This window comes from Eptatretus burgeri, chromosome 21, assembly GCF_056783735.1.
Source record: "Eptatretus burgeri isolate ZD-2024b chromosome 21, Ebu_testis_v1, whole genome shotgun sequence".
In the NCBI taxonomy this organism is placed as follows: Eukaryota; Metazoa; Chordata; class Myxini; order Myxiniformes; family Myxinidae; genus Eptatretus; species Eptatretus burgeri.
In genome coordinates, this window is record NC_140981.1 from 715,425 (window position 1) to 852,924 (window position 137,500).

Below are 137,500 nucleotides of genomic sequence, written 5' to 3' on the forward strand. Positions count from 1 at the left end.
GACCTATTTGGAGGGGCGGGGGACAATAAATAAAATAATCCATCACCATGAAATGTTGTGTGGGACGGATTGTTGTTTCGTCCATTCGAATGAGAGGATCGACTTGTTGGACATTTTCGTGAGACTTCGATCTCGAGGGTGATTTGGCGATCTTCCGGTATTCCGCATCGTGTCTCTGACCATTGAATGAGATTCCCCTCTTGGAATCCTTCCAAGGCCAAATTGAGCCAGCTTTTATAGCCGCTGCTCCGAGGAAGTGAGGGACGAGCTTGCTCATGAAAACGTTGCCAATTTTAATAGAAACTCGATGACCCGTGAAACCGTTGGGTTCCCGTTGTGACGGCGGTTGATGAAAAAATTATAAAAAAAAGAGAGAGAGAGAGAGATAGCTCCAGCGAACTATACCGCTGAGGTTGTTTACACTGATCAACTTCTCCCGAAGAGTACTTGACTGAATCGGGAATTGATTTTTGAATAATTTCTGAATCTGACTGAATCGGAACGTTTCTACAAAATAAATAAATGTTTAACCCTTTATTGGTAATCTGGGGTTTTGAGGACCCTCAGGTAAACTGGGATTTTTCTTCAAAATGAATTCATGTTTAACCCTTTATTGGTGATCTGGAGTTTTGAGGACCCCAAGGTAAGCTGGGATTTTTTTCAACAAAATTAATTAACTTTTCAGCCTTTATTGGTAATCTGGGGTTTTGAGGACCCCAAGTTGAGCTGGATTTTATCAACAGAATAAATAAATGTTTAACCCTTTGTTGGTGACCTGGAATTTTGAGGACTCCAAGGTAAACTGGGTTTTTTCATCAAAACTAGGACGGGCCCGTAGGTGAGTGCCCATAGATGAGTGCCAGTATGTGCAGTCTCTCTCTCTCTCTCTCTCTCTCTCTCTCTCTCTCTCTCTCTCTCTCTCTCTCTCTCTCTCTCTCTCTCTCTCTCTCTCTCTCTCTCTCTCTCTCTCTCTCTCTCTCTCTCTCTCTCTCTCTCTCTCTCTCTCTCTCTCTCTCTCTCTCTCTCTCTCTCTCTCTCTCTCTCTCTCTCTCTCTCTCTGTCTCTCTCTCTCTCTCTCTCTCTCTCTCTCTCTCTCTCTGTCTCTCTCTCTCTCTCTCTCTCTCTCTCTCTCTCTCTCTCTCTCTCTCTCTCTCTCTCTCTCTCTACCTCTCTCTCTCTCTCAAACCTTGAAAAGGCACATCTGCAGGTCCCCAGCAATATTCCTGGCAAGTTTCAATCGTGCAAAAGAAATAATAAATAAATAAACATTAATTGTGATGTCATTCGTGACGTCATAGCACCGTGTCCTGTCATTGGTCGACAGATAAATGGCCGTAACTTGGGAACCCCTTGTCCGATTAATATCAAACCTTGAAAAGGCACATCCGCCGGGCTCCGGCAATATTCCTGGCAAGTTTCAATCAGATCGGACCGTCAATCGTGCAATAAATAAATAAATAAACATTAATTGTGACGTCATTCGTGACGTCATGGCACCGTGTCTTGTCATTGGTCGACAGATAAATGGCCGTAACTTGGGAACCGCTCGTCCGATCGATATCAAACCTCGAAAAGGCACATCCGCGGGTCCCCGGGAATATTCCTGGCAAGTTTCAATGAGATCGGACCGGCGGTCGTCGAGAAACTGCGGTCGCAGACAGACAGACAAACAGACAGACACACACACAGAGATTGCTGGAATTATAGATAGACTTGTACGGGCCCGTAGGGGCGGGCCCGTAGGTACGTGCCCGTAGGTGAGTGCCAGTATGTGCAGCCTCTCTCTCTCTCTCTCTCTCTCTCTCTCTCTCTCTCTCTCTCTCTCTCTCTCTCTCTCTCTCTCTCTCTCTCTCTCTCTCTCAAACCTCGAAAAGACACATCCGCAGGTCCCCAACAATATTCCTGGCAAGTTTCAATCGTGCAAAAGAAATAATAAATAAATAAACATTAATTGTGATGTCATTTGTGACGTCATAGCACCGTGTCCTGTCATTGGTCGACAGATAAATGGCCGTAACTTGGGAACCGCTCGTCTGATTTATATCAAACCTTGAAAAGCACATCCGCGGGGCACCGGCAATATTACTGGCAAGTTTCAATCAGATCGGACCGTCGATCGTGCAAAACAAACAAAAAAAGAATCAATAAATAACCTTAATTGTGACGTCATAGCACCGTGTCTTGTCATTGGTCGACAGATAAATGGCCGTAACTTGGGAACCGCTCGTCCGATCGATATCAAACCTCGAGAAGGCACTTCCGCGGGTCCCCGGCAATATTCCTGGCAAGTTTCAATGAGATCGGACCGGCGGTCGTCGAGAAACGGCAGTCGCAGACCGACAGACAGACACACACACAGAGATTGCTGGAATTATAGATAGATAAATAAATGTTTAACCCTTTATTGGTAATCTGGGGTTTTGAGGACCCTCATGGAAACTGGGTTTTTTCTTCAAAATAAATAAATGTTTAAGCCTTTGTTGGTAACCTGGAGTTTTGAGGACCCCAAGGCTGGGATTTTTTTCAAAAAAATAAATAAATGTTCATCGGTAACCTGGGTTTTTGAGGACCCCAAGGTAGACTGACTTTTTCAAAAAAAACCAAAAACATTTTTAAAGGTACATTTTTTAAAAGCCATGTTTCTTCTAAAAATAATAACAATAAAATCGTTATTAAGAGTCGATTAATGTAGTTTCAGTCGAAAACTATGGCAAAGGATTTCAATTTTATATGCACATCATGTTATTGTAATAAAATGATGAGAATTTTTTTTCCCAACTTGGGGTCCGAAAGACCCCAGGTTACCCAGATGTAACTGCAGGATGAAGGTTACCTGTTGAGTGTTAAATAAATGATTTCTTGAACTACCTTTGTTTGGTATATCTTCTGTTTGCAGTTGATTTTCAGAAGCACGTGTGCACACCTCCGTGACCCAACTGGTATTTTCTTCTTTGGGCCCAGAGTCATCCCCCTCGAATGTCGAACAGCAATCCTCCTCGAGTACTGAACAGCCAGAAATATATAAATGAGCGATTGGTGCCATGCTCGTTGCCGCACCTGTGTTTGTGTTGAAGAGTCACAGGTACTCTGTGAATGTTGATAAACACACAAATCTACACACACACACACACACACACACACACACACACACACACACACACACACACACACACACACACACACACACACACACACACACACACACACACACACACACCTACACACACACACACACACACAAATCTACACACACCTACACACACACACACACCTACACACACACACAAATCTACACACACACACGCACACACACACACACACAAATCTACACACACCCACTCAAACACACAAATCTACACACACACAAATATCTACACACACACAAATCTACACACACACACAAATATACTGTTGCGAATTCACGCCCGCCGGCGTGCGATCGACCGGGTGCAGCCAAAAGCGGCCGCCTCGCCCACCGGAACGGACAATTCAGTCGTGACCCTCCGGGAACTACCGCCAGGAGCCAGTCACGGGTGGGGGTTTAACCTCACCACGATCGTGCCAATTGCTCACCCGCGCAGGATAGGGTTGTTCGCCAAACTCGACCTACCTAAGAACCTGCGCGGGTAGTTAACCGGGCGATCGTACCTCGCCGCAGGTCAGCCGAGGACACGAACCGCTTAAGCGGTCCGTTCCGTGCTGCAGTGATAACCGAGCGGTGTTATCGCTGACCTCGACGGACGTGAATATTTATTGGGTGTCTCAACCCCACTGCCAATCCTTTACGTGATGCAGGATGGAGAGTCAGTAAAAAGAAGGAGACGAAGCGAAGCTGGAACAATTGAACAAACACATTTAATACACACTCAGACAAGCACAGAAGGCACGTATTCAATCACAATAATAATACAAGGAAAGTAAATGAAAGGCACGTATACACAATCACAGTAATAACAATAAAACAAAAGAGATATTCCGACTAATGAGCGACACACAGCAACACTTCTAACAATACTACTTCGTCAGACAGGCGCCACCCACAGACATTCACACAAAAACCCCAAGGAAAAAGAAAGTTGCGACTCCCCTGAAAGCGTCGTCCAGCGTTGCGTTCTCGACCTCGAATCCGAGCCTCCCCCGATGCTGTCTGCGGCTCGTACCTGCACGTGTGGCCGCTCAACGCCACGAACGGGGCTTCCGGCACTATCTCAGCGCGGATTATGGGGGAGGGGGAATTGTTGATGCTCGAGGTCGATGAGGGGGAATGGTGGATGCTCCGTCCCGCTGGCGTGGCCTCGGGACCGCGGGCTGATCGCCTTGGCACCTGACAGAAGGCTCGTTCTCCTCCGAGGCAGACGGCAACAGGGCGCAGGATGATGATGCGCCGACTCGACTCTCTCCACTTCCCCGACTTGACTCGTAGACGAACTCTGACTTGACTCGACTCGTCTCCCGACTCTGCCCCACCGACCCCTTCAGACTCCGTTCTGACTCTTCCCCTTTCCACCGACTTCACTCGTTCTAACCCGCCCGTGTGCGTCCTTTTATACCCCGAGCCAGGTGCTGGTATGGTAATTTCGGATCAAAATGAGCTCGGGGGCGGAGCCACGCTCGCCCATTGGACGGAGGAAAAGGGGGCGTGAACCTCCCTTGATCCGAATTTCTGAGAAAAGTCGCTATTCTCCTGTAAAGGAAGGTGCCGGCGGTTAGAAGTCCGCCGCGATGCTGGGCCGATGTTGGGCGTGAAGAGGAATGTGAAGGCGGTTTTGAAGTCCGCCGCGATGCTGGGTCGTTGTTTGGGTGTCGTCGGAGAATGGTGGGCGAGGCGATGTTTGCGAGGTTGGGGTTGTGGGGGTGAAGGTCGTGGCGGTCTGGTGGAGTTGTTCGGGGGCGTTGGGGGTGGTGGCGATTTGGTAGTGGAGTGGTGTTTGGTCCAAAATATCGACAGCAAAAGAAAAACGGCAAACTGAAGATCGCAGCCCGAATAAATCACACACAGTCCCTCTATACAACGGGATTGGGCAAACCACACATGGACTTACCGATATAACTCACCTGAGGACTCTTTATGGTGTAATGCGAATTTCCACAACCGGAACAATACACACACACACACAAATCTACACACACTCACTCAAACACACAAATCAATGTGCACACAGGTCCAACAAGAAAACAACCAGAGACAATGAAGGTGACACATGCACTGAACACGGATGATCGAAACTCCTTATAAAGACGTCAAAATGACAGGTCATCAACCTGGCTCTTTAGCTCAGTGGTTAGAGTACTGGTCTAGTAAACCAGTGGTCGTGTGTTCAAATCTCACAAGAGCCTATTTCTTTTATTTCTTGGTGACGTCACGCCGCAGGAACGTTGAATGTCTCCATTTGTTGAATTAATTGATGGAATTCATTCCCTGTTTTTATTTTACGAACCAGGGGTATCAGACTGTGTCAAATGCTCGACATCCCTCCAGAGAGACCGCCCTGATCTCATGCCTGGCATTGAGGGCCTCCTTCCATCGATGAAACAGCAGAAACAGCAAGTCCAAGCGACAACGACCGGGTCTGAATCTCAACTTATGATCTGAGATCAGGTCGTTGGAGAAAAGGACTTGATGTCAACTGCAGTGACAGATTCCATGACCTTGTCTCGAATTGGAAGCAAGCTCATCGGCCTGCGGTTTCGAGGTCCCGTTTGTGTATTACAGAACCCAGAACGACTCCGATCTCATTCACATCAATCTCCGGTAAAATTTGGAGCAGATCATTTTCCATCATATTTCGGCCCAGGAAGAGGAACATAAAATCCTGAAAACTGACGTCATTGATTATTCCAGGTCCCCTGCCAAAGGTTGTAATTCCAGATCCTTCCATTCCCCAAAATTGACCACGATATTCAACATGGTTACTGCACGGTCTTCTGTGGTGACGAAGTCGCCGAATCAACTACGGCGGGATGATTAATTGTTATTGATTCTGTTGTATTGTAAGGACTTGCAGAGTTCCTGCCGGAAGCTGTGGGCTCTACTGTTGGCTCTCTCTCTCTCTCTCTCTCTCTCTCTCTCTCTCTCTCTCTCTCTCTCTCTCTCTCTCTCTCTCTCTCTCCCTCCCTCTCTCTTTCTCTCTCTCTCTCTCTCTCTCTCTCTCTCTCTCTCTCTCTCTCTCTCTCTCTCTCTCTCTCTCTCTCTCTCTCTCTCTCTCTCTCTCTCTCTCTCTCTCTCTCTCTCTCTCTCTCTCTCTCTCTCTCTCTCTCTCTCTCTCTCTCTCTCTCTCTCTCTCTCTCTCTCTCTCTCTCTCTCTCTCTCTCTCTCTCGCTCTCTCTCTCTCTCTCTCTCTCTCTCTCTCTCTCTCTCTCTCTCTCTCTCTCTCTCTCTCTCTCTCTCTCTCTCTCTGCCCCCTGTCTCTGTCTCTCTCTCTCTCTCTCTCTCTCTCTCTCTCTCTCTCTCTCTCTCTCTCTCTCTCTCTGTCTCTGTCTCTCACAGCCTGTTATTCACGGAGTTGTGCGGCTTGCCCCTCCCTCTCCGGACACCGCACTCCTCCCTCCCAGAGCTTGTCACTGTTATATCAAAAGGATACACGAAAGACAACTTACCCAATCCCTTTTCCCCGCTGTTTACTTGACGATTGTACATTTCTCTCTTTCAGAAATTCACATTCACTGAACAAATTAACACGACTACGTCCCGACTTAATATATTGATATACTACCGGCTCGAACAAACAATACATCCAAACGACGCGTTCTTGCTTCCTTTTGAATATATTGTTACGGTTGTGGAAATTCCCAGAACACCATTCAGGTTCCCCGAAGATCAGTTATTTCGATAAGTGTGTGTTCCAGGTTCGATTCCCCCACCAATGTAAAACGGGATTTGTTCGTGTGCCGGGCTGTGCATCTTTGAGTTAGCCGTTATTCTTTCTCTATCTTTTATTTTAAACAAACACAACATCTCCTCACCAACAACAACAACAACCACGTCATCTCAACAACACATCGACTCCTCCACAACACCATAACATCCTCGACAGCGGAAAAGTGCGGTTGGTGCAAACTCGTTCAGCATGTGATCGGCGATTTCAACCACGTCCGCCTGTGAGAGGGGCGGATCCAGCCTGGGTGAAGGTTCAAAGGTGAAAAGGGGGAAGGCGCCGATTTCGGGTGGCCAAGCCCCACAGTGGGAATTTATTTTGCGAATTCAGAGCTGTCACTTTCCGATACACCGCCCAAATAAAGGTATGCGTCAGAAGAACGTGTTTCATGCTTGGAACAAGATCGCCCATCGGGCGGGTACTCTGCTCGAATTCCTCATTTTGAGAATGTGCATCATTGATAATCACACAAATTGCAGTGAAGTGTAGTTTGGCCATCGGTGATGGTGAGCAAGAAAAGGGAGTGTCCTTCAATGATTGATGTGCTAGTCCAGAGAGGAGGTGGAGAGAAAATTTTCCAATCATGCCATTTGGCAGCATGATCGATTCCGGTGGTGCAGGCTGGCATACAGGTTCCCCAAAATACTGATCTCATCATTGGGAGGGATTGTGGGCTTGTAATCATCCCATTGGACCTTTCTTGTCATCATTGCTGGCAGACAGGTCCTCCAGCTTAACTTCCATCCCCAGGGACGGAGTAACATCCCATTGGGCCTGCACAGAGTATGGTCCCAATCTCCTCCTCCTCCTCCCACACTCTTTTCAATCCCATTCTTTCCTCCAGGTCTTCAAAACAGCTGCCAACCACCACCTCTTATCGTCCCCCATCCAAAACCTCAGTCTTTTCTACCCCCGTTCATCCACCCCAAACCCACCTCCTTCAAATTCCCTACTTTCCTTCCTGAAAGTCCCTGTCATGTCTATCTTGTTTTCCCCCGTGTTCCCCATCCCATCCCTCTCCCTTCCCCAGATCTCCTCATGTCTCTGATCCCCACTGTTTTGTCCTTCCCTCTCCCACCCCTCTTGTCTTGCTGTGCATTGTGTGTATGCTCTCATATGAGCCTCGACAATGTACAGAAAAAAATTCTCTATCCTTCATTATCTTAAACATCTCGATCACATCTCTTCGTAACCACCCCCTTTCTCGTGTGCGAGGAGATTAGCCGTCCCAAGGACGAGTGGCAGAGCTGGTGGTGGTCACGTGATTTGGTTGTTCGTGGTTCGGAGATCTGCAGTCGTGATTTCGTTCCTTTGTCACGTGACATTTTTCCCGAACGAGGCGTTGATTCCTGAGTGGCTTTGATGGGGTTGTAATTGAAGATAGTCACGTGGAGACACCGAATATGTTGTCACAGCAATTTTTTGAAAATGTCGTTCAGCAACAGGTGATGAGGAACGAGTATGAACATTATGACATCCAGTCATGTGTACCCAGTACAAGATAGCCGAGTTTCCTGGACCGTTGACGTTTCGTCTGGGAGGAGAACAAACACTTCGCTCCATTGTCGGACAGGTCGAGCCTCGTCTCCTTCAGCTGCCCCTCATGGCTGAGTCTCGCTCGGCCCGGAATCAATCCAGTCACCCTGCGTGAATCCCTCTCCCTGGCAGCGACTGCAGGTCCTTCCTGAATTGTGGTGACCAAAACTGCACACAATATTCCAGATGTGGACCTCACGAAATCCCTCCACAATGTTCACACCACCTCTTCTGATTTGCAACTGATACCCCTCCCAATCCAACAGCAGTTCTCCCGATGGCTGCCTCATCCTCTCTGTTTCCTGTGACCAACCTCCAAAATAAAACATGAGGTCCCATCGAGATTTGAACTCGGATAGCCAGATTCAGAGTCCAGAGTGCTAACCATTACACCATGGGACATTGTGTGTTATATGTTATCAGGTGGAAAACCAAATCCTGCATTGGAATCGTCAGAAGCAATCTGAACAATAAAGCAAGGAGTCAAGATGGAGAGATCAGGAGGAACGTGAAGAGCATTCGCCTTTCACCTTCAACTGTCAAACCCATCCAGGTACAGCCAGGTGAGCCTCGTTCAAAAACGTTTCGTGGGAATTCACTCCTCCGAAGACAGATTTTACAAACAAAGAGAGAAATTGAAAGTGAAATGTAGTTAAAAGAGGGGAAAATGAACAAAAAAGAAAGCAAGAATTAGCACAAACAAAGAGAACTCTCCCTCGACATATCACGAGCTTTCGATACGGTCTGGCATCCCGCACTGCTCAGAAATCTCTCTTCCTTTGGTATCCAAGGTGATCTCCACTCATGGCTCACAGACATCCTCTCCTGTCGCAGTCAACACGTGGCTCTTGATGAAATCCCCTCTTCCTGTCCAGGCTGGAGTTCCTCAATCCAGCGTTCTGGGCCCTGTTCTTTTTCTGGTTTTCAACAATGATCTCTCCGACTGTCTGGAAAATCCTCTTCATCTCTTTGCTGATGATTCCACCTTCTCTGTTCCCTCTGATCGGCAGGAAGCAGGCTCTTCACTCTCTGCATATCTGGATAAAATCATAAACATGTCTTTCAATCCTGACAAATCTCACTCTCACGATGTCTCTCCGAAAGGACCGTCTGGAAATCCCTCACCCCGCCCCCAATCCATTTTCTCAACAATCCTCTGGAAGAAGTCCTTTCATTCAAGCTTCTGGGTCTCACTATCTGCCATGATCTTTTCTGGGAAAGCCACATTTCCAACCTGGCCTCCAAAGCCCGTCGCCGACTGGGAATCCTCCGTCATTTAAAGTCCTTCCTCAGCCCACCTGAGCTCCTGACCACATACAAAGCTTTCGTCTGCAGCCTGATGGAGTATTGCCCTCCCCTCCGGGCTGGTGCTCCTGCCCCTCACCTTTCTTGGCTTCACGCTGTGGAAACCAAGGCCTTTAGGATCATTGGTATCTCCCCTGGTGAGGCACAGTCTTTGGGCCTCTCACTGCAGGCAGGTCGGTGGTCTTTCTGTCTTCTCCCGTCTCCTCTCTGGCTGGCCCCCCCAATCTTTCCGCAGGGTGCTCAAGGTCTGCCAGCAACTCCCTTCTGCTAAAAGTACCAAAATCACGAATCACCGCTCACCTTCACTCTTTCATTTCTCTTTTTTTCCTGCCTTTGGAATAAACTCCCACACTCCCTTGAATCCCACTCTTCAAAACAGCTGTTCACCACCACCTATATTCCCCCATCCAACACCTCGATCTTTTCTGCCCCCGTTAATCCACCCCAAACCCACCTCCTTCAAATTCCCTGCTTTCCTTCCTGAAAGTCCCTGGAATGTCCATCTTGAATACCCCATGTTCCCCATTCCATCCCTCTCGCTTTCGCAGATCTCCTAATGTCTCTGTTCCCCACTGTTTTGTCCTTTCTTCTCCCACCCCTCATGTCTCATGCTCTCATACGAGCCTCGAGCCTCGTCAACGTATATAAATTTTTTTTAAAAAAGACCGTCTCCCCCACCAGGTTTCCTGGTGAGGAGGGTGTATGATATGGACACCCAGCAGAATTAAAAACAAAACCTGTCAAAGTTTGGATGAGTTCCTTGTGAGCCAACGGCCATCCACATCTCGTGTCCAACTGTCTGCGAACGTCCTCCTGCAGTTGGGTTACTGTTTTAGGAGGTTGGTGGCAGGATTTGCACTCCGGCCACCGTAAAACCTTTCATTCCCCAAAACCCACAAATGCAAAGAAATGGAGAGTTCTTCCTGTGCTGCTGTCCTTCACAGGGCAGCTCGCAAGATAACGGGATTGGGGAAAGCCTTTGGGAACCCCATTCCTTGATGATAGGAGGAAAAGCTCGGGTGTGTGTGAGTGAGTGAGTGTGTGTGTTTGTTTGGTTGTCTCTCGCTTTCCTTGTCTTTCTCACTCTCATGTGACTCTCTCTTTCTCTTCATTCCTTCTTTTTTTCCTTTTTCTTTCTCTCGTCTCCTCTCTCTTCCCATCAAATTTTTTGATCCAATTGGAGTACGTTGTGTTTTCTGTGTTAAATGTTTCATTCTAAAAGGGATTTATTAATCCTCTTTGTGAATTGCCATTGCAGAGAAACAAATGAAAAAGGATTCTTGTTCCAAGTGTTCCCCGTTGGACGACACTGAAGTTTCCTTCAATCAGCACGTGACACGGACTCTTGGTCAGGACGATGATCAACTTAGTGGTGTGTCCCACAACAACAACAACAACAACAACAACAACAAGAACAGTTCTCCAAACATCCTGGGAGAGAATGTCGAAGGAAGTGAGAAATCACACAGGTTTTCTGTGTGTTTGAAGGCCTTCAGTCAATTATCAAATTTCACTCAACATCAAAAAATACACACAGGTGTGAAGTCCTACAAGTGTTCAACGTGCAGTAAGGCCTTTTGTCAATCATCAAGTTTAAACAAACATCAAAAAATACATACAGGTGTGAAGTCCTGAAAGTGCTCGATGTGCAGTAAGGCCTTTACTCAGTTCTCAACTTGATAGAAACATCAAAGAATCCAGATGAAAGATAAACCGTACAAGTGTTCTGAGTGAAACGAGGCGCTGCAACCAGACATGGAACTCGTGTACAAATTGAAAAGGACAACATTCCTGAAGGAGTTGTGAGTACCAGTGACTTTGGCCGAAATAATGACGACATGATGTTCAATGATCAAAATCCCACATATGACACCCAGAATTGTGAAAAGATCATGCCAAAGGTGGAGTACTGGAACACTTGGACTCGACGCATGTTCCAAATGCACGTTGTTATGTAAAACAAGTTAATTTTGTTTTGTTTATTAAACTGTTTTTCAATTCATCCATGATTCTTGTGATTGATAAATGATTCTTGCATGGAAGCACGAGCAGTCCAAGTTTGAAGTGGTTCCCCTGCACCAACCTGTGTCCCATTGGTGGTTATCTTTCTGTTTCTGGACCAAGCAACCAACCCAACACAGGTCATTGCTCTGTCACAAAGTGTGGACATCTCAACCCCGAATCATGAACAAGTGGAATCGAACTTGCGTCAGTCGGTGTAGGAACAATGCATGAATGTCGATGGTAAAAGGAGGGAATAAGAGGAATAAAAATCCAATATTATATTGTAACAGTCGTAGGACTAGCAGGGGAGCCTGGTTCGAGTTCCGCAGGCCGTGTCAAAATGACCGCAACACCGGTGAAGTCCACAGCCCCGAGCAAGTTCCCTGACCTGTTTGTAACCTGTTGAGACCGGGTATTGAACTGACTGATGTGCCGATAGGTGCTCGCAATCTTCCTTATCTGGCCGAGCAATGGCGAGCGCTCTGAGCTGGATTGAGCCAGCTCATCTAATGATAGTCCAGCAGCCATTTCTCATATGAGGCCAAATTAGGAAATTCGTTCAACACCCCCTACAGAAAAGGTTTAACTTGACAGGGTGGTAGAATAGACCCTATAGAACACCTCCAGGTAGTATGTGGTTTCAAATTGTGGTATCATTGAAATTCTACAGGCCATTATACATACCAAGGGTACTTACCAAGAGGGTCACTGTGGGCTATAAAAATTTAGGGGGAGGAGTAACGTAAACGTGAATATCTTTGTCTGGACAACCAATTTTCAATGTTGAGGTATCATTGGCTTCCTATTATAATTCTCGATCAGAGAATGTACAGTTATTTGAAAATGGCATCACCAAATCTAAAATATCAAACTAATTCAAACTTTCTGACATTTTTAATTGTGTTCTCATATTAAGGTGAACGGTGTTTCTCAATTACTCCTGGTATGTCTACATTTTGGAAATCAAACGCTTAAGAAAGTATTGTTCTGCAGAAATTCATATACATCCAGAGGCAAGCATAAAGACAACTGCAACTGTTATTTTTAGCGTTCGTCTTTTTTACGAGTGTACAGCAACACGGAAGCACATTCGTCGGAGCGGTTTGTAATATTTGTGTCTGGCAACAAGGAATCACACTCGCCATGGAAGCGTGAAGATGTCACCTGTTGTAACTTTTAATCAGCGTCTTCTTCACCACTGGATTCAAAGATTGTTCTTGGATTTTCACAAGTTTCTTCGGCCATCCATGCACATGCTTCTGTGCGAGGCTTGCGTCGGTTGCCTCAACATCATCGTAGGAGTCACAGTGGCTCATTCTGCTCAGCATGGTAATGAGCTGTTTTGACCTCGTCACATGGTGAACTGCAATTCCCAGGGCCACATGCTTGGGCATGTTAGTTCTAGCATGAGTCGCACAGTGTACAACATCTTGAGCAAGCATCAACGCACGTCTTTCATCTGATGAGTTGCTACATTCTGGTGCTGAAAACTCATCTTCATCTTCCTTTTCTGGTTTGGCAACAACCCAGCGTCGTAGCCAGTAAAGACTGTCTGGTATCACAGATTTGGATTTTGTCAGGGTGAGACCCATGATATTAGGTGGTCGGACTGATATGCCTTGGCATTCATTGATCTCCGACTTGATGAGTTTCGCGGTGCGGTACAGCAGACTCACCCTGTCGCAATCATCCATCGATGTTGTGAGCTGTTTTCTTGGTACACCCGTGGCTGTTGCGGTGTTACACTGATAGGCAGAGTTGATGGCATCTTGAAGGGATATGGATCTTGAGTACAAAAGCTCGGACTTACTAATTTCATATGGCTTATGGAAGACTTTCAAAGTTTTTCTTTAGTCGAAGTGTGAGTCGCTGGGTAGTCTAGCTGTCGATTGCCACTCCCTGTCCGCGCAGAAAATGATTGTATCTGTCCAGAAGAATTGTCATATCAAATGCCCTCCCACCATTCAGGTCATCACAGATATCTTCAGCCAATTGCTTGAATGCCGAATCGTAACAAGGTTCTTGTCTCCCTTCATGGAAGCCAGGATACTGCAGATTAGCTTTGCTGATGTATGAGGCATGGCAAGCTATGTGGTATCTTGCTTCTGCTGCCACAAGATCGTTACTGACAGCACCAGTAGTCCGTAACATGTCCTCATCGCCCTTTGTGTGGGGGTTGGGGGGGGGAGGGAAGACAGTGTAAGGTGAGAGGAAGTGAAGGTGGACGTGTCGTGGGGCATTAATTACGATTCAACTCTCAGCAAAATCCTTCTGCATGGAATAACAGTGAAGATGGAAACAAAATAATGTCTGAAATCCATTTTCTCCCAGTCATACGATAAATCCCGTCCAGAGACAGACACTGCCAGAACACGCATGGCACCAATCTGTATGGAGACAAACACCGCCAGAACGCATCCAGAGACAAACACCGCGCAGAGACAAACACCGCCCCGACACGTCCGGAGATAATCACCGCTCCGATGTGTCTCGAGATAAACTCCCGTCCGACATAAACCAATCCCCCCAAGACCCCTGGGGCCAAAAAGGGGGTGCGACCCCCCAGGAATCTTGGGCAAAAAGGGGTGTGACCCCCCAGGACTTTGTAGGACCCCCACCCCCCGATTGTACTGTTATCAATGGGATCGGTTTTGATCAAAGTGGGTACTTGGAACCTATTCAAGGACAAAAACTGAAGGAAATGTTCGTTGTCCATCTGTGTTCCCTTCCCTCAAACATCAACCAAATCACTATAAATTTATAAATTTCTGTTAAAAATCTTAACTGTGTTGGTCAGTGTGGCTCGTTGGTCTAGGGGTATGATTCTCGCTTAGGGTGCGAGAGGTCCCGGGTTCGAATCCCGGACGAGCCCCGGTTTGTTTGTTTTTTTTAATCAAAGGTTCTTAATTAATTTTTATCCAAATGAGAGTTCGCAACACAATCAATCCATGTATGACCAAAACTCTCATCTTGGATGTTTGAATGTGAGAATGTATGAATGTTCCCGAAATAAAGCCAAAACCGAACACGATCAGGCAAAAATTTTCGGCCCACATTCCTCAGCATTCTCCGGCGGTGTGCCGTATCATGCTTCGTTCAAATCTGGCAACGAAAAATATGATGTCACAATCAATTCCCGATTCAGTCAAGTCCTCTTCGGGAGTATTTAATCAATGCAAACAACCTCCGCGGGAGAGTTCGCTGGAGCCATCTCAGTTTTTTCATGAAATGATTTTTTCATCGACCGCTGTCACAATGAGAAACCAACTGGTTCACGGTTCGTCTGGTTGATTATAAAATCTATCCTCCAATTACATGATTTTGTCACCGTCGAGAAGGGAGAATATATTTAATCCCAAACATTGTTTGGATTTTCGGAACGCCACCTCTTGATGGACTGGACGTAGTGCAGCTGAGGGTACATTATTTATTTTTCTCATGTTGCACACCTTTTCACACCAAGTTCAGATCGAAACTTAACTCCACCTTACCCTCAGTCTTTCGCCCTCCTCACTCCTCTCTCACGGATTCACAAGGAACAATTTGATGTCGGAGAGAGAAGGTCATCTGGCCCAACAAACCTGCACTTCGTGAATTAAACATAAATTCACTTGGGGATGGGTGTGGGGAGGAGGAGCAGCCAGAACAGTTAGACTCGCCCAGAAACCTCCTTCCAACCTTGTAAAATTCCCTGTCCTCCAAATTCCAGACAGGTTCCTCTCCCCTCCTTTTCTTTCTTCTCTGCTCCTCCCTCCTCTTTCTTTACGGAGTTCTATTTCTTCAATTTCAGGTCTCAACCCCACGCGTACGTAGTATGTAGATGGCCACTTAATTGCAGCTTCGAGGTGAGAGAGAAACATGTACGGCTGAGTGTGTGAGATGAGGAATAAACAGGTTGCTTTGTTTGTAACAGCAACAGAAGAGAGTCAACTTATTAATTTTTTTTTCGGAAAAACGCAAAAATCACCTTCACACAAATTCCAAACCTGAAAACTTTGCGAAGGACTGGGATAGATTTGCAGCTTCATGAAGCATTGGAGGAAGACCGGTTAAGGCACAGAAAGGAGCTCATTGTCTGCAGTCATATGCCAGATTCAATGTAAACAATATATGTTCAGGCAGGGCCATCCCACAAGATGTCATGACTCATGATGATGCTGAAAGATATTTGTTCCAGCTAATTAAACTGGGAGCTGGGAAAGACATTCGGGAAATGGACGACTCTCATCCAAAACAACTGCATGTCACCCGAGATTGTGAACCGAGCCGATAACATAGATGGGTCTTGTACTTGTGGATCCACATTCAGTCCTGGTTGGTACTCAGTTATTGTCGGTGAAACGATGGATATTTCTTGCAAAGAACAGTTCAATATTTGTCTGAGGTGGGTTGACGACGGCTTTCCCAAGTGTATGAGGAATCACTGGGATTTGATGAGGTGCCACATATGACCGGTGAAACCCTCCAAAAGGCCCTGCAAGATGTCCTGATATGGCACAATCTCGGACTGGATCAATGTCAAGGTCAAGCAAATGATGGAGTATCAAAAATTCAGGGAAGGATTTGTGATGTTCCTTCCCAAGTTCATCATGAGATCAACTCAGCCATTTGAAACCATTGCTTTGGACTCACCTTATCAATCAGTGACTTCAAGATGTTTCTCGCAAAAGCAAGATACTGATTCGAGATGCACTGGATCTCGTCTTTGAAATAATTAATATCAACCAAGCCGTGGATAATGGCAATGAATATGACATAACGGGGTGGATGGGCCATAATAGTGGTGGGCCATAATGGTGGCGTGTTCAGTTTATGATATTCAGAATGTTTAGTTGTTCATATTGTCAAGGTCAAGCAAATGATGGAGTATCAAAAATTCAGGGAAGGATTTGTGGTGTTCCTCACCAAGTTCATCATGAGATCAACTCAACCATTTAAAACCATTGCTTTGGACTCACCTTATCAATCAGTGACTTCAAGATGTTTCTCGCAAAAAGCAAGATGCTGATTCGAGATGCACTGGATTTCGTCTTTGAAATAATTAATATCAATAAAGCCGTGGATAATGGCAATGAATGTGACATAACGGGGTGGATGGGCCATAATAGTGGTGGGCCATAATGGTGGCGTGTTCAGTTTTCGATATTCAGAATGTTTAGTTGTTCAGATTGAGTGTGTGCAACGACGTGTCAATTCGACGAGTTGGTGACTCCTCCACCTGTGTGGACAGATCCCGACCCCATGCTTTCTCCAACCCATGCAAAGTGAGATGAGCACATGTCCTGCACGCACCACCAAGCTCATCAACAATCTGGCCTGGGGAGTTCCTCGAGATGATCCCACCCGATGATTTTGCAGACCTCACGACATTTGCAGTTGAACAATCCCCTCTTCTTTCAGGACCGGGGTGTACCCAGCAGGCTGTCTAAAACAATTACAAGTACGTTACCGCTCTCAATGGCTGACATGTACAACCTGTATAGACACATGCAGACAACGTGAACCAGGTGCTTCAAACGGAGAGAAGAAACAGGATCAGTGTCAGTGAAGCTTTCGGAAAGGGACAAAAACACCTTTGAGAGAACCAGGTAAAGGTTGATTCGATTGTCAAGTTCCTCTCAAATCTCGGATTTCCTGTTCATGGACAACACGAGGGAAACGAAGTGAGATTTAAAGGGAATTTCCTTGAATTTTGTGATTCATTTTCAAAGTATGGTGAACCTTTGAAGAACGTTCAGGGTTGTGATTTAAATTACACAAACCCAGGATTTCACAACGAAATGTGAGAGATCTGTGCACGTTCGGTTTGTCATGAAACTGTGTTGGTGGTGAACAAGACCCGCTTTTTGCAATGAGGACAGATGGGGCCAGATTGTTAAAAAGGGATTGTGGGTTCATCGGTCGTCACAAACGTTCCCAGTGTTTCATTCATCCGGATCAGGTGTTCGAGTGGGAGTGAAACATTTAAACATGTTTTTTATAATCAGTTTAAATATTAACAATAGGAATTGACATTATACAAATAAACACGACGGAGATTGGTGATGTTGGACCGTGGACATTGCGGATAGGAGAGAATATTTCTGGGTTGTTGTGGATGGAGTTTTAGGGTCGTGTTCCTTACGGAAAGGGTGCTTGACTTCGGATCAGAAGATTGCGGGTTCGATTCCTGTCACGGTCGTTTTGTTTTGAACCACACTTGGTGGTGTCATGGATGGAGGGTCCGCTCCGAGTCTTGGAGGTCGGTGCTTATGAACTACGACTGAGTCAAACGGACTAATTTTTTTTGAAATGGTCCGTTTTGTTTCATTGCGCGATGCTCAGTATTTGTAAAGGAGAGAGCACGGACAAACAACCATGGGTTGGCAACCATTGCACAATGTTTGATTCATCAGATGCCCTTCTGTGTTGAAGCTCCTTGTGTGACAGTTCATGTTGATTGCTTCCATGAGCGAATTTAACCAGTGATATGGTTTACAGTTATCTCGACCATAAAAGAGATATTTGTCTGTCTCTGTGTCTGCGTGTCGTATGTATCGCCATTATTCTCATAAATGGCCGATCGGATCTTCGTCAAACTTTCATAGGTTCATCAATGAGTGCCGGGGAGTGTTTTCGGGATGGGGGGGGAAGTTGAATTTATGACGTTGTTATAAACAGTTAATTTCCTGTTTGGAATTATTTTCAATAATTTTCAACCGAGGTTCGCCTGAGGGAGCGGCAAGGATAAAGGTCCGGCTCCGTTTTTCCGGGGAGAAGAGAAAACTTATGACGCGAGTGGTGATCATGTTCGCCTCACACGCGAAAGGTCTCCGGTGGTGGTTCTTCTCGTGGAAAGCCAGTTTTCGTCTTGCCAGACTTCGCCCTGCCGGCCTCCGTTCGCCGGGAGCCCGGTCGTGTGGATGCTTGGGCTGCTACAGGTCCGAGTCCCGCCACCCCACCAGCTCGAAGACCACACGAGGTGGACAGGTCCGAGTGCAAGCTCTGGTCTTCAGCTCGCCTTTCCCTCTGAGCTGGAGGCCTCAATAAAGGCTGTGGCCACCAGTTCGTGTGTGTGTGTGTGTGTGTGTGTGTGTGTGTGTGTGTGTATGTGTGTGTGTGTGTGTGTATTTGTGGGCCTGTCTGTAAGTAGGAATTGTTTCAGTGCTCTTTGCTGTACATACTTGCATCTCATTAGTCGTGATAATTCTGCTTCTTGCGTGCTCCCCCCTTTTCCCCCATTATTATTAAATACATTTGTTAAATGTTTCAGTTCATGGCTGTGTTTCTTCCATTGGCTTAGTGTGACACGTGTTGGTGAATTATAAAGGCTGCTGCCGCTGTAAATGTACATTTGGACCGACGGAACTTTGGCAACCGATTTGTTAGGGTTAGGGCAACCCCTCAGGTTGCGCACAGGTCGGGCACGCTAACGGCTCGACCCGTACGAGAACCGTCGAGGGTGTAAATTACATTCAAAATTGAGTAAAAATGTAATTTAAATTTTAAACTAATGTCGTTTAAATCCGACATTCAAACAATTCTTAATAATGATGATAAATTATGATTAATTGGAGGTCTATGATCTTGTATAACCCAAGTTGGGGTTATTGGACATATAGTCATGTCATGTATAGTCATATATAGTCACTATATAGGTATAGTATATATAGGTATATATATATATATAGTCATATATAGGTATATATAGTCATATAGGTATATATAGTCATATATAGGTATAGTCATGTCACTACCCTGCTCCCAGGAAACACCTGGTGAAGGCTGACTCGTCTCAATTCCCCCCATAAGGATGGTGTATGCTCTTGATGACAGACAAATTGATCCTGATATCAATTTGAATTGAAGATCTCCAAATTTTAAAATGTGATATTGTCCTTTATCGGACAAGAGGAGGAAATTGTAAAAGTGAAATCCAATTTTTGGATCTTTGTTAATTAACAAATACTCATTAACAAATACTCTGTTCTGAGGGTTTATTGAACTTCAAAGCTAAATGTTTCTTTAAAAAAATAAAACAACTTGCTGACACTCAGAGCCACAGTAAAAGATCCTTGTGAAACTCTCACAGCTGATCAGATAAGCTGAGCTAAGTAAACATGGGCTGTATTTCACAAGAGTCACCGGAAAGTGCTGAATAATATTATTTAACCGAGCTTTATCAAGGCAAATAAATAAATACTTTAAGTTTATGCACAAATGATGATACACTTTGCAGTTGCAACAATAATTATAAGAAATATATTACTTTAAAAAAATAATTGAAATTAATTGCAAGAATTTAGAATCATGTACATGTTTCGATTATATATTCTCCATGAAGCTTTTAATTGTTTGATAATTTGATGGACAATGTTTAACTGCAACAATGGCTTTTATTATAATGTGTTCATTGATTCATGACTGAGAAATTGTGAGTCTTGCAGTTGTGTCGGACAAGGGTGACATCCGGGCCAAGCTTCGTGTATCACATCGAGATCACCCAAACTACACCTCTCAACCTTATCTTACCATTTGAGATTCATCTGTGGAATTATAAATCTTTTATAATATTAATACAAGTCTCTAATAATCTGCTTTAATTTAAAACGATTTTTTAAAGGTTTTTTTGTACAAGGAAGCCTTTGCGGAGATGTTTTGTTTAATCCCCGGATAACGATGAACGTTTTGTAATATCATCGTGAGGTTTGAGAAAAACAAGTTGTAATCACAAAGATGTTGAAAGAAATTTGTACAAACATTTCTGATGAAATATGTTCACAACAGATATCACTTCAAAATGTGATTCGGAGTGACATTTCCCTCGAACCTCTTGCAAATGATACAACAATTTCAATAAACCTGATGATTCATTGATATCTCCGTGTGTTCTCTCAGGGTTTAGTAATTTCCTGACCCCGAGAGTGGAAATGTGTCTTTGTTTGTGGTCTTCATCAAAGTGATGATTCGTTTGAGGAGTCCGAGCCAATCGTAGCTCGGGTACGTCGAGATCATACCACGTGGTACTCAGCTGATGCGACGTGACGTCATTTCCTTCATTTATTTAATTGATTCCAGGTCACGTGGGATACACGTACGACGTACCCGCACGTATCCACATGTATCCATATCGGCGGATTTAAGTTTTACAGCCACTGGGACATTGTGGTAGTAGAGGCCATGTATCCATCGGAGTAGTTCAACGCACCCCGAGGTTAAAGGTCAGCGGTGGTTCTGCCGTTTCAAGGAATTCAACGTTGACAAATGTATTCCAATCTTCCAGCGGAAGCGAGTCCGTGGTGAGGACGAGGGTCTCCACGATCGTCGGAACAAGGTTAGATTCCGCACGGTTGAAAACTGACACGTCTCACTCCAGGTTGCTGCCGATAAACCAGACATCATCTGTTTAACAGAATCCTTCCCACAGGACGTGTTCATGTCTCTCCCCGGTTGGTTGATAGGCCTGAACCACGCTCCTGCAGCGGAGTTGCCCTTTACATCAAGAACTCAAGTTATCTCTGGCCATCTGGATCCTCCAGCCCTTGGTCCTCTGGATCTTGAGTTGAGATTGTTGCCTTAAAACAATTTGCATTCTCCTGGAAGGCCAATCCAACAGAAGGCAACCTCAGATCATTCTACAAAGCCCGCAACAAAGTGTGTGTCTACTCTCACGAGAGCCAGAAAATAACACCTGTCCAATCTCAAGAATGAACTTTCAAACTTGTCTCACTCCTCTAAAACCTGGTGGTACCTTGTTAAGTATGTGTCTGGTGTATGCTCCCCTGCACCCCTCCCTCTCTTCAAATTGCCCAACAGCTGACCCCACTCATGAGAAGGTCGAATACCTCAATTCTGTGTTTGCTTCCAAATCTTGTGTCCCCAAGCCGTCACTCTCTAAACCCACCCTTTTCTGTGGTACCCAACTGCTTCTGGACTGTGTATTTTGCACCTCAGAATGTTGAAAAGTTTCTGTCATCCCTCGACTCTGACTCTGCCACTGGACCAGACAGCATCAGCTCACGTGCCCTAAAAACCTACTCTGCTGCTCTTGCACTTCCTCTCTCGGTCCTTTTCACCCTGCATTTGCCAAAGGTTATCTTCCATCTGCTTGGAAATCAGTCAACATCACTACACTACCTAAAAAAGGTGCGAAAACGGATCCCCTCAATTTCAGACATATCAGCTTAGTTACAATCATCAACAAGGTCATGGAATCCATCATTACAGTTGATAAATCTTTCCTTTTCTCCAACAACCTCATCTCAGATCACCAATTCAGATTCAGACCAGGTCACTCCACCTTGGACATGCTGCTTCGACACACCCGACAATGGATGGAGGTCCTCAATGTCTCTCTGGACATATCTCGTCTTTTTGATACAGTTTGGCATCGTGCCTTACTTTCCAAACTCTGCTGATGGTATTCAAGGCCAACTCCACACATGGCTGCCTGACTTCTTCTATCCTTGGAGCCAACGTGTGGCTCTCAACGGAATCCTTTCATATCCTCTCCCTGTCAAGGCTGGAGTGCCCCAAGGCAGTGTTCTGGTCCCTGTCCGTCCGATTCCTGATCTACATCAATGATCTCTGACTCTGGAAAATCCTCTATCTATTTGCTGATGACTCCATCCTCTGCTGTGACATCCCTCATCCTTCAGACAGGCAGGTTGTGGGCTCTTTCCTCTCTTCAGGCCTTGAAAAAAAAAACAAACAAACTCGTCAAACACTTGCAACATGTTTTTCAATCATGACAAATGTCACACTCTCACTATCTCTCTCTGAAAGGACCGTCTTGCAACCCCCCCCATCTACTTTCTTCTCAATTATTTTGAGGAGGTTCCATCATTCAACTCCTGAGTCTGATCTTTCAGGCATGGTCTTTCTTGGGCAAAACCACATTTCCAACCTGGCCTCCAAAGCCAGTCGTCGACTGGGAATCCTCCGTCGTGCAAAGTCCTTCCTCGGCCCACCTGAGCTCCTGACCACATGCAAAGCTTTCGTCAGCAGCCTGATGGAGTACTGCTCTCCTCTCTGGGCTGGTGATCCTGCCTCTCACCTTTCTCGGCTTCACGCTCTGGAAACCAAGGCATTTCGGATCAATGGCATCTCCCGCGTTGAGGCTGAGTCTTTGGACCTCTCACTCAATCACCGCAGGCAGGTCGGTGGTCTTTCTGTCTTCTACCGTCTCCTCTCCGGTCTCACCCCCCACCCCTGCTCTCTCTGCGATTTGTCCCCACCATATTTCCGCAGGGCGCTCAAGGTCCGCCAACAACCACCTACTGGTAAAACCACCAAAATCACGAATCACTGCTCACCTTCACTCTTTCATTCCTCTTTTTTCCCGCCTTTGGAATAAGCTCCCTCACCCTGTTCAATCCCATTTTTTCCTCCAGTCCATCAAAACAGCTGTTCACCACCACCTCTTATCACCCCCCATCCAAATCCTTGATCTTTTCTTCCCCCGTTAATCCACCCCAAGCCCACCTCCTTCAAAGACCCGTTGCTTCGCTGACGGAAATACCAGTCTTTGCTGTGATGGCGAATCAACAGCGCAATAAGAAAAAGGATTCCTTCGATTGCGGGGGATAACGAGCGTTGTTATATGGCCTTGGCAGTTTCGTCAGGTGTGCCCAGGTACCCATAAAAAAAATTAAAAAGCAAAATTTCCTTTTTTTCCGTCGCAAACTTTTTTTTCCCAGGTGTTTCCTGAATCCAGCGTCGTTGGATTTATTGAAATCCTTTAAACTGTTCTCAAGTTATAACACGACAAACAAACAGACAGACATCGTTTCGCCCTACTTCGGGCAACAGGTCGCCGTTCCATCCACCCGGTGACTTTTGAAGCCCTTTCGGTCACCGGAAGGTACTGGATGTGAAATGCTGGCACTTGATGCTCCACTGACCGTGTGTGACTGGTGAGGCCAGATTGTATTTGGCTCCAACAAGTGCCATCTGCCAAGTGGACACATTGTGAGCTACATTCACCAATCACAACCAGGAAAGTATGGATGTTGAGCGTTTCCCGCCAAGGGCTGGTGGACATTTTCCTGCCTTCAGCTCGTAAGGGACATAATTTTTTCCTGCTCATCGGACACATAAGCCTGGCTTCTCTGGGATTCCCTGGGTGTCTTGTATCTACCCCTTTGTTTGTCGAGTGTGTCCGTGTGTGGGAGTGCTCCATTTTGGCCTTTATTTAATTATTTATTGGTGCCTCCTATTTGCTTTTGTTTGATTCCTTTCCTTTTACATCATTGTTCAACATTTGATTATTTCATTTATTGTTTCATTTCCTGCATTGTTGTACTTTTTTTCGGGGGGGGGGTTCGGGTGTTTAAACCCGCTAAAATCCCCAGTCAAGTCTCCCAATGCTTTACATTAACCACGGCGAGCGAAAGGTTCCCGCCAAAAACTCGAACGCCTCGGCCGTAGCCGTTTGGCCATCCGTGCATGTGATACAGATCCGGATTCAGATCTTCACCAAAATCAAATAACTTCATCCACGTCACAAACACAAGCTCACCACTAAATGTCGTCTCAACCCATCCACAACCTTTTGAGATATCCTGTTCACAAACAGACAAACAAGGTGTCAGGTGGTAGCCTCAGAGACCGAGAAGACTGAAAAGTTCCTGGTGACCCCCAAAAGTCACCGATGGTGTGACCCAAAAGACCACGAAGACCCTCAAGATCATTAAGACCCTGGAGACCCAAAAGACACTCACGACCCCCCCCAAAAAACAAAAAAGTCTCCGAGAAACCAAAACATCATGAAGGCCCAAAAGTCACCGAGGACTCAATTAGACCCCTGAGACCATCACACCATTTAGACCCCTTCCACCCCTCAGACAGATTAGACAGCTTGGACCCTTGACCATTTTGACCACTTGGACCATTTTTTTGACAAATAATTTTCATATGAATATAACACCAAAATCACCAATAAATTTCTCCAAAATAAATGTTAGTATTATGATTTGTGTGAATGATGACAACACAACAAATCTGTAACATCAATCCCTGAAACGTGTGGCGAGGCGAGCGGAGTGAGCTGATCCACACGAGTGATGACGTAAAAAGGAAATGAAAGGAAAACAAATCTGACTCGTGTTACTTATTAAATAAATCCGAGAACATTATCCAGGGAAATGGTTCTTTGACACACACGAACGATCAACGTGTTAAATGTCATTTACACAAACAGCAATGATGGAGCAGTTAGTTAAGCAGATAATTTTCATGGAATACATTGAATCAAGTTGATCAATAACCAACCATCCTCACGTGTTGATCGATGTCAAGGTTTACCTTCTTTGCCCAAAATCCTTTGCACCGACTTATAAAAATAAAAGTAAGTGCAAATATTTCAGGTGGAGACAGAAACCGGGGGTCATTACAAAAATCATGCAAATGACGTCACTGTCACCTTGACCTTTGACATATAATACAGCCAAAAAACATTGACAGCCTCATTTTTGTCCTTCGGAATCCTCTTGTAAAAGTTTGACGAAGATCGCTGAAAACCACGTGCTCATGTAAGGTATCATTCACCATCTGTGTGCCAAGTACGGTTAAAATCAGTACATGCACGTTCAAGATACGGTGGCGGACGCACGCACGCACGCAAACATGGACATGAAAACCGAAACCAAATCCAGAAACCACCATTCTCGGACTAAGTTCAACGGGGGTTAATAATAGGACTGCGTATCTGGATCCTTATCTTATCTTATCTGGCTTATCTGGATCCTGTCCTAATGTTGTTCCCAAAATTTGGTAGCATTCTGACAGTTGGGTCAGGAGAAGATTTTTGTAGAAATTTACAAATTTGGCTATTTTGACCGACTTCAAATCACGTGACCAGAACGAGCTTTGCAATCCCTGTTACCAGTCAGAAGAGGAACGTTGCTGCCAAATTTCAGCCGGATTGGCCCGGCGGTTTGGCCGAAGAATTCGGAGACGGACGGACGGACGGAAAGGCAAATGGTGCACGATGACAGTATCTCGTATGGAATTTAAATTCCACATAATCTAATAAAAAAAATAAAGTTTCCTCTACATGCAGGAGGTTTATCACCTCCGCTGTCTGTGATGGACAGATTCGATCTTGGTGAAGATCCGCATCTGAATTCGGATACTCAAATTTTTAAAGTGATTCTTCACCATTTTGACTCGGGGGCCCAAAAACGAGATGTTGTTTCAAAAAGTTAGGGACGAGTTATCAAAAAACTTGGGGAATGAGTTGGATAGGTGATAAGGAGAAGGTTAGATTTTGGTTGAGGTCCGGATCCAGATCCGGCGTTATCAGTGGGATACAAAACGTTAACCGTCCAGCCAGGTGGAGCCGAAGCATGCGCTCTATACCGGGTTCCGTTCTCGTTCCGTGGTATGAATTCACCGGCAACAATGGCCTCCTTACACAAGCCTTAATTAAATAATCATTCACGAGCGGCACGGGCAAAATAAATACACACAAGTCACAACACTTTACTGGAACAACCAATCCCCTTAACACACATACACACACACACACACACACACACACACACACACACACACACACACACACACACACACACACACCCACAGAGGGCACAGCACGATCCGACGAAGGCTGACACATCGAGCTGAGGGAGGGGAGGGAGACTTCAAACTAACAAATTAAAAAAAACAACAAAAATAATAGTTGTGGCCTGGTTTGGTTGCAGTCTTCAGGGTTTCCTCTTGACTCGAAGGCAGAGAGTCAGCGATTCCAACCATCGGTGCTGCCCCAGTCCCAGGCAAGTCCGTGAGCATCACCAACAACCGTCTGGTCTCTTCATCACGGGAGAGAAGAGTAAAATGGAGGAATTTCGTCTTTTTGGCGCGAAAACCTCTGGACTCCTCCCCCTTTTTACGTCACTTCCGTTGCAGCCGGAAATAAAGGCAGCAAGCCCGACGTGGTTCACAATAACAACGTACTTTTCATCAGGAGTTCGTCAATGCGATTATTTACATTGCAAAACAATTAATATAGTTCCTTTTTCCGAAAATAAGGAGACGTCACCTTTGCGTTGTCGGCCTCAAGCATCGGGAACATCCGGTCCCATCCGAACACTGCCATCGAGCAGCTTTCTTCGAGAATGGTGTGTGTAAAAATGATGGTGTAACTCGACGATAAAATAAAACGACGAAGGTCCCGAGTCTTTCGCACAACTGAACCGGAATTTAACACGTGGGACATTGAAACAGCAATTATTACATTTATACACGTCCTGAGGTATCAGCTTCGTGGTTAGGGGTGGCCGGCTTGAGATCCTCAGGTCCTGAGTTCGAGCCCCGTTGGCTGCTGAATGAACACCGGGTGGGGTTGACTTAGCCTGTCGTCCTCCTGAGGTCGGCGAAATGAGTACCGGTGGACTGGTAGAAGAAGAATAGGAAGAAGAAGAAGAAGAGGAAGAAGATGAGGAAGAAGAAGATGAGGAAGAAGAAGAAGAAGAGGAAGAAGAAGAAGAGGAAGATGAGGAAGAAGAAGAAGAGGAAGAAGAGGAAGAAGAAGAAGAGGAAGAAGAAGAAGAAGAAGAAGAGGAAGAAAAGAGGAAGAAGTAGAAGCAGAAGAAGAAGAAGAAGAAGAAGAAGAAGCTGACCGAACAACCAACCCCCTTACTCCAAATTACACTTTAAAGAAGTCAGGAGCACATCCTCTTCTTGCCAGGAGATCGATCCATGGGTAGATCAGTCCACATTGTCCAATCATTCGCATCACACGGAACACGCTGCACCACGTGATCTTTGTGGATTCCTCTGTTTCCCATTGTTTTCTTTTTTAAAAAAACCTGCTTCACTGGAGTTGCAGGAACTCACGTTTTCCTTGACTGCGATCGGTGTCGCTCTGCGGAGGGCAGCGGCACAGGAGGTGCTCCCACGGAGTAGGACGCGGTTGGGCGCTCGACCTGGCTGGCCATCGTCTCACGTGGGTAAGGATGAGGGGCGTTAAGTCGAAACGGGGGAGGTATAGAAAAACAGAGTCCAAAATCCGTGGGGGGGGGGGGCAATGTCACGCTGACCTCCATCACCCGGTGATAACACCTGACGTCGCGTTCATACACAAAGTACGTACGCAGCACCTGGCACATATGTTGTAACACAACTCAAATAAAAAAAAACACAAAGGGGAAAAGGAGAGTGATTTGTTTTGTTGTTGTTTTTTTTGGCCCGGCTTTCCCCTTCGAGTATAAAGTTTCCAGGTGAGGAAATCATTTTTAATTATCACACAAGATTCCTTACAAGGAACTTTTTGTACAGGAGGAGGTGTTTAGGCCCATCGAAGCTTGCACGATGATTGCTGACCGATGGTCATTCGTCCATTTTCGATTATTTTTAAATGCCGAGCGTCAGGTAAGGACGCAGGACGTCCCATTTTAAGAGTGGTTGGTGTAATCTTGTCTCGGGTTTGAGAGCGGAAGCTCGAACCATGACTCCGCTGAATATTTGAGGTTCGATTTCATCGCTTGCAGGTGCTGAGCAGGAGCAAGGGTTTCGCCTTCAAACTGAACCTGCAATCAGCTGAGCTGGGCTGTTCAAGTCGAATGGGCAAACAAGCAGCACGAAACCACGACAAATACCCCGAGCAGCACACAAGGCCATGGGATCCCCCCAAGCAGCGGGGCAACACCCTCCGGTCTTCCAACTCCGACTCTTCAACAATTTTTTTCTGGATCCTCATCAATGTTGTCGAATATTACAACTCACTCTGGGTCCCTCGGTTCGATCTTCAGCCACCACCTTTTCAATTCCAGCTCCCATCTCCATTTTATCACAATTTTGAACACAAGACAAATGGGGTAAACCCCCCAGCTTGGTGACCCACAATGGAGCAGCCACACTTCATCACACGTGACTTGAATCATTCCAACTCAAAACCGCATCACCTTCGGGTCAAATATACTTGTCACTGTCCACCCACGTCATTCCACTCCAAGCTTACACATCCTCCACCCACACAATTCCACTACAAGCTTACACATCCTCCACCCACGTCATTCCACTCCAAGCTTACACATCCTCCACCCGCACAATTCCACTACAAGCTTACACATCCTCCACCCACACCATTCCACTCCAAGCTTACACATCCTCCACCGACACCATTCTAGTTGAATCTTACATATCCTCCACTCACATAGTTCCGCGTCATGATCCTTCCAGGTGGTGACATAGGTAAACACTCTCAACACTCTTGGGGTCTTTGATGTGGAAATGAACGAAACTCGTCATCAATTTGTGTGAACATCAAACATCGATATATTAAAACCATTTTGTAAATTAATAAAATCTCCGCTTTGTACAAATGTAAACATAAATACACAACATTCCCCACGATCCACCATCACTATACTTCACCACCATCCCGCCCCACCGCCCCCCGGCTCGGAGCACAAGTTAGACAATTCGATCCTTGTCAGTGATAAACGCTGAAACACAAGCACAGTGTGATTTTCAGAGACGACATGACTAGGAGACTGGATATTATTGACTGCAGACCACGACGTGTACCTCGTAGACCCACAAGAGACCGTGAGGTCAACAAGACAACCTTTTCGTGCCTCCAGCTCAGCTCTGACCCGGCGAGCCACGACCCGCTCCTTTAGATCGCTGAAGTCCACGGAAATAGAGACGTTGACCTGGGTCTCCTCGGTCGGGATCTTCATATCATGACCGGTGGTGGCAGGATCCCTGGCGTCTGAAAAAAAACACCGGCTCCTTCACTTTGTTTATATCTTGATGTTGTTTGTTTGTCCGACGTTCTGTCCTTCCAATGCCGCCGTTTCTACTTAAGAAGGGTCAGAAGGGTCTCATTTACACTTCTGGGAATGGACCTGAAATTTGGTGAATTGATTGTATCCGCATCATGGATTGATGCCATATAACTCAAGAAATGATTTTCTCTGGCGTTATTGCTCAAGAAGCTCCTTTGGTGAGGGCCAAAAAGGGTCTCAATTACACTTTGGAGAACAAAACTGAATTTCACATAATCAGATCCCCTATTGCCACTGATCAGAAGTGTGTAACTCAAGAAAAGATATTCCCTGGCATTTTTACTTAAGAATGGTCCACTTAAGGTTCAAAAGGGGTCTCAATTTTGGGATTGGACCATAAATTCACACTGGAAAATCCGGTATTGTCACTTATCATAACCAAAGAACAAAATTAATGTAAAACAACAGTTGATATGAATTTTGAATAATGAAATTTATTACGTAATGAACACTAATTCGATAGGTGACAATCTGAGAAGTGACAATGTCAATCTGAACATACACAAAGTGAGACGAAATCATCAATACGATGCTATTACCTGTTTATCATTCATCTGGAGGATGAACATGTATCGAAAAATATACATGTCTGCGAATTGAAAATGTCCATTTAGACCCTATCTATCAAATTTCTATGTTTGTAAACATCGTTTTCCCATACTGGTCAGGGGTCATCAGCTTTTGAGAACAACGTCACTTTTACAATAAACGCACGAACGGTTTTACACTAGTATAAAGTGAAACCTTAATCTCCCAAACCAATAACAACTGAACTCTGAGATGCAGTGTGAATTATCCACCAGCACTATAAATTGACAGGTGAAATTACAGTTACAGGTAAACCTACATAGTATGAGAAATAAATCACATGCTAAAGCTACGGGAAGTCGGCCGAGATGTGTGATATGAAACAAAAAAAAGAAAACCTTCGCTTTTTGTGAATAAACTCGGCAAGGCTACCACAAAATGCTTTGTCTTGCTGGGCTCTCAGTCACTTTTTTGAAAAAAAAAAAAAACGATGTCTCGACTGGCTTTCTCTATGAGCCTATACTTTCTCAGGATGCGCCCCATCACAGCCTTATGTGTGGCCGAGAGCCTTTTGTGTTTGTTTACGCGATTTCGCATTTGGTCGAGGCTCATATGAGAGCTAACACACAACTCACAGCAAGGAGGCATGAGACAAGAGGGGCGGGAGTGGAAGGGACAAAACAGTGGGGAACAGACACATTAGGTGAACTGTGGAAGGGAAAGGGATGGGGATGGGACGGGGAACATGGCGAAGAGAAGATGGACATTATAGGGACTTTCAGGAAGGAAAGCAGGGGAATTGAAGGAAGTGGGCTTGGGTGGATTATCGGGGGTAGAAAAGATCGAGGATTTGGATGGGGGAAGATAAGAGGTGGTGGCAATTTTTAGGCAATGAAGTATTATTCTTGCCTAATCGTCGGCGAAGTTTCCTAACCTCTGCATTCAACCTCATGATAGTGTCCTCCTGCTTCTTTATTTGGCGATACGCTCTCTTACTTTCTCTCCGCAGCCTTTTTTTACGCCCAGCAATCTTCTGGTGGGATGGTTGCACATGTTTTGCAGCAGGGGTGGATGGAGGTGTCTGGACATCAACAATAGGCACGGCTTCTGCTACCATTGCATCGCGTTGCTTCGCCTTCCGGTTCCGCCACTTGCGCCGCAGGGACCTCTGATCACGCGGTGGTAATGCGTGGATGGTGGTGATTTTTCCCGCCAATTTTCGACGTTGGTAGCGTTCCTTTTCGCGCTTTAGGTAAGCCTGATGCGCTACAGGATCTGCTTTCAACCTGGCTCGGTAAGCCCTCATTGCCTCCTTGTTCGACTTCCGAGGCATTGCTGACGTGTAAACAGCCTGGAAATAAAATACAGAATGTTAAAAACGATGATGTTAAACTGTGTTAAAACTACGTAATATGTTTGTAGGAAGAAAAGTAGGTCTGAAATGTCTCTACCATTAACTTGGTGTGTTTACCGTTATCCCACGTTGCAACGGTAAAGACGGTGAATTTGTGAGACGTTCTGAAATCATAAACTGACCCGGCACTTTGCCAAACAGTCTGTTTTCTTCAACGTCGTTTTGGCTTCAAAAATGGCTGCCGGAAGACCTCGTGGCCTTGGCGCAACAGCAGAGACTCCTGTTATCTGCACAGGGAATGAGAAAATCACTTCCATCCACAGTGGATAACTGTAAAGACATATGGTTCACCATACCTGGACCATGACTATTCTTACGACTGCAAATCACAGCAAGGCTTAAGGATGAGTTTACCATGAAGAGTCTTTCAGTTCAAGTGGCCCCATGCGGATCTGGATTGGTATTGGCTCTCAGAATACACAGGAACACCACGAAATTTATATTTCAAATTACACTTTGCAGTTTGGACAGGATAACGGAGCGGACATTTAAGACACATTTTGAGTAGCTTAAGTATGTCATTATGCAGGAAGGCTTACCCATTCAATAAAATGTTTGGTTAATTGAATATGTCAATAAACAGCTTGTCGTGGTACTGAAATAGGTAAATTCACCGTGGACATTCTTTACCGTTATTTGTGCCCCCTATCGTGAAAATGACCCATTTATATGGATTGGAAGTTATTCGACATCAAAAGGCAAGACGAATAAGAAGAACAGGAAGGTTAAAAAGAAGAAGAAGTATTTAAATAGGTAAATTCACCGCGGACATTCTTTACCGTTATTTGTGCCCCCTATCGTGAAAATGACCCATATGTGGATTGGAAGTTATTCGACATCAAAAGGCAAGAAGAAGAAGAAGAAGAAGAAGAAGAAGAAGAAGAAGAAGAAGAAGAAGAAGAGTAAGATTAAAAAGAAGAAGAAGAAGAAGAAGAGGAAGGTGAAAAGAAGAAAAGAAGAGTAAGATTAAAAAGAAGAAGAAGAAGAGGAAGGTGAAAAAGAAGAAGAAGAAGAGGAAGGAGAAAAAGAAGAAGAAGAAGAAGAAGAAGAAGAGTAAGATTAAAAAGAAGAAGAAGAAGAAGAAGAAGAAGAAGAGTAAGATTAAAAAGAAGAAGAAGAAGAAGAGGAAGGTGAAAAAGAAGAAGAAGAAGAGTAAGATTAAAAAGAAGAAGAAGAGGATGGTGAAAAAAGAAGAAGAAGAAGAAGAAGAAGAAGAAGAAGAGTAAGATTAAAAAGAAGAAGAAGAAGAAGAAGAAGAAGAAGAGTAAGATTAAAAAGAAGAAGAAGAAGAAGAAGAAGAGGAAGATTGAACGAAGAAGAAGAAGAAGACGCTGATGACAATATTTACGACGGCGGATCGGGAGGCGCGTTATCAAGTTTATCTTAATGGAATAAGAATATAAAAAGCTGAAGTCGTTTCAGACGAGCTCGATCAGTTGTGTTTGTGAAAAAGAAGGATAAACAGAATTACCGAAACACGTTTCCTGTGGCGATTTTCACGTCTCAGCAAAATGGCCACGGCAGGGAAGGTGGGGCTGGTGGTTCGTCGTTCACACGTCCTGGGAAGCTCGGACGGGACGCCATCTCCGGCACCCCGAGGTTGTGCTAACGTGCTGTTACGTGTGGACGGTGCGAGGCGAGGCGAGACGAGGATCACTGGCCTCGCCCAGGTTCGGATCTTTTACCTCGATCAACGGCGATGATTCCGGGACACCATCGGACAGGGTTTTACCTCAGACATCATCCTTCGGTATTGTGTGATTTTAATCTCTTGAAAGGATTCCACGAAACGGACGAAAAACCATATTCCTTTATTAAATAATAAATAGGGATCTGAGGGGTGGGCGGGGCTGTTTGACTGTCAATCAACCTGATGGGGGCGGGGCTGTACGACTGTCAATCAGCCTGATGGGGCGGGGCTGTTTGACTGTCAATCAGCCTGATGGGGCGGGGCTGTTTGACTGTCAATCAGCCTGATGGGGCGGGGCTGTACGACTGTCAATCAGCCTGATGGGGGCGGGGCTGTACGACTGTCAATCAGCCTGATGGGGGCGGGGCTGTACGACTGTCAATCAGCCTGATGGGGGCGGGGCCTCTACGCATTTCCCCCTCAATATCGTGCACGTTATGGACGTCAAATAATATCAGCAGAAATATAATTCCTCTTGAAATCCCTCGTTTTTCAGCGTTATGTTTATGAAAATAAAATCATAGTGAGGAACCAGAATTTCACACGGGACGCACGTGATCACGAGCTCTGCTGACAGTCACAGTGTTTTGGTGAAAAGCGAACCACGTGATCAAGAACCTTCTCGAGTCGCCGTTTCTCGGCGGCAGATTCGCTACATCGGCGAATCTGGCATCGGACGGAACAGCCTGAACGGGGGTGGGGGGATTATCCACTCAAACTGAATATTGAATAAATATTTGAACTGACATTCGGTGTTCCTTTTCGTTTTTGACATACTGCATCGAGTGGAGTGGTAATTGTTCAATTTATCAGAGGCTCGCGATGCAGGGTACATGGCAATGTGACACAGCGGTCACTCTTTTGAGGTCAACATCGGCCAATTTTCTAAAAATCCTCAATTTTCATCCGATTGACGAGCAATTTAAAAGGCGATTTGCATTATTAAGTCACTGAATTCAACAACCAACTATTTTTGAGGTCAACTTAGGCCAAAAGGTCAACAAAGGCTAAATTTCTGAAATCCTCAGTTTTCATCCCATTGACTTGAAATTGGAATCGAATTTTTTTTTATTAAAATGACCATCGTGCGTCACGTGGTCTGGCAACCGTATTGGAAAGAAGGGGAAAAGTCTTTGAAAATCTTCATCGTAAGAGAAACCGCTTGAACCGATCAATGCGAAATTTAACGAATTCATCCAACTACCCTGTGGGGAATTTGGCTTGATGAAGATGACGTCATTGGTCATGTGGTCTGGCAGTCATATTGCATCAAAAATTCTTTAAAAAAATTAAGAAAAACAAAATAATTGGCTCCCATCAAGTACTTCTCAAGACTGTGTGGGGTATGTAGTCTATGAATACCATGGAGTTCTTTGAGAAATGAGCATCAAGACAGAGCGACAAGATACTGAGTCAGGGTTACTTAACGTAAGACGTCCAGTGTTTGACATTGCTGACGAAGATCTCTTGGCACTTTTGCTCCAACATTGGGTATCCTCTGAGCTTCATACCATTCTGTTATTAAACCTTATTAAAAAAAATTACAGAAACAAGTGAATTAAAAAACTGATGCAAAATTAAAAAAAAACCAATGTGGGGATGACAAACTACAGTTTAAAAAAGTTTTTAAACAAGATAGGGATGAGGTTGGTTTAGAGAGAAGCTTACAGTATTGCCATCACCGAACAATCCCTACATGTTTCTCCACCTGTGTCTCATTTCCTTGTATTATATACTTTAATTAGCCCATGAGAGTAGATCGTTCAAAATTGTATCATTTTATGCATGAAATCGCTGCAAGCTCCTAATTTGAAAGCTATAGTACTTACAAAAAGTGATGTACACAGCGATTCGTAGCTATGATGAACAGGCATTTGATAATATGAGTGAGGAAAGTGACAAAAAAAACTTATTGTTAACAAATCGTTGCGGTCTGTTCCAAGTCAAGCCATGGGGGTTCAGCAGGCCAAAAATCATGGCGGCTTCAGACCCCCCCCCCCAGCAAGGTTACCAAGGAAACGGCTGAAGACCCCAGAAAGCAAGGCGGCTGAGGATCACCTGATGAAAGATATCATTAAATAAGGCCGTTAATGATCTTCGAAAGGGGTGTTTTAATTAACCCAAACTTCAGTCTTGCACTTCCTTGGAGTTTTCTTGGTCTGCTTGCAAAGTTTCAGGCTGTTAGGTTTCATGGTTTTGGAGTTATGGAGGACGCACACACACACACACACACACACACACACACACACACACACACACACACACACACACACACACACACACACACACACACACACACACACACACACACTGACATTTATTAGTATGGATGTAGAAGTCGATATCACACAGATGTTATGGTCTAAGAAAAAGAGATAATTTCTTGATTTGTTTCTACGTAATCATATATATATATATATATATATATATATATATATATATATATATATATATATATATATATATATATATATATATATATATATATATATATATATATATATATATATATATATATATATATATATAATCATATACTGCTATTTCCTCCAGTTTCCAGAAGGTGTGTGCTCACTGACGGACAGGAAAAGATGGCACAACATTCCGCAGCTGCTGCACCATTTGCACAAGAACAGCGAACCTTACAACTTCAATTACCGCGCATGCACGGACACCCTCAAAGTAATTAATCCTGTCTGACCGTTGTAATTCTGTGTTTTCATTCAGGGAGGGAATGGGGGTGCGGTGAGGGGGAGGCGGTCATTTTGCTGGGGAATATTCTTTGATTTGTAGTTCATGAAAATGCTCAACGCTCCTGCGGAATGTGAAATGTTTGCAAAAGAAGGCGTTGAGTGAGGTTTGCAATTCAAGTACAATGTGACGGGTTTATACTTCATTGATGTGTGACCCAACGACACAGATCTCTCCAAGTCAATCACTCGACACTTCAGTCTTCCCCATTCATTCAGTCACGTGACGGTCTCCAGAATTTGCCTCCATCTCACCACCACGGACGGTCAAACAGAAAGAGCAAAATGTAATCTTCAGATTTGGGATGACAGCTCCCCATGAGATTAATGAGCGCTTTTCATTTGTTTTTCTCACTTGACTTTTTCTTGTTTTATTTTGTCTTTTATCTCTCCTTTGTTTTCTCACCTCTTCTCTCTTTCTCTCCTTTTTAACATCTCCTTTTCTTCTCCCCTTTTTGTTTCTTGGTTGTCTCCTTGTTTTCCCACTTTTTTCCAAGTTCCATTCACTTTGACTTGTGACGCCTGTAATCCTGAGTCATTCTCACCCCACAATAATCCTTATCCCTGAAGCAGCTATGGTGCAGCCCCATCAACCTTCTCCCTTATGAGTTATCCCATCTCACCATTTTGCCCAAACAGGGGGTTAACGCCCAAAACATCAGCCGGTTACCATCGTTTGATCAAAGCTTTGTTGATCCCATCTGTTGTATAATTTCAGGGTTGACACTTCAGTTAATCCAGCGTGTTATCTTACCTGAATGATGATTTCAGTTTTAGTTAATTTTTAGTGACGTAGTGCTCAGCAAGGTGTGACCAGGTGGCCACTCACGCCGCTGCGACATTCCACAGGAATTGCACGACTTGCTCGATGCAAAAGGAATGGATGCGGCACCCGCAGATGGTGATCCTTCACAACATACCAAGTTGGTCAACTCTGATATCTTCGACATGTTTGGTGGTGTCGAGGTTGGGATCTCTCTCGGGCTCGATTTATTTGTTCTTTTTATTTATTTATTCGCGATTCAGATGTTGCTGTTTGCTAACTGTGGTTGTGCTTTCCAGCTCGTCGTGGAGATCATAATGAGGCCTTCACTGCTTCCGCACGTGAAACTCCACCAAGACAGTAAAGTAGCATTGTAGCTCATGTTGGGCATATTGTTTATGATTGGTTGTTGATGACGTCATGTTCATTTACCTTTGAGAGTTCCTTGATTAAAGAGCACTCATTTAATGGAGTTGTTGCACCAAATGTCATATTTCATGGATCTGACTGTTTTGGCAAATTATAAAACCCAGATAAGTGTGGAATTTTAATTTGTTATTAATGAACAGTAAAATTTTGGATTTAAAATAAATAAATAAATAAAATTTTCTGAGTCACTGCAGAGGAATCAAGTGAACAAATAACCATTCCTTTCACACCATGAGGCACAGAGGGCGACCAAGGAAGTTACATTTGGCTGAGGATTACACTCCCGGGCAGGTTGCCACTCCGATGCAGGAAACTTGAACGGCTTATTACACCAGAAAGCTGGTGGCCATTTTGCTGACCTCAGCAGGATTGACAGGACAAGTCAACCCACCTGGTGTTATTTCAATGGGTTTGAACAGGGGCTCAAACTCAGGACACTCAAAAACCTTAAGCCAGCCATCTTAACCGTTAAGACAACACCAGGCCTCGAGGAATCAAGTGAACTCCCTATAATTATTTCTCGACCTCGCTTTATGTTTTGACTTTGCTCAATTTTATTTTCTAAACGTTTGGAACATTTTCGAAGACTTGCAAAAGAGACGACCTCGAACCTGAACCTCAAAATCCTTGTTCACCATTGAGATACAGTGTGTATGTCCAGGTTGTACCAGTGTGTATGTCCAGGTTTTTATCAATTGAGCTTTTGTCCTCAAATCTTCAACAAACCTTTATTATGAGATTGTGGAGAACATAAAATTAATAAAATGTGCAATTTTTCTTTTTTTTAACTCTCGTTTTCGTCAAGTGTAGTTTGAGTACGAAGCTGGTTGCCGACGTGCTTTGCGTTTTGAGATGCTTTCTAGTTATTGTTGTGTTCATTTTTGCATTGAAATGCTTGCGTGGTCCTCACTTATAGTTATGTGGAGACACCTTCTTTCTCGCCACTGGGGGGATATCGAAATGCTGGAAGATGTGTGGGAAACCGTCCCACCTGGGAGTACTTACCTCGACAGCTCAAGGCCAACTGGGTTTACCCACGTGGTCAAGCCAAACACCCCCCCGAGACCCTCCCCCGGCGAGACAGAGTTTATTGTTTTTTAAAATTATTATAACACGACTCCACTCGATTAAGCAATGCATTCTCTTCGTCATAAGTTGTCGTATTTGTTAGTTTTTCATTAATTTTGACATTGAAATTATTCAATTGTTTGAATTTTTAAATATCTGACAAGTTTTATTTGTTGATTTATTTGTTTTGTTTTTTCAGTGCAAGATTATTTGACGAAAACTGCCTTGGAGATGCTGCACTGTGCCTGCATCGATGTACGTTGTGTAAGCTCCACCACCGAAGGTCAACGGAGGTCATGTTTTCACTCCTGTCTGTCGGTTACTTGGTGGAAGTATTTGACTAAGTATGTTGGTCTACAGCATCTGTCTGTCCGTTTGTTTGTCTGTTTGTCACACAATTTTTGTCGACAGCTTCGAAGCAATCGTTCTGAATTTTTTTGTTTGTTCGTGGGTGACCGGCCAAGGAGAGCAACACACTTTTTTTGGTCAGGATTCGGACGAGGATCCGGATGCTGAAGTTTTTTTAATTGACCTTTAATGAAATTTTTTTAACGATTCTTTACCATTGAGTGATGAGGCTAAATTTTTTTATTTAGAACTCGATATCTCAAAAACTTTTGGACGGATTCAGACGAAACATAGTGGACAGGTTGGGTGTGGGACAAGGACGAATTAATCGATTTGATGTCGGTGAACATCCGAATCCGGATCTGGATTCAATAATTTTTTAATTTCCGAAGTGATTCTTCACCATTGAGAGATGGGGTCAACAACGATTTCCACCTACAGCAAGATAGTTCAAAAAAAGTTGTGGATGTTTTTTGTTTGTTCTTGTGTCCATTTCCAAGCTGGCCTCCAAATCCAGTCTCCGACAGGACATCCTCCGTCCTGCAAAGTCTTTCCTTGGCACACCTGAGCGACTAACCTCAAACAAAGCTTTCATCCACAGCGTCTGCCCCCCCCCCCATTAACCGTCCCCAAGACCCCATCTCTTTTCAAGTTTTCACTTCTTCCTTCTTGAGAATTTGTGACCGTGTCCATCTTGTCCACCCCCAAGCCCTCATTCTTTCCCACATTACTAACTTGTCCAAGTCTCCCTCTATTTTGTCCCTCATTCCACTGTTACTTTGTTTCTGTTACGTCCTTATTTGTTCTATGTTCTAGCTCCTCCACGAGCCTCGACGTTGCTTACAAAAATAAATAAATGCTCAGAACGTTTTGTAACATTAAATAATAATCCGAAGGCTTCACTCTGGGTCACGTTGGGTTTCTGGGCGAACAGACGTGTTCAATACCTCGTTTAATTTACCTGGAACATGATTCATTTAAAAACACCTCGTTCGCACATTGTCCTGATTCATCTCGACATGCACAAACACGTTTTTTTTTTTCCATCGGATGAAAGCACGCGACCTTGCTTCGACCAATTGGGAACTCGTTCACTGTTCAAACACTGATTGCACTCTTCGTGTGGTTGCATCACCGGCCAAGCGGACTTTCGAATGGAAGGATTTCACAACACAAAGGATGTTGTTGATGAAGCTCGAGTGAGAAAGGATGTAAAAAGACAATGGAATCAAATTTGTAAACAACATGACGACATTGGAGAGAACCGGAACAGCGTGGATTTACACCTGAAGCTTACTATTTTACGTGGATTTACACCTGTAGCTTACTATTTTACGTGGATTTACACCTGTAGCTTACTGTTTTACGTGGATTTACACCTGCAGCTTGCTGTTTTACGTGGATTTACACCTGCAGCTTGCTGTGTTATGTGGATTTACACCTGTAGCTTACTGTTTTACGTGGATTTACACCTGCAGCTTGCTGTTTTACGTGGATTTACACCTGCAGCTTGCTGTTTTACGTGGATTTACACCTGCAGCTTGCTGTGTTATGTGGATTTACACCTGTAGCTTACTGTTTTACGTGGATTTACACCTGTAGCTTGCTGTATTACGTGGATTTACACCTGTAGCTTGCTGTTTTACGTGGATTTACACCTGTAGCTTGCTGTTTTACGTGGATTTACACCTGTAGCTTGCTGTTTTACGTGGATTTACACCTGTAGCTTGCTGTTTTACGTGGATTTACACCTGTAGCTTGCTGTTTTACGTGGATTTACACTTGCAGCTTGCTGTGTTATGTGGATTTACACCTGTAGCTTGCTGTTTTACGTGGATTTACACCTGTAGCTTGCTGTTTTACGTGGATTTACACCTGTAGCTTGCTGTTTTACGTGGATTTACACCTGTAGCTTGCTGTTTTACGTGGATTTACACCTGTAGCTTGCTGTTTTACGTTGATGTACACCTGTAGCTTGCTGTTTTACATTGTGAGGTGTCGATGAATTATGTTGGTCGGGCTGGCATCTCATGTTACATCGGTTCGTAAAGGTGTGAGATTTTGGAGCGAGCGTTCACCTGCGTGCCTGCAGACGGATGGTGTGGCACGGCGGCTCTCCGAGAGGTCCGACTTCGTCATGTTCCTGTTCTCTTTGCTCTCCGAGAAGCACGCTTACCTGCAAGCAACTGCCGTCATGGTGGTTGTTTTGTGTGCAAAGAAGGTGAGTTGTTTTGCTTGGTTTTCTGAAGACTCTCAACCGGATTGGTTTGGGAAAGATTGACTTGATGCATTTTAATGCGTTGCTGAGTAACTTGAGTTCGGCCTTGTTGTATTTTCTCCTTATTACCATCAGTTTATATTTTCTCCCCTTTTTCCCTCCACCCTCCTATCCCTCTCAACTATCTTCATGTTTCATGTCTTAAAATATAAATTAAAAAAAATACAACAAAAATCTGCTTAACAGAATCTGCTTGTGAACAGAACAGAAACAGAATCAGACTTAATCTGCTTAACAGAAACCTTCCTCCTTCAAGATGTCTCTGACTCCCAAGTATCTCTCCCTGGTTACTCCCTCCTCCGGTATGACAGACCTGAGCCTCGTCCTGCTGGAGGAGTTGCTCTCTTCATCAAAGACTCCATTCCTCACTCTCCATGCACTGCCCTCTCTCCCCCACACCCCCAGGAATACCTCTGACTACGGCTTCCCCTCCACTCCCACCTCATGTTTATATGTGCACTGAACCGTCCACCAAACAGTGATGACTCCATTTACACCTCACCATCCGAAAACATGGACCAACTTCTCTCCTCTCATCCAAACTCTCTCTCTCTTCCTCATATGTGGTGACTTCATCTGTCATCATACCAGTTTGCCGAGGTGTGGGTACCTCTCTCACCTGACGTGGTACTTCAGCAAAAGATTTCTCGACTCATTGGGACTGACTCAATCGGTCAGCTTCCCGACCCGGATCCCAACCGCTTGTCGGATTGAGACGAAATCTTCACCATCGGTGCGACTACTCACGTATAATGTTTTAATCATAATTATTATTATATAATTATGATGTTATTTCAAAAAAAAAAAAAAACCTTCGAAAATCTTCTCCTCTGTAAGTGGCTGAACAGATCGAGGCGGAACTTCACCCGTGTGACCGCCTATCCATGAGGGACAAAAGGTTCACACATATGATGTCGTAGGTCACATGGTTTGGCAGCCAGATTTGATTTACTCTTAAATCTTCTGAAAATCTTCTCCAGAACAGCTGGAGAGATCGAGGGGAAACTTGAGGCAGACTTATTTAATTTTTTGATGTGTTTTTTTTATTTATTTGTAAAACGCTCACTTGGCTGTGTTTGTATGGGTTTGAGGGTAGAGGAGTATCAGCTGAAATGAGAATCCTACCCAGGTTCCTCCTGATGACTTCATGTTTGTTTTGTTTTTTTTGCTTGTTCGGGTTCCTTCTGATGACTCCAATGCAGGACTTCACCCATTTGGTCTTCCATTTGATTTGAATTCAACTTAATCCCATTCTAAATTAAATTTAATAATGAATAATAATTTTTAAAACCTCATGGGTCAGGGTGAAGGTCAAGGTGTCCAATCAAAGCGGGACGTCTTGGTACCCGGTCATCACTGCCGTCGTTCTGGGCAACCGCACGTCTCGTGATAAACTTGGCCCAATCGATTTGCACCTGCTCCTGTCTTGCCGTTTCTGACTCCACTTCCGGGTGAGGTTGTCGTACGGGTTATCTGAGAGTTAGACGCGTCCCTCTGATTCGTCCCCATATTCCCATGCATTCATACTTTTCCCGACCCAGTTCGTTGATGCGAGGCCCTCATTTTCACAATCAGGAGATGGTGCTTCTCGAGGAGGTACCAGACTTGGTACGTCTTGTGTCCAAGTTGGACCAGCACCGGTTTGTGAACTTCTGTCGTGCTGTCTTCGTCATGGTAATGGAGGTGGAGTCCTCCGATGATGGCGATTGCACGTCCTTGGCTCAAAACGAGCAGCTGCACCGGCATGCGGGCCCAAGTCCTGTCGACCTCAACCAGTGTGAGTACACACCAATAAAAGCCACACACCGTCTGCTTTCTCTCTCTCTCTCTCTTTTCAGACCCGAGATGCCGAGTTGGTCGGTTGTTGACATGCGTGCCGTCACCATTGGCCTGTTTTATCCCTTTTAATGCCGGGCAGAATACCTGTTTTTAATGTGGCCCGACAATTCCAAGGGTCGAAGTCGGCCAAAAAATCATGTTGATGGTGTTGTCTTTCAGCTGACGTTCGCTCGGTGTTTCCTGTGCCGCGGTGTGCAGCTGCACTCCTGAACATCCCTGGTTTTGTGAAACGCCTTTGCGAGTTGGCCACACAGAAATCATCAAACCCATTGACGGTCCTGCAGGCCGATGAAATGCCATCCCTGGAAACGCTCGTGGCATTGGGCGTCACGCCGAATGGCAAGGCCGAGTCGTGACAATGGCACAGAACAATGAGCTAAACAATTCTGATTCTTCAGTGTGCGTTGACTTGATTGAATGTTGGGCGGATATGCATTTGTTAAAAAGAGCTGAGCTGGAATTTTTTTTTTTAATATTTAATTATTTTTTTCCCCCCCCCTTTTGAAAGGTGTGCTTGTGAGTGTGTTGCCAGGATTGGTGTTGATGTTCCTCCCATAACTCGCGTAATGTTAACCAAGTTGTTCAGCACCGACAACGTTGTCATCACAAATTGTTTCCCCAAGTAAATCGCTTTTTCATCCTCCGTACGATGGAGACGACAGAATCTCGCGGAGATTGTGAATTAAATTATTTGTCGTTATTTAATTTTTTAGCGGTCAATTTGTGCATCGAGAAGAAGATAATTAATATATAACAACAAGGAAATCCAACATAGGCGGAGGCCATTCAGCCCATCGTGCCTGCACGAACACCACACTCATCCACCCACGCAAGATGCAAGGAAGAAAATGCGAAAAAAACTTTTAATTCATGAAAAAAAAAAGTTTTTCTTTGTTTGTTTGTTTTTTTTTGTACTTTTTTTTTTCTTCCCCTCAGGGGAGGGGGCATGGGCTTGGTTAAAAACACACATCAACCACACAACCCCCCTTAACAAGACCCCACCAACAGCACTCCATGCACAATCACCCATCAATACTCAAACTACCTTAAAGTCTTATCAACATCCCCAACCCCCTCTATCTCCATCCCTTCCAGGTACCTATCTAATTCTAATTTAAACTTATCTACTTTTTCTGCTGCCACTACTTTTCCAGGGAGGCCATTCCATGCTTTAACTACTCTCTGAGTGAAAGACCCCTACCTTACTACCGTCTTAACTCCCCTCTTCTTTACTCTCAAACTATGGCCCCTGGTCCTATTACAATCTACTCTGTTCAATGATTCATCTGTTGTTATTTTATCTCTACCTTTCATATCTCCTCATAACCGCCTCCTTTCCAGTGTGTAAAGCCCTGTCTCCTTCAGCCGCTCCTCGTCGCTGAGTCTATCTCGGCCCGAAATCAATCTAGTAGCCCTGTGCTGAACCCTCTCTATGGCATCTCTGTCCTTCCTGAATTGTGGTGACCAGAACTGCACACGATATTCTAGATGTGGCCCTCACTAAATTCCTGTACAATGTTAACACCACCTCTTTTGATTTATATCATTGATCCCCCTCCTTATACAGCCTAACACCCGATTTGCTTTACCTATAGCTCCCTGGCACTGTGCTACCCGCTGACCTCCTGTATCTGTAACCACCCCCAGATCCTTCTCCTGTGTGACACGCTCCAAAATTACCCCTTACATCCTGTAATCTCTATTTTCATTGTTCTTTCCCATCCCCAACACCTTTCACTTGCTCAGGTTAAATTCCATCTGCCAATCTTTTACCCAATCTATGCAAGTATCATTACTTTCCTGAATCTGATCACCACCCCCTCTGATATCCAACCTCACCTCCAAGCTTTGTTTCATCTGCAAATTTGGAAAGCTTACTCTTTACCCCATTATCCATTTCATTGATGTAAATAACGAATGGTAATGCTCCAAGTACTGATCCCTGAGGTACCCCACGACTTACATCCTCCCACTCACAGCCACTCTTTGCTTCTGACCACGAAGCCAGTTTGCAATGCAATTAGCTACCTGACCAGTCACTCCACAAACCCTCACTTTGGTTAACAACCTCCGATGTGGTACCTTATTAAATGCCTTATTAAAGTCCAGATATACTATATCCACGGCCTTTCCCTCATACACTCAGACACTGGTTCAGAGAACTCGACAAGATTTGTTAAACAAGAACTTCCATTGGTAAACCCATGCTGACTACCATTAATTAGTTTGTATTAGTTTAAATGGTTCCTCATGTGGTCTTTAATTAATATCTCCAACACCTTCCCCACAACTGAAGTCAAACTAGCAGGTCTATGGTTTCCCAATTCTTCTCTGGATCCTTTCTTAAATAATGGTGTTACATTTGCTACTCTTCAATCCTCCGGTACCTGTCAATGTATCACACGTAAAGACAACAACATCTGCAGATGTCAGTGTACTTTTTCCAAGACCCTGGTGAGCTGTTGAAAATATCCGTCAACATCTCGCTTACCTGCTCAGCCACCTCCATCGACACTCTCAGGTGCATATTATCTGGACCCGGAGTCTTATCTCCTCTTAGATTACCTTTACTTCCTCCACTCCAACCTGGATCTTCTGTAAAATCGCTTCCTCACCTCCTTGATAAATACTCTCAGCTATTGGCAATTCTCCTGACTGTTCTTGTGTAAAAGTTGAAGAAAAATACCTGTTTAATAAGCCTGCCATCTCACGTTCATCACGAACCACCCTCCTGGTGCTATTCCTCAATGGGCCCACACTGGTCCTGACCTGTTCTTTTCCCCTGATATACTCAAAGAGAGCCTTGTTATTATGTTTAATATTCTTAGCCCATTTCCTTCTCATGCTCTCTTTTGGCTTATCGAGTTATTTTCTTAACTTGCCCCTGTTTACTCCGATAGTGATATAAATCTAACTCCATTCCTGATATTTTAAACCTAATAAATGCCTTCTGCTTCTCCTGAATAGTATTCCTGATCTCACTGATCAACCACCCTGGTCTCTTTATGTTTCTAGTTTTACACCTCATTGGAATGTACTTACTCTGCACTCCACACATTTGGTCCTTAATGGTTTCCCATTTCTCTGATGCTGATTGTCCTGTTGTTGGAGTCTCCCAATCTACATTACTCAACTCTCTCCTCATACCCTCAAAGTTTGCCTTCCTGAAATCTAATAGCCTTACCCTACTATCCTGAACTCTAACCCTCAACAGAATCTTTGCACAAACCCAACCTCCACCTCCTCCACCATATTGGGATCTTTACTTAAAAGGAGGTCTAACACTGCACTCCCCCTCGTGGGCTTATCCACAAACTGGGTTAAAAAGCAATCCTGGAATAAAACAAGGAAATCCTCATCCGCTCTTCCCTTTCCCTGTTCCTGGACCCAATCTATCCCTGGCAAGTTAAAATCCCCCAAAAGAAATACTCTTCCCTTACCACGTGCCCTTTTGAATTCTTCATGTCCTCCTCCTTCCTCCTCTTCCTTCACACCCGGAGCCCTATAAAAGCATCCTACCAGTATCTTACTGTTTTTACAATCTCTAATCTCTACCCGTACAGATTTAGGATCAGTTATCACAATTGGGCTTCTCGCAATCACTCGAGGATGTTACGTCCCACGGGATTTCCGTGGGACGCGTCTCGCCAGATCGTGAATCGAACGTCGGTATAACTCCGAATCCATCCATCATCGTTTGGGATATCGTGCGACATATCGTGTTGGTCACACTCACCTGATTTTGTGATCTGATCAAACATGGCGGACTGGTAGACTGGCGGCTATTATAGTTGTAACCGTACGTGGGCTCGCCCTTTAAGTCCATTTTACGTCTTCTTTCGTAATTCCTTGTTCAACCTTGAAAGGCAGTTTGATGATCAGCATCACTTTGAGAAACAGGAAATGCTGGGATTTCGGTGAATTCTGGGAATTAGTGAAGCAATGTCACTCCGTAACGTTACGGAGTGACCAGTTTTATTCGAACTAATGTCGTCACGCCAACCGCCGTCAACTATTTACCTTCGCATCATTAACTAGTAACCAGGGGCTGTTGAAGTCACATTTTACTTGTTGTGGAATTTCCGCAGGCACCTATTAGTTATTAATCATCCACCAAATGATGCCGAATGGGGGGGGGGGCACTGTTGACCTCGTGCCTCAATGTGTTTGCAGGTTTAAACGATTATAATTTGCTTGAAATATTATTATTATTATTATTATTATCTCCACGTTTAACCTCCATTATTGCGGTGAGCACGTCTCATTGAAAGCCGAGAGGTTGTGGGTTCAAATCCAGGAGAAAGAAGCACAATTAAAGATTTGGATCCGCAGCTTCCGGGAAGCAAGCTGGTTGCAGGACAATCAACATGATCGCTGCTGTATCGTTGGGAAAAAAAAAAAATCTAAAGACGTTTGGTAGGAGGGTAATGTGCCTGGTTGATGTTACAAAGTGAGCCATTCCACACTTTGTGGTTTGCTCTTTAATGCCCTCAGGGTTGAGGTGACCTCTCATGTTCCACTCCAGAAAGTGCTGCCCTTCACATCATCGAAGCACAATGGACTGGTTCCTCTGCTGAGTATTCATGACTTTTGTTTTTAATCGTTGGACAGTTATCGAGGTCTCACGTCTGAACTTGTACATGCATCACACGTAAAGACAAGAACATCTGCAGATGTCAGTGTACTTTTTTCCAAGAATGACAAGGATATTTGTAGACATTGGACAACAGCGTGTGGTGTTTGAGTCAGGGTTCCTGGCATGAAGAAGCATCGATACAGATGGGGATGTAAAGCATACCAACCGAGGTCATCGGTCTGTTTATTTATCTAAGCGGTGTCGGGTTTGTTTTTTTCATTTCCCTGTGACATTGCTTTCTCTCTCTCTCTCTCTCTCTCTCTCTCTCTCTCTCTCTCTCTCTCTCTCTCTCTCTCTCTCTCTCTCTCTCTCTCTCTCTCTCTCTCTCTCTCTCTCTCTCTCTCTCTCTCTCTCTCTCTCTCTCTCTCTCTCTCTCTCTCTCTCTCTCTCTCTCTCTCTCTCTCTCTCTCTCTCTCTCTCTCTCTCTCTCTCTCTCTCTCTCTCTCTCTCTCTCTCTCTCTCTCTCTCTCTCTCTCTCTCTCTCTCTCTCTCTCTCTCGACAGAGCTGGTGTATCCGTTTGAGGGACATGTGCGTTACACGTTGCCGCGGTCCATGCGAACAATGTACGAGTTGATTTGCAAGAAGGAGATGTTGTCCATGCTCATCGTGCTCCTCACCGGCAAGCATCAGGACCGGGTACTTCCAGAAGAGCACGGTCGTGCCGTGTCGCCGTGACTCTCCGTGTTCGCCCTGCACGTCGTGCACGCACGTTTCCGACGTCCTTCCTCAATGTTCGTGTACATTGTGTCGCGCGTGACAGGTTCACAAGCTGCTTTCACAATTCCAACTCATCCCGGGACTGAGCGACCTGTTTGATGAGCTTCCGTGGAGGAAATCTGCACAACCGCCACCATTCCCCAACTGTAGGTTAAACCGGGTGAGCTGGATGCCTCGTGTTTGTGTTTTTAAAGATGGCCGCCCTCCATCCATCCCTCATCGTTCGGTTGTCCTTTCAATTCGCACTCAACTTCCCCTTTTGTCCGCTTCGCTGCATTTACTCCGTGTGCTTCCTGTCGAGTTGCGTTCACCCCGCCAGCTTGTTCCTCTTCTTCCTCATTGTGTTTTACATCTGTCTTCACCTTTTGCTCTATTGTTCGTGAGTTTGCCCTTAACCTTCTGTCGTCTCGCCCTTCCAGGAGCACTGATCTCCGGACACGTGACTTGCTACCTCGTTTTTTTTTTTATAATCGAAGGATGACGTGTACGTCACATGTTTTTTGTAATGTTTGTTCACCAGGAGGTGGCGCTGAAAATCCAGTTTCTACGTCTGCTGCACGTCCTCATTGACCGTCACGAGTAAGGACGGGCATCCGGGGTCGCGGGTCCGGGCGAACCGGTGGCAAATTTTGGGCCGGTTGGGCTGTGGATACCCTCCTCCTTCCATGTAACAATATTATTGCACCGAGGGAGTCGGCTGTTTTTACTGATTCCAGGCTCTCGCATTCTGTGTTTGTGTGTCAGGAACAAGTACTTGCTGTTAAACAAGGACGAACTTTCCGAGATCAGCACGATCGCTGCTCGTGCCAACATCCGTGAACCCAAGGCTCTCAAAGACGTTGACAGGTAAAGCGTTCACCATGGCGACTCAACATCATTATAACGGCAGCAAGCCACAGCAAGCGCTTATCTACCGTTAGGGCTTTCCTAATCGGAGTATCGCAGGTTCGTTGGATGTCATACGCAGATATAAACACAAGGAGTAGTGTTCATACAGAAGCTTGCGGCCATTTATCCGTTCCCCAAAAAGCTCAGCGAAAGCTCCGAAGAGCTCCCAAAAGCTCCGAAGAGCTCCCAAAGGCTCTTCGTGAGGGAATGATGTTGTTGTGCTTGTCGATATACTGACCACTCTAATCCTCCTTGACGAGTAGTGATTGTCGACAAACTGACCACTTTAATGGTCAGGACTGACATGACAATGACGTTGAGAGTGTTTTATCATGTTATTGTTGCTGGCCTTTGTTGCGTTGTGATGTTTATTTTCAGGACGCTCGTTTGTCGAGGGGACAAAGGCCTCCTGAAGAAAGTGATCGAGGTGATGAAGAACGAGTCACCGGGTTTTCTTTTCAGGTGAGCTCAGGATTCGAGTGCGGATGTCAGGTCGACATGATCAGCAGACGATGTCTCCGATTGTTGCGAAGGTGAACACTTTGTGTTCGCACTGTTGTTGGAAGTGAGCGAACTTGTCGGCCATGTTGGAAGAAAGGAAAACCTTTGGACCGCTGTTATCTCTGAAAGCGCTCCGTGGGAAAAATTGAAACTTGGCACAAGTGATGGATTCCCCAGATGGGAAGTGTGATTTTTTTTTTTGATGAGGTCATAGGGGGCTTCGTTATGACGTCACAATTACATACGTCGAACGCTTTGTCCTATCAGTATGAGAATTTTTGAGGTTGATCTCGGGCAAAATTGTATGGTGGGGGGAGGGGGATAATGACGTCATCGGTCACGTGGTTTGGCAGCCTTTTTTGTTGTTTTTTTTTTAACATAAAAGCCTTCAATAATAATAATAATGCAGGTGGAGGCAGATCTGTCGACATCGCGACTTTGATGAGTGTCCTATTTATTTTTAATGTTTGGAGTGATTAAATCAAATTTAAGTGATTTAAATTTGACACTGTGGAGGCAGACATCATTCAGTGATCCTGTAGTTTTAGTCTGTGGTTGAAGCTTATTAAGGACGGATGAGCGGCCAGGGACCAGCTTGTCTGTCTTGGGAGCGTTCATGGACAACCGATTTTTGATTTCTGAGTGACAAGATTTTTAAGTTGTGGAAGTGAGTGAGTACTTCATCAGGTTAAATGGACAGTCGTTCTGGATATCATCAGTATGGCAATGAAAGCTGGTGTTGAAATCCCATAAAACTGTACACCAAGTGGACGTCGAGCAAGAATGGATGAACATTGGATCCTACTGGAGCACTGACTGGTACGTGAAGTGGGTCTTTTGGACAATTGGTAGCTGGCATTGTTTGCAGTGGATGTGCTGTACAATCTAATAAAAGATTTGAAGAATTGAATAACAGGACCGGTGATTGTCAATTCTTGATAGGGTTCGCCACCATCTGCTTGAGCAGCAGCGTCCAGAGCAGTCAGGCTTTACACCAAAGAGGTCAACGATTGACCGTATCCTTGCTCTTCGTGTCCTCACCGAATGCAGACGAGAGTTTCGGCAGGGGCTGCTTGCAGCCTATGTTGATCTCTGTAAAGCGTTCGATTCAGTGAATCGGGATGTCCTCTGGAGGATTCTTGGTCTTCGTGGGGTGCCACCAAAACTGATTGATATGATGTTTGAACTCTACTCTGGTACTGAGAGTGCTGTGAAGTGTGGTGGTACCATCTCTGACTTATTTACAGTTATTACTGGAGTTCGCCAGGGGTGTGCACTGGCCCCCACACTTTTCAGCACTTGTATGGACTGGATTTTAGGGAGGATGTTGGAAAGATCAAGCTGCGGTGCATCGTTTGGGAATGGCAAGATCTCGGACCTTGATTTCGCAGATGATGCAGTCATCCTTGCGGAGACTTTAGACATCCTCTTGGGGGCCCTCGAGGTGCTGAAAGAGGAGTCGGAGCCGCTGGGATTACGGGTTTCTTGGGTCAAAACTAAGATCCAGGCTTTCGGTGACATCTTGGATGCTGCTGTCCTGTCTGTGTCTGTTTGTGGTGAGGATGTTGAGGTCGTGGAGAGATTCACTTACCTTGGCAGTGATATTCATGTCTCTGCTGGCTGCGAGTCAGAGGTCAATAGACGTCTGGGTCGGGCCTGGGGAGTCATGGATTCACTGGATCATGGGGTGTGGCGCTGCCGGTACCTGTGCGGGAGGACGAAAGTCCGAGTCTTCAGGTCCTTGGTACTTCCAGTCTTGCTCTATGGATGCGAGACTTGGACTCTGACCAAGGATCTGAGACGGAGACTTAATTCCTTTGGTACCAGGTCTCTTCGGAGAATCCTTGGCTATCGCGGGTCTGATTTTGTGTCCAACGAGCGGTTGCTGAGAGAGACTCGGATGAGATTTGTTACCTGCATGGTCCGTGAGCGTCAGTTGCGGCTGTATGGACATGTGGCTCGTTTTCCTGACGCTGATCCTGCTCACCAGATTCTCTTAGCGAGGGAGTCTCGTGAGTGGAGGAGGCCAATGGGCCGACCACGTGCCTCGTGGTTGCAGCAGGTTGACCAGCATCTCAAGGAGATGGGGATGGGCCTGGCATCTGCCTGGGGGAAGGCCAGACGGAGGCCCCTGGAGTATCGGCGGAAAATGGACGCAGCGACGCGCTGTTCTGGCACATGCTCCCACACCTGACCTGACCTGATTGTCAAGTGTCGTTGTCTGTGTCAAAAACAACTTCTCGGGCCAGAAGCATGAAGGAGTCTAACGATACTTGGTCGTCTGAGACCTTCAGGTGGGCAGTCTCAGTGCTGCGTAACTCAGACTGAAAGGATTCTGAAAGGGAATCCGGGTGTACGTACTCCAGAAGCTAATTGGCAAGAGCATGTTCTCAAATCTTGGAAATTTAAGGTAAAAGAGAAATGGGGGTTAGATTTTGGAAAGAGAAATGTCCAATGGGGGTTTCTTTTTAAAAAAGGAATTTTTTGTTTTTTATAAATGAGGATGGAATGTAGGTACATGATGGGGGAAGTGAGGAATGGTGAGAACCTAGTGAGGGTGGGTTTTGGGAAGACAGTCAAGAAGAGAAGTAGCGGAGGATGTGGAGGAGGTTGGGGTTGAAGGTGAGTTTGGTTGAGTCGGAGGATGTGGTGGAGGTTGGGGTTGAAGGTGAGTTCGGTTGAGTCGGAGGATGTGGTGGAGGTTGGGGTTGAAGGTGAGTTCGGTTGAGTCGGAGGATGTGGTGGAGGTTGGGGTTGAAGGTGAGTTCGGTTGAGTCGGAGGATGTTGGGGTTGAAGGTGAGTTCGGTTGAGTCGGAGGATGTGGAGGAGGTTGGGGTTGAAGGTGAGTATGCTGGAGTCATGTCAGGAAAATAAATAAATAAATAAGGATGCACATTCTCCACCAGTACTTTCCCCTGCTCCCTCTCTCATCTTGCTCCCCCTCTCCCCATCCCTCCACCAATCTGCCCTCATGAGAGATTTTCCAGCAGAAGTGTTGCCTATCAGGTGAAAGCTTCAGGTTTGTCACGCACCCAACTTACACTTCACGGTACAGTGCTGTTACACCCCTGACAGGTCTTGGTTGACTCAAGCTGTGGAGAGCTTCCTCGGGGAAGAAACCTCTTTTGTGGACCAGATATTTCTGCTGAATGTGGGATTGCTGGAGGTACGCGCGACGTCCACGGAACTGCCATTTTGGTCGCTTTCAGGCGGTGTGATTTTACCATTCTTCAGTTTGTCCTTTGCTCTCACTTGGAGTCAGTGTTTGATCATAAAGACGAGAACGTCAAAGCGGAGGAGTGTTTCAATTCAGTAGCTCGTTAAAAACATCGACACACTCGTTCATCGTGCCACGTTTTGTGATGAAGTAGTTTCTCTGTACTTCCTCCCTCTCCCTTTTCCCGTGCACACTCAGCACATCGTCTCTTGCATCATCAACAACGAATCCTACACGAGGCACATCAACTTCAACCTGCTCGGCAAGCTCATGAAGTTCAACGTGGAAGCCTTCCGGAAGTTCGACACGTGCGTAGCCACGGAAGAGAGGGTGAGGCGTGCGTTCACTGTCAATCTGCTTTTATACCTGCACACCAGTTGTAGTTGACCATTTCAATCATGACCGTGTCCTCCTTTATTATCGGAAGAGAACATTTGCATGCATCCATTAATCGGAACGTCAGATCGAAAACCGATATCTTTTCATTCCCCGTTAACCCGCTTTCACCCCCAAGCCCACCTCCTTCCAAATTTCCAGTTGTTCCTTCCTGAGAGTTTGCTTCTGTATCCACCTTGTCCACCTCGTACATCCTGCCCTACCATTTTTTTCTCCCCACCTCCCTCATTTGTCCACGTCTCCCTCGAGTTTGTCCTTCAACCCTGCTGTTGGTGTTTCTCCTCTCTGTCTCTCTCTGTCTCTCCATCGCGAGTGCTGATCCTTTTGTTCTATTGCATCCTGATCTGTTAAGTGTTCTAACTCTTCCACGAGCATTGACTTTGGAGACAAATCATAATAATAAGTAAAAAAGACATAAAACGTCACAGCCCTTGTTGTTTTCGTAATCTCTCTGTACGAAGTTAAACGGCTGGCCCATGTTTATGGACAGCTAAAATGGCCGCCAGTCGGCCATCTTTGATCAGATTGCAAAATAAAGTGAGACGCACGTGTACGCCATCATGCACTGTGCTTGTACCAAGCTTGAACAAAATCGGACCATGCTTGTCGAACAAATGGTTGAGGACGTTCTCAACATCAGGTTTTTTTTTACATCTAAAATGACCACTGGTCGGCCATCTTGGATCTGATCGCGAAAAAACAATGACGTGATGGTCGCCAGTCGCCCAGATTGGATCTAATCTCGAAAAAGCAATGACGTGATGGTCACCAGTCGGCCATCTCGGATCTGATCTCGAAAAAACAATGACGTGATGGCTGCCGGTCTGCCATCTTGGATCTGATCTCGAAAAAACAATGACGTGATGGTCGCCAGTCGGCCATATTGGATCTAATCTCGAAAAAACAATGACGTGATGGTCACCAGTCGGCCATCTTGGATCTGATCTTGAAAGAACAATGACGTGATGGCTGCCGGTCTGCCATCTTGGATCTGATCTCGAAAAAACAATGACGTGATGGTCGCCAGTCGGCCATATTGGATCTAATCTCGAAAAAACAATGACGTGATGGTCACCAGTCGGCCATCTTCGATCTGATCTCGAAAGAACAAAGACGTGATGGCTGCCGGTCCGCCATCGTGGATCTGATCTCAAAAAACAATGACGTGATGGTCGCCAGTCAGCCATATTGGATCTAATCTCGAAAAAACAATGACGCAATGGCCGCCGGTCGGCCATCTTGGATCTGATCTCGAAAAAACAATGACGTGATGGTCACCAGTCAGCCATATTGGATCTCATCTCGAAAAAACAATGACGTGATGGTCACCAGTCGGCCATCTTGGATCTGATCTCGAAAGAACAAAGACGTGATGGCTGCCGGTCCGCCATCGTGGATCTGATCTCAAAAAACAATGACGTGATGGTCGCCAGTCAGCCATATTGATCGTGACGCAATGGCCAATCTGACGAAAACAATGATGTGATGGTCACCAGTCAGCCATATTGGATCTGCACGCCGGTCGGCCATCTTGGATCTGATCTCGAAAAAAACAATGAGTGATGATCTGATCTCACCAGTTGGCCATATTGGATCTAATCTCGAAAAAAAACAATGACGTGATGCCCGCCGGTCCGCCATCTTGGATCTAATCTCGAAAAAACAATGACGTGATGGCCGCCAGTCGGCCATATTGGATCTAATCTCGAAAAAACAATGACATGATAGTCACCAGTCGGCCATCTTGGATCTAATCTCGAAAAAACAATGACGTGATGGCCGCCAGTCGGCCATATTGGATCTAATCTCGAAAAAACAATGACGTGATGGCTGCAGGTCCGCCATCTTGGATCTGATCTCAAAAAAACAATGACGTGATTTCCACCAGTCGGCCATATTGGATCTAATCTCGAAAAAAAACAATGACGTGATGCCCGCCGGTCCGCCATCTTGGATCTGATCTTGAAAAAACAATGACGTGATGGCCGCCAGTCGGCCATCTTGGATCTGATGTCGAAAACAAATCACTTGTGTATGTATACCATCATGTGTTGTCTTTGTGCCAAGTACAAATAACCTCGGTCCACACATATCCGAGATACGGTTGCGGACGCACACACAGACACGAAAATCGAGATCAAATCCATAAGTTTCGGTCTAAGTCCAACAGGGGCGAATGATGCCACGGTGGTGATGTGTTGCTTTATTCATCCGTGACCTTGATCTTCTGAATTCTTACTCATTCGCGTCGTCCGTATTGTTTTGGTTGGTTAATTGCTGATGGGCTTGGGATCCTCGGATCCTGCGTTCAAATCCCACTCAGCTGTTGAATTAATACCAGGTGGGGTTGACTCTGCCCGTCATCCTTCCGAGGTCGGCAAAAATGAGTGCCAGCTTGCTGGTATCGTGTGTCGGAGTGGCGACCCGTCCAGGATTGAGTCCACCAGCCAAGGAGACTCCTCAGGCAGCACCAACGCTCCGCCAGAGTGTGGTCCCGATGGAGGATGGATGGATTGCTGGTGTATTTGTTTGTACCCGTTGATCGAAGTCGGCACGGTACATGCACGGTGGTATATTTTAAACACTGCTACACATACAAACGGTACTTTTCACTCGTGCTTGCAGTTTGGCGTGTTCATGCAACAGGTGAACAGTTCCTTGGTGGAGTCCAACATGTTCGTCCACTGCGTGGCACTCTCTCTTGAACGCTTCCTGGGCAAGGCGGACGATTTTAAAGGTGAAGTGCACAACTTCGGTTTTGAAGACGATTTGAAGGATTTTGGATTGCCACTTCCCAACAACGTAGTCGAATGTTGATGCAAATTGGGCAATCGTGTCGTCTTGTCCCCATCGTCGGATGTGCCGCTTGTGTGCAGTGCTCGATGTGATGACCTCCTGCCGACTGCTCACGTTCATGGCGAGCATCGACAACCAACTGTCCTTCCTCACCAGGCTCATTGAAATTGTCCGAGTGGAGGTTCTCACAAAGGTTAGCTCTCCTGGAGGAGACTCTCGGTCGCTCGTCTTCGTCGCCATCGGGGTAACCTTCATTCAGAGTTGAGCCGTGATCTGTACTACGGCCCGATTGGTTCCCCTGGTTGTGACCGACACGATAGAGTGATTTTATCCCTCCCCAGCCCCCCCCCCCAACTCCCGTTTTCACAGCATTTGCAATTGTTGTTGCGTGCGGTGAACAGGAGGACGTGAGTTATCTCAACACCGGCCTCACATTCCTCATGCTGGCGTCGCGTAAAGGTGAGCTTCCGGTATACCTGAACGCCCTGCGAGAAAAGGAATATGCACAGAACAAGCCGGGATCTATACTCGGGAAGTTCCAGAGCTCACTGCGATTTTGGAAATCTCACTACCTCGGCAAAGACAAGGACAGAATGTCTTTGGAGAACGTAAGGCCTTGCGGAATCTGTTGACTTGCCTTTTCTTTGTTTATAAATGCTTGGCCAACCTAATCTGTGTGCTCGGACGTCTTTGTGGCCTTTTTGTTTATTTATATATTGTTTCGGATACGTCGCTGGGTCACGGGTGGTCTCTCTCAGACCCCTTCCCGACCTTTGACCCGGAAGCTGAAGAGCCACGGATCACTCCGTGATCCAAGAGGTTGCTCACACGCCATCTGAGAAGGCTAAGTGTGGCAGGGTCCCTAATCCCCTCCCCCCTCCCCCCAGATGGGGAACCACACTCTCTGAATGGCTGCAGAGACTGTTGTCCTTCCAGCAGGTTCTCCCATCTCAGCTGAGGAACTCCAGTTCTGTCAGAGTGGTCATTGGGTTCTTGATCTGCTTCTTGCGCAGTTGCTCAGTTTGATCAGATGGCCAGCTCTCGGAAGGGTCTGGGAAGTTCCGTATTCTTTCCATTTCCGAATGATGGAGGTCATTGTGCTCTTGGGAACTCTTTTTAACCTTCCCCAGATCTATACCTCCTCACTATTCTGTCTCGGAGTTCTACGGACAGTTCTTTGGACTTCATGGTAGAGTTTCTGCTCTGGCATGCACTGTCAACTGTGGGACCTCATCTAGAAAGGTGTGCTTCTCTCTAAATCGTGTCCAATCAATTTAATTGGCCACAGGTGGACTCCAATCAAGGTGTAGAGACATCTCAAGGATGATCAAAGGATATTGGATGCGCCTGAGCTCCATTTGGAGCGTCGTAACAAAGGGGTTGAATACTTTCTGACTCAAGACATTTGAGCTTACGTCCCCAGACCTAATTACGTCCTGGCACGTTCACCGCAAGGAATTGTGGGATATGTTTGGGGGTCATTTTATTTCGATCCGAAAGACGATGGAGTTGTTTCAACGGGTGGGGATATCGTCAGTGTTAGTTTGGTGTCTGATGATCACGCACAACCAGACAGATGATCTGCGAAGCGATTTGACCTCCTCACTTCCCGAGCTCACGCATGTTGTCGCTGTTAAAGTGTGCTTGCATGTTCTTGGAGCACAGCTATCGGAAGTAGTCATGACATGACGATACCAGGTGACTTGATGACACATTATGTGACGACACCAGGTGACTTGTATCCTTGTCGATGTAAAATGTTGAGAGAATATTGGTTGTTTTTACATTTGTTTGTTTGTGGTTGTTTTTTTTTAACCAGGAATTTTGAGTCAGTATTGTAGTTTTAGCTTTACATAAACACTTCATGACGTCATTGAAGGGGGTTTAAGCCTCGTGATTACCTTGCTTTTGACCTCTCCTATCAATACCCACCCCTCCCCACCCCCGTTTCAACCTCCTCCCCACAGAGTTCCTCCATTTGCTTTGAGGAGTGGAAAAAAACCGTCGAGTTGCTCCTCTCGCCGGATCGACAGGCCTCTCATTCCCTTTCGGGGTACATCGATGAAGCGTACGTCGAGACGGACGACACGGACTTGCCCTTTCACCTGACCCATGACCGGACGCGCGTTGCCCACAACACACATGCTGTTTGTGGAGACGAGCGACTTTAAAATGGACCAATGAAGCTTTTGCATCGGAATCGTTGAGATACGAGTGCCTGGTGCAAGAGAGACTGCAGGAGCTTTGCGGTTGTTTTGATCTATAACTCTGGTACACATATATATATATATATATATATATATATATATATATATATATATATATATATATATATATATATATATATATATATATAATCATCTGGGGTGCCATATCAGGAGTATGTACAAAGAGAAGAATGATTGTCTGACACCCACGTGTGCACCCGGCGGAATGCTCTTCGACACGTCACGTGTTATGGTTTGAGGTTTTGAACTTTCGCCGATGTACATTTGAGCTTTTTGAAGTGAACTGTACGTTACAGTGAGCTTCCTTTGTTTTCTTGTCAGGATTACAATCGGAATTAAATAACAATGATAAAATGTTTCAGTGTCTTCAACTTTCATGCTCCACAATCTATGATGTCAACACAGCAGCACGCTGCTTCCAATGTGAACTTATGTTGTATTAATAAATTATGTTAAATGAATAATTTTAGGAGTATTTGTTTCTTTTGAAAATTTTGGAATAGTCGGCTGACGATGTCTGGGAGCTCATGCTGGAAAAAGTGGGGCAACAACTGGACACCAGGCAAGCAAAAGAGGGAGGAAACAAAGTAACCAGCCAAAAAGGGGGGGTAGAAAAGATCATGGCTACGATGGGGGATGATGTGAGATGGTGATGCACTTCCTGCTTGAAACACTGGAGGGAAGAATGGTGTTGAACGGCCTGAGGAAGGCGGTTTCACGTACAGCAGAAAAGAGATGAGGTTTTTTTTTTTGGACACCTTGTCAAGGCTCGTATGAGAGCTAACACACAATGCACAGCAAGGGGGGCATGAGACAAGAGGGGTGGGAGTGGGAAGGACAAAACAGTGGGGAACAGAGACATTAGGAGATCTGTGGAAGGGAGACGGATGGGGCCGGGAACATGGGGGATATAAGATGGACATTACTGGGACTTTCAGGAAGGAAGGCAGGGAATTTGACAGAGGTGGGCTTGGCGTGGATTAACGGGGGTCGAAAAGATCAAGGATTTGGATAAGAGGTGGTGGTGAACAGCTGTTTTGAAGGCCTGGAGGGAAGAATGGGATTGAACAGAGTGTGAGAGTTTTTTCCAAAGGTGGGGAAAAAAGAGAAATGAAAGAGTGAAGGTGAGCAGTGATTCTTGATTTTGGTAGTTTTACCAGAAGGGGGTTGCTGGCGGACCTTGAGCGCCCTCTGGAAATATAGGGGGGGCATAGCTCAGACAGAGCAGGGGGGGCAAGACCTGAGAGGAGACGGTAGAAGACAAAAAGACCACCGACGTGCCTGCGGTGAGAGACCCAAAGACTCAGCCTCATCACAGGAGATGGCAATGATCCGAAATGCCGAGGTTTCGACAGCGTGAAGCCGAAATAGGTGGGAGGCAAGAGCACCAGCCCAGAGGGGAGAGCAGTACTCCATCAGGCTGCGGACGAAAGCTTTGTAAGTGGTCAGGAGCTCAGGTGGGCCGAGGAAGGACTTTGCACGATGGAGGATTCCCAGTCGGGGACTGGCTTTTGAGGCCAGGTTTGAAATGTGGCTTTCCCAGGAAAGGTAATGGCAGATCGTGAGACCCAGATGCTTGAAAGAAAGGACTTCTTCCAGAGGATTGTTGAGAAAGTGGATGAGGGGTTTTTCTAAACGGTCCTTTCGGAGAGACAGAGTGAGAGTGTGAGGTTTGTCCGGATTGAAAGACATGTTCCACATGTTGGACCAGTTTGTGATTTTCCCCATATCTGCAGTGAGCGAAGAAGCTGCTGCATGCCGGTCTGAGGGATGACAGATGGTACGGCAGAGGGTGGAGTCATCAGCAAAGAGATATAGAGGATTTTGCAGAGAGTCGGAGAGATCATTGATGAAAACCAGAAAAAGAACAGGGCCCAGAACGCTACCTTGAGGAACTCCAGCCTGAACAGGAAGAGGGGATGAAAGAACTCTATTTAGGGCCACACATTGACTGCAACAGGAGAGGACGTCTGTGAGCCATGAATGGAGATGGCTTTGGATACCATCGGAAGAGAGTGTGGTGAGCAGGGCAGGATGCCAGACCATGTCAAAAGCACGCGATATGTCGAGGGATATGGCTCTCATCTCATGTCTGGCATTGAGGACCTCCATCCATTGTTGGGAGAGCTGAAGCAGCCTATCCAGGGTGGAGTGACCTGGTCTGAAACCAAATTGATGACCAGAAATCAAGCCATTGGAGAAGAGGAAGGATTTCATGTCTGAAGCGATGATGGATTCCATAACCTTGCTGATGATTGGGAGAAGGCTGATTGGTCTGGAGTTGCAGGGATCTGTTTTTGCACCTTTTTTGTGCAGGGCAGTAATGTTTGCTGATTTCCAAGCAGATGGCAGATGACCTTGAGCAAATGAGAGGGCGAATAAAACAGAGAGAGGGTGAGCAAGAGCAGAGGAGCAGGCTTTTAGGACACGTGGGCTGATGCCGTCTGGACCGGTTGCAGAATCTGAGTCGCGGTTTGACAACAAGCTGTCCACCTTGTCAGGAGAAAAGGACACAGAGTCCAGGGACAGTTGGGTGCGACTGGGTAAGGTGGGTACAGAAAGCGATAGGTGTGGGAAACAAGATTTCGATGCAATCACGGAGTTTAGGCATTCAGCCTTTCAAGTGCGGTATCAGCAGTGCAGACATTTGAGGTAAGGGAGGGGATGGAGGGGGAGCATACACCACAAACAGATTTGATTAAACGCCACCAGGATTTGGAAGAGTGAGAGGTTTGAAAGTTCAGACTTGAGCTTAGAAAGGTGCTGTTTTCTTCCTCTCCTGAGGGTAGATACACACTTGTTCCAAACTTTATGGAAGGAACTGAGATTACCCTAAGTTGGGTTTGCTTCCCTTGAGGCAAAGGTAAGTTGTTTCAGGACAACTGCCTCACCACAAGCTTCATTGAACCATGGGCGGGATGAAGGGTGGGACAACTGAAGACGAGAGGGGATAAATCTGTGCATGAGGGAGAGCAAGTTTCTTTGAAAGAATTCCCAGGATGAGTTGATGTTGGAGAAAGTAGCGATAGGAGACCAGTCGAGAAGTTTGATGGCTGCTTGGAGACCCTGCCAGTTCTCTTGAGTGGAATGCCAGATCGACGGCGGTGAGGTGGTTCTCTAATAATAGCCAGAGAGATGTCCACTTTGACAAGGACGTGGTCAGAAGAAGCCATTGGAGCGAAGGAATAACAGCAGATATTGTCAGGGAAATTTGCAAAATCAGATCCAGAAGAGAGAGAGTACCATTTATTGAGATCCGGATCGGGAAATTGACCGATTGAGTCAGTCCCAATGAGTCGCAGAAAGCTTTTGCTGAAGTGCCATGACAGGTGAGAGAGGTAGCCACACCCAGCCAACTGGCATGATGACAAATTAAGTCACTACATATGAGGAAGAGAGAGTTTGGATGAGAAGATAGAAGTTGGTCCATGTTTTCGGATAGTGAGGTGTAGATTGAGTCATCACTGTTTGGTGGACGGTACAGTGCACATATAAACACGAGGTGGGAGTGGAGGGGAAGCCGGAGCCAGAGGTATTCCTGGGGGTGTGGGGGGGGTGAGGGCAGTGTATGGCGAGTGAGGAATGGAGTCTTTGATGAAGAGAGCAACTCCTCCACCAGGACGAGGCTCAGGTCTGTCATACCGGAGGAGGGATTAACCAGGGAGAGATACTTGGGAGTCAGAGACGTCTTGATGGAGGAAAGTTTCTGTTTGGCAGATTATGTCTGGTTTGTCAGTGGCAACCTGTATGGAAAGATCTGAAAGGTTTGAGCGAAGGCCCCACAGGGAATTGCAGCACTCCCAACTGTACTGGAGATAAAGGCCTTGTACACTTTGAATTGTTTGATTTGAATTGTTGACTGAGGGTACTGATGCAGTCAGTGCCCTCTGCTGATTTGGGCAGGAATTTGTAATTTGTTCATGGTGCCGGCGATAGCTCTCCTACTCTTCACGAAGGACGGGCGGATTATCGCACCCTGAATTCGTTCATGAGCCAGCTTGGTTTTTACTGACAACGCAATAATGACGTGGCAGTTTCTGTTTTCACGAACTCGATTTGCTGAAACCTAGAATCCAAATCCATAAATCTGATGTCTTCTGCAGGATTTGAACCCACAACCTCATGGATACCAGTGCAGTCTTCTCCTGCAGAGAACATTGGGACAAGCATGTGTGTGTTTGTGACAGTGTGTGTGTGTGTGTGTGTGTGTGTGTGTGTGTGTGTGTGTGTGTGTGTGTGTGTGTGTGTGTGTGTGTGTGTGTGTGTGTGTGTGTGTGTGTGTGTGTGTGCGTGTGTGCGTGTGTGTGTGTGTGTGCGTGTGTGTTTGTGTGTGTTTGTGTGTGTGTGTGTGTGTGTGTGTGCGTGTGTGTGTGTGTTCACTCAAATTCTTTGCGATCCTCATTCCCTCCCTAACTCATTCATCCCTCCAACATTCCAGTCTCTCCTTTCACACCACGTACACACACCATTTGTTCGCACATTTTCATGTCCATGAAAGATCATCAATGATCGATGTTTGCAGGTGCAGGGTGGTTCAAAAGTCTTGGCACTGTTTCGATTGTGTCTCAATTGAACATTGTTAAACGTTATTATTATTTAATTTTCAGGCTGTGTTCTCGAAAGTCGGGAAATTGTCTCCACCAAGCTTCATGAGTCTGGAACACAATGTGTCGTACGAAGCACGACGACGAAGCGAACTGGAGGAATGGTACCCTGAGATAAAGTGTGTGATCAACACTCGGTGGATTTCAAAGTGAGAGACCCACCGAGCAAGAACTGTCTTCTTCCCAACGTCAATAAGTTCCAGAAAGTTCCGGAAGGAAGGCACTGTTCGCAATCTCGAGAAATCCGAGAGAACGAACACCGGGTGTGTCGAGGCGGTGACACGACACGTAACTAATGCTTCAGTCACATTTGGCTCGGCGGCCGTAGGGTCCAAAAAATCTACGGCCACTAGCAATTATAGGGCGGCCGCAGTATTTCCACGGTCACACAATGTAGCAGTCACATATGTTTTTATTTTTCGGGTAGCCACACGGGGTATTTAGATATTGTGGAGACCGAAAACGTGGGGATGCCGAACGGTCTTTGATTTGATGTCGCACGGTGACCTTAGGGCCCCCCTGCGGCTGCCATAGAATTTTCAAGGCAGACGCAAGGTAGCCTCAAGGTGCCCGCAAGGCGACCGCAGGGGGGCCCTAAGGCAAACGTAATTTTTTTTTTAATATTTTTTTGTAATTTTTTGGGGGTTGGCAAAATTCATTTTTCATTGATAAGAGCCTACGGCAGCCGCACGAATAACGCAAGCCCACCGTACGCCCTACGTACGGTCGACGTGGAACATCTACGTCATGGCTGCGGCTTGTTGAATTGCTACGGCCAACCAAGAAATGAAAAAAGTAATAACTCAGCGCTTTAATTCCACGGAGACCCCTACGGCCTGTAAAAGATAGCCATACGGCGTAGGGCCACCCTGAGGCCACCTCAGAAACTCTGCAGCCGCCGCACGTTTCTGTCAATTTAGGGGGGGGGTACGGCCGCCGTATCCTAGCCGTAGAGCAAATGTGACTCATGCTTGACAGTCCGAGGACATCCTCTCGTTGGCGCTCACAAGAGCTCAGTCGTTCGCACACTCCTGTCTTTGGGATCCTGAGGCAGCTCATGAAACGTTCTCAAACACACTCTCACACACACCAACGACTAGACGTAGAAGTTTGGCGACAGGGGGTCATGTCCTTCAAGGCAGAGCACGTCTGGTCACACCATTCCCCCATTCCCCAGACGTCACTCAATCCGCTGGACTGGTTTCGGTGTGGCTACGCGGAGGACAACGTTTACAAACACAGCTCTTGTAACATCCGGCATCTCAAGACGGCTGTTGAGGAGTGTGTGAGGAGGTGACACAGAACTTCTCCGTCGCTTGCCCGGAATGCCGTGCTCGCACCAAACAGGTCATTCATGCCGCCCCACCATTGTTAATCAAAGAGCCAAACAAGAATCCCCCAAGTCTCTCCTTCCTGATGGGCGATTGTTCATTTTGAATCTTGTGTACTTTTTCCAAAATAAAACGGTACCTATATGCAACATGGTAACGATAACAAACACGAACATGTTACCCTCCTTTAAACACAAATCGGGACTTGGTGAATGGCCCATCCACAACGGATGGGGGAAAGGTGTTCACCTGAAATTAAGGTGCACGGTTTCAGGTCGTCTCGTTCACCTGAAATTAAGGTGCACGGTTTCAGGTCGTCTCGTTCACCTGAAAGAGTGACGGAGGTGCTGCGGCGCCTCGTTTGCATCGGGACAGGGAAACCGTGCTCCGATCGTTCCTCGGGTACTCCGACCGTGCCTCCGTCGATTGGACGAGCACGTATAACAAACAATGCCAACGTCACAATTGGAAAACAAATAATTATTTCCACCAACGCCTTCCATTTCTCTATTTATTTATTTATTTATTTATTTAAACACCCAAGGGTCCGAACAATTGAAGGTTGTTTGTAACAGCAGTGGATCAGCAGTTCATTAACCAACTGTGAAAACTTTCACACTTTGCTCTGAATTCCAATTTTAAGGCCTTCTTGGCATCAGGAAAAAAAAATCGATGAAGAAGACAGAAGAAGAAAAACAAGAAGAGGAATAAGAAAGGCTCAAAGACTTTTTAAAATGTTAAACATGACGTCAAAACAGATGTTCGTAAAATAAGTTCAAACTATTAACAGAGTCATGTGATCAGCAATGGAGAAACTTTCTTAACTTCACAGTTAACTGAACTCCAAACTGGCACAAAAAAGTGGGCACAGTACTTTCATTCGTCCCGAATCACTGACCTGGCAAGGGGATACCACAGGAGTCGGTGACTACCCCTTCCCGCAAGTTTTTCTTGAGCTTCGCCAGCACACGCTTTGAGGTCATGTCGCCTTTCAAGAGCGTAGTGAAAGTGTTGTCCATCAGCTGTTGCGGTAGACATTGTCGCAATGCCTGTCGGGCCCTATGGGAGAAGACAGGTGTGTGAGAGACGAACTACGGCCACAGGTTATGCACGGTGAACCCTTTTCAAACAAACTGAGCGTCAAGTGCGTTCCCCAACAGAGCCATGTTGCACTGGTAGTGAATTGTGCTGCCCTCGTGACAGCAAATACAGTCGTGGCCAAAAATGATTGTCACCCGCACACTTTATTCAAATAACTCACAACTTTCTCCATAAATAAGTTAAAATTAACAAAAGTATTTTGTTTCCACAATTCTACATTTCACTGTTCATATTACAGAACCTTTGTTTTTGATTCAGAACTTAAAAAATCCTTTTAAATCAGAAAATACAATGAAATGGCATTGATAAAATAATACCATCGCAACTGTCTCCGTGCATTATACAACAAAATCAGACCAGCCGCACTCAAGGACGAGGATGCGGATCGTCTGCATGGCATAGCCTTTGTTGAGCTGGTGGTATTCATGGAGGACGAGGAGGCAGACACTCGCCTGCTTCTACATGTGGCAGATGCTGTGCAGAAGGGTATCAGTAAGGTGGCCATACGCACTGTGGATACTGATGTTGTGGTACTGGCTGTGGCTTCATTCAACAACATCAATCCTGACGAGCTGTGGATAGCTTTTGGTACTGTATCCAGCTTCCGGTACATAGCTGTTCACCAACTGGCTGCCGCCATGAACCCAAGACAATGTGCGACTCTCCCCCATCTTCCATGCCCTCACATAGGGTGCGACACTGTGTCTTCTTTCGCTGGCAGAGGGAAGAAGACTGCCTGGGAGATTGGGAAAGTGTTCCCACAGGTGACTGATGCCTTTGAAGAACTCTTCGGCATGCCAAGTGATGTCAGTGAGGAGTCAGTGTCACTGCTGGAGCGCTTCGTTGTGCTGATGTATGACCGCACCAGTGACACCATGGAAGTGAACGATGCGAGGAAACAGCTCTTCGCACACAAGTCTAGGGCTCTAGAAAACATTCCCCCAACGCAGGCAGCACTCCAGCAGCACATCAAGCGTGCATCTCTCCAGGGCAACTGCTGGAACCAAACTCTGAATCCTGAATCCAGAGTTACCAATCCCATCTGACTGGGGCTGGACAAAGGAGGCCTCTGGGTGGCAGCCTCTTTGGACGACACTGCCAGAAGCATCAAAATCTTGCCACGAACTGATCCACTGCGGCTGCGGGAAGGGATGTACCGGCCGCTGCAAGTGCACCAAGGCTGCACTCAAGTGCACTGCATTATGCGCATGTTCGGGAGACTGTTCGGTGCAATCAGACACCTTTATATTTATGCGTCTATGTGGATAATGTGTGTGTATTACATGTACCGGTATGTACTATACGTGTGTCTGAGGTAACTGGCCTCACTGTACTTTAACCTTATAGACTATGTTCAGTGCACATTGAAAATTAAGGTTGCACAGATGATCTTACAACACGATTTCATGCAAGCTGTTCTGGACACCACAATAACCTAAATGTGTATTTCAATAAATTTGTTTTCTGACGTCACTAACCTCATTTAAAGGCTCTCCAGAAGATAAAGGGACCAACACATGGCAACATACCTTTTTAATGATTTCCCAAAACAGACAAACTGCACCAGAATCGTGAAAAAATGACAATTTCAATGTAATTGAGGTCATTGACCTCTCACTATCCTCAGAGGTCAAATCTGACTTAACTCCCAATCTGAAAATGAAGCTTATGGTATTGTACTAACACTGGTAAAAATTTCATGCTTTAGTCATAAGTTGCACAATTGTTATGATTATCTGCTGCACTGGAGCAAAGAAAGCACCAAGAAAAGTATCGGCTGATTGTGAGACCCAGGAGCTTCCTCAAAAGGATTGTTTAAAAAGAAGATTTTTGTGAGGGAGGAGGAGGAGGAGGAGGAGGATGGCTGTCAGACGGTTCTCTCAGGAGAGAAGAGTCAAGAGGACATTTGTCAGGGTTGAAAAACAGATTCCAAGGACAGTATTACACAAAGAGCTCCTGATTCGATCAAGGTCCACACAGAGGGAAGACGCTGCTGCCTATCTGTCTGTAGGATGAGAAATTATCTGACGGAGAGAGGAATCATCAGTAAAGAGATGATGGAGGATTTTCCACGGAATCATAAAGACTACCGATGAACACGAGGAACAACACGGGGCCCACAATACCGCCATGGGGGCACGACCTCCTTCACAGCACGTTCATCGTCCTCCGATCGAGGTTATCATCCGGGTTGTGACGTTTCCCTTTGAGCCGAACACCACAGAGTTCACGTCAGACACGTTTGGAAAGAACCGCCATCCGGACACGTCCAGACAGAGAGAGACAGGGAGGTAATCTGAGGAGATTTCTCTGAGGTTCGTTTTCCTGTCAGACTCGAGCGGCAAGGCCTCGCGAACTCTTTAAAGAACACCTCAGATGATTTCACAAAGGGGGAGAGAACATTAAAAAAAAAAACTCCATCGAACTGACAATCCCACGGGATTTAAATAATTCATCGATAAACTCCATTGAACTGAATTTAAATAATTTATTTATAAACCCCGATGAACTACACAAGGTCCTGTACGTGTATTAATACATCGTGTGGAGAGTAATCCGTTATAAATGTGTTTTTAATCCGAATAGACATCGTCCCTGTAATTCACGGAGCCTCGAGCCTTCTCCCTCGATATTAAAGTGACATTTCCATAGCAACCACGTTCCTGTAACTCGTCTCCAAGGAGTGTCACGTGACCCGCAGGGCGGGCGAGCGAGCTCGGGGGTTCCCGCTCCGCCCACTGCAAGCTCCGCCCACCGCTCATCGGCTCCAAATCATTCCATTGAAGGATTTAAGTGGATACCGTAACGTACGGGACATTGTGCGATTCATCTTTTCAAATATTCCCTTCATCTGTTTGAACAATTGTTCGTCGAACTTCTTGTAATTGTCTTTGTCTTTAAAAGCCGGCTCAGCGAAGAGTTCCAAACATTTCTTCACAATGTTCATGCCTGTGGTGAATCACCTTGGCCTACCTGTGGTGATTTCACCTGGAAAGCAGGTTTTGTTTGAGTGATTGAGAAATTCTGCCTTTCTGTTTGATACAGTACAAAGGTGGAAGGTTTGAATCAACATGCACATCATGAACCGTTCAGTGTACGAGTACTCGCTCTCTTCCATGAGCCTCGACTATGTACAGGAAAAAAACAACAACAAACAAACTGTCACCCCGGTGTTTCCCAAGCCAGGTGAATCATCAATGTGTGTCCCATCCCTCGGACGGACGTTAAACGGGATCCCCCCATCAGCTGGTGGATGTTAAAGATGCCAGTGTCCTTCACGAAGAGTCGGCGAGCTATCGCCGACACCCTGAACAAATTACCGCCCTGACTTCCCGACCCGGATTGTGTCGTCTCTTCGTAACTGCCGCAGCAGCACCGACGCTCTCTGTACGTGACGATCGACGATGATGCTTTAGTCGTCACATCTTAAAGGAGATTTTGGCGGGAACTGCATTCCAAGGTCGTTCGTTGCACTCGTCCATCACTGTCCAGCCGTCATGACGTCATCCAGACGAGCGCGTGGACATTTCTTTCATCAATCGCACATTTTTTTATTCGTTCGTTCCGAGAATTATCTGCTAATTTTATCGTTTTAAAAAAAAAAAAATTACATTTATTTTGAATATTTAATTACTTCACACGGCCCTGTGCTGCAGCCGGAAGTAAGCGGTGTATGGCGGCAGCACTGTTCAGTCGGGCTGGAATTTATGCTTTCACGTTCGGTTCGAACTGCAGTACATTTTGAATGATGTAAAATTGAAATGTAAAAACATTTTAAATATGAGGTACATTTATTTATTTATTTATTGATGACGTTGTCGTGCTTCAGAGAATCAGGATTCGAGTCAAAAACCGCGAAGGCTGACGTCATCGTCTCCTGAAACACGTGAGGTCCCAATTCCCGCCTTTTCTGCGCTACCTCATCGCATGAGAAAGTGAAAAGCGATTTATCGAACGGCTCCAAGAAGCACTGGCGGTCAGGACTCGCTGTGTGAGGGAAGCGAATGATGAAGTAAATGAGGGGAGCTGAGGAAGAGGAGGAACTTCGCGCGGGAAAGTGTGAAAGGAGAGTTCGGTTCGGGGACGACGATCCTACTCGTTTTTTTTATGTCATTTTTCAGAAATTAAACAAAACCATTGAAGAATGATTGTTTGCTGAATGTGATTTATTTTTTAATGAGGTATTAATTTTTCCAACTTGCACCTCCTTTACCTTTTTTTACCTCAGGATTGCGTCGGATCCAGTCCTTGGTACCGAGGTGAGGAGACCTGAGGTGGAACTACTCGTGGAATCTTCTTCAGTGCGTCCACCCCACGATCTCCATCTCCTGTTTTCCCATTTATTATTTACTTCCTCCTTCTCTCCTTCCATTCCTCCTCTCCCTCTCCAGAGAGGATCCGATGAACTATTTTGTGATTCTTCTTCTTCTCCAAACCTCTCTGCAATGACGGCAGTGGAAGCTTCCGGTAGGATTCTTCTTCTTCTTCTTCCATTCTGCTTTCCCACTCTCTCTCTCGCTTCGCCTCTTCTCCCAAAAATCAGAAACTATCTCTTCAAACATCACCTCCATACCCCCTCCGACTCTGTTCTTTCTTCCAGATTGTGAGAGCGTGAGTAAAACACCCAAGACCTGTGGTCAAGCGGCGGATCTTCGTCCTTCGAGAGTCCTTCACCTGCACAAGTTACCTTGGAAAGTCAAAAAGGAAGATGTTATCGCGCTGGCCTCTCCTTTTGGGAAGGTGACGAATCTACTGCTGCTGGAGAGTAGACGGCAGGTGTGGTGATGGTCTTTCATGGCTGGTGAACTCGCTCTGAATGGTCATTGGTGTGTAATTACACTTAAACAGCGATTTCTGATAACTTTACATTTCATGGGTAACCTCCACTTTTATCACTTGTTTGCCTGTCCTGGAATGTCACTCGTTTGACCTGACCCTGAGCTCCTTGGACTTTTGGTTCCGCACCCTGAGCTCGCTGGAGAAAAATCCGGCCGCTCTGCTCGATACTCCGCCTTTAAAATCCACCTTTAACCCGGAAGGGTGTGATGTAAAATAAGAGTAAACGCACCTCGCCGGAGGATCTCGGCTATCATGGAGGGCATTTCCGTTCCCATGAGACAAGAGTTGGTAAAGTTTTGGTGAAAAATGTTAAAATGTCTATAATTATGTCATGACCTTAAAACGAGGTCAAGGTCCAAAAAAAGTCAACCCTGCACATGTTCTGTTCACATTGTTGATGCAAAATGTAACGAGAAGGGCACTCGGTAGAGAGCATAGCTCCGCCACGCAATGCCTGATCCATGAGAACATATCTGGCCCAAAATATTGTTACGAATTTCGGTCCGCCCGGCGTGCGATCGGCCACGTAACTCAAATCGCGACCGCGTCGCCCACCGGAACGGACAATTCAGTCGTGACCCTCCGTGGAACTACCGCCAGGAGCTAGTCACGGGTGGGTCTTTCGGCCACACCACAATCGTGCAAATCTGCCACCCGCGCAGGATAGGGTTGTTCGCCAAACTCGACCTACCTAAGTACCTGCGCGGGTAGTTAACCGGGCGATCGTACCTCGCCGCTGGCCGGCCTAGGACACGAACCACTTAAGCGGTCCGTTCCGTGCTTCAGTGATAACCGAGCGGTGTTATCGCCGGCCCCGACGGACGTGGTTATTTACCGGGTGCTTACACCCCTCTACCAATTCCTTCCGTGATGCAAGATGGAACTTTCAAACAAAGGAAAGGACGCAAGGAAACGGGGAACCGATCGACAAGCACATTTATTGCACACTCATACATTTATTATACAAGCACATATGCAGTCAGGAATGCAAAACACGAACATGCACGGATACAGAACAAAAGCAAAACAAAAGGTGCTACGACCGTCTATAAGCAATTATGTACAGTCACTTATACGGTTTTACTTACGGGACTCGGCGCCACAACACGCATTCAAAGAAGAAGCAAGAAAAGACCTCCTCATAGACAAGGGAGTCAGACTGGGCCCGTGGGCCTAATGCGCGTGGAACCTGGATGAGCGGCTAGGTCCACGAGACCGAAGGGTCTTACCCGCGCCCTCGTGGCGCGATGGCGGGCAAGCCGCAATGTCAGCGTAGCTGCGCCTGGCTTCGTGCCCCTGGCGTGGTCGGTGAGCTCTCTCCGGCGTTCCCCGCCTGCCTTTCCCGTCGGCTTTGAGCTCCGTCTCTCGACTTGACTGCCCCGCCGACACTGCACTCGACTTGACTGCCCCGCCGACACTGCACTCGACTTGACTGCCCCGCCGACACTGCTGCTGCCACTCCACTGCTCCCACTTTTCCGCGCTCTCCAGACCCTCCAGACTGCCACTTTTCTGCCGCGAGCTGCGCCATGCTCGCGCCTATATAGCCCGGGAGAGGGGCGTATATGCAGATTTGTGGATCACAGCGGGTTCGGGGGCGGGGCTATGCCACCCGATGCTCAGTCATTGGGCGGATGAAAAGGGGGCGTGAAGCATTCCTGATCCGCTTTTTGAGGCGAAAGGAACGCATTCACAGCCCATGGCACGACGTGTGGTAGAAAGGCGGAGGTGGTGGGAGTTTGGTTGTTGGCGGGCGTCGTTTGAGAATGGCGGTGAAGCGATGTTTGCGGGATGGAGTTGTTGGGGTAAAGAGGCGAAGGTGGTGGTGTTTCGGTGTCGTTGTTTGGGGGAGTTGTTGGTGGTGGCGATTTGGTTGTTGGGGTATGATTGGTCCAAAATAATGATAGAGAAAAGAAAAACGGCTAACTCAAAGGATCGCAGCCCTGTGAACACGGAAATTCCCTTTAAACAACGGTGGGGAAATCTCACTACACAGATACTTATCATCATAACTGATCTAAGGTCCTTTATGGTGTATTGCGAATTTCCACAGCCGTAACAATATTTTGAGATATCGTGCTTTATATTGTTTTTGGGCCGATCTCTCAATGGTGAAGAATCACTAAATAAATTAAATAATTCTTGTGTCATCCGGATCCGTCCACAAATTTTTGAGATATCCTGTACAGACAGACAAACAAACAGGTGTGAAAACAACCTCCTTCACCTACGGTGGTGGAGGTAATTACGAAAATTGATCTGGCTTAGAAATTGATCCGGCTCGGAAATTGATCCGGCTCGGAAAATGATATGGCTCGGAAATTGGAACGGCTCGGAAATTGGAACGGCTCGGAAATTGGAACGGCTCGGAAATTGATTCGGCTCAGAAATTGATCCGGTTCGGAAATTGAAATGGCTCGGAAATTGGAACGGCTCGGAAATTGATTCGGCTGAGAAATTGATCCGGCTCGGAAATTGAAATGGCTCGAAAAATGATACGGCTCTGAAATTGGAACGGCTCGGAAATTGATTTGGTTCGGAAATTGACACGGCTCGGAAATTGATACGGCTCGGAAATTGACACGGCTCGGAAATTGATCCGGCTCGGAAATTGATCCGGCTCGGAAATTGATCCGGCTCGGAAATTGATCCGGCTCGGAAATTGATAAGGCTCGGAAATTGATCCGGCTCGGAAATTGATCCGACTCGGAAATTGATCCGGCTCGGAAATTGACATGCCTTGGAAATTGATACGGCTCGAAAATTGACACGGCTCGGAAATTATTCCAGCTCGGAAATTGACACGGCTCGGAAATTGATATGGCTCAGAAATTGATATGGCTCGGAAATTGATATGGCTCGGAAATTGGAACGGCTCGAAAATTGATCCGGCTCCTTAATTGATCCGGTTCGGAAATTGACACAGCTCGGAAATTGATCCGGCTCAGAAATTGGCACGGCTCGGAAATTGATCCTGCTCGGAAATTGATCCTGCTCGGAAATTGATCCAGCTCGGAAATTGATCCGGCTCAGAAATTAATCCGGCTCGGAAATTGATCTGGCTCAGAAATTGATGTCTCGGAAATTGATATGTCTCGGAAATTGATCCGGCTTGGAAATTGATCCTGCTCAGAAATTGATTGGCTTTGAAATTAGGAGCGCAGGAAGAATAAATAAATTTATAAATAAAGGTGATATTCCTTCCCGGTATCCATCAGGTTTTATCCAAAAATAGCCGGAGGTACTGCTTTCAGCAGGTATACGGATACCATCCGCCGTTATGGAGAGCCGACGGTTTAGATGGATGTTGGGATGTGAGGGAAATGCCTGTGGATAGTTTCTGGTTGTGTTGTTGATTTGTACTTTAAGATGACTTGCGATCTTGCAGGCGTTCCTCGAGATGTGTTCGGAAGAAGTTGCCACGGAAATGGTGCGTTCTCATTCGTTAGTTTCTTTCCACATCCGGGGTAACCGCATTCACCTGCAGTACTCCATCCGTAAGGAGGTGAAGATTTATAATCCAAGTCAACAAGCTGTAAGTTTGATTTCTTTGTGTTGATGTGAGCTCATGTTTATTTCTTCCTCCCCCACCTTGCCCCCAATATTTCGATCTTAGTCTCTGACCGTGTTTATGTTCCTTGTGTTTTCCATTAGAGAGCAAACGCTGCACTCCAGACTGTGAGTGGCGAAGTCACTTTGGAAGGTGCATTTGGAGATGCAGCACCAGCTGTTCATGCCAGTCCTGTTCTGCATGTCTTTGTAGATAATTTGTTCTTTCCTATCAGTCTGGATGTTTTGCACCAGGTACTCCAAGGGAGGATGAAGGACTGGGGTGGGTGGGGGTTGGGGTTTCTTGTAACATGTCTCGTCACTGAACAAATCTTTTCTTGATGAATTTTCATTTCGACAAAGTCGCCGGAGGCATTATGTTTTTGGTTGTCCGTCCAGCTGTCCGTGTGTCCGTGCGTCCGTCCGTGATCAGTTTTCTTTGTCATGATAACTTAAGAACGGCTGAACGGATCGAAGTGAAACTTGGTACAACTATGTATAATGATGTAAAGATGAACTGATTCTAGTATGGGGGGCAAGAGGTCAAAGGTCAGAGGTTATGTTCTGTAAAAATTACTCTGAACATTTAACCTGGTGTTGGCTTAGCGGTTCGGGTGGTGGCTTGGAATCCTAGCGTCCTTAGTTCAATCCCCGTTGGCTGCTGAATTAACACCAGGGGGTTGACTAAGCCTGTCATCCTTCCGAGGTCAGCGAAATGAGTACCAGTGCAGCAGCCAAAAGGCTGCACACGAAGGGAAGGGGGTATTGACGGTTTTATTAAATCTGGTATCGGCGTGGCGCAGGCATGATGGGCCGAATGGCCTCCTCCCGCGCAAAATTTCCTTGTAAAATCCTGTTACCACGATAACTTGTGAACCCGTGATGGGATTTTGACCAAACTTCATATAAGTATATCTTATAATGCAAAATAGGGAGGCCCATGTGCGCTTATTAGCTTATCTGGAATTTACATTCCAGATAAGGTGTTGTCATCGGACGCTGTACGTCCGTCCTTCTCCTTTTTCGACTTCTCCGGTCAAACCGCCAGGCCGATCCGGCTGAAACTTTGCAGCAACGTTCCTCTCCTGACTGGTAACGGGAATTGCAAAGCACGTTACGGTCACATGACTTTTAAGTCGGTCAAAATGGCCGACTTAGTAAATGTCTTCAAAAATCTTCTCCAGACCCACCCGTCAGAATGATACCAAATTTGGGTTCTAACCTTAGGCCAGGATAGGGATGTTAAATTGCCGATCACGTGACCAGAAGTTTGTCAAAATGGCCGACTTCGTCAATATTTGGGAAAAATCGCGTAAACTCCTTCAAAAATCTTCTTCTCCATACCCACGAGTGAGAATGCTACCAAATTTGGGTGACAACATTAGGATAGGGTCTTCATGTTAAATTGCGGAGGTCATGCCAATCACATGACCCGAAATGTGTCAAAATGGCGGGATTAGTCAAATTTTTGGAAAATCACATAAATTCCTTCAAAAATCTTCCTCACCAGACCCACCAGTCAGAATGCTACCAAATTTGGGTTACAACATGAGGCCAGGGCCCAGAGAAGCTTCCGGTCCAGTGTTCCTATTTTTTTTTTCATACGTGCTTGTATTCACACATACGCTTATTATCGAGATTCTACTGTATGTCAGGATGGAAAAATATTTTTAATGCTCACATTTCATTCCGGTGTTCATTTCATTCCGGTGCCCATCATGAGTTCCCTTCCAAACATCCTTATTGCCTTGAGTGAGTCACTAAATCATTACGACAGGGACTTTCTGAATCAGGGAGGTCGGTGGTTCGAATCCTGACCGAGGCATACCAAAAACTTTAAAATTGTTCAGAGTGGTAAATATACCCTTTCTTGATGCTCAACATTTAAAAAGTACAGCACGGACATGCAACCATCGCACAGGCTTGAAATGTCCAACGGCTTTTACTTCTGGGTTGAAGTTACTTCTCAGGGAACTTGTAATATTCGGGTTTACTGGGGGTGTCCAGAGCAGGAATAATGGAGGGAAGGAATGTTGGATGTAATGTCACCGACCTTTCAAACCGATTGATGAGGTTGTCAGCTCGATTAAATGATCGGTGATGTGGAAGAATTTTTAAGATTGAGGACTTTGAATTTGCTTTGCAGATATTCTCCACGGTTGGAACAGTCCTGAAAGTCATCACTTTCACGAGAAATTACCAGTTTCAGGTACTCCTGCAGTACGCCGATGCTCAGCATGCTCAGCAAGCGAAATTTGTGAGTTAATCCAAATAAATATACACCGCCTCTCTACCATTCCCGTGTCCGCCCGATGAATCCTTGCATTTTGAACTTGTCTCTCCGTTCCACACAGTCATTGAACGGCCGGAACATCGACAACACCTGTTGCACACTCCGCATTGAATCTTCCAACGTTTACGGTTTGAACGTGAAATTCAACAATGATACGTCCCGTGACTTCACCCGCCCTGAGCTTCCTCAACGTGGAGGAGTTGGGGCTGTTGCTGCATTTCAACCTGCAACGGTAGTTGCTGCTTTCGGTGAGAGTGACCTGATTTGAAGCTGTTGGAACTTCATTTTTCGAACTTCAGCATTTGATTTCAGATGTAAAATGGCAAGTACCTCTTGTTCTTCGCTGTGAGTTTCTTATTATTTTTACTGTTTCACAGGACAATATGGAAGTAGTTTTCCAGCAGCGACTGGCTTCCCTCAATCTGGTGGGTAACTGTTTGTTGGCCGTGTTAACCTTCACTCACCTGGCCATACTGTCCTGCATTTCCTGCACTAAACAGCACTCTTCAGCGATTATTTATATCTGCTTCCAGGGCTCAATGGTCCCGGAATACGTTTGGGCCCCCCCGCTGCAGCTGCTGAAGTTGGAGTTATCGCCCCTTCTGCTCTTGTGGCTCCTCTCTCAACCGACAACTCTGTCCTCTTGGCTTTAAATCTGAACGATGAGGTGGGAGATTGAGGGATCATCGGTCATCGGATAGTTTGTACTTTATTTAAATAAAAGGTGAACATATTTGTACATGTGCATATGCATCATGTGATTTATACCTGGAAAACTTGGTGAAAAAAAACTTATTATTCTTCACTGGCTTGGTTAAGTGCGATGTGAGATAAACAACATTATAATCTTCACATGTGGTTACTGTTGACTTAACTATGAACACAAATTGGCTTCTGACTGCGGTTGTGTGAAACCAGCTGAAATTAAAATAAATAAACATGGACAAAAAAGTGTTTAAAAGAAAGAACACCACGAAGATGAAGAGAACATCTGCTTGTGGATTGATACGAGGTGTTGGATAAGCGCGGCCGTGGCTGGCGGTTGCGCGAGTGGTGGCCGCAAAGACTGGACATTTATTCCACTTCAAAATTCCCTTTCATTATTTTTCTTGTCCAAAAATGTTGCTTCCTTGATTGTTATGTTTTTATCTTTGTTCTTATTGTTGTCTTTTTGAAAATTTATTTGATTGTTCCATATGCTGACTGTTTCCATTTTCTCTCTTTTCCATCCCCATCCTTTTCTTCCACCTCATCCTTTCCCACACTCCCCGTGTCATTTATTCCTGAAACCTTCTCTCGACTTCACTCTGTCCCATTTCACCACCATGTTGCCAAACTCTGACCCCGTCCTCCAATTTTTTTTGTTGTTTTTTTAAACCTTTTTATTCCATTTTTCAAGGTGGTCACACTTCAAAGTTTATTTATCCTCTTTGGTATGTTGCCCAATTTCCATACTTTTACGATCTTGATGCAGCTCTGTATGCCTTGAACCATTTTTTGCTATTTTTACACTTGCACAACTGTTTTTTTAACTGCTGTTGTGTGATGGAAAACTCGTAACCTTACTCAAGTCGCTCCAGTCACGATACAGGTTGAATCATTTATTTAATACCAGTCATAGTTAAAACACCCCTTTTGAAGATAATTAATGGCCTTATTAAATTATATCGTTTATCAAGGTGTATCCTCGGACACCTTGCTCCCCCCCCCCCCCGCTGGGGTCTGAAGGCGAATCCTCGGACACCTCTCTCTCCCCCGCTGGGGTCTTAAGGCACATCCTCAGACGTCTCACTCTCCCCCGCTAGGGTCTTAAGGCACATCCTCGGATGCCTCGCTCTCCCCCGCTGGGGTCTGAAGGCGAATCCTCGGACACCTCGCTCTCCCCCGCTGGAGTCTTAAGGCACATCCTCAGACACCTCGCTCTCCCCCCTGGGATCTGAAGGCGAATCCTCAGACACCTCGCTCTCCCCCGCTGGGGTCTTAAGGCACATCCTCAGACACCTCGCTCTCCCCCGCTGGGGTCTTAAGGCACATCCTCGGACACCTCGCTCTCCCCCCTGGGATTTGAAGGCGAATCCTCAGACACCTCGCTCTCCCCCGCTGGGGTCTTAAGGCACATCCTCAGACACCTTGCTCTCCCCCGCAGGGGTCTGAAGGCGAATCCTCAGACACCTCGCTCTCCCCCGCTGGGGTCTGAAGGCGAATCCTCAGACACCTCACTCCCCCCACCCGCTAGGGTCTGAAGGCGAATCCTTGGACACCTCGCTCTACCCCGCTGGGGTCTGAAGGCGAATCCTCAGACACCTCCCTCTCCCCCGCTGGGGTCTTAAGGCGCTTCCTCGGACACTTCGCTCTCTCCCGCTGGGGTCTAAAGGTGAATCCTCGGATACCTCGCTCTCCGCCGCTGGGGTCTTAAGGCAAATCCTCGGACACCTCGCTCCCTCCATCCGCTAGGGTCTGAAGGCGAATCCTCGGACACCTCTCTCTCCCCCGCTGGGGTCTGAAGGCGAATCCTCGGACACATCGCTCTCCCCCGCTGGGGTCTGAAGGCGAATCCTCAGACACCTCCCTCTCCCCCGCTGGGGTCTTAAGGCGCTTCCTCAGACACTTCGCTCTCCCCCGCTGGGGTCTAAAGGTGAATCCTCGGTCACCTCGCTCTCCCCCGCTGGGGTCTTAAGGCGAATCCTTGGACACCTCGCTCCCCCCACCCGCTAGGGTCTGAAGGCGAATCCTCGGACACCTCTCTCTCCCCCGCTGGGGTCTGAAGGCAAATCCTCGGACACATCGCTCTGCCCCGCTGGGGTCTGAAGGCGCTTCCTCAGACACTTCGCTCTCCCCCGCTGGGGTCTGAAGGCGAATCCTCGGTCACATCGCTCTCCCTCGCCATTTTGTCTACATTCGCCATTTTGTTCGGCAAGTGTTATCGTTTTCATATGAGGAGCTTGGAGCGATTTCATGCATTATATGTTGCGATTTTCCACGATCTACTCTCACGGACTGATTAAAGCACATAATCGAAATGTAATTTGAGTTTGTAGGATCGGATCACGTGGACTAAATAACTCGAAATCTGGAGTGAAACATGAAAATGTTACGAAATTGGCTGTTTCGTGTTTTTTTTTTTGTGGGTCTGTGTCATTTCCAATTAGCTTTCTATCGCTTGCCAAGCCAACCGTTCCTGATCAACCATTTAATTGGAGTGCCTGCATGAGTGCTTAAGCCATTTGCCCTGCGCCTGACAATTGATTGCAGTACAGTTTTGTGTCCCGATCGGGACGTACAGTCGGCAGTTGCTACAAGGTAGAGGTACGTAGACAGCACACACGTACGTGGTACATATGGGTATATTTGGATCTGTAAAGGGACTCTCCACAGGTGTGTGTACACGTCTTCATACTTGGTTACGGGCACCGTGGTGGCAAAGTTTCATTCCATATCTTATGATGATGGTGGGTGGTGGAGGTTTTAACTTTTAACCTCAGCAGTCACCGTACGAGCGATCACGTTTTCCTTTGTCGTCGTGACCGTTTCTAAAGCAATTGGTTATTTTATATGAATCGGGTGTGCTTTGGAAAGGTTACGTGATTTCTCTTTGTGAGTTTCAAAGCAAAATATATTTGACAGCCCTCGATTTCCAAGCCGTTTACCGTGTTGACGTGTTTTCTAAATTAGAGCCAATTTTTTTCCACCCGTCACATGATGATTGGCAGCTGTTCATTCAGATTAATGTTTATGCAAATCTCCTTGAAACATCTATAAAGGAACGTTGTTTTTTAATTTGTGTTTTGAAATTCTCCCAAAAAAATGTGAAAACTACTCAAGGTTTTTGGGTTGTATCCAGTCCATACTGTACTCGGTAATCACACTGACTCCAAACAGCTGATGACAAAAAATTGCAGATGTCGGTCGAGCACTAATATATCGTGTGTGTGTGTGTGTGTGTGTGTGTGTGTGTGTGTGTGTGTGTGTGTGTATGTGTGTTTTGCTGATAAAGTATACCATATTCTCTCTGCTTACTCCCCAACCCCACCCTCTCCCTCTTTGTCCCATCCTTGCTCTACCCCCTCCAAGTACAATGCAGCACCCTCCTCCACCTCTCTGTCTCTCTCTCCCTCTCTGTCTGTCTCTCTCTCTCTCTATCTCCAGACATATCCAGACGGCGGATATCTCCAGATGTGTCCAGATGGACCCTCCCCCCACACTGCCTTACCTTGCCCTCCCCTCACGTTGCCTTCCCTTCCTCTTATATTCCTTCCCCTCCCTTCATGCTGCCTTCCCTTCTCCCACCCTTCCTCACTCCCCCACCCCTCCTCGTTTCCCCCTTCTTCCTCACACGCACACATCCTCACTCCCCCTCCTCCCTTCGTATTCACATCAGTGAAATGGCGGGTGGTATTTGCTCGTTTCAAATAAAGCCCTCGACAAGCTTTCTAACTCCAACGTCATTCGGCAGCCTTCCTGCTTCTGTCTCTTACGCTCTAATAATCCCCTTGTCCATGTGAATTCCCAACGGAAAATCCAGCAGCCGTGGCCTCCATGCCCATGGCTCATGCTGCGAGACCCTCACAGAGCCCACAGAAAACCTGCTGATATTCTGCAGTCACCATGCCCACCTCGGCCATGTTCCTACCACAAGCTGTGCACTCGGTACAGCACATCAGTACTGTGGTGTGTTTTGAAATCCCCACCGCGCCAGTGTGCCACGCAGAGTGCTCGCTATATCGTTTCACCACGTGACCCCTCCATACACGTCTTCGTGCCCCTGCCTCTCCGCCAATTTCTCAACTCAATCAGAAAAGGAAAATATTTAAAAAATATCATGTGACCGTTTAACCCTTTATTTACATGTAATGTTCTTTAATTCTACCTACAATCCCACACAGGAGTCTATGGAGATGTGCTTCGAGTGAAATTCCTACGACACAGGAAAGACAGAGCTCTGATTCAGATGTCTGATTCAGTTCAGGCTCAGCTTGGTAGGTTTGTATTTATTCGTTCTATCTTCACGATAAGGCCCAAGTGACATGCAGTTTTGATATACAGCAGACCCTTCCCATTGGCAGGGGTTACGTTCTCGAAACCCCCGCGTCGGGCAAAACTGCGATGTGCAAAGTTTAGACCTTATGGGGAAAAAATGGTTCGGGGAACAAACTCTCAAATGTGTCGACTTTTTAAACCCAAACTGCAGTGGTAACGAGAAGGGCACCCGGTAGAGCGCATACCACTGCAAGGCTGAATAGTTTATGTTTTGTATCCCACTGACTGGCCGGATCTGGATTCGGACCTGAACGAAAATTTCGTACCGATGGAAAGTGGTCGCAGTGACGCGCTGCTCCGGCGCATGCTCCCATACCTGACCTGACCTGGTCATGCATTTCACAGCAAAGACTCAACCATGGCACCGAGGAGCTTTAAAAACACCTTTGGGATAAAGTTGTGGAAAGGCAGAGATCAGGGGATGGATAGAAAAATATTTCAAAGGCCTTGATCCCTTGGAGCACAGTCAAGACAATCATTAAGTGGAAGGTGAATGGGACTATCAAGACCCTGCCGACATCAGGCCGTCTCTCCAAAATGGATTACCAAGCAATGAGGAGACTGATAAGGGAGGCCACCAAGAGGCTAACAGTCACTTTTAAAGAGCTACAGGTTTTTATGGCAAAGACTGATCACTGTGTGTATGTGACAACAATATCCCAAGCACTCCACAAGTCTGGCCTGTACGGTAGGGTGGCAAGAAGGAAGCCATTACTCAAAAAAGCCCACCTTGAGTCCTGTTTGAGGTGTACAAAAAAAACCACTCCGGAGATTCTGAAGCCATGTGGAAAAAAGTTTTGTTATTTGATGAAGCCAAGATGGAAACTTTTGGCCAAAATGAAAAACGTTACGTTTGACGCATACTCAACAAAGCACATCAGCCAAAGAAGACCATCCCAACTGTGAAGCATGGTGGTGGCAGCATCACGTTATGGGGATGTTTCTTATCAGCAGGGACTGGGGCACTTGTCAGGATGGAAGGGAAATGGATGGAGAAAAAACCTGGAGAAAAACCTGCTGCCTTCTGTCCTTGAGTGGCCCAGTCAGAGCCCCGACGTAAATCCATTCGAAAATCCGTGGCTTGACTTCAAGATTTGAAGATTGCTGTCCATCAACGCTCCCCACACAGCCGAACTGAGCTTGAACAGGTTTGTGCATAAGAAATGGGCAAATATGTCCCAATCAAGGTGTGCAAAGTTGGTAGAGACCTCGACCAACAGACTCACACCTGTAATTGCTATCAAAGATGCTTCCACTAAGTATTAAGTCAGGGGGTGGGGGGTGGACATTTATCCAACCAAGATATTCTCGTTTTGTATTTTTAATTAATTTTTTGAAATTTGTTTGATATGTTTTTCACATGGAAGTTGTGGATTACGATGTGAAAATAAAGGTGTAAAAAGTCTCATTTAATGTAATTTAATTCCAGGCTAAAGGCAACAAAAGGTGAACATTTTTGAAAGGGGGTGTAGACTTTCTACAGCCACTGTAAATACAGTATATTATTTAATATACGTGATATTGTTGTGGGCCGGGGGTCGGTGGCGAGGACGACCACAAGACGGAGCAGTTGGGCCGTCTCCCACCGAACACCGCAATTGGAAGGTCGTCACCCCGGAGTCGACGGATCGCTTAAAGGACCGCGGTCGCCAATATTTTGACGGCGTGAGGTAGGGCCCACTTGTCTAATTCCAATTTACCTAAGTACCCACGCCGTCTAACTACCGGGGAAGCCACACCCTCGGCCGACTTTGTCCGAACCGAGTCGCTGTTACCGACTGGGATCCGGCGTAACCGAGCGGAAGTTACCAAAGCCGCGCCGGTCCAAATGAACAATTTACGGCACAGACGGCCTCATGATTTCTCAAGCCCGCACCGTGCTAGGCCAATGGCAGAAACGACAGGCAATGAGCTGGAACATTTAACAGGGGATTTATTTTACAATAGGGAGGGAGACGCAGAGCAGAGTTATCACGAATTTGCAGGCAATGTACAGTGAGCAAAAACACTCAACAATTTCCACTTAACAGACTGGCGCACAACGCACAGACACACCCAAAAAGAAATGGACCCCACCGGGTCTTTATTCAGCTTGGGAGGGAAGGCGAGCTGAGGGTCAGAGTCTGGCCGGGTACCTGTCCGCCTCGTGCGGTTTCTTCGAGAAGAGCGAACCAGGATGGGACCAGCCGCGTCGAGTGAACCAGCAAGCACAGGACCACGGGACCACCGAAAAGAACCCCCGAACCAGACACTCCACCAACGAAGCGAGGACCCCCGGAAAAGACCGCAGACGACGACGACTGCAGACCAAAGAGCAAAAAGCCCAGATGACTACTGACGCACACCAACGGCAATGGCGACCCCTGATTGGAAAGGGTTTTGTGGGGTGATGTGCTGGCCATCCTCCTTTCCTGGGCGGAGTCGGTGTTCTGAGGTCAGGAAACCTCCGCCAACGTCCGTGGTCGAACGCACGGGGGCAATGGAGCGAAGAAGTGAAGGATTGATTTGTTGTCGTTGGGTATTGCAAAAATCTAACTAGAAAGAAACTCGCAGCGCACGGACACTTATCAACCCATTAAACATAGGGGAGGGTTCTAACTATAAACACATACTTATCGAAATAACTAAGCTTAGGGACTGCTGTCTGTTTGTGTGCAAATGGCTTCCAGGTTCGTAACAATATTACACACACCTGTACATGTACAGTATCGCATCAAGAGAGAGACAGAGATCCCACTTGAAGAAGCATTCTGTCGAATCCACCTTTTCCGACCAATCTTACTTTCACATGACTCCTCACCCTTCTCTCTCTTGTTTCCACGAACATTCATTCATTCATTCATTCCTTTCCTTCCGACCTCTGCCACTGAAGGTGGATGGCGGTTCTGTTTTCATCCCTGTTTGTCTTTGATCCGGATATCTCAAAAAGTTGTGCATGGATTGGGATGAATTTTGGAGGACGGGTTGGGTGTGTGATAAGGAAGAAATGTTTCGATTTTGGTGAAGATCCACATTCGTAGAGTGATTCTTCACCGTTGAGAGATTGGGCCAAAAACGATACATAACACGATATTTCCAAAGGATGTGGATGAGTTGGCGGAGGTATGCCCTCCACCGAGTGCCATTCTAGTTGTTTGTGTCTTCACTGCCCTATACTACTCAATCTTGTAACACTGATTCATTTGTCCCTCTATGACACCAGTCTTGTATCATTTGAACGGAGTTCGTCTGTACAGCAACGATCTTCGTGTCATACTTTCTCGCCATCAAACGGTGCATATCCCGCAGGGACGCGATAATCAGGTAACGATTGTAGTCTTTGATTGTGCGAGGGTCCGGGTTCGTTTGAAGGCACGCGATGATCACCGAAGGCCGTTTCATTCCTTTCCCGCTTTGCCGTGACTAGGATGCGGCGAAGGATTTCACCGGCTCTCAACTTCATCGCTTCAAGAAACCTGGATCGAGGAACTTCCGAAATATCTGCCCACCATCTTCAACTCTTCATCTCTCGAACATCCTGTACGCTTGGTTCCTTTCCATTCGGTCTTCGTCCAACTTCCTCGGGTTCTGTTCGTGAGGTCACAAGTTATTGAAAAGTGCATGCATATGAAGCTGGAGATTTAAGACGTGGTCAACCACACTGTGGTTAACTAGTTGAAAACATTTTGATTTTCTTTTTGCCATTTCATTGTGCTCACCTTCATGCTTCGTTTCACAGTTTTAGTTCTTCATTTAAGTAACTTCCGGTTCCGGGTGCCATCACGTGCGATGCTGTTTAGAGCAGGTTCTCCCTCCAGCTCATCAGGTCCGTTGTTACCCTCGCCGAAGGACAGGGTACTCACTGCATTTGGGTCTGTTTGACTTGTCCGATTGAGACGACATTTTCACCATAGGAGCGACTCCTCATGTGGAATATATTTGATTGATAATTCTGACGTCAGAAGTCACGTGGTGTGGCAGCCATGTTGGAAAAAAAATTTGGACCTCTATCTCTGAAACCGCAACAAGGAAAAAATTTAAACTTGGCACATGGCAAGTACGTACTCCTCATGGGGAATAAGTGTGATGTTTTTTTTTTATGACGTCATAATTGCATATGTGGAACGCTAGATCTGATCAGCATGGAAATTTTTGAGGGTCATCGAGGGACAAAATGATCGACAGAAAAAAAGATTGATGACGTCATCGGTCACGTGATTTGGCAGCCACATTTGTTTTTTTTTTAAACCTTCGAAAATCTCTGAAGGGGCTGAACAGATTGAGGTGAAACTTTACATGTACGACCGTATGTTCATGAGGGAAAAATGGGTCACACATATGACGTCATCGGTCACGTGATTTGGCAGCCATATTTGATTTACCCTCAAACCTTTAAAAAAACAAGGACAAATGTGTCCAAGAGCCGCGTCCTTAAGATTTTGTCTTCACCAGAAGAACAACAACAACAACGCAGAGCTCTCTTAGAGCCAGTGTTCGCAACGCAACGCGGCTCAAAATCTTCTCCAGAATGGCAGGACAGATCGAGCGGAAACTTCACATAAATGTTCCCCAAGCCTTGGGGATACCATTGTATTCACGAATCATTGATAAGTTACATGGTCTGGCAGCCAGATTGGATTGAGCGAAGATCTTTTTAAAAATCATCTTGAACCGCTCAATCAATCGACATGAAACTTCACAGTTATGATCCGGTCCGGTCGTGCTGGGGAATATATGTTTTAAATTTCAACCTGATTGGACGTATGGTCTGGTGGCGCGAATTATTTTATTTTTTGACCTGGGTTATTTTTGATTATTTATTTATTTATTTTTTGAATATGGCTCACTTGGCTGTGCCTGGATGTGTTTGAGGGTAGAGGAGTATCAGCTGAAATGTGAATCCTATCCAGGTTCCACCTGATGACTTCATCTTTGTTTTCACCTTGTTCGGGTTCCTTCTGATGACTACAATGCAGGACTCGTACCCATTTGGTCTTCCATTTGATTTTAATTGAATTAATTTTACTCCCATTCCAAATTAATTTGAATAAAAATAACGTCATGGGTCAGGGTCGAGTGTCCGATCAAAGCGGGACGTCTTGGTACCCGGTCATCACTGCGCGCAGTTGTAAAGTGGCAGTTTTAGTTACGTCTCTTATTAATTACGTCACACACCAGTACAGAAACATCACACAAAACTAAAAATGTTGTATCCATCCTGACCTCCCATCCGAAATGTGTCATTCAGGCCGACGGTTGACGAAGAGAAGCTGCGGAAGCTGTTTTCGGATGCCGCCGGTGGAAACGTCCAAGGATTCAAGTTTTTTAAGTAAGGGAACGTTGTGAATGATTTGTGTAAATACCTGGGAGAGGGAGTTTGTGCAGGTGATGTGGATATTTTTTGAGCCTTTTAAATGATTGAGAAACAGCATCGGGATGATGGGGACACGGTCAAGGCGGGGGGGTGCGTGGGGAGGCTGAGACGGGCCCTGACAGAGGGGGTGTGCGTTGAGCAAGGTGTGGGCGAGGTAAAGCACCAAAATTACTTACCTTGCTCGTTGTCCTTCACTTTTGGAGTCGTAGCTATAGCTACCACGTGAACGCGAAGCGAAAAGTTGGGTTCACAGATTGGTTCCCTTCTGTCTTCCCGTCTGTCTATATATGCCAGTTTATGATCGAGGAATAACTTGAATTTCAATCGAACCTTGTATTTTGAACACAATTTTGGAACATTAATCGAAAAACAAACCTGCAGTTTAGCATTACCTTGGCTCTGAATTGGACCCGGTCGCACACGCGCAAAGAGGAGTGAAATTATATTTTTTACCTTGTCTGACTCGACTTAACCTCCACAATTGAAGATGGACGGAGGTTCCGTTTTCACCTGTGTTTGTCGATCTGTCTGTGAGCATGACATCTGAAAATGTTATGTACAGATTCGGACGAAACTTGGTGGACGGGTTTGGTACGTGACAAGGACGAATTGATTAGATTTTGGTGAAGATCCGAATCCGGAACCGAGTCTTTTTGGGGAGGTCTCCACCAGCTTTGCTCAGTGAGATTGTGAAATCATTGCCCATTCTTCACGTAGAAATTGCTCGAGCTCCGCCAAGTTTGATGGGGGATCGTCGATGGACTGCAATCTTCAAGTCTCGCCACAAATGTTAAATTTTGTTCAAGTCAGGACTTTGACCGGGCCCACTCAAGAACGTTCATTTTCTTCTTATTCAGCCACTCCAGTGTGATTTTATCTTTGTGCTTCGGATCATCGTCCCACCTAGTTTCAGATTAATGACCGACTCGAGCAGGTTTTCATCAAGGATTCTCCTGGACTTTGCACCGTCCATTGTCCCTTCCATCTGACAAGCTTCCCTGTCCCTGCTGATGAAAAGCAACCCCATAACATGACGCTGCCACCACCGTGCTTGACAGCAGGGATGGTGTTATCTGGGTGATGTGCAGTCTTCAACTTACACCAGACATAACGCTATGAATTTAGACCAAAAAGTTCAATTTTGTCTCCTCTCACCACAAAACGTTTCTCCACTTGCCTGCGGTGTCATTCAGATGCTTTTTCGCAAACTCCGTACGAGTAATGGTTTCTTTATTGCCACCTGTCCAAAGAGGCCAGCTTTGTGAAGGGAACGGGATATTGTTGATGGATAAACACTGACGCCCGTCTTGGACATACAGTCGAGCCTTGTAAATCTTTCAAAGTCATTGTTGGATTTACAGTGACATCCCGAATCAGTTTCCTGCTTGCCCGGATGCTGAGTTTGGATGGGCGACCTGATCTGGGTGGACTCTCGGTGGTATGTTACGTCTTCCCACTTCTTAATGATGGATTCACCGTACTCGAAGGGATAATGAGTGATTTTGAAATCTTCTTATAACCCTCTCCTGAACGGTGCTTCTCCACCACTTTATGTTTGACTTCTTTGGAAAGATTCTTGGTCTTCATATTTGCCTTGCTGGTCGGCCAAGTGTGTTGCACCTTAAAACTCCTCAGATAATCGGAGGAGATTAATTTTTTTTCAAGTTAAACCACTGATTACATCCAGGTGAAACATAGTACACTTATTTTGTAACTTTTCGAACAATTAATTAACTCCTGAAATGACTTAGGGTTAATTAGGCAAAGGGTTTGAATAGTTATTCAACTGAGAATCATCTGATTTTCTCTGTTAATCGGACTTTTTCACATTTTAGACAAAATTATATGGTTTGTCATCTTGGTTTTCTGCTAGGCCTGACACATTAGGCCAGTCGCCCTCTGATTATAATAATTATAATAATAATTATACACTGTCCGACTTTGTTGTTAAGGTTAAGGAGACCGACGCAAGGTTAAGGAGACAGGTAAGAGAATGTAATCTCAGCCATGGGGTAATGATTTTTATCTGATCTGTAATTGGAATTTCAGACGAGGTGTTGTCATCGTGTCCGTCCGTCTGTCATTTCGACTTCTCCTGCCAAACCGCCAGGCCGATCCGGCTGAAAGTTGGCAGCAGGATTCCGCTCCTGACTGTTAACGGGAATCGCAAAGATTGTTCCAGTCACGTGACTTTAAGTCGGTCAGACTTCGTAAATTCCTTCAAAAAAATCTTCTTCTCCAGACCAACCATTCAGAATGCGACCAAATTTGGGGAACAACATGAGGTCAAGCTCCAGGTTCAGTTGTCTTCTTTATTTATTTATTTTTAATTGTTGCAGTAACTGCCATCTTCGAGATCTTCATGCAATCCCACGTGCCCTGTTTCACTTGAACGGATGTCGGTCTCCTTTCCAGGGAGACCCGTACGATGGCCTTGTTGCAGCTGGGCACTGTGGAGGAAGCCACCATTGCACTGATTAAACTGCACAACCATAATCTTGGTGACAAGGACTATCTGAGGGTGTCCTTTTCAAAGTATTCATGTCAATCAGAGATCAACTCTTGATTTTGCAACACACCACCCTTCTCCACCCTGTCAACCACACCTCATTTTCACACTAACGTTCAAACATTCCAGTTAATACCAGTTAGTGTCATTTGTCACTTTCGTGAGCCATTTAAAATTAAATGTGGAAAAAGGGACTCGAACTTGAGCACCTCCACTTGCTTCTCATAAATCTTGTAAATCTATTTCATGGAACACTTTGCCTGTCTTTGCATTCCAACCGTTTTCTATGGTTATTGGAGAATTATCTTTTGCAGCTTATTTTATTTGGATTGCAAAAGATGAGGGTGGAGTGGCAGGACAAAGAGAGCAAAGTTAAAATGTTTCATCCAATTAATTTTAAAGTTTTCCATTAAGTTTATATAAAAATGCTTTTCCACTTTGTGTTGGCTGTAATCATTAAACCATTTTAATTCCTGATCCATTTTGCTGTCATTTTTTTGCTCACCTGGAACATGATTGAGGTGAGCTTATGGGACGGCTCGTCGTCCGTCCGTCATCCCATCCATCCGTCCGTAAACACTTGCAACTTCTTCTCTGAAAATGCTGATGGGATTCTGACCAAATATGGCGAAAATGATCTTTGGTGTGGGGTCAACTCAAGTTTGTTCATGCCATGCCTCCTTCACATATCAGTGCATCATCATGAGGTTGAAGGGTCCCAAAAAGTACTTGGATTTTGATCGAGCTTGGCCACCGTTTTGGATAACAGGAAAACCTTTAACAATCCTCTCTCAAACCGCTGAACTGATCGAATGCAAAGCTTTCTATTTGTGATCGATTACTCACGGAAAACATTATTTGTTAACAATGCCATACCACATGACATCAGTCATGTGGTATGGCAGCCAAAAACACCTTTAAAAATACCTATTTCTGAAACCACTGAACTGATCAATGTGAAACATAAAATATATGATCGACTACCTCTGGGAACATTTCATTGAAAGAAGCTGATCCGAATCACAATATGGCTGCCAGGTGAGGTATGGGAGCATGCGTCGGAGCAGTGTGTCACTGCGTCCACTACTATGTGTGAACATCTTTATAGCTGTGGAGGAACTCTGGGAAGGGTTTGAAACAGCAAGGTGCTTACCTTGGGTAGGCCTTCTTGGGTTGCTTTATGCAGCTTCTTCAGCTGGAGGAGTGTTGGAGGTGTCAATTATTGGCCACCCCTCCCATCCTTGGCGGAGTATTGAGCTGAGGTGATGCGAATCCTCGCCCATGTTCGTGGTTGAACGCACGAAGAACAATGGCGCCGGTCAGAGCGAGGGGAAGGTGTAAAAATAAAAGAAAAACCCGATCAAAGTAACTCACAGCACATTTACATTTAATCACCCATTAGACAAGGGAAAGGAAACTATCTATAAAACACATACTTACCAATATAACTGAGCTATAGGACCTGAATGTTGTGTGTGATAGGTTTCCAAATTCGTAACAATACATATTGTTACGGTTCTCGGAACCGTATGCATACAACAGACAGTTGTCCTGAGTCAGTTATTCCATGAATATACGTGGTTAGGTCCCTACCTTTTGTCTGGTGGGAAGACGAGGGAGTGTGTTGCGATGGGATATTAGTTAGGTTATAAAATCATTTTTCCTTTCCATTTCCCACTCTTCCTCTTTTCACTGCTTCGGTAAATTCATCTCGCTTGCTGCCCTCGTTTCGCTGGCCACAGTGTACCACCGTCAACCCGCTGTATCCGGAGTCTCGTTTTGAGGCAAAATCCCGACGTTCGCTATGGAAACTGCGCCACCATCCACCTCCCCAAACCCAGACACGCGCGGCGTGGGTGGTTGTTGGTAGATTGAAAGGAAGAAGTCGTTTGTTGTGGATCGAAAGGAAGAAGTCGGTGGGAGTTGGTTGAAAGAAGGTCGAAGGCGTGAGAAGTCGGTTGGAAAGTGGAGAATTGAAGGAGGTGTTGTGAAAGTGTTCCTGCGGCTTGGCTCTGTCTGCGTCTCGCCTCGACGGCCCGCCTCCTGTACTGGTCCCCGCCGACACGACCTCGACCAAGCCTCTTACCTGGACTCCCACGGACCGTGCCGGGGCGCGGGTGGTCGACGATGATGTTACGGGCCATGCTGGGGGCATGAAAGGTCGACGATGGACGATGATGTCATGAGCAGTACGAAGTGGGCTGTCGATGATGATGTCACGGACCGTGCTGGAGTGCGGGCGGTTGATATGTCGTCTCTGTTCGATCTGCGAACGTCCATGCTTGATATTCATACATCTCCATTTCCTGGTGTTTCCCTTCCCTTTGCTGGAGTTTGACTTCCTGGTTTCTTTGTTCAGCTCAGAGTAAAACTTGATCGTGTTTTCGTTGGTTTCACTGTCTATGGTGTTGTTGTTGACTGTTGAGCTTGTGGGAGTATCTGTTCAGCCTGAGGATGTCACCTCTCAATTTGTTTGTGTTTCTGTTCGTGTTGTTCACTCGTTCAGTCCGTAGTACAAATTGCTGGGGTTTCAGAACATGTTGGAAAACTGGGACTTGGTTTTGTTGAGATGTTCTCGGGTTGTGGGGTACTCTTGGTTCGATTCCTGCTGACTCCATCACCTATCCTGAAGGACCAAGCATTGAAAAGTGTCATGTGAGTAAACAGTATAACATCAAAAACAAACTTCTCATCTTGATAAGAAGTTTTCTGTTTCCTTTTGTTAAAAAAACAAAGTATTTATAGTTATTCGCACTTCCTCCACACCTCACCCACTCTCCCCATTGTTATATATATTTGTTATATATAACAACACATTGTTATATATTTTGATTTTCCGCTTCTTATTGTTTTCATCCTCTTCTCCTCTTTATATTATTTCTTTATTTTTTACGAACTGGAAAGATACTGGTGGTGGTTTCGGTGACGGTGATTATTTCGGTGGTGAACTTGGAGAGGGTGATCCTTTTACATCTGGTTGAGAGGGAAGAGAGCATTTGGGGTTTACACCCAATGAGACACCGCGTCCTGATTCAAAGGTGACTCGGCCCTCGGATCCTCCCTTGAAGAACAAGACCTCTCTGTAGTCCCAGCACCTCCTTCGATGACTTCATATTTTGCTTGCAACACACAGATGTGTTGTTGGATTGCCTGTTCAATTTGCCGGCGTATTTCATCGGACCTCTGTCGTCTCTGTTCGGTTTTCTTGCTTTTCTCTTCCATTCTGCATTGAAATTCCAGTTGTTTCTCTTCACCTCGAAATTTGGATTTCTGGTCATTCAGAGCAGAGGCATCAGGTAGATAAAGAGTTGTTGCAAAGTCTGAGGCTTTTTGAGAGATTGCCTGTTCAACTTGCAGGTGTTTTTGTCCGTTTCCCTGATGTCTCTGTTCGATTTCTTTGTGTTTCTGTTCCCTTTGTTGGAGTTTGACTTCCTGGTTTCTTTGTTCAGATTGATCGTGTTTCCGTTCGATTTTCTGGCTGTTGAATTGAGATTGTGAGAGTGTCCGTTCAGCTTGCGGATGTTTCCCCTCAATTTGTTTGCGTTTCTGTTGGTGTTGTGCACATTTCGGTTCAGTCCGTAGTTCAGATTCCTGGGGTTTCAGGACATGTTGGATGACTGAGGCTTGATTTTGTTGAGATGTACTCGGGTTGCAGGGTAATCTTGGACCGATTCCTGTTGGCTCCATCACCTATCCTGAAGGACCAAGCAATGAAAGGAATCCAAGTGTCAGATGCAGAATAAAATCAAAAACAAATTTCTCATCCAGATAAGAACTGTTTTCTGGTTCCTCTTGTTTAAAAAAGGAAGTAAGAGAGTCATAAGGGGATAAACTGCCAACCCACGGAAAACCACGTAAAACAGAAAGGAAGGGAAATGATAAATTAGACAAAAATATTGTTGTGGCTTCTCGCCACGCCGGCGTGCGGACGACCGCATCAGCCCAATTGGCGGCCGCGCGCCCACCGAACGTGGCAATCCAGTCGCAGCTTTCGGATCAACGCCGAAATCCAGCTACGGGGGTGTTTTAACCGCACCACAACCTTGTCAATGCTCTGCCCGCACGCTACAGGGTCGATCGCCGAATTGTCGATTTCCCTAATTATTCGCGCGGACAAACTACCGAGAGGTTGTACCTCAACGGGACCTGCTCGGAAACGAGCCGCTGAAGCAGCTCGCTCCGTTTGCGATTGCCGAGCGGTTTTTATATCGCCAGGCCCTGTCGGACCCGATTATCTTCTCAGTGTTAAAAACCGGCTAATATTCCGAACGCAATTATGGCAGTTCAATGGAGGAAGGGACGCAACGAGCAGGTAAATATTCAAACAAAGGGGACATTTCTTTTCAATGCAGGCACGTATGCAATGAATGAGGGGGGGGGGATGGGTACAAGACACAAGCAAAAAGACCTACAGCCGATGTCTACTTATTATGTACAAGCACTTAACAACAATTCTACTTATCGGACAAGGCGCCACAGACTTCCATGCAAAACCCCAGAAAGAAAAGACCCGGGCTCATAAGCCTTTAATATTTGCTCGGAGCCAGGATGACCGAAGGGACTCCGGGAGACCGAGCAGGCTACCTGCCACCCTCTTCGTGACTCGATGGGCGACCCTCGATGTCTCTACCCGAACTCGTCTCGACTCCAACAACGCCTTCAACGGTGCCTCCAACGGCGAACCGGCTGGCGACTCCAATCCGGCTCCGACTCGACCAACTCCAACCAACTGCTCCCGCTCTCCACACCGATTCCACCGGTTCCACCGATGTCCTCACCAATTCTCTCACAACCGCCTCCTCGCCATTCCAACGTGGCCTTTTATCGCCCCGGGCGTTCGCCCCTCTCTTTCCGCGCGAAGGGGAGAATTCCAGGGGAGTTCGGCTTGGCTCTGTTGTTGTTGCCCAACCGTCATTTCTGTTTACCCATTCTGAGGGATATCGGGGCTGGAGTTGAGTTGAGATGCTGTTTTCGGGGTGGTGGTGGCGTGGTTCGAGTGTGGTTGGCGCTGTGGTGATGCTGTTTGGTTGAAATAAAAGATAGAACAGAACAACGGCTAACTCAAAGATGCACAGCCTGGTACATGAATAATGCCCCTTTATACATCGGTGGGGAAATCTAACCTGGAAACACACTTACCGAAATAACTGACCTCTGGGGAACCTGAATGGTGTTATGTGAATTTTCACAACCGTAACAATATTGTTGCGGTTCTGAGAACGTAACAATATTGTTGCGGTTCTGCAAAAGATTGCTGGAATCGATTTGATCGACAGCTGTAGGAATCAGACTCATATCTGCGCTGAGATCAAAAACGAAGGATTCCAATTTATCAGAAAAGGCAAAACGTGCATTCGGCGACATTCTTGCCTTTGTCAAGGCAAACGTGCTTCTTGGTAGTCGTCCAGAGTATCTCAAATCCATCTCCGATCGGTACTTAGACATTTGTGATGAACTCGACGAGGAGTCTTCCATCAGTAATACTTCATACCTCGCTGAGCTTCTGCGGAAACATGTTGTTGGAAGGGTGACCGTGTACACTACTGAGAATAGAAAGTCGGGCGCCATCGTCCACAGCAGCCTTTTAGACTATGCCTCCATCAAGGTTGTCTATGATTTCAAATCATCGCCGGAAGGCCAAGTATTCACGGCGGCATTGTTGTTGAGGAGGGCATTGAAAGGGATGGAAAAAACACCATTGAATGATCCACTCGATATGGATTCCTTGCTTAGAGGGGAGGGTAAATCCCCCGAACTGGTTGAAACATTCTGTAGAGTTTTGTTCGGCGGACCCAACATGGAGGCACATTCTGAATCGGTAAGAAATAGAGCCACGTGTGCTGGCGAAGATGCACTCTTTATTGTTTGCAATGGCAGAGTCATGCCACGAAAACACATCCTGCTCTCAATGTTGATAAAATCCCTTACCGGTCGCCGGAAAATACTCACGATGCTCAACAAATTCGGGTATGGCATCAGTTACAGCAAGGAAGAAGAGCTGGAGACAGAATTGGCAAGCGCAATTATGGAGAAGGACAGATGCGCTCCCGATGGCACAGCGCACGGTCTTGTTATGGGTAACGCTTGGGATAACTACGATGAACTTACCCACACACTGTCTGAGTCTGATACGCTCCATGACACAATGGGTATCTTCTACCAAAATCAGCCACTGCTTGTAGAAGAGATAGAAAATCCAGATCCTCCCATTAGGACTATTCGTCAGCCGACTGTGACAGCACCAAGCGTGACCCCTTCAATGTCATCGGCAGATAGCAGAATCACCCCTCGGTAGTTGTTGCAGTCCTGGCAATCACTCTGACCTTTAGGGAGATGTACAACAAGGCCCCTCTTCCAGTCAGTGGGAATGATGCCTGTGTTCCAGGTGGAGCACAGAACTGCATGCAATGACAGGAGTACAGCATTTCCACCCGCCTTGAGAAGTTCAGCATGGGTGCCACAGATCCCTGGAGGTTTACCACATTTCAACCGGTTCACCGCAGCCTTTTTCCACAAATGAAGGTGGATCACAGTTGATTGGAGGGTCAGCAATGGGGATAGAAACACCCCTAAAATCCAACTTGACAGCTGGTGGATCAGCCTGGTACAGCCGCTCAAATTAACTGGACCAGCTGTCCTTCATTTTGGACTCCTCTGTCAAGAGCCCACCACCCTGTGCTCTAACTGCAGTTCACCAAGGGACGGACTTGGACGAACGCAATGTGCAAATTCCCCTGTATGCAGGACGAGAATCACTTGACCACAGGTGATGCTTTCACCTCTCACAGATTCCTCGCACATAGGCTTCCTTGTTCACCTTGAGAGCATATGAGGCGCCGCGAGGAGGAGTGATGTCAGGGACACATCGGCCATTTTGGAGTTAATGCCATATAGCACTATTTTAACCCTTACCCTGTCATCCGAGCCGATCATCATCACATCATTCAAAAAATGTCTCTTACATCACTCCTCCTCACGTGGCCTCATATGGAGTTTTACTCCTCAGCTCCCTGAACAGCTCAGCTCTGCCATTAAGCCTGGCCCTGCAACTCTGGTCAATAGTATCCAGTGTGCCTTGAGAGACAAAATTATTCTTTACCCTATTGTGAGTTCCAAGTCATCCACCGGCAACATCAACGATGGTGGGCTTGGAGGCACTCCCCAACTCTTCAGGATTCCCCAAAGCACCCAGACCCCCCAAATCCCCACTCAACCTGTTCACAAACACTTCAGCTACATTCTCATTCTTCAGCTTGCCTACATCTAGCCTCGGCTGGGATGGTACCATTCTCCCGGATTTATGCTACAACTTCAGAGATGCTACAACAAGCCTGTGGTCGGTCTTGAGGAACTGAGCACTCCGGTAAACTCTGCAGTTCTGGATCATCCTCCAGCCACCATCAATTATCACATGCAAATCTCTTTTGCTGCACCACCAGCGTTGGAATACCAAGTCCAGTGATGAGCCTGGGGGGTGCTGAAACCATGAACCGTTTTCATGAACAATGAAAGTCTCAGCCAAAGGTACTCATAGATTTTGAGAGGTGTAAGAGCAGCATACGAACAGTGAGAAATGGTGTACTTGATCTACAGTGTGACTCTACCACCAGGACAGGGTTCATGTCGGTCAAATCAGAGGAGACAATAGCCAGAGGGAGACACAAAGGAGTCAGGGAGGTCTCGTGGGAAGAAGGATTCTGGTAAACAGATGATGTCCAGTTTATCACCAGCTGCCTGGATTGAGTGATCTGTCAGGTTGGAGATGCCTCAGATGTTTGAGGTCCACAAAATTTAGTGACAGGGGAGGAGGCTTTGGGAGGGGGAAGCTTGAGGGGGTGGGATGATAAGTGTTGCAGAAAGATGGAACATGAAGCTTTGAGTGTGTGGATTGAGGGCAGATGTGGAAATAGAGGACATGAAGTGGAGGGATGCTGAAGAAAGGGACACGTAGAAGGGGAGGATTTGAAGGATATGGACTTGTTGGAGATGTGTGGGAGGGTACTGACACAGTTAAAGGACGTGAAGATGATTTGATTGTTGTGAACAGCCAACCTTTGCAAACTGGACTTCTCAAGATTCACAAATTGGACATATGGAGATAAAGGTCATGGGATGGGTGGAAATATTTTTTGTTGGAGAGAAAGGTGGCGCTGCAGGTATGGGAGGAGGGTTGATGGACCAAGCGTTTAGCTTGCAGAGTTTGGGAAAATAATCATTCTGGAGAAGAAGAAGAATTAGCAGAAGAGGAGAAGGCATCAATTGTGGTGAAGAAGAACATGTGTGATACTCCTGGTGGAGAGAAAAGGAAAATGTAAAGATTGAAGTATGGGCAGAAGGAAATTCAAGGAGAATGAGATCATTTTGGAGTGAAATTTTGTTGTTGTTTTTTAAAGCAAGGAGGGGAAATAGGATGACGTTGAGGAGGTAAGAAAGTGCAATATTTGGGGGAAAAGGAAGCAAAATGAGGAACACGGCATCAAAGGGGACAAATAATTTTCATGGCAGCTATCCGAGGAGTAGGCCTTGAACAACAAGAAAATTCATTCAGCAATACTGTTGCGGCTTTGAAAGGCCCCAGGGAGACACGTCCGACATGTAAGGGTTCCCTCGAGTTGTTACATCTGCAGCAATTTTGTTTTGCTGAATTACCTCTCCCCTCTCATCAGTGGATAGGGACATGTGTTGTGCTTGTGTAGCGGATTTAAAACTCCCTTTGTAATTCTTCTCTTTCAAAATCTCTCTTCTAATCTCTCTCTCTCTCTCTCTCTCTCTCTCTCTCTCTCTCTCTCTCTCTCTCTCTCTCTCTCTCTCTCTCTCTCTCTCTCTCTCTCTCTCTCTCTCTCTCTCTCTCTCTCTCTCTCTCTCTCTCTCTCTCTCTCTCTCTCTCTCTCTCTCTCTCTCTCTCTCTCTCTCTCTCTCTCTCTCTCTCTCTCTCTCTCTCTCTCTCTCTCTCTCTCTCTCTCTCTCTCTCTCTCTCTCTCTCTCTCTCTCTCTCTCTCTCTCTCTCTCTCTCTCTCTCTCTCTCTCTCTCTCTCTCTCTCTCTCTCTCTCTCTCTCTCTCTCTCTCTCTCTCTCTCTCTCTCTCTCTCTCTCTCTCTCTCTCTCTCTCTCTCTCTCTCTCTCTCTCTCTCTCTCTCTCTCTCTCTCTCTCTCTCTCTCTCTCTCTCTCTCTCTCTCTCTCTCTCTCTCTCTCTCTCTCTCTCTCTCTCTCTCTCTCTCTCTCTCTCTCTCTCTCTCTCTCTCTCTCTCTCTCTCTCTCTCTCTCTCTCTCTCTCTCTCTCTCTCTCCCTCTCTCTCTCTCTCGACACACCTCAATAAAGCACATTCATACACAACGTTGTACTTCACAAAAGCCACATTTCAACTCACTGAAAATCAAAGCCAGCACATCATAAAGTGCATCAATAAGCGGACTGGGAGTGTGAGTATTGTCAATGGACAAGCAACAACAGAACAAAGCACCACACATGGGCGAGCTTGGGCGTGAGCTTCATTGTCGAACCACTGTCTCGGCCAATGAGCGCAGCGTGGCAACAGGAGCGTGCATATGTCACAATCGACGCTGGGGACCTGAGTACGTGCCTTTTCAAGGTTTGATATAAATCGGACAAGCGGTTCCCAAGTTACGGCCATTTATCTGTCAACCAATGACAAGACACGGTGCTATGACGTCACAATTAATGTTTATTTATTTATTTTTGTTTTTCATGATTGACGTCACAATTCTTCTTCTTCGTTTGGTATGACGTCACAATCGACGCTGGGGACCTGAGTATGTGCCATTTCAAGGTTTGATATCGTTCTTCATCCGTTTCAGCTGTTTCCCAAGTGTGTTTCTCAAGGTTTGAAAGCTGTTTTTTTCCCAACGTTTGAATTAATTGTTCAAATTATTAATTCATCCCAAGGTTTGAATTTTCCCAAGGGAAAGAGCTGTTTCCCAAGGGTTTGAAAGCTGTTTTTTCCCAAGGTTTGAATTAATTGTTGTGCTTGGTGGACATTTGTGAATACATTTACAGAGAGAGGGGCGAGAGGGGAGGGGGGAGAGAGGGGGCGAGAGAGAGGGGGCGTCACAATTCAAGAGAGGGGAAGATAGGAGTGGGGGGGCGAGAGAGAGAGGGGCGAGAGAGTCGGGAGAGAGAGGAGGGGCGAGACTCGGAGGGAGAGAGGGGGGAGCGAGAGAGAGGGGGCATCACAATTCTTCTTCTTCTTCTTCGTTTGATATGACGTCACAATTGACGCTGGGGACCTGAGTATGTTTCCCAAGTTATGGCCATTTATGATACGGTTGGTTCGATCGAATTGAAACAATGCCCCAATCCAGTCGTCGTTTACGACAGCGAAGGAACGAAGCTGCACATACTGGCAAGCACCTACGGGCACGCACCTACGGGCACGCACCTACGGGCACGCACCTACAGGCCCGCACTAGTTGACATAATCTTTGATAAATTCTGATCACATAATATCACATGGCTTAATATGACTGAGTGAAGTCGATGCATATCTCGCTGTCGAAGGGTGCATTGCACCGAAGGAACATCAGTTCCTCAAACCTGGCATCGGATAGGAGACATCTGTTCGGCCTGAAGACGTTTCCCGCAATGGAAAAGAGTCACTCCACAGGAGCAGAAGAAGCTGGTATGGCCAGAAAGCGGTGGGCTAACATGGCCAGCTGGTGAAATGAGGTCTGGTTCTGCTTCCAGTAGGTGAGTGGGTCGGAATCTTCTGGTGCTGCAGGATCATCCAAGTACTTGGCGACTTGAGTCTGTGCTTGGCAGGGGATGACAGCAGATGTGGATGAAGCCAGAAACCTGAACAGTTTAGACTTCTTCCTGGGTGGGGAGGCTGCCTCGCTGGAAAGTGAAGGAAGCAGTGAGGTCACCTTGTCCTGCAGAAGGTTTGTGATGTTCTGAACATCCTCAGCAGAACACCAGCAAGCTTCCAACGAGGATCAAGAGGAGCTGCCATCTGGAAGGACTCCTGCAGCTCGTAAGGTCCCAAACGGGTGTCGATGGAGGCTGCAAGTGTTGACACAAACTTGGAATTGTAGGTCCCAGAGAGGTTTGCTAGTTCTGCTCGGAGACCACGAACACAGGGCAAAACAAGACTGGCTGTTACTGTCTTCTGTCCCTGGCACTGGTCTGGAAAGGCCTCCTGTGGCCACCTGGAAAGGGATGAGAGCTTCTGAGATCTCGCTGATGATCCTAAGCTCACTCTTGGTGAGCTTACCTGGAAACTTCAGTTTGTGTTACGGTAATAACGATTTGTGTTCCGGTTATGATGATTTGTGTTCTGGTAATGATGATTTGTGTTATGGTAATGATGATTTGTGTTCCGGTAATGATGATTTGTGTTCCGGTATTGATGATTTGTGTTCTGGTAATGATGATTTGTGTTATGGTAATGATGATTTGTGTTCCGGTAATGATGATTTGTGTTACGGTAATGATAATTTGTGTTCAGGTAATGATAATTTGTGTTAAGGTGATGATAATTTGTGTTAAGGCAATGATAATTTGTGTTACGGTAATGATGATTTGTGTTCCGGTAATGATGATTTGTGTTCCGGTAATGATGATTTGTGTTATGGTAATGATGATTTGTGTTCCGGTAATGATGATTTGTGTTCCGGTAATGATGATTTGTGTTCCGGTAATGATGATTTGTGTTCCGGTAATGATGATTTGTGTTCCGGTAATGATGATTTGTGTTCCGGTAATGATGATTTGTGTTACGGTAATGATAATTTGTGTTCAGGTAATGATAATTTGTGTTAAGGTGATGATAATTTGTGTTATGGTAATGATAATTTGTGTTCAGGTAATGATGATTTGTGTTAAGGTAATGATGATTTGTGTTATGGTAATGATAATTTGTGTTCAGGTAATGATAATTTGTGTGAAGGTGATGATAATTTGTGTTCAGGTAATGATAATTTGTGTTCAGGTAATGATAATTTGTGTTCAGGTAATGATAATTTGTGTTCAGGTAATGATAATTTGTGTTACGGTAATGATGATTTGTGTTAAGGTAATGATGATTTGTGTTATGGTAATGATAATTTGTGTTCAGGTAATGATGATTTGTGTTAAGGTAATGATGATTTGTGTTATGGTAATGATAATTTGTGTTCAGGTAATGATAATTTGTGTTAAGGTAATGATAATTTGTGTTAAGGTGATGATAATTTGTGTTATGGAAATGATGATTTATGTTCCGGTTATGATAATTTGTGTGAAGGTGATGATAATTTGTGTGAAGGTGATGATAATTTGTGTTCAGGTAATGATAATTTGTGTTATGGAAATGATGATTTATGTTCCGGTTATGATAATTTGTGTTAAGGTGATGATAATTTGTGTTATGGAAATGATGATTTATGTTCCGGTAATGATAATTTGTGTGAAGGTGATGATAATTTGTGTGAAGGTGATGATAATTTGTGTTCAGGTAATGATAATTTGTGTTCAGGTAATGATAATTTGTGTTCAGGTAATGATAATTTGTGTAAAGGCAATGATAATTTGTGTTACGGTAATGATGATTTGTGTTCCGGTAATGATGATTTGTGTTATGGTAATGATGATTTGTGTTCCGGTAATGATGATTTGTGTTACGGTAATGATAATTTGTGTTACGGTAATGATAATTTGTGTGAAGGCAATGATAATAATTTGTGTTAAGGCAATAATAATTTGTGTTCCGGTAATGATGATGTGTTACGGTAATGATGATTTGTGTGAAGGTAATGATAATTTGTGTTACGGTAATGATAATTTGTGTTACGGTAATGATGATTTGTGTTACGGTAATGATAATTTGTGTTAAGGTAATGATAATTTGTGTGAAGGTGATGATAATTTGTGTTACGGTAATGATGATTTGTGTTCCGGTAATGATGATTTGTGTTCCGGTAATGATGATTTGTGTTCCGGTAATGATAATTTGTGTTACGGTAATGATAATTTGTGTTACGGTAATGATGATTTGTGTTACGGTAATGATGATTTGTGTTCCGGTAATGATGATTTGTGTTACGGTAATGATGATTTGTGTTACGGTAATGATAATTTGTGTTAAGGTAATGATAATTTGTGTGAAGGTGATGATAATTTGTGTTACGGTAATGATGATTTGTGTTACGGTAATGATGATTTGTGTTACGGTAATGATAATTTGTGTTCCGGTAATGATGATTTGTGTTCCGGTAATGATGATTTGTGTTCCGGTAATGATGATTTGTGTTCCGGTAATGATGATTTGTGTTACGGTAATGATAATTTGTGTTCAGGTAATGATAATTTGTGTTAAGGTGATGATAATTTGTGTTAAGGCAATGATAATTTGTGTTACGGTAATGATGATTTGTGTTACGGTTATGATGATTTGTGTTACGGTGAATAACACACATCATTACCTTAACACAAATCGAAAAATCAAATAATTAATTGATTAATCAATAAATCAGAAATACTTCTTGAGAGCAAATCACTTGTTCACCGTCACGTCCAAATATCAGCTATTTCCAGGATGAGAAATAAAACAATTGAATAAGTAATAAATCAATTAATTGTTTGATTAAAAAAAAGAAAGTCAAAATACCGTTTTTTTCCAAAGAAAATCTTCACTTTTGTCCCCAAATTTCAGTTTGAAGATCCGAATGTGTGTGCGGATCTGGCTCCTCGAGTGTTTTTACCGGATTCTTCACCTTTGAGAGATGGGACGGCCATTCCAGTTGTAAACACACCTTGCTCTCGGATATCTGCAGAGGAAAACTTCGTTCTGTTCGGATAAACCTTCTTGGAGTTCTGGTGAAAAATGTTAAAATGTCTGTGATACCACCGGGTGACACGGGTGAGTTGATGCACTTTGATCCGCGGGGGTTTGAAAGGGGCTCGCAGATGAATTCTGCCATTTCAACCGGATTCTTGATAACATGGATGGCCCGACATGATAACACGGATGGCCCGACATGATAACACGGATGGCCCGCCATGATAACACGGATGGTCCGACATGATAACATTGATGGCCCGACATGATAACATGGATGGCCCGACATAATAACATGGATGGCCCGACATGATAACATGGATGGCCCGACATGATAACACGGATGGTCCGACATGATAACACGGATGGCCCGACATGATAACACGGATGGCCCGACATGATAACATGGATGGCCCGACATAATAACACGGATGGCCCGACATGATAACACGGATGGCCCGCCATGATAACACGGATGGTCCGACATGATAACACGGATGGCCTGACATGATAACACGGATGGCCCGACATGATAACACGGATGGCCCGACATGATAACACGGATGGCCCGACATGATAACACGGACGGCCCGACATGATAACACGGATGGCCCGACATGATAACACGGATGGCCCGACATGATAACATGGATGGCCCGACATGATAACACGGATGGCCCGACATGATAACACGGATGGCCCGACATGATAACACGGATGGCCCGACATGATAACACGGACGGCCCGACATGATAACACGGATGGCCCGCCATGATAACACGGATGGCCCGACATGATAACATGGATGGCCCGACATGATAACACGGATGGCCCGACATGATAACATGGATGGCCCGACATAATAACACGGATGGCCCGACATGATAACACGGATGGCCCGACATGATAACACGGATGGCTCGACATGATAACACGGATGAGATGCCGAAGAAGATCAGGGATGTCAGGCTATCTGCAAGTCGTTCCCAAACGTTGACATTTGTCCGAGAATGTACCTGTGCACACCTCCGTCGAGCTACTCAGTACCTGTGCAACAATGGGGGCAGAGAAGACCCGAACGCCACGAGTTTACTTTGTTTACATCCATGACGTCACTGCCATTCGATGACGTCGTCGAGGAATTCTCCATGAGCAACACACGACGGGAGTGTTCCGTGATCTCCCGTCAAACAGGTAAGAAGTGATTAATTAATTTCCAGTAATTAATTATTTATTTGTGTGTGTTTTAATTAATTAAGTCGTTTACAGTGACTGTGTGTGCGTGCTCCGTGTGCTGACCCGCTAAGCCGTCTGGGTTGGATTCCCTTTGGGATCCGAATGACACGTTTGATATCCGTGCGAGCGTACGGGGAGGCAGGAAGGATCGTACATCGATGGTGCACGGACTGTTTAATCCGGCCCTGTTGAGAGGAGATGCAAAATCACAGAAGATTGGAAAACGAGTTGTCTGCGGTCGTTTATTAATTTAATTTCAGTATTTATATAAAGAGTGGAAAACAGCGTGGGGGGCACTGAATCAGCGGTGCGGTAAATGATGCAACCAGCGGGATGAGTTCAGAAGTTATTGTTGAAAGTCTGTGAGTGTTAGGGTTCTTTGTGGGGATTTTGTTTCCTCATAACACGGCGATGAACTCTTCTTGTTCCTGACAGTCAGCACGTGGTACTTACCCTGGGACAGAATGGTCCGGGTGAAGCAGATGGCACGGAAAGATGCACGTGGACTCGGACACCACGTGCTCTCGAAGCGCACGTGCGTCCTCCCGCCGACACTCTTCAAGCCACGCCCACAACGAGCCATTTGTTTGATATTCCTGCTTTTCCCACCGTCAGGATTCCCGTGTACCTGTAAGTTTACACACCTGTGAGTTCAGTGACGTTTTCAAGCTGAGGAATTAAATTTCTTTCAGTTAAACTGTGTCGATGGACATGAGCCCTGGTGTCGGTTTAATGGTTTAGGGTGGTGGGCTTGGGATCCTCGGATCCTGACGTCATAATCCCCATTGTCGGCTGTTGAATTAACACCAGGTGGGGTTGACACTGCCTGTCATCCTTCTGAGGTCGGCAAAATGAGCGCCAGCTTGCTGGTCTCCTGTGTCGGAGTGACGACCCGTCCAGGATTGTACCCAATAGCCAAGGAGACTGCTTCGGCAGCACCGATGCTCCGTACAGAGTGTGGTCCTGACGGACGGATGGATGTACAATAGTTATGAAAGTATATTTTATGATTATCCCATTATTAATAGGTTATGTTTTCCTCCCTCTCTGTTTGTTTATTATTTGCAAAATGGAAGATGTTTTTTTTTCAGGTATATCAATCAGTACGTGCCTCATGCAACCGAGGTACGTGCCTCCGAGGTGGAATAGTTGTGGGTTGCGATGTCACAACAGAAAGTGTATATCTACCCTCGCCAGAGGAGAGGGTGTTGCATTTCGGTCCGTTTGTCTGTCTATCTGTCTGTCCGGACCGAACTGAGGACTGATTATGCACTCCAAAGGGTTTTAAAGCGTTGTTGTAAAGGGTTCTAAACGGAAGTTCTATAGGGTGCTGAAGGGTAATTTTATAGGGTTTCCTAAATTGGCAGCTGTAGTGCATAAAATTGTGGGTGCAGTCAGGTGAACTGTCCAACTAATACGTTCAATCCCCTCGTCCCTCTCTCCCCCATCGTTCTATCCTCTGTCTTCCCTGTCCGACACTCTTACCTTTGTTTTCTCAAATTAATAAATCTTCATTCTTCCACCCACCACACCCTGCAATCTCATCTCTCTTCAATCCCACTCTTCCCTCCAAGTCTTCAAAACAGCTGTTCACCACCACCTCTTATCGTCCCCCATCCAAATCCTCGATTTTATCTCACCCCGTTAATCCACCCCAAACACACCTCCATCAAATTCCCTGCTTTTCTTCCTGAAAGTCCCTGTAATGTCCATCTTGTTTATCCCTCTCCCTTCCACAGATCTCCTTATGTCTCTGTTCCCCATTGTTTTGTCCTTCCCTCTCCCACCCCTCTTGTCTCATGCCCCCCCTTTGTACATTCTGTGTGTTCGCTCTCATCCGAGCTTCGACGGTGTGTTTCCAAATAATAAATAAATAAATAATTGTACACTGCTCCCTCTCAATTACAGAGTAATACATTAAAGCTGAGCACGTGGTCCGACAGGACAGTCATATCGAGGTGACGCACTTAGCTCTGAGCTATCTCACCTGGGTTCGAATCCCAACCTGACTACAAACTGTCAGATTGATGTTTAGCAGTCAGGGCGTTGGAGCACAAAGTATGTGTTTCACGAGAAGTCGGCGAGTTATCTCCGGCACGCCGAATAACTCGGAAATTCGAGCCGAAATCAGCAGTATTCGAACGACACGCTTGGCCAGCTTGTTCGTGAAAGACTTCGGCCGAGAGCGTTCCCCCGGCCGACGCTCCACGAAGGTGACATTAGTTGGGACCATTGAAGTCGTCGTACCGTACAGGTTCCTTTCAAATCGAGACTCACGTCGGCGTTTGACCGTGTCACATGCATTAGCACGTGTTGTGTCGGCGGTTCTCGATCCATTTTTTTTTTAAGTGAGTGACCACTTTGTGTACGCAAGGTTACGAGCGACTTTCATTTGTGCAGACTACGTCACAAAGGCCACGGATGTGACGTGTGCAATCGGAAAGAAACTGGACAGTGCAATGAAGACAAAAAATATATATAAAGGGGAAACTTCCTGACGTCATCGACGGTGATGTTCCAAAACAACTCGTCCCCCGAGCCGCGCAGCGAGCACCGGCCGCGCACAGCAAGTGTTCGAGTACTGCACGTGACGTCGTATCGGGATTTACCGCCGTTGACGTCATTCGATCGGCATCTGTCGTCAAAGGCCTGACTTTTGCGTGAACCTCTCGAGTGATCGTTTTTGGTAGACATGTTCAGTGACATTTGACTTCAAATCGTGATGTGCAAAGGTCTCCTTTGGCATGGAAGTTCCTTAGGGTCATGGAAACAAATTTATCCAAAGACACACGTCATATCTTAAAATCCAAGATGGCCGCCGTCGACCATTTTGGAAAGCATGGCCCAGTCATAGCTCATGAACCGTTTGTCATAGAAACTATTATGACACATGTTTTCTAACTAACCTGAGGTCACTGAACTCATTGCCGGTGACAATTTTGCTTTCTGATGGATTTAAAGGTCAAATCATAGACAAAAATACATAAATGTTACATTTTTTCTAAAATGTATGAGGAAAAAAAATTGTAAGAACGAGACATGACTTAACATGTCGACTATATGATGGTGAGGTCAGACCCAACTCAGAAATTGTTTTCTCATGCTGAATTTAACGACACATGAGTTAGTCACATAATGTATTTATGTTATGTGACCTTTAATTTTTAATTTTTACTTTCAGATTCAAATTGATAAATCCAAATGAGTTCCGATAACTGTGAAAGCACGCCTGCCATGATGGACTGGAGCCGATGTTTTATATGTCAATCAGACGAGACTCATAATCCAACTTCGGATCCCTCATCATCTGTTAAATTGAGAAAAAAATCCTGAAAGACTTTCAGCCACTTACAGACAGGTTGTGAACAATATCCAGGAACTCAATGAATTCGTTGAGCTGCCTGATTTTGTATTCGTAGAGAATACTGGTGACAGTGATACTCAGAATATAGTGCAGCTGATGATGTCGAATCATGTGGTGTGGCACAAAGCTTGCAGGAATGCTGTCGACAATCAGAAAGTGCACAGAGCCAGGAATAGGCATCAAGGACAAGCGTCATTTAGTCCGGTAAAAACTCGTGCAGCCAGGTCAGTCACACAGACATCACCCTCTACATCTTTGAGCGAACCAGTTCACACTCCGGGTCTCTTTTGTGATGAAGTGGGCAACAAGAAAGAGCTCAGAAAAGCTGCTACACTTGGCTTGGATAAAAAAAATCAATGACTGTGCTCAACTGTTGGGCGACAAACGCCTGTTGTCTAAACCAGTGGTCCCCAACCTTTTGATCCCATGGGCCGCATTCACAACTCCCAAGGATGTTGGGAGCCAGAAAAAAATTGATGCATTTTATTGAGTTTTATTGATGCAAATTGATTTGATTCCTCCAGGCGGTTCAGCGGCAGTGGCCGGCAGCGGCATTGTGTAAACCCCTTTAAAATTGCTACATGAAAGTGTGTTTTGATTGGAAAGTCCTCGCGGGCCGCAGTGTAGGGTTCCACGGGCCGCAGGTTGGGGACCAATGGTCTAAACTGTCTGCTGGTGACTTGATCGCTATCAATGCCGTCTATCATCGTGCGTGCCTGACTCGGCTGTATAGGAAAGTGGAGATGGTCGGATGTGACATCACTGATAGTCATAACACGGAGGTGATGCGAGCACATGTTCTCAATGAGTTACGTGACTTTATTGAAGATAATCGTGGTTCAGGGGAGTCGCCAGCACTGGCTCACTTGACGACCCTTTATGATAAGCGGATTGCTGCTCTCGGCTTTCCCTACATCAAATGCAATCCAACACGCCTTGGAGAGGACATTGAGCGCATGATTCCTCACATCAAGGCAGTAAAGATTAACCGTTGCTGGTCTCTTGTTTTCGACGATGACCTATCCAAAGCTATAGTTGATATGAAAGACAATACATCAACTGAGGTCTCCACCCTGCACAAAGCAGCCAAGATCCTCCGTCGAGAATATCTTCAAATGCGGCAAGCTTTTATGGATTCCTTCTCAACCTCATCTGAAGCTGAATCAATCCCAACCACTCTGCGTTCATTCCTGTACATGCTTCTCGATGGACCATCTATCGATCAGCCATCTCCTGGATCTAAGAAGTCCAAGGTTCAACATCAATTGGGCAGCAGATCATCTTCAACTCAGTTGCATGCAGATCCAAGAAACGTGACAGTGTTCCACGTCACAACAGAGATAGGGAAACACCAGCTTCGCTGTATATGGCTATGAAAGTGCATCTTCAAACTGGCCGTGAATCTCTAATCGATGATTTGCATCAGCGAGGGTTGTGCATCTCGCATGACCGTTTGAGAGTGCTTAGCACAGATATTGCGAATTCTTGTTAATAATGGTGAGGTGTTTTTAATAATGTGCTGGTGAGGTGTTTTTATACGCCCGATATATATATCGGGGCGTATTATATGATACCGGTGGTCCATCTGTCCGTCTGTCCGTCCGTTCCTGTCCGCACTCTAACTCCCAAAGTTTTCAACTTTCACGTTTCATATTTGGTACATAGGTACAGACTGTGGAGACCGGGCGTGGTGGCGTGCGCCTGTAATCCAGCTACTCGGAGGCTTAGGTTTGAGGATCGCTTGAGGACGGGAGTTCTGCGCTGGGCCGCGCTATGAGAGGGTGTAGGGCAGCCCGGAATCATGGCGAAACCCATTCCTTATCCCTGTGTCGTAAGAGGCGACCAGGGCTGCGTCAGGAAGGGCATCCGGCGTAAAACCGATGCCAAATCAGTATGCGGATCGGAACGGATGATTCGCTGTGGCGACCCCTGACGGGAGCAGCCGAAAGAAGAAGAATAAGAGGTACAGACTGTGGTCACGACATACATTTGTCATCTAAAGTGGTTGCCATGGCAACTAGGATGCTGTTTTCCATGTTGTAGCACAACTCTGTATATACCTTGTTGTTCGGGCGTATATTGTGCTCACTTGCGCTCCTGTTTATTTTTCAATCTTCTGGGATGTTTCATTTTGACCTTACAGCCTCTTGAGCTTGCCAGAATCTGAAGCCTCGGCCTAGCGTCAGGTGTGCTTATGTCTTATTTATTTATAAAACACTCTGCTGATGTAAATGAGCACTCGTTTTACTCTGTGTGTGTTTTCACATTACGTGCAGCGAGTTTCACCTCCTTGTGGGTTGTGTTTATTTATTTATTTTTAAGTTTCTGCACTTCGCCCACGAGGCCCGTTTGCAAGTCATTGTCTACAATTCTAAAAGAAGAGACGTAATTCCTCTTTTATGAAAAATGTTTTTCAAGTTTTGTTTGTCCTGAAAAATAGACGTTAGAGAACAGACAGTTGTGTGAAAAAAATTGTCCTTTAAATCCCTTCTGAAATTGTCCTTATGAAGGGGGTCAGACAAATACACACTGTGTTTTACATCGGTAGATTCTTACCACCACCACCGGAGGTGAAGGAGGTTATGTTTTCACCCCTTTCTCACTGTTTGTTTGCTTGTTTGCAGGATATCTCAGTTTTTGTGGACAGGTCGGGTGTGGGACAAGGACGAACTGATTACATATTGGTGAAGATCCGGATCCAGATCCGACCACGAGAATTTTTTCGAGATTCTTCACCATGAGAGATACGGCCAAAAATGATATGTAACACGATATCTCAAAAAGTTGTGGACGGATTCGGACGAAACATGGTGGACAGGTTGGGTGTGTGAATTCGAAAGGAAGAATTGATTCAATTCTGGTGAAGATACGAATCCGGATCCGGATCAGATAATTTTTGAAATGATTCGGCACCATTGAGGATCGGGTTAAACTAATATATAGCACGATATTTCAAAAAGTTCTGGACGGATTCGGATGAAACTTGGTGGACAGGTTGGGTGTGTGAATCCGAAAGGAAGAATTGATTCAATTTTGGTGAAAATCTGGATCTTGATTCAACAATTTTTTTCACTGATTCTTTACCATTGAGAAATGTGGCGAAACTAATATATAGTTTTGTGGTTCTGCAAAAGCGCATGCCTCTAAGGAAATGGCACCCAACATTCAGTGATCCCCAGGCAGTTGTTTCATGAGTATTTGTGGAGTTAGTCCTCCCGTCATGTGTCGTGAGCTAATGGGATGAAGTGCGTTGCGTGGGTCTCGAAGTTTGGTCGAATAAATATCTCTGATTCATACTCTGATCCCGACTCCAACCCTGTCCTTTTATCCATAGTACATAACAAGCATGCAAGCACACACGCCTTCAATGGGAAATTGTTTATAACCACACCACGATGCCTCCCGTGGCTCGGATCATCCACATCCCCCTGCACAACAAATCTCACCTTACTCTGCACCTCACTCACCAAATCTCACCACTTTGATTACAAACGGAAAAATATTCCCGCATCCCCTCGTACCTCTGCATTGCCACAATTCACCACTATTTTGAGGAGCACCGCGCGGCCTCGGATTGTCCTCGACCACGCAACGGACGCTAATAGCTCCACCGCATCTCACTGGGAACGTCCCGGGTGAGCGTCCGGAATTGATGCAGCCCTCATCCAGTCATCTGACCGCGGCAAGACCAAGGGCAATGAGGAGGGAATAGAGAAAAAGAGTAGGAATAAAGTTAGAGATATAATCAGCCCAATCGATGAGATCCACACAACGCACATTGCCCCATTTATCCCATGAGACAAGAGGGAAGGGACTACCTGTCTGTATATTCATGAAATAACTGTCTGGGGACCACTGTATGGTTGATGCCATCGGTTTGGAGGCGTGCGGTTCTGGAAACTGCAACAATAATTTTGTCTAATTTATCATTTCCCTTCATTTTTGTTTTACGTGGTTTTCCGTGGTGTGGTAGAATACCTTTTTATCCCTTTATAACCCTCTTACTACTTTTTTTTTTAAAACAGGAACGACAAAACAATTCTTATCTGGATGAGAAATTTGTTTTTGATGTTATTTTGTTAACTCCCCTGACACTTGGATTCCTTTAATTGCTTGGTTCTTCAGGAGAAGTGACGGAGCCAGCAGGAATCGGTCCAAGATTATCCTGCAACCCGAGCACATCTTAAGAAAACCAAGTCCCATTCATCCAACATGATCTGAACCCCCAGCAAGCTGTACTACGGACCGAACTGATAAGCGAACAACACGAACAGAAACACGAACATTGAGGGGAGACATCCGCAGGCTGAACGCATACTCTCTCAAGCTCAAAGCTACAGCCAGAAAATGGAACGGAAACCCGATCAATATGAACAGGCAATCTCTCAAAAAGCCTCAGACTTTGCAACAACTCTTTCTCCACCTGGTGCCTCTCAGCCAACTCAACCGCCAGGTGCACTACCTGCTCTGAATCACCAGCTGTCCATACTCCGAGGTGAAGAGAGACACTTGGAATCTCAACGCAGAATGGAACAGGTGTGCAAGGAAACCGAACAGAGACCACGGTCCTCCGATGAACAACGCCGGGAAATTGAACACGAAATCCAAGAGAAAACCTCATTGTTGCACAAAAGATACGGGGTGAAGCCAAGTTTCCAGGCAGACATAAGAAGACAAATTAAAATCGAAAAAAAATGCCTTGGAGTTGAACAGGCAATCCAAGAGGTAACCTCCACCTTGCAAACAAAATATGGAGTCAATCCAAGTGTTCCTCCACCAGGTCCATCTCAGCAAAACACAAGCCAAGTTAAACTTTCTGCTCTGCAAGATCAACTGTGCAAACTCCAAGATGAAGTGAAACGTCAGCAAGATTTACAGAAAGACAAAAGAAGACCAATGGCGATCGAAAAAAAATGCCTTCGAGTTGAACAGGCAATCCAAGAAGTAACCTTCATCTTGCAAACAAAATATGGAGTCAATCCAAGTGTTCCTCCACCAAGTCCATCTCAGCAAAACACAAGCAAATTTAAACTTTCTGCTCTGCAAGATCAAGTGCGCAAACTCCGAGATGAAGTGAAACGTCAGGAATATTTACATAAAGACAAAAGAAGACAAATGGAGATCGAAAAAAAATGCCTTGGAGTTGAACATGCAATCAAACAAGCAACCTTCACCTTGCAAACAAAATATGGAGTCAATCCAAGTGTTCCTCCACCAGGTCCGTCTCAGCAAAGCACAAGCCAAGTTAAACTCTATGCTCTGCAAGATCAACTGTGCAAACTCCAAGATGAAGTGAAACGTCAGCAAGATTTACAGAAAGACAAAAGAAGACAAATGGAGATCGAAAAAAAATGTCTTGGAGTTGAACATGCAATCCAAGGGGTAACCTTCACCTTGCAAACAAAATATGGAGTCAATCCAAGTGTTCCTCCACCAGGTCCGTCTCAGAAAAACACAAGCCAAGTTAAACTTTCTGCTCTGCAAGATCAACTGCGCAAACTCCGAGATGAAGTGAAACATCAGCAGGAATTACAGAAAGGCAAAAGAAGACCAATGTCGATCGAAAAAAAATGCCTTCGAGTTGAACATGCAATCAAACAAGCAACCTTCACCTTGCAAACAAAATATGGAGTCAATCCAAGTATTTCTCTCCCAGGTCCGTCTCAGCAAAACACAAGCGAAGTTAAACTTTCTGTTATGGAAGATCAACTGTGCAAACTCCAAGATGAAGTGAAACGTCAGCAAGAATTACATAAAGACAAAAGAAGACAAATGGAGATCGAAAAAAAATGCCTTGGAGTTGAACAGGCAATCAAACAAACAACCTTCACCTTGCAAACAACATATGGAGTCAATCCAAGTGTTCCTCCACCAGGTCCGTATCAGAAAAACACAAGCAAAGTTAAACTTTCTGCTCTGCAAGATCAGCTGTGCAAACTGCAAGATGAAGTGAGACGTCAGGAAGAATTAGAGAAAGACAAAAAGAGACAAACACAGATCGAAAAAAAATGCCTTGAAGTTGAACAAGCAATCAAACACAAAATCTTCAACTTGCAAACAAAATACGGAGTCAATCCAATTATTTCTCTTCCAAGTCCGTCTCAGCAAAACACAAGCGAAGTTAAACTTTCTGTTCTACAAGATCAACTGTGCAAACTCAAAGATGAAGAGAAACGTCAGCAAGAATTACGGAAAGACAAAAACAGACAAGCAAAGATCAAACAGAAATGTCTGCAAATTGAACAGGCAATTCAAGACAAAACCTTCGTCTTGCCAACCGTGTCTGAAGTCAGTCCAAGTACCCCTCCACCAGGTACGTCTCAGGAAAATAAATCCCCACTAACACCATCTGTACTGGAACACCAGGTGTCCAAACTCCCTCATGAAGAGAGACAACAGGAATCTCAATGCAGAATGGAACTGATATGGAAGGAAACCGAACAGAGACCACAGTCCTCCATTGAAAAACGCCGGCGAATTGAGCAGACAATGCAACAGAAAACCTCAATGTTGCGTTCAGAATACGTGGTCAATCCAGGTACTCCTCGAGCAGGTACGTCTTGGGGAAACACATCCCCACTTTCACTACCTGTTCTGAAACACCAGCTCCCTGAATTCGGAGGTGAAATGAGCTTCCATGAATCTCTACGGAGAGACGAACAGAGACAAAAGGAAATCGAACAGATCCGCATGAATATTGAACAAGAATGTCTGCAAATTGAACAAGGAATCCACCACAAAACCTTGATGTTGCAAACACAATACGAAGTCATCGAAGGAGGCGCTGGGACTGCATTTGGGTCTTGTTCTTCAAGGGAGGATCCGAGTGCCGAGTCACTTTTTAATCAGGACGCGGTGTCTCATTGGGTGTAAACCCCAAATGATCTCTTCACTCTCAACCAGACGTAAAAGGATCACCCTCTCCAAGTTCACCACCGAAAGAGTCACTCTCACCGAAACCACCACCAATATCTACCCCAGGAAGTCAAAAATATATGAAGACATAAAATGGGGAAGAGGACGAAAAGAATAAGGAGAAGAGGAATAATCCAAAAAGTAAACAAGGTTGGTGGAGGGGGAGAGTGGATGAGGTGTGGAGGAAGTGCGAATCAGTACAAATACTTTGTTTGTTAACAAGAGGAAACAGAAAACAGTTAATTATCAAGATGAGAAGTTTGTTTTTGATGTCATACTGTTTACTCACCTGACACTTCTTTTAAATGCTTCGACCTTCAGGATAGGTGATGGAGTCAGCAGGAACCGGACCAAGATTACCCCACAACCCGAGTACATCTCAACAAAACCAAGTCCCAGTTATCCAACATGTTCTGAAACAACAGCAATTTGTACTGCGGACTGAACCGTTCGGCGAACAACACAAACAAATTGAGAGGAGACATCCTCAGGCTGAACAGATACTCCCGCAAGCTCAACAGTCAACAACAACACCATAGACAGTGAAACCAACGAAAACACGATCAAGTTTTACTCTGAGCTGAACAAAGAAACCAGGAAGTCAAACTCCAGGAAAGGGGAGGGAAACACCAGGAAATCGAGATGTATGGATATCAAGCATGGACGTTCGCGTATCAAACAGAGATGCCTGCATTTTGAATAGAGACAACTGCATATCGAACAGAGACTCCTGCATATCGAACAGAGACTCCTGCATATCGAACGGAGACCCTCACAAGTCGAACAGGGATGCCTGAACATCGAACAGTTTGAGATAGTTTTTGAGAGAGATGACCATCGAGCAGGCAACGTTGTGGTCAATCTGACTGGCAGGTTGGACAAGTGTGGAGTTATCAGCCCTCACTTTGACGTTCAACTCAAAGACTTGGAGAGGTGTCAGAGAAACCTCCTGCCTTCTCGATAGTTTGGGATACAGAGGAGAGTTTGGCTGTCGGCACGAGCGCTGAGCGGAGCTCTGGAGGCTGATTGCGGCTCGCTGGCGCCTGGTTCTATCATCGCCTCTCGCTGGTGCCTGGTTCTATCATCGCCTCTCCCTGGTGCCTGGTTCTATCATCGCCTCTCGCTGGCGCCTGGTTCTATCATCGCCTCTCGCTGGCGCCTGGTTCTATCATCGCCTCTCGCTGGTCCCTGGTTCTTCGGACCGCATCTCGACGCTGGCCTGGTTCGCTTGTGTCAGCCAAACCACACGAGGTGGACAGGTCCATGTCCTTCTGGGTATCTGTGTGTGTGTGTGTGTGTCTGTCGGTGGGCCCGTCTTTAAGTAGTAAATTGTTAAGTGCCTTCGCTCTACATTATTTGCCTTGCATCTCTTATTAGTCGTGATGACTCTGCCCTTACGTGCTTCCCTCCTTCCCCACCAACTGTTAATAAATACCCTATTTGTTAAATGTATCAGCTCGTTTTGTGTTTCTTTTATTGGTTTAACACGGTGCGTGTTGGGGAATAAGAAAGGCCGTTGTTACCGTAGTGGTGTGCATTTGAGATCGACGGAAGCTCGGTGACCATCCGCTCGGGTCACGCACGGTCGAGCACGCATACGAAATCAAGCCATAGGAGAAGAGGAAGGATTTAATGTCTGAAGCGATGATGGATTCCATAACCTTGCTGATGATTGGGAGAAGGCTGATTGGTCTGCAGTTGCAGGGATCTGTTTTTGCACCTTTTTTATGCAAGGCAGTGAGTGATGTTTGCTGATTTTCAAGCAGATGGCAGGTGACCTTGAGCAAATGAGAGGGTGAATAGAACAGAGAGAGGGTGAGCAAGACAGATGAGTAGGTTTTTAGGACACGTGGGCTGATGCCGTCTGGACCGGTTGCAGAATCTGACTCGAGGTTTGAAACCAAATGTCCACCTTGTCAGCAGAATAGGACACAGAGTCCAGGACAGTTGGGTGTGTGGCTAAGTTGGGTATGGAAAGCGATGGGTTTGGACACATGAAAGGAACTCCAGCCTTTTCAGACACAAGAAAGGAAGTAAACACAGAAATGAGGCATTCAGCCTTTTCACGTGCGGTATCAGCAGTGTGGCCATTTGTGGTCAGGGAGGGGATGGAGGGGGAACATACACCAAAAACAGATTTGATTAGACGCCACCAGGATTTGGAGGAGGGAGAGAGGTTTGAAAGTTCATTCTTGAGATGAGAAAGATAATGTTTTCTCGATCTCCTGAGTGTAGATACACACTTGTTCCGAGCTTTATGGAAGGAACTGAGATAACCCCCAGTTGGGTTTGCTTTCCATGAGGTGAAGGCAAGTTGTTTCAGGACAACTGCCTCGCCACAAGCTTCAGTGAACCAAGGGCGGGAGGAAGGGGAGGACAACTGAAGACGAGAGGGGATAAATCTGTGCATGAGGGAGAGCAAGTTTCTTCTTTGAAAGAATTCCCAGGATGAGTTGATGTTGGAGGAAGTAGAGATGGGAGACCAGTCTAGAAGTTTGATGGCTGCTTGGAGACCCTGCCAGTCGGCTTGAGTGAAATGCCAGACTCGCCGGCGCTGAGGTGGTTCTCTGACAACAGCCAGAGGGATGTCCACTGTGACAAGTGTTCAGAAGAACCGAATGCAGTGGAGGAAGAACAGCAGATATTTTCAGGGAAATTTGTCAAAGTCAGATCCAGAAGAGATGGAGGACCATTGGTTGAGATCCGTGTCGGGAAGTGGACCGATTGAGTTAGTCCCAATGAGTCGTAGAAGTGTTTTGCTGAAGTGCCATGACAGGTGAGAGAGGTACCCACACCGAGCCAACTGGCATGATGACAATTGAAGTCACCACATTTGAGGAAGAGAGAGGATGGAAGTTGGTCCATGTTTTCGGAAAGTGAGGGGCAAATGGAGTCATCACTGTTTGGTGGATGGCAAAACACACATATAAACATGAAGTGGGAGTGAAGGGGAAGCTGTCGCCAGAGGTATTCTTGGGGGTGTGGGGGAGAAAATGCAGTGCATGGTGAGTGAGGAATCGTCTTTTATGAAGAGCAACTCCGCCACCAGGATGAGGCTCAGGTCTGTCATATCGGAAGAGGGAGTAACCAGGGAAAGATACTCGGGAGTCAGAGATATCTTGGAGGAGGAAAGTTTCTGTGAAGCAGATTATGTCTGGTTTGTCAGTGGCAACCTGCATAGAAAGATCTATCAGGTTTGAGGGAAGGCCCCGGATATTTGAGGTCCACACTGTGAAGGAAAAGGGAGGGGAAATGGTTTTGAGTGAAGGGTAGGACTAAGGAGGAGGGGGGGGAGGTCAGGAGAGTTATTGAAAGAGTGTGGTGGATTGCAGAAGAGCTCGGGGAGAGGGGCGGATAAGGAGAAAAGGCTCGGTGGTGATGGGTTGAGGTTCAGTGGGGAGCAACAAAATATGGGGCAGATGGCAGTTGAAGATTGGAGGAGGTGAAGTAATGATATGGAAGAGAGGGTGGAGGAAAGAGGCAGTTTTGTGGATGTTCGGGGGGGGGGTAAATTTGGGAAGGGGATTTAGGGGGAAGATTGAAGGGAGAAGGGTGATAGGGAAGCTTGGAGGGGGAAGAGTGTGAAGGTTGCATTGAGAGGGAGGGGAGACCAGAGCAGGCACAGCCAAGGTGCAGGAGGGCGACGGGAGAGGTGGGGGAAGGTGCAAGATTTGAGGGGTTGGGAAGAGGGGAGGTGTTCTGAGCAGGCCCGTAGCCAGGCCTCAGTATTAAGGGGGGCATATGAACTGGATGGGGGGGCACAATTATTATATTTAATATTTTTGATAACCCGGTATACTATTGTATTCATGCAGCATTGACACATCTATACTGAGGTTGCCGTCGCATACTAACCAAATTGATCTCGGCTAGATTTAATATGTTCCGATGTTTTTGGCCTAAAATGATTCGAATGCAGGAGAGCCGCAACAAACTGGCACATTCACAATGCAGATATTCAATGGTTAGACAATTGGCACCAATTCAGGTGAACTTATACAAGGTGTTGCGAAGAACTGGCATTAGAAAATTAATATACCAGAGATACAATGACTAAACGGGGGAGGTTGGCACCAGAATCAGTGCACTTTGAAATAAGATACAGTCGGCTATGACCTGCGATCATCACGTTAAACTATCAACAGCAAATACGACCAGCCTGAAGATACCACAAGGTCCGCATTTAAATCAGTCAATTACACAGGGGTAAGGTTATCCACAAAGCACTAGATATGGGATATGCAAAGCACCAAACACAACATTTAACTTAAACATCAGAAGTACAAAGCAGCCGACCACGGCGGGTGCTGACCACAACCACACTACAACCACAACCACACACGCATCACCAGCAGTCACACACACACACAATCTGAACTCCTCGTATAGTTTCTATACCGCTGCACTCACTGTCAGAAGAGCTGCAGGCGACTCGTCTCGGTGTGGAATCTTCTGAGGACCTTCTCCTTCCATTCATTCAGGCATTTACGTGCGAGGTCTCTCTCGAAGACCAGCCGTACCAGTCGTACCTTGCGTGCATGGCGCATGGACCGTCGATGGTCAGTGAAGACATTCCTCAACGTTGAGAATGAGTTTTCACACATGGCAGTGGACGCACCAAATGTTAGTCCAAGTCTCATAGCAGTCACTACACTTGGCATGGCTTCCAGCGTTTTGTGGGATGTTGAGAGGAGTTTTTGTGTCGTCCATCTCTCGTTTGGCTGCTTTTCTGTCTGTGAGCGAATAAACTGCTTTGCAACCACACACTCCGTTTCACTGATGGTTGACTTTGTTAATGTCAATGATGTGCTGGAGCAAGTGGGGATCCAAAAACGTGCCATTTTCGGGATTCAAGGCAGCGAGTGAACGGGCGAGTTGTGTGTTGCGCTCACTGAAGCGCCGAGCGATCTCTCCAAGCACAGTGTCAATTGCGCTGTAAAAAAAACCCTCTGCAGTTCCGTCTTGTCATTGTCGTTGTTTTGTCCTGTCGTCTCCAAAACTACAAACTGTTCCAAGTTCTTATGCATTGTGCGTGTCCGTTTTGGTGGTGCAGGTGTAGAAGTGCGAGAGCATCGTCGTCCTTGTTCCACAGATCAGTGAACTCATCCTCAGAGCGGAGTTTCTTCACGCACTCTGTAGCACTCGCCACCAGTTCCAACCCCGTTAGCGAGTCCATGTCCTCTGGCTGCAAGAGTCTGTTTGGGCCATCTAACAACATCAGCAGTTTTTGTACAAAGATAGCAATGAAAGATAGCAATCCGGTCGCCTCGCACTCTGAAAGTGGAGTCCACTGAGCCACGTGCGGTGTTAAACTTCCCACATGGATAGCGGAATGCTGCATCTGTCTGCACACTGTATTCCAGCCATTCATTAGTCTGGTACCACGAGGACACAAACGAGCGACTCTTGTTCTGCGACAGATGGCCAGGGTACCGCTGTAGAACCACTTGATTCGGTCTCTCACTTCCAAGATCATCGGGAAGCGGCTTGACAGTCTCACCCGACCCCGAGAATGGCAACTCGGCTGTCTAGTCTGCGCTGGGGCTCCAGCGGCAGGGCTGACGTTGCTGGCTTGGCCAGGTTGGCCAGCTTCTGTCGGTATTTCATCGACATGATCGTCTTTTCCTCCTCCTCCTCCTCCCACAACATGTCTTTCATCATCTTCTTCATTTTCGTCGCTTGCATTTTCTCCTTTTCTGAGCCATTTTCGTATATCGATCATCCACGTCCTTTTCTCCTGCTGCGAGCTCGTGCTCTGTGATTCGTCCCTCGTGACTCGCGTCACTAATCTCGCGACTCGCGAGATTTCACGGTTGACGGTTTTATTTATTAAATGATCGATGCATCACCCTCGTGACTCGCGTCACTAATCTCGCGACTCGCGAGATTTCACGGTTGACGGTTTTATTTATTAAATGATCGACGCATCACCCTCGTGACTCGCGTCACTAATTTCGCGAGATTTGACGGTTGACGGTTTTATTTATTAAATGATCGATGCATCACCCTCGTGACTCGCGTCACTAATCTCGCGACTCGCGAGATTTCACGGTTGACGGTTTTATTTATTAAATGATCGATGCATCACCCTCGTGACTCGCGTCACTAATCTCGCGACTCGCGAGATTTGACGGATGACGTTTTTATTTATTAAATGATCGATGCATCACCCTCGTGACTCGCGTCACTAATCTCGCGACTCGCGAGATTTCACGGTTGACGGTTTTATTTATTAAATGATCGATGCATCACCCTCGTGACTCGCGTCACTAATCTCGCGACTCGCGAGATTTGACGGATGACGTTTTTATTTATTAAATGATCGATGCATCACCCTCGTGACTCGCGTCACTAATCTCGCGACTCGCGAGATTTCACGGTTGACGGTTTTATTTATTAAATGATCGATGCATCACCCTCGTGACTCGCGTCACTAATCTCGCGACTCGCGAGATTTCACGGTTGACGGTTTTATTTATTAAATGATCGATGCATCACCCTCGTGACTCGCGTCACTAATCTCGCGACTCGCGAGATTTCACGGTTGACGGTTTTATTTATTAAATGATCGATGCATCACCCTCGTGACTCGCGTCACTAATCTCGCGAGATTTGACGGATGACGGTTTTATTTATTAAATGATCGATGCATCACCCTCGTGACTCGCGTCACTAATCTCGCGACTCGCGAGATTTCACGGTTGACGGTTTTATTTATTAAATGATCGACGCATCAAAAACAGGTTTTATCTGCATAATTTCAAATGTAAGCACGATTGCAAACACACATATTTTTTTTAATTTTTATTATAAAATTACTTTTGTAAGATGGAGGGTTGACGGGTTGTGAAGGTCACGTGGTGCACGTGCACTTCATCTTTAATAATGTAAATTTATGTCTTTTTCCTTCATCATATTATCATGTTATGACTGTATTACATTTATACCTAACTTACAACCGATCAGGTAACCTGCTCAATGGGGTCTCCATATCGAATACGCTGATTGGCTATTCCTGAAAACTAAATGATCCACGATATATGGATATAACCACCCACAACATCGACATTCGACACGAGGCCTTGGCTGCCGGTGTTGGTGCTTGCGTTATTATCTTTTATCTTGTGGTCTTGGACTGTATTGTCTTGCCAATTGCTTTTGGAGATGCGCTGGGAAGCGCACACTTATCTCTTGACCGTTATTCAAAGAAGGAAATTATTAAAGAACAGTTTATCCAAGAAGGCCTCATTATTCACCATGTTGAACATCTGGAATAAGGGTTTTAGTTCACACAGGTGAACTCTGAAACAGCAAGTTCACAGTGGGCGCTCATCCTTAAACACGAAGTTGTTCACAGGGTGCAACAGGGCATAAATGGGTGGCGTACAAGTGGGGGGGGGGCACCAGATGCGCCATGGGTGGGCATTGCACCCAAATGCCCCCCCTAGCGACGTGCCTGGTTCTGAGAGGAAGGAAGGAGCATGTTTGTGAAGATGCATGTACTGATTGAGAGAGTGAGATATCTGTGAGGTTAGAATGGAGCCCACAGATGTTAGAACACCTCACAGTTTGAGACAACGGAGGAGGAGCTGATACTGAGGTAGAAGACAGTGAAGAGGTGCCAATGCTGGAGGTAGGATTAGGGGCAAGATGGGAGATGTAAGGAGAGGGGATAACAGGTGAGGGGTTAGGAGGAGGTAGATTTAAGGAGGTGGAGTGAATTGGCACTGAAGTTGTTTAAAAAAAAAGGACGATTGATGGAAACACGAACATGAATTACAAACTGGGATTTTAAAACTTTTTAAGTCAGAGATGTGATTAAAGACATTCCATGAGGGATGTAATGGAGAGGATTGAGAAAAGGAACATAAATAACAGTGGGACGTGTTGGACACGGGAGGAAGGAAAGGTCGAATTGAAAACATTTGAAGAAGAAGAAGAAGAAGAGTAGTGAATTATGACACAATAACGAGAACCACGTGTGTGAAAGAGGAAGTTGTTGTCGTTTAACAGACGGTGATTTATTTTATATATTTTATTTTGATCAAGATTACTAAGATGAGGAAAAGGAAAGGTTGATGAAAAAATGGTCGAGGTGTTTGGTGAATGTGGGTCGGCAAAAGTCGATGGTGGATCGGCAGAAGAAAGAGGAAGAAGAGTCGGTACAGGAAGTGACGTGGCGACGTCGGGGAATCATGAGGGAAAAGATTGTTTTTGTTTGTTTTTTGTTACATGAAACAGAGGGTGTAGTTCAGGGGGATGAGAGGGTGGAGGGAGAAGTGGAGAAAATATAAACTGATGTCAACAAGGAGAAAACACAACAAACACGATCAGGTACACAAACATGAAGAAGGGTAGGCCTCAAGGAACCCCGAGATGAAAACTCAACAATTATCACAAGTTTTAACACAACACCGAACTAGAAACACACAGTAAACACAGAGATAACAAAATGACAGTAAAAATGCGAGAAAAACAACCGGAAAACTTATCTTTGAGAAAGTCGGCAGAGATCCTGAAAAGGAACCACCACCGTCACTTTTAATCCGGTGTTGATGTGAGACAGGCATGATGGACCGAATGGCCTCCACCTCCATCGAATTTCCTTGTGTGTATCCTTCGGTAGGACGGAGGAACAGAAAGAAAACAACAACAAACAAGGTTTCATGACACTCGGGGGAGCGTACTCCTCCGCCAGGCTGAACACGTTCCGTTCCGTATCCCACTGATCGGCCGGATCTGAATTCGGTCCTGAACCCAAGTCGAATCGACTTGTTTTTGTCACATAACCAAGTCATCCACCAAGTTTTGTCAAAACTCATCCACAACCTTGACAGACTGACAATAAACATCAATTAATATTGATCGTGGTATGGATCTGTCGTAAGGGTTAAATGGGTTTACTTTATTGTCTGCTCGTAGAGCACCCTTATTCTGGACATTTCCATCTGTCTGTCTGTCCGCGAAACTTTGGTCAAGCCTCGGGGCGAAACCACTCAACCGATAACAATGAAATTTGGTACGTAGGACCAATATTTCTGGGAATCGTGTGCTTTCGAATATGGGACCCCGGGCCCTAGTAACGGCATAGCAACGGCCCTTTAAAGTGGTCAAAAAAATCAAAAATAAATAAATCGAAAAATCGAAGCTTAGAGTTCTGTGCGCAATCTATCTCGCTCCCTTCATGCCAATTTGCAGCCCGAACAAAAAATATTTGTATGAGGAGATAGGTTTCAGAAACGGTAAATTGCGAATATCTCTAAGAGAAAGAGTCTGGTTTTGATGAAACTTGGGTGAAATGTGTACAATGTGGCATCAGTGTACATAATACGTAAATGTATTTGACAAGGCAGTGTTGACGTTGTCTCGCGAGTCCCTCGTCTTCCTGCCAAAAATATTTTTGTCTAATTTGTCATTTCCCTTCCTTTCTCTTTTAACTGGTTTTCCGTGGGTTGGCAGAATTCCTTTTTATCCTTTGAAAAGCTCTTACTACCTTTTTTTTAACAAGAGGAACCAGAAAACAATTCTTGTCTGGATGAGAAATTTGTTTTTGATTTTATTCTGTTGACTCATCTGACACTTGGATTCATTTTATTGCTTGGTCCTTCAGGAAAGGTGAAGGAGCCAGCAGGAATCGGTCCAAGAATACCCTGCAACCCGAGTACATCTCAATAAAACCACCAACAACGCGAACAAATTGAGGGGAAACATCCACAAGCTGAACGGATACTCTCACAAACTCAACATCACAGCCAGAAAATCGAACGGAAACACGATCAATCCGAACAAAGACACCAGGAAGTCAAACTCCAGCAAAGAGAACAGAGACACAAAGAAATCAAACAGAGACATCAGGGAACCGGACCAAAAACACCTGCAAGTTGAACAGGTAATCTCTCAAAAAGCCTCAGACTTTGCAACAACTCTTTCTCAACCAGGTGCCTCTCAGACAAATATATCGCCAGGTACACGACCTGCTCTGAATCACCAGCAATCCCAACTCCGAGGTGAGAGAGACAACAGGAATCTCAACACAGAATGGAAGAGAAAGGCAAGAAAACCGAACAGAGACGACAGAGGATCGACGAAAAACGCCGGCAAATTGAACAGGCAATCCAACAAAAAGCCTCAATGTTGCGAACAGAATACGGAGTCAATCCACGTACTCCTCTACCAGGTACATCTCAGGCAAACACATCCCCACTTACAATAACTGCTTTGAAACATCAGCTGTCCAAACTCGAAGGTGAAAGGAGACATCATAAACTTCTACGGAGAGACGAACTGAGAAAAGAGAAAACGAAACAGGATCACGAAAAATTATTCCTTCAATTGGAACATGCAATCCAAGAGGAAACCTTAACATTGCAAACAAAATATGGAGTCAATCCAAGCGTTCCTCCACCAAATCCGTCTCAGCAAAACACAAGCCAAGTCAATCTTTCTGCTCTGCAAGATCAACTGCGCAAACTCCAAGATGAAGAGAAACGTCAGCAAGGTTTACAGGCAGACAAAAAAAAGACAAACCCAGATCGAACAGCAATGCCTGAAAATTGAACAAGCAATCAACCAAACAACCTTCATCTTACAAACAAAATATGGAGTCAATCCAAGTGTTCCTCCACCAGGTACGTCTCGGCAAAACACAAGACAAGTTTATCTTTCTGATCTGCAAGATCAACTGTGCAAACTCCAAAGTGAAGAAAAACATCAGCGAGGTTTTCAGGCAGACAAAGGAAGACAAACGAAGATCGAAAAAAAATGCTTTGGAGTTGAACAAGAAATCAAACAAACAACCTTCACCTTGCAAACAAAATACGGAGTCAATCCAAGTATTTCTCTCCCAGGTCCGTCTCAGCAAAACACAGGCAAAGTTAAACTTTCTGTTCTGAAAGATCAACTGTGCAAACTCAAAGATGAAGAGAAATGTCAGCAAGAATTACGGAAAGACAAAAGAAGACAAATGGAGTTCGAACAAAAATGCCTTGGAGTTGAACAAGCAATCAAACAAACAACCTTCATCTTACAAACAAAATATGGAGTCAATCCAAGTACTCCACTTCCAGGTCCGTCTCATCAAAACACAAACAAAGTTAAACTTTCTGTTCTTGAAGATCAACTGTGCAAACTCCAAGATGAAGTGAGACGTCAGCAAGATTTACAGGCAGACAAAAACAGACAAATGCAGATCAAACAGAAATATCTTGGAGTTGAACAAGCAATCAAACAAGCAACCTTCATCTTGCAAACAAAATACGGAGTCGATCCAAGTATTTCCTTTCTATGTCCGTCTCAGCAAAACACAAGCCAAGTTAAACTTTCTGTTCTACAAGATGAACTGTGCAAACTCCAAGATGAAGTGAGGCGTCAGGAAGATTTACAGAAAGACAAAAACAGACAAACACAGATCCAACAGAAATGTCTGCAAATTGAACAGGCAATCCAAGACAAAACCTTCGTCTTGCCAACCGTGTCTGAAGTCAGTCCAAGTACCCCTCCACCAGGTACGTCTCAGGAAAATAAATCCCCACTAACACCATCTGTACTGGAACACCAGGTGTCCAAACTCCCTCATGAAGAGAGACAACAGGAATCTCAATGCAGAATGGAACTGATCTGGAAGGAAACCGAACAGAGATCACAGTCCTCCATTGAAAAACGCCGGCGAATTGAGCAGACAATGCAACAGAAAACCTCAATGTTGCGTTCAGAATACGTGGTCAATCCAGGTACTCCTCGAGCAGGTACGTCTTGGACAAACACATCCCCACTTTCACTACCTGTTCTGAAACACCAGCTCCCTGAATTCGGAGGTGAAATGAGCTTCCATGAATCTCTACGGAGAGACGAACAGAGACAAAAGGAAATCGAACAGATCCGCATGAATATTGAACAAGAATGTCTGCAAATTGAACAAGGAATCCACCACAAAACCTTGATGTTGCAAACACAATACGAAGTCATCGAAGGAGGAGCTGGGACTGCATTGGGGTCTTGTTCTTCAAGGGAGGATCCGAGTGCCGAGTCACTTTTTAATCAGGACGCGGTGTCTCATTGGGTGTAAACCCCAAATGATCTCTTCCCTCTCAACCAGACGTAAAAGGATCACCCTCTCCAAGTTCACCACCGAAAGAATCACTCTCACCGAAACCACCACCAATATCTACCCAGGAAGTCAAAAATATATGAACACATAAAAAGTGGAAGAGGACGAAAAGAATAAGGAGAAGAGGAATAATCCAAAAGTAAACAAGGTTGGTGGAGGGGGAGAGTGGATGAGGTGTGGAGGAAGTGCGAATCAGTACAAATACTTTGTTTGTTAACAAGAGGAAACAGAAAACAGTTAATTATCAAGATGAGAAGTTTGTTTTTGATGTCATACTGTTTACTCACCTGACACTTCTTTGAAATGCTTCGACCTTCAGGATAGGTGATGGAGTCAGCAGGAACCGGACCAAGAGTACCCCACAACCCGAGAACATCTCAACAAAACCAAGTCCCAGTTATCCAACATGTTCTGAAACAACAGCAATTTGTACTGCGGACTGAAACGTTCGGCGAACAACACAAACAAATTGAGAGGAGACATCCTCAGGCTGAACAGATACTCCCGCAAGCTCAACAGTCAACAACAACACCATAGACAGTGAAACCAACGAAAACACGATCAAGTTTTACTCTGAGCTGAACAAAGAAACCAGGAAGTCAAACTCCAGCAAAGGGAAGGGAAACACCAGGAAATCAAGATGTATGGATATCAAGCATGGACGTCCGCGTATCAAACAGAGATGGCTACATTTTGAACAGAGACAACTGCACATCGAACAGAGACACCTGCATATCGAACAGAGACACCTGCATATCGAACAGAGACACCTGCATATCGAACAGAGACACCTGCATATCGAACAGAGACACCTGCATATCGAACAGAGACTCCCACATATCGAACGGAGACTCCTGCATATCGAACAGAGACTCCCACATATCGAACAGAGACGCTCACATGTCGAACAGAGACGCCCACATATCGAACGGAGACTCCTGCATATCGAACAGAGACGCCCACATATCGAACAGAGACACCTACATATCGAACAGAGACACCTACATATCGAACAGAGACACCTACATATCGAACGGAGACGCTCACATGTCGAACAGAGACACCTGCATATCGAACGGAGACTCCTGCATATCGAACAGAGACGCCCACATGTCGAACAGAGACTCCTCCATATCGAACAGAGACGCCCACATGTCGAACAGAGACACCTGCATATCGAACAGAGACCCTCACAAGTCGAACAGGGATGCCTGAACATCGAACAGTTTGAGATAGTTTTTGAGAGAGACACCTGACCATATCGACAGAGGCAACGTTGTGGTCAATCTGACTGGCAGACACAATTGTGGAGTTATCAGAGCCCTCACTTTGACAGAGTTCAACTGCATATCAGACTTGGAGAGGTGTCGAGAACGGAGACTCCTGCATATCTGAACAGAGACGCCCACATATCGAAGGGATCGAACAGAGGAGAGTTTGGCACCTGCATATCGAACAGAGACTCCCACATATCGAACGGAGACACCTACATATCCAGACAGAGGCTGATTGCGGCTCGAACAGAGACGCCACTGGTTCTATCATCAGAGACTCCCACATATCGAACGGAGACTCCTGCATATCGAACAGACGCCCACATATCGAACAGAGACACCCATATCGAACGGAGACGCCACATGGTTCTATCATCGCCTCTCGAACGGTGCCATATGGTTCTATCGAATCGTCTCTCCCTGGTGCCTGGTTCATATCGAACGGAGACGCTCTCGAACAGGGTGCCTGAACTGAACAGTTCTAGATCGTTTTGAGAGAGATGACCATCGAGCAGGCAACGTTGTGGTCAATCTGACTGGCAGGTTGGACAAGGGTGCCCGGAGTAATCAGCCCTCACTTTGACGTTCAACTCAAAGACTTGGAGAGGTGTCTATCATCGCCTTCTCGATAGTTTGGGATACAGAGGAATGGCTGTCGGCACAGCGCTGAGCGGAGCTCTGGAGGCTGATCATCGTCTCTCCCTGGTGCCTGGTTCTATCGTCGCCTCTCGCTGGTGCCTGGTTCTATCATCGCCTCTCGCTGGTGCCTGGTTCTATCATCGTCTCTCCCTGGTGCCTGGTTCTATCATCGTCTCTCCCTGGTGCCTGGTTCTATCATCGCCTCTCGCTGGCGCCTGGTTCTATCATCGCCTCTCGCTGATGCCTGGTTCTATCATCGTCTCTCCCTGGTGCCTGGTTCTATCATCGCCTCTCCCTGGTGCCTGGTTCTATCATCGCCTCTCGCTGGTGCCTGGTTCTATCATCGCCTCTCGCTGGTGCCTGGTTCTATCATCGTCTCTCCCTGGTGCCTGGTTCTATCGTCGCCTCTCGCTGGTGCCTGGTTCTATCATCGCCTCTCGCTGGTGCCTGGTTCTTCGGACCGCATCTCCCTGGTGCCTGGTTCTAACAGGCTCTCCCTGGATGCCGGTGGTTCTATCATCGCCTCTCGCTGGCGCCTGGTTCTATCATCGCCTCCATCGCTGATGCCTGGTTCTATCATCGTCTCTCCCTGGTGCCTGGTTCTATCATGGCTGCCATATAACCACTGGTGCCTGGTTCTATCATCGCCTCTCGCTGGTGCCTGGTTTTTCATCGCTCTCGCTGGTGCCTGGTTCTATATCGTCTCTCCCTGGTGACCCTGGCAAAAATTTTCTATCCGATGCAGCCTGGTTCTATCATCGCCTCACAGAAGGTGCCTGGTTCTTCGGACCGCATCTCGACGCTGCCTGGTAACAGGCCTCGTGGATCGGTGGTAACATGTGTAAAGTTTTGCCTCCAATCTGTTCAGCCACTTCAGAAAAGATTTTTTGAAGGTTTTTTTAAAAACAATATGGCTGCCATATAACCACGTGACCGATGACGCCATCATTTTTTTTCTGCGGACCATTTTATCCCGAGAGATGAAAAAAAGTATCTTGCCAAAAGGTGACCACGTGTGACTTCTTTAAGGTCACACTGAGGTGAACAGAGCTGCTATCCACCAGGAGCGACTCCTTGAGGAATATCTGCCTACGAGAGATTCCAATGAGAATCGTTCTGCAGAGTAACCATGGAAAATATGCTTTGCCTCATAATGTCACCAAATGACGTCATAATGTCTCAAGCTTGACATATCTAGAAAGCACTCATCGAGGTGTTCAATTTGAGGTATTACACGATATGGTTCCTAAAACTTGAAAATTTGACCTTGGGGTCAAATATGTTTGACCTCAGGCGCTAACGATGAAGGTCAAGGCCAATCGCCACCAAAAATTAATCAGCTGAGCGCCAGACCATGGACTATATTCCCATGAAGTTTGAAGACGATCCGATCAAAATTACTCAAAAAATAAGGGTTTTGTCAACTCCCCTGATTTGGGACAAAGTGACCTTGACCTTTGACCTTGACCTTCAAAATTTTGTGCGCTGAAAGGGACCTCTATAGGCCTCTGATATGCGAAGTTACTAAAATTTCCGATGATAACTGTGCTCTGCAGAATTTTTTATACGTGATTACAGACAAAAAAAACAAAACATACAAGCTGACTAACATATCTTGCAAAAACTTCGTTTTGGCAAGATAATAAAAAAAACTTTAAAAACGCGTGCCAGAAACAACAACCACACAGGCAGTTCCTTCTCTCTCGCGTGCCCATACGTGCATGGCCGTACGTGTCAAGCAAGCAGCTCGTGCTTCGTTATATTCCATTGCGTGTGCACGACGCGCAGCTTCGTTCCTTCGCTCTCGTGAACGACGACTGGATTGGGGCATTGTTTCAATAATATCGGACCAGTGGTTGTCGATAATTAATTGATAATTGTGACGTCATCGCACCGTGTCCTGTCATTGGTTTGGTAAATAAATGGCCATAACTTGGGAAACGGCTGAAACGGATGAAGAAGAACGATATCAAACCTTGAAAAGGCACATACTCAGGTCCCCAGCATCAATTGTGACGCCATATTGAACGAACAAGAAGAATTGTTCGGTCAATTGTGACGTCATAGCATCGTGTCCTGTCATTGCTTTGGTAAATAAATGGCCATAACTTGGGAACCACTTGTCCGATTAATATCAAACCTCGAAAAGGCACATGCACAGGGCCCCAGCAATATACCTGGCAAGTTTCAATAAGATCGGACCATTGGTTGTCGAGAAACAGCGGTCACAGACAGACAGACACAGAGATTGCTGGAATTATTTTCTACTAGTACGTGCGTGGCCGTACGTGCAACAAAAAAAGAAAAAACTTTCAAACCACGTGCCAGAAACAACAACCACACAAGCCGTTCCTTTGCTCTCGCGTGGCCGTACATGCAAAAAAAAAAAACTCAACCACACAGGCCGTTCTTTCGCTCTCGTAAACGACGACTGGATTGGGGCATTGTGTTTATCTATAAATGCGCATAAGAAATCGAGAAATTATTAGAATACAGAAAGTCATCACTATCCGGAAGTCCGTACGATGTAACCCATAATGGGGAATGCGGCTGAGGATCTCTTCCCCAACGCCCACCCCTCCGCAGCAACATGTCCTGTCATTGGTAACGAAGGCGTTCTTTCCCCATCGGCCACGCCTCCTCAGCAAGTGTCTTGTCATTGGTTTGGTAAATAAATGGCCATAACTTGGGAAGCACTTGTCCGATTCATATCAAACCTTGAAAAGGCACATACTCAGGTCCCCAGCAATAAAACTCGCAAGTTTCAATGAGATCGGACCAGTGGTTGTCAAGAAACAGCGGTCACACACACACACACACACACACACACACACACACACACACACACACACACACACACACACACACACACACACACACACACACAGATTGCTGGAATCATAGAGAGATAATGAACATTGTAATACGAGTCTTGTTTCTCGAGCATTTGTTTCACAGGCCTGTTTAGTCCAGAACCAGGGGATCTGAGCCACAACCAGCTCCGTGATTTGGTTGGTGCCTGCTTAATGTCTTTTCACCATCTTCCTCCCGACTACGACCCTTGGGTGGGTGCGACCCTTCGAGCACAAAGCACTACGTATCTCTGCACCACCTTCGTCGTCTATCACCGCCTCATCCTCACCACTACTACGTCCTCACCTGCACTAGCTTCACCCTTGCCATCCCTCGCCAAACCGTGATCCATACCTGCCCTCGCCACAATGGATAGAGGAGCATGAGAGGATTAAATGCCGTTGCTCTAATATATTCATATTGTCTCTCCACCCCGCACTCCCTTCAATCCCACTCACCTTTCCTTCATACGTCATCCAAAATCATGTTTCATAGACCCACGTTCCGTCCAGCCAGGTCATTCCAAGCTCTCCCATCCACAATCCAAGCTTGAGCAGCCCAGGTGACACGACCCCCCAGCCCGTTCGTCGCTGCCTCTTCGGCCCCCTGAAAGATGACCACTCCTCATCCCAGTTCGAGTGCTCGAACGAACTTCAAGCCTCGATCGCCGAGGCGTTGCGTCGCTGGGACTTCGACTTCGCACGAAATGCTCCGCTGAGCGATGGACGGGAGAGATCGTTCACCTGGGAAGCGGTACCCGTGCATGAGGTCCCATCATTTTACTGTGAAAGGGTGCCCAAAGACCCCCGGATGAGGAGAAATACAAAAAAAGAAGAGCAGTCTTCTGATTGTGGATCCACGATAGTCCCGGGTACCGCATCCAATGTCCAGCAAGAGGGGAAGGTTCCCAACGAGTGTCACACCAGCTCGACCGAGTTCCAAACATGCCTGACGAGAGGACCGCCGAGAATGTCGACACAGGTGACGATACCTGGGGGCGAGGGAGGGGGGAATACGAGGGAACGGCAGTGAGCCAGCACATCCGGGGAAATGGTGGGGGATGTACTTGTGGTCTTGTGGACATAAACCTCGCCAGATAAAGCCTTTCAACTTTTGCACCTGCAAATATCAAGCAACTCACGTGACCTCCTCTCACTAAATAAAGCTTTGTTGAGCCGAAATAGGTTCTCAAAAAAAAAAACCTTAATCGTAACACTCTCCTTCCATCCATCCATTCATCGAGACCATACTCTGTGCAGAGCGTTGGTGCTGCCGAAGCAGTCTCCTCGGCTGGTGGGCACAATCCTGGACGGGTGGCACCACTCCAACACAGGATACCTCAAGCTGGCACTCATTTTGCCAACCTCAGAAGGATGGCAGGCTAAATCAACCCCATCTGGTATTCATTTAACAAAGACTGAGTGAAATTACTCACCCATAAAAGTATTTTTCCTGCAAATAAAAAATCACGAACGTCTCCCCTCCGGCGTTAGAGTTGTGAAAACAACCCGAACGGTCAAGCAATCAGCCCAAATTCAGGTGCGTGTCGAGAAAGGTTCAGACGGAATAAATTCACCTTTCCTGAGTGGAAACAAAATGGCGAGTATCGAACGTGACGTCACTTCCGAAAACGTGAGGTCACTTCCTCCGTGACAGAGAAATAAATACACAGGCCCTTATAATCGATATAATTTGCCTTTTGTAAAAAGATTTTCTGATTTTGCATCTCTTTTGTGAAATGTTCAAAGTGCTTTAACGATGATTCCGAAAGAAACTACCGGTTAACTCGGTGACTCGATGGACCCTTTGAGCAAAACTCAGGTTCCAAAGGAAATTTTTATCCTGATTTTAGAAACCGACTCAGTATCTCAGACATAAATCTCTTAAAGCACAGAAAGGAAATAGTTAATATTGTTCTCAACGTCTTGTTTTCCAGGAAGCGCGAGATAAGGCGTACCTGGTGGGAGAAATGATGAGGATGCAAGCGAAGGACGGGGTGACAACAATCCATGGGGGAACTCTGGGAAGTCTCACATGTAGGGCGAGGCACCGACGCGTGTGCCGTCCGTCGGATAGAGGTGAAACATCCAGTCTTGCCAGCATTAGTCGCGAAGAGTAGGCAAGCTATCACCAGCACCCTGAACAATTTACAAATTCCTGCCCGAACCGACAGGGGGCACTGCATCGGCGGCACAGCCACACTCCGGACAATGATGCAACCAGCAGCCATCTGCTCTCCACGAAAATACAGGGACACGATGAGTCGATGCCATTTATGTTTTTTCAAATAAATAAATCTGAGGCTCATCGAGGAGCTTTGTGCATACGTCACAGACAGGATCAGGATGAACAATGGACAAATGCACACAGTAAGTGGCAGTTGAATCTGAGAGCCGAGCATCATGAGCTGAGTGTTGAGATGGGAACACCAAACATGGCCATCAACCCGTTGTGTTGACACAGCTCAGGTTCATTCACCAAGAGATGGTTCATACCTCATGACGATCTGGAACATTCTATAATTCACTACATTTTGTAAACTACTGTGGTATGTTTCAGCATCTTCTTCTTCTTCAACCGCATCTTTTAACCAACTTTTTTTTATGGGGTCAGCCGCCATGGGAAGCTTGGCCCGAGTCTTCACAAACCGGCTGGCCAGGCCCGACGTTCAACTAGTTCGGGCAAGAATAATTGGGAATTTGTTCATGGTGCCGGGAATGGCTCGCCTACTCTTCGCGAAGGATACCGTGCGATCTTTATCGTCCACCAACTAATGCTGGCAGGCAGGATGCCCAACTTATCGTCCATGCAAGGAACAAAACACACATTGATGAATCACCCTGTCTGTGAAACACCTGACAATTTATAGCTGGGTCGGGATCGAACCCAGGCTAGACAGGTTCGAGGCGAGTGTGCTTGCGTACCTACAGGCCATCCTGCAGGCCCTATGTACATTAGGCTCCTGAGATAATATAATAAAGACAAGGCCTCCTGAGAGGCCTTGTCTTTATTCGTCCCCTACCAGCTTCACTCGAGGGGACGATAGATTTGCTCTCCGTCTGTCCTGTGGTTTTTGTGGAAATGAAACCTGTGGTTTTCCAGATTTATTTTTCCCCCATACCCTTTAACATTTTCAACTGAAACTTGGTGCATGGCTTTATTATGACAAGTTATGGAACTAGTTCGAGTTTCAGGGCGTTTCATTAATTTTTCACAGAGTTATGCTCTTTTTCGATTTTGGAAATTCAGAAAAGTTCCTCTTCTTCATTTTTGTTCCTGCATCGGCTCGATCGTGCGTTAAAGCAACCTAATTTTTATCGACACTTTGTTGTCCCAGGAGTCTTTATTCGTTTTTAGTCCACAAAAATAGAATAAAAAATACAAAACACATGTAAGAAGTGAAAATTCGGCGCCATTTGCAAATAAGAAAGACCTCGACAAGGGTCCAAGAATGGTTTCAATCAGAAATTTGCACCCGAGAAAATTTTTTTGTTGTTGCAAACTGATCTATTCTCATGGTATGAAATAAAAATAGGACCACTGGAACTGGAACTTACCTGGGCCCTGGCCTGATGTTGTCACCCAGATTCTGACTGGTCGGTCTGGAGAAGATATTTGAAGGAATTTACAGATTTTCCCAATCATTTATTACATCTGCCATTTTGACACACTTTTGGTCATGGGATCGGCATAACATCCACAATTTAACATTCCGACCCTGGCCTCATGTTGCAACCAAAATGTTGTGGCATTCTGACTGGTGGGTCTGTGAGAGAAGATTTTTTTTTTGAAAGAATTTACGACATCTGTCATTTTGACCTACTTGAAGTCACGTGACTGGAACAAGCTTTGCGATCCCGTTACGAGTCAGCGGCGGAACCTTGCTGCCAAATTTCAGCGGTTTGGCTGGAGAAGTCGAAATTGGAGATGGACAAACAGACGGACGGACGGACGGTGCACGATGACAATACTCTGTCTGGAATTACAATTCCAGATCAGGAAAAAATGGGGAAGCATAAGAAACTTTCTCACGCAGCACTTTCAGAACTCAAGAAATGGGCTGCTGTACATCAGGTGGACAACCACACTGGTGGTAAATGAGATTAATAAATAAATATAAAATGGTACACACGATTGAACCTCTTTTATTAAATGATAATTCCACGCAAAAGGCTCAGAATGAAGAAACACAAACGATCCACACGTCCAATGGTGCAGAGGCTCAGGAAGAAAAGACTCCAAGGTGGAAAACATAAACGTTTGGAATGACGAGGTTCGAACGAGTCAAAGTCATCGCTTCGGTTTACCTTGGAATAATAATGAATGAAACAAACCGACATGAACACCAGAGCAACGGGTACATGAACACATCACCTATCCGGACAGGTCTTCCCTCGGTGGAACATCAAAGGTACAGGTTCCGGACAAGCGACGTGCGGAAGGTATCTGGGACCTTCCTCCCTACATGGTCTTGAGCTGTGAAGGGTTCTTGGGTGGAGTCATCAAGTGGTCTTCGGAACACATCCTGTGAGCTCCTCGCTCTCCATCTCGTCGTCAGCATTGTTGTCTCCGCTATCCGAGTCTTTCTGCTCATAATCGAGAAGGGTGTAAGAAGAACGAGAAAAATAATTCAATGAAGGGATTTCGATCCACACAAACCATCGATGGGTCTTCGATTACTATTCCTAACCATTAAAACATCCTGAGTGGTAAAGGTGAAGGGAAGAACTCACCTGGTTCTGCAGCCGTTTGGGGAGAATTTTGGAGCGAATCGCTTTAAGAGAAAGTCTGGAAGGTCTCTTTCTCATTGTTACATCCTCTGCCCGTCCCTGGGTCTGCAACGAGTACGCGCACAGGTCTTCAATCAAATAGGATTTCCGAGGACAAGGCAACACCCCGCCACTCCAGAACCGCTTGACGCAGACCCGACGGTCGCCATTTGACCGAGCCACGTGTGGCATGCCGAGACACGTTGTGTGGTGGGGAGACAGGATGCGAGGTGATGAGGGTCACGTGATAGGAGGATGAGATCACGAACCTTCACGGGATACCACCATGATCGACGAGCATGCTTTCTCTCCTGGCTTGAACCGTGGCTTTCGCCCTGTTGCTTGATCTGGGGATGGGTGTAGGGGCGGGGCTTGGTATCCATGGTGACGGTTTCCGATTTAGAAATACAAATGGCAGTTCAGCATGGATGTCACAGAACCCTGGAGTTTTACCCCATTTCAACCGGTTCACCGCAGCCTGGTGGATCACCGTTGATTGGAGGGTCAGCAACAGGGATTGTAACACCCCTGACCTCCAACTCGACAGCTGGTGGATCAGCCTGGTACAAGCGCTCAAAGTAACCGGCCCAGCGGGTCTTCACTTCGGACTCCTCTGTCAAGAGCGTACCACCGTCTGCTCGAACTGCAGGACACCGAGGGATGGGCTTGGATGATCGCAATGTTCGAATTCCCCTGTAAGTGGGACGAGAATCACCTGTCCACAGGTGATGCTCTACCCCCTCACAGATTCCTCGCACATAGACCTCCTTGTCCACCCTCAGTGCACGTACAGTTTTACGCCTCAGCTCCCTGAACAGCTCAGCTCTGCCATTCAGCCTGGCCCTGCGACTCTGGTCAATGGTATCCAGTGTCGCTTGAGAGACAAAATTCTTCTTTGCCCTACGGTGAGCTCCAAGACATCCACCGGCAACATCAAGGACGGTGGTCTTGAAGGCGCTCCACAACTCTTCAGGACCCCCCAAAGCACCCAGACCCCCCAAATGCCCACTCAGCCTGTTCACAAACTCCTCAGCTACTCTCTCATCCTTGAGCTTGCCAACATCCAGCCGAGTCTGGGAAGGTACCATTCTCACAGATTTAAGGTGCAACTTAAGAATTGCCACAACAAGCCAGTGGTCAGTATTGAGGAACTAAACACTCCGGTAGACCCTGCAGTTCTGGATCATCCTCCAGCGACCATCAACGAGGACATGGTCAATCTCCTTTGCCACACCGCCAGCGTTGGAATACCAAGTCCAGCGATGAGCTTGTGGGCGCTGAAACCATGAACCAGCCACCCTAAGTCCATGACTTCTTGCAAAGTCAAGGAACTTAGTGCTATTCTGGTTCATAGTTCCTGACCCATGGGGAACCACACGTCTCATAACCATCTCTATCAGTTCCAGTCGATGCATTGAAATCCCCCAAGACTAGAAGTGTATCTCGTCTGGGGCACTGATCAACCACAGACTCGAGTGTGGCGTAGAATGTGTCCTTCACGGTGAGATCACTCGCCTCAGTCGGAGCATAGACAGAGACCAGGGAAATGACACCTAAGGAGTGACGAATCCTTTGTCTCATAATACGCTCGTTGACCGGTGTTACCTCAATTATCATTGGGGTCAGCTTATTGGACACAGCTACAGCAACTCCTTGGGTATGGTAACCATCAGAGCGACCAGACCAATAGTAGGTGTAACCACCCACCATTATCTCGCCGCAATCCGGTCTCCGAACCTCAGAGAGAGCTGCAATCCCGATGTCCAAACGCTTGAGCTCAGATGATAACAGAGACAGGTGATCATCCTCTCTTAGGGATAGGACATTCCAGGCACCCACCCGATGGGACCACTTCAGGTTAACCCAAGGAGACCGCCGTCTGGTGGACGACACCTCAGCAGCACTCCGACACACTCTCCCGCAATCTGACCCGGGAATGTTACCCCGTGGTTTCCCTCCTATCATCAAAGATTG

General features: G+C 45.9%; 3 protein-coding genes, 2 long non-coding RNA genes and 2 other non-coding genes across 31 annotated transcripts in view; 4 read left to right on the plus strand and 3 right to left on the minus strand.

The window, feature by feature from the left end:
- The first annotated feature begins 5,264 nt into the window (after positions 1-5,264).
- Positions 5,265-5,337, plus strand: TRNAT-AGU (transfer RNA threonine (anticodon AGU)). The gene has a single exon. It is a non-coding gene; the product is annotated as a tRNA-Thr (tRNA).
- Positions 5,338-14,520: 9,183 nt separating this feature from the next.
- TRNAP-AGG (transfer RNA proline (anticodon AGG)) lies at positions 14,521-14,592 on the plus strand. The gene has a single exon. It is a non-coding gene; the product is annotated as a tRNA-Pro (tRNA).
- A 15,316-nt stretch (positions 14,593-29,908) lies between these two features.
- Positions 29,909-92,676, minus strand: LOC147008100 (uncharacterized). 6 transcript variants are annotated; one of them, XM_085865592.1, is made up of 5 exons: positions 90,191-92,676; positions 89,751-89,871; positions 64,816-64,976; positions 31,559-31,656; positions 29,909-31,373 (listed from the first exon to the last, which is right to left on the minus strand). In XM_085865592.1, exons 3-5 carry the CDS (start codon positions 64,934-64,936, stop codon positions 30,846-30,848), a joined length of 747 nt encoding a protein of 248 aa, XP_085721718.1. In that variant the 5' UTR covers positions 64,937-64,976; positions 89,751-89,871; positions 90,191-92,676; the 3' UTR covers positions 29,909-30,845. The 6 variants fall into 6 exon arrangements, 5 of the variants coding, with proteins under 5 accessions (XP_085721718.1, XP_085721717.1, XP_085721720.1 ...); XM_085865591.1 differs by having other exon boundaries at positions 89,751-92,676; XM_085865594.1 differs by lacking the exons at positions 89,751-89,871; positions 90,191-92,676 and adding an exon at positions 67,162-67,703.
- Positions 32,948-58,336, plus strand: LOC147008101 (short transient receptor potential channel 4-associated protein-like). Of its 14 annotated transcripts, none has more exons than XM_085865534.1 (20): positions 32,948-33,106; positions 35,680-35,808; positions 36,726-36,842; positions 36,939-36,999; positions 38,336-38,480; positions 40,577-40,705; positions 41,354-41,495; positions 42,338-42,539; positions 42,761-42,940; positions 47,741-47,874; positions 47,999-48,115; positions 48,476-48,534; positions 48,700-48,801; positions 49,222-49,305; positions 52,421-52,511; positions 52,761-52,892; positions 55,584-55,695; positions 55,835-55,947; positions 56,156-56,362; positions 57,722-58,336. In XM_085865534.1, the coding sequence occupies exons 1-20, from the start codon at positions 32,948-32,950 to the stop codon at positions 57,923-57,925; spliced, it is 2,619 nt and encodes an 872-aa protein (XP_085721660.1). In that variant the 3' UTR covers positions 57,926-58,336. The 14 variants fall into 14 exon arrangements, with proteins under 14 accessions (XP_085721660.1, XP_085721661.1, XP_085721663.1 ...); XM_085865535.1 differs by having other exon boundaries at positions 42,800-42,940; XM_085865536.1 differs by having other exon boundaries at positions 33,060-33,186.
- On the plus strand, positions 68,911-89,074 carry LOC147008102 (polypyrimidine tract-binding protein 1-like). Of its 5 annotated transcripts, XM_085865556.1 has the most exons (16): positions 68,911-69,082; positions 69,245-69,277; positions 69,410-69,485; positions 69,619-69,794; positions 73,245-73,391; positions 73,511-73,660; positions 75,552-75,662; positions 75,760-75,946; positions 76,076-76,123; positions 76,232-76,365; positions 77,098-77,131; positions 80,582-80,674; positions 83,938-84,038; positions 84,142-84,254; positions 85,963-86,043; positions 88,504-89,074. In XM_085865556.1, the coding sequence occupies exons 1-16, from the start codon at positions 69,035-69,037 to the stop codon at positions 88,652-88,654; spliced, it is 1,683 nt and encodes a 560-aa protein (XP_085721682.1). In that variant the 5' UTR covers positions 68,911-69,034; the 3' UTR covers positions 88,655-89,074. The 5 variants fall into 5 exon arrangements, with proteins under 5 accessions (XP_085721682.1, XP_085721680.1, XP_085721681.1 ...); XM_085865554.1 differs by having other exon boundaries at positions 69,245-69,485; XM_085865555.1 differs by lacking the exon at positions 80,582-80,674 and having other exon boundaries at positions 69,245-69,485.
- A 10,557-nt stretch (positions 92,677-103,233) lies between the features above and the next one.
- Positions 103,234-134,514, minus strand: LOC147008103 (uncharacterized). 2 transcript variants are annotated; one of them, XR_015053627.1, is made up of 5 exons: positions 132,715-134,514; positions 118,296-122,502; positions 110,492-110,643; positions 104,060-104,234; positions 103,234-103,791 (listed from the first exon to the last, which is right to left on the minus strand). It is a non-coding gene; the product is annotated as an uncharacterized LOC147008103 (long non-coding RNA). The 2 variants fall into 2 exon arrangements; XR_015053626.1 differs by lacking the exons at positions 103,234-103,791; positions 104,060-104,234 and having other exon boundaries at positions 108,207-110,643.
- Positions 134,515-134,886: 372 nt separating this feature from the next.
- Positions 134,887-137,500, minus strand: part of LOC147008104 (uncharacterized) — an 11,691-nt gene continuing 9,077 nt past the window's right edge. Inside the window, exons 1-3 of one of the 2 annotated variants that reach the window (XR_015053624.1) lie at positions 135,796-136,139; positions 135,491-135,592; positions 134,887-135,343 (exon numbers count right to left, since the gene is read on the minus strand). This is a non-coding gene — a long non-coding RNA (uncharacterized LOC147008104). Of the gene's footprint in view, positions 135,344-135,490; positions 135,593-135,795; positions 136,140-137,500 lie in introns of those variants that run through there. The other variant, XR_015053625.1, reaches the window with a different exon arrangement.

Excerpts from the sequence above, each read along its gene's own strand:
- LOC147008102 (XM_085865554.1), top strand. The coding sequence starts at position 69,035 with ATGAGGGGAGCTGAGGAAGAGGAGGAACTTCGCGCGGGAAAGTGTGAA. Across the intron at positions 76,124-76,231 it reads GACTGGCTTCCCTCAATCTG|GGCTCAATGGTCCCGGAATA; the intron begins GTGGGTAACTGT and ends ATCTGCTTCCAG. Across the intron at positions 84,255-85,962 it reads CTTCATCTCTCGAACATCCT|GCCGACGGTTGACGAAGAGA; the intron begins GTACGCTTGGTT and ends TGTGTCATTCAG.
- LOC147008100 (XM_085865592.1), bottom strand. The coding sequence starts at position 64,936 with ATGGACAACACTTTCACTACGCTCTTGAAAGGCGACATGACCTCAAAG. Across the intron at positions 31,657-64,815 it reads CTGTGGTATCCCCTTGCCAG|GAGTCTCTGCTGTTGCGCCA; the intron begins GTCAGTGATTCG and ends TGCAGATAACAG. Across the intron at positions 31,374-31,558 it reads ACTGTTTGGCAAAGTGCCGG|GCTGTTTACACGTCAGCAAT; the intron begins GTCAGTTTATGA and ends TTTTATTTCCAG.
- LOC147008101 (XM_085865534.1), top strand. The coding sequence starts at position 32,948 with ATGGCCACGGCAGGGAAGGTGGGGCTGGTGGTTCGTCGTTCACACGTC. Across the intron at positions 47,875-47,998 it reads CCGGCAAGCATCAGGACCGG|GTTCACAAGCTGCTTTCACA; the intron begins GTACTTCCAGAA and ends CGCGCGTGACAG. Across the intron at positions 49,306-52,420 it reads TCACCGGGTTTTCTTTTCAG|GTCTTGGTTGACTCAAGCTG; the intron begins GTGAGCTCAGGA and ends CACCCCTGACAG.